We start from the raw sequence: 144,179 nt of genomic DNA on the forward strand, positions 1-144,179 counted from the left end.
GTGAAATTAGCATTTTATTTATTTATTACAATGACCAAAAAGCATAAGAATGATATCATTCAATATCAGCAGCATTAATGAGAGTGAGCCTTAATAACTGCTGGCAAGAGTGTAAATGCTTTATGTAAATCAACTTGGTGCATGTAAGAAGCCTGAAGATGTATGCTTTCTCACTCAGCAATTATACTTTCAGGAATTTAGCTAAAGGAAAATATTAGGCAAGGGTGCAAATACAGGGTTGGGGTTGTGGCTCGGTGGTAGAACTCTTGCCTAGCATATGTGAAGCACTGGGTTCGATTCTCAGCACCGCATATAAATAAACGAATAAAATAAAAGTACATTGACAACTAAAAAAAATTCTAAAAAAAAAGGGTGCAAATATATGTGTAGCATTGTTACTTATAATTGTGATTTTTAAATATATAGTTAATTATAAGGTGTTTATTCATTATGCAGTCATTAAAATTTAGTTATTAATATGAAAAGATTCATGACATTAAGGAAAAAAACAGCTTGCAAAATTTATCACATTACATTATGTAGGCAACATCCTCTTAAGTGTTTTTTTGTGTGTATGTCAGGGATGGAACCCAGGAACAGTTACAACAGAGCCACATCCCCAGACCTTTTTATTTTGAGACGGGTTCTCCCTAAGTTACTTAGTGCCTCATTAAGTTGCTGAGGCTGGCCTTGAATTTGGTGGTCCTCTTCCCTCTCAGCCTCCCGAGTCACTGATGTTACAGGCGTTCCCCACTAGCCCGGCTTGTTAAAGTTTTAAAAATAACGATACATCTGTGTGGATGCATTTGGGTTTGAAAGAACATACACCCCAAACAATGATTATTTTTTGTCGAGGGGACTATTTTTATTTTCGTATTTTTAAAATTTATGTTTTCTCTTTTCCTACTCAAAAAGCATATACCACTTGCATAAGTTAAATTACCGGTGGGAAAGAAACGTGTTTCTAAAGGGACCGTCTAAACATAAGCGACCATGTATTCGTAAAGCAAGCCGGCTCCGAAGTTCCCGGCGACGGTTCCTTAGCGCCCGCGTCCGCAAGGCGGCCATAGGTCGCCAGAGGCGCCCGCTCTTCAGGCACCGCCGAGGACACCCCAGGCAGCGCACGGGTCCTGGCTGGGGGCGGGGCTACGCAGCCCGGAAGAGACGCCGCGCCGCGCATGCCCCTTCCTTTCCAGCCTCGGCCTCGGATCCTAAAGCCTCCGTGGTGAGTTCCTCTGGAGTTCGGGTTCCATCTGTCACCATCCGGGCCGTCCTGTCGCCATAGCGGCCGTGTCTCCCCAGGGTTTGGACCGAGGACCTCTCTTCCCTCTTGGCACTCCCATTTCTAAGCGGCGAGAAGGGTTGGGGGCGCTGTTCAGGGAGGTAGAGGGGTGCTCATAGGCGAAGATTGGCGTCCCGATGGCGGAAGACGGAGGAGGGGAGTTTGAAGCCCTAGTGTGGCGGGGACCAGCCAGGCGAGGCTAGAGAGACCGCGTCTCACCTGCACGCTTTTTCTTCGGGGTAGGACCTTTCGCCTGGCCCTGGAGCGCTAGTTTGCGGTAGGGATTTTCAGGGGATGACGTCGCGGCAGCGTTAGCCCTTGTTTTGGTGTCGGTGGTCTGAGGAAGCGGTGGGGGTGCTTTTCCATTTCCGGGTCCTCCTCTGCACTTTTGAGGTGCAGCCGCGCGATTCCACACTGGGAATACCGCGCCTGTGCGTACTTCCCCTCCACGTACTGTTGTGGTCGTGAGAGCTTGTGAAGTTGGATCAGTGTGTCCCGCTTTTAATGTCTTGACCACTTTTCCATCTGAAACGTTAGGTGGTGGGGGAGAGGGCTGGCCTCCGGTGAGTTTGTTCTGCTGTTTTTTCTGCATGTCTTCTATGGTGTGTTTTGAATTTTCGATCTTCTGGGTAGTGATTTTGTGTGGTCACTTTAGGGTCGTGAACTTAGTGGGATCCTAGCTACATTGTCAGAAATGCTCTTAATTATAATTTTCTTACAGATGTTGATGCCCAAGAAGAATCGGATTGCCATTTATGAACTCCTTTTTAAGGAGGGAGTAATGGTAGCCAAGAAGGATGTCCACATGCCCAAGCACCCAGAGCTGGCAGATAAGAATGTCCCCAACCTTCACGTCATGAAGGCCATGCAGGTATGGGTTGGCATGGAAATGGGCAGATTCCCACTAATGTTCAAGGCAAATTCCAACAAGAGGTCAGGGTAGCTCCTTGCTGCCTTGAAGGGCAGTGAGATGTATGCTGTGAAAATCTCTCTCTCTATCCCTTTTGAAGGGCAGAGTTCCCAGCTTCTAATTATGTTTTGTTTTTGAGATGGGTCTCACTATTGCTGTACAGTCTGGCCTTAAACTCCTGTGCGCAGGGGATTGTCCGCCTTGGCCTCCTGAGTAGCTGGGACTGCAGGTGCTCACTACTGTGCCCAGCTTTGTTATGTCTAAACAGTAGTTTTCTGCCTTAGTCTCTCAAGTCTCGAGGCTATGTGAAGGAACAGTTTGCATGGAGACATTTCTACTGGTACCTGACCAACGAGGGCATCCAGTATCTCCGAGATTACCTCCACCTGCCACCTGAGATTGTGCCTGCCACTCTACGCCGTAGCCGACCAGAAACTGGCAGGCCTCGGCCCAAAGGTAGGTGCCCAAATAAATGCCTCCAAGGTCCTGCTCTGAAGTTGCTCTCCTCTTGGGGAAACAGTGTATGTGAAGTGGTATAATTTCTTTGGCGTGTGGGACAGAAGTGTTCTTAAAACTTATCATTAGTGTTAGCTTTAGAGGGGATTGTGGCATACAGGGCCTTTGGTCAAGTTCTGGAACGTTTGAACTGGACCCCAGAACCTTTGAAATGGCATTAAACATGCATAGAATTTTAATCTTTCTTCCCCAGTGACTCTGCAAATATTCAGACACATGTGGCAGTTCATTTCATAACTTTCTAGCAGAATGAGTTTGTGCTCAAGAAGTCCAAAGCAAAGCTGTTTGCCAGCATGTGAAAGAAATGAAGAGTTTATGGTTTCTTGGCAAGGGGAGCAAAAATTTTAAAAACAGAAGAATGAATGTGTATATAATTTGGGTGCAAAATGATAGGTTCCTTTGTGTAGAGTTACTGTTGGGCTCTTGAGATCCTTACTGGCTCATAGTTGGTATTTCAGCAATTTTTGGTTACTTGTCATTAACTTGGTAGGAGCTGCAGAGAGTTTGTGGGCCCAGGTGACAAGATGGGCAGAGGTTTCCAAAAATGATCATCAGATTCTTACGGAGAGTGACTTCGTGGAACTCAAGTACCTGTTAGGAATGCTTCTTAAGGGATTTTAATGGTTAGATAGAGTTACCTTTTTCTTATTTTTCTTTATTTTGTGCCTGAGATTGAGCCCAGCGGGGCTTTTCTGCTGAGCTACTTCCCTACCCCTTTTTAACCTTACTTAATTAGGGATTGAGCCCAGAGGTACTTTGCCATTGAGCTATATCACCAGCCAATCCCCCCTTTTTTTGGGGGGAGTACCAGGGATTGAACCCAGGAGTGCTTAACCACTGAGCCACATCCCTAGCCCTTTTTATATTTATTTGGAGATAGGGTCTGTCTCATTAAATTGCTGAGGCTGGCTCTGAACTCGAGGTTCTCCTGCCTCAGCCTCCTGAGCTGCTGGGATTATAAGTATGCACCACTGCATCTGACATTGCCAGTCCTTTTTAAATTTAATTTTATTTTTTTAGTTGTAGATGGACCCAATACCTTTATTTATGTGGTGCTGAGGATTGAACCTAGTGCCTCACATGCAAGGCAAGCACTCTACCACTGAGCTGCAACCCCAGTCCCCTCATTTTAATTTTTTATTTTGAGACAGGGTCTCATTAAGTTGCCTAGGTGACCTTGAACTTGGGATCTTCCTGCCTTCCTCTCCCTGTCACCAGGATTGTAGGAGTGCTCCACAGGGCCAGACTAGGCCAGAATTACCTATCTCGAGAGCAAAGTTTCTCTACTTAAGAAAATGCTGTTGTCCTTCTGGTAATCCACAAATTCTGATTTAGTCAGTTTGTGTGGACCTGACATTTTCTTTTGCCATTCACTTAAGAATCGAGTTTCAGACTGGGGGTATGGCTCAAAGAACACCAGATTATAGTCATTCTTTAAAAAAAGAATCAAGTTTTGTTTTGTTCCCCCCCCCCCCCCTTCAAAAAGGGTTTGTATTTTAGCCATATGGATTCCACTGCCTAGGGAGATTTTTGGATTAAATTAATATTTTACATGTTTGGGAGTATTTTTAAAGGTAGATTTTGCCTTAAACTCCTCTGACTGGGAATGTACTTAAGTGGTCATCTGGCATGCACAGGATCCTGGGTTCTGCCTCCAGCATCACATGTGAAAAAGCGCCTTCGCCCATGAAGTCCCGAGTTTTCAATTCTGCAGATATTTCAACAGGATTGATATGTGTACACTAAAATAGTTTGGAAATCATAATCTAGAGTTTGTGTTACTATATTAATAATATAATTACATAATTGTATTATTATAACATAATTATATACCATAAGTTTCTTTAGGTGTTTTATATCTGGGACAATGGGACAAATGGGTTAATATGTATGATGAGTTAGGTGCAGAAGCCCAAGAGGAACTAAAGGCTTCTTGGTGGCCTCTGGGCTATATAATTACTTTTCTAGTTGTATGCTAAATTTACCAATTGGAAAGATGGATAGAGTTCAAAATTCGGCTATTTGTAGCAGTATTTCTAAATTTGCTGAGTGGTTGGAGAAATACCTTCATGTTGAGACCAGTAGAAAAAAACTAACGTTCTTGCAGTTCAACTAAGAAGCGAGAACGGGGTGAGGGAGGGGCTATTTTTCTTCACCTTTGGGGAACAGAGTCCCACACTGCCCTGTGTTCACAGTGGTTTAATTTATGTAGGTCTGGAGGGCGAGCGACCTGCAAGGCTTACAAGAGGGGAAGCTGACAGAGACACCTACAGACGGAGTGCTGTGCCCCGTGAGTAATGCATCTTTTCTTATCTGGGTTTTCTTCCCAATCTGGATTGGGGTAGAAACTCTGGATTCTCTGTCAGCCCTTGAAGATGCAGGAGGGAGATGCTTGGTTTCAGTCTTCACATGATCAGAACAGCTGGAGTTCTTTGGGAATTAGGAAAGCCCTCTCAGCTGGGGGCACTAAAGACCAGGTAACTAGAACATAACAGCTCTCAGGAAAGCCACAGGCTTTCCTTTTTCCATGTTTGCTTTGTTTTGTAAGCTCCTTGAGGGCAGGGCTCACTCATCTGTTGTTATGCAAAAATAATGTGAAATGTTTTTGGACAGCAATTGCTTGCATTGACCCAGAAGGACAGGTTCACAAGTTGGGTGCCTGTTGCAGGCCAAGCACTCTTGTAGGGACATGTTTGCATTACAGACAAAATGCCATTCTCTTTGAACTTTTAGTGATAGGAAGGCTGGGTTTGTGTCAGGTGGTCTGGGTGCTGTGGGAAAAAATGAAAGCAGAGGTGGATGGGTGTTGGTGATATTCCCGTTAGGTTTTCGGAGAGTCTTTGCAGGAGTAAGCGAATATCTGAGAGAAGGGGAGTCAGCCAGTGGCTACTGGGGGAGAGGATTCTAGGCAGAGGCCCTCAGAGGGCACCTGGCTTCTCAAAAAAGGGAAGACAGTGGAGCTAAAGAACTTACACGTTAGTCACTGTGCAAAAGGAGCTCATTGTGATATAAAAGCAAGTTGGAAAAGAGAGTTTTTGCTTCTACCACTTTTTTTTTTTTTTGGCGGTTCTGGGGATTGAACCCAGGGCCTTGTATTTGCAAGGCAGGCATTCTACCAACTGAGCTACATCCCCAGCCCCTTCTACCACTCTTAACTGTAGCCTTCTTGTCATCTTTTCTGGTTCATATGTAGAATAGAAGGAAGCACTTGACATGAACACTTTATAGGGAGTAAGGGTGACTTCCTCCAGCCATTCTCCATGCAACTTACATGGAACACACATCTTGTAGCCATACAATTTAAAAGCAATGGAAATGGGTTATGTGGATACTGATATTTTACTTAGCCAAATACATGTTATTTTACCACGAAACCCCTATAAACATTATTGATATTTTACATTGTTTTGTTTCTAAGTCTTTGAAACCTAATGTGTGTTTTGTGCACTTCTTGACGTACAAAACTGGCTGCCTGCAGGATAGCACAGCACTAGATCTTTGATCTTGTCTCTTCCATGGTTGTAATTAAAGTTTTGTTTTGCTCCTCTGGGCTCTTAATTGCCTTTCAAGTTTTCCCTTATTGAGCTCCCTCTACAAGCTAAGTGCTGGATGGGAAGTGAGGGTCCTTTGTGGCTAGGGCAGCCTTCCTGGAGAAGTGGATACTGAGGTTTCCACTGAGGATACTGAGAAGTGGGGCTGAGGTTTGAAGGGTGGCTTAGTGAAAGCTGACTGTCCCAAGAGGGAGGGTAATCATGACTTCAAATTGGTGTTTCTCTTTCCAGCTGGTGCTGACAAGAAAGCCGAGGCTGGGGCTGGGTCAGCAACCGAATTCCAGTTTGTAAGTATCACCCCTGTTTACTTCTATAAGCAGTAACTTGTACTAATCTCAAGCTTGTGGCTCTGTAAGTTTAAGTAAGTCTTATATTGAAGACCCAGTATGCAAACTTTATAGTAAATATATAAGCTGCTAAAGTGAGTCTCAAAAATCAGTACATGTGGCATGCTGATGTTCTGTTTCATTAATGATGGTCATAACTCCCTGAATTTTTAGGAAGCAGAGTTTGAAACTGAACTAGAGATTGAGTGGGCTCCAGAATAAAATTGGTCTGAAATCAAATCATCTTTCAGATGTGATCTTGGGCAGATTCTTTTCTGCTTTCTCATCTGTAAAGTAGGGGTGCTAATACATCTACAAAGGTATTGTGAGGTTAGTTAATCCAGATAAAATGCTCAGCATGGGGGTTAGCAGGCAGGTCTTCACAGCACACAGTTGCTCTCATATCTCATTTGTAAAAAGGAGGTGTATGTGCTGGAAACAGATTGTGTCCTGTGCTGGGTGCCTCCATATGTGAATACGTATAAATATATGGGCTGGGGGTGGCCACATGCCCATTCTCTCTGAGGAAACAGGCTTAGGTGTTGAGTGGCTGCACAGCCAGTAAGGGGCAGGGCTGGGGTTTATGGCCTGCTCTCTCCTGGCTGTTGACTTCCGTCTCTCTCCAGTGATAATGAAGCCAGAAAGCATGAGAGGCGGAACCTGGTGTGCCACTAATGCTGATTTCATGTTATTTCTCTTGCAGAGAGGAGGATTTGGTCGTGGACGTGGTCAGCCACCTCAGTGAAGTTGGACAGGATTATTTTGTTTTGAATAAACTTGTAGCCAGAAAAACTTGTGTATTCATTTTATTTGTGTTAAATAGCTTAAACAGAAATGACTTGAGGATCTGCATGTAAGTGGGGCAAGATTGGATTGGTTTTGTTGGTTTACCTTGGCTAGGATGACATCATCACTTGTTGCTGTTAGGGCTGCTGTACTTGGCTCTGCCTTGTGCCCTCTGCTCTATCCAGCACCTTCCTGCAGTTGTGTTCTATGGAACCACAGCTCACAGGCATCTTCCCCAAGCCAGCCATGCTGACTCAGCGATGCATTGTGGGAAAGTTGCTCTTCGTTGGCCTGGAATTGAGATTTTGTTCCTGGTATCTGGGAAGTCTGGAAAGGATTAAAGGAAACATTTTTGGAATCTTGCACAGACAATTTAAGGGGAAGAAGCACAGAAAGGTTGTTTAGGCCAACTGTTTTACTAATGCTAATCTCAAGGCTCAGAATTTGTAGGAATTACAATGCATAAAAACTGGCTTGGGCTGTAGCTCAGTGGTCGAGTACTTGCCTCGCATGTGTAAGGCCCTGGATTTGATCCTCAGCCTGTGGTGGAGGTACACTGCCCAACCATTTGAAGACCCCTGGGATTTTTATCTTTTCAGGATTAAGAATAATAGGCAACTGGAGAGCTTGTTATTCCAGGTCTTCCTTGAAAGAGAAAAAAAGATCAGTTTCTGGGGCTTTCATGAGTGGTGAACCAGTGTAGCCCATAAGGAAGTTGCCAAGGGCAGTGTGTTCAGTTTCCTGGGGGTGACACCAACTATCTCATTGGTGTACCAGAGAGGGGCTTTGATGGGAAGTGGACAGAGGACGATTTTCACAGTTGTGTACTATAAAGCATGCTTGGCACAGTGCCAGGAGGACACCACTGCAGCCTTTGCTGGGTCAGACACCAATGTTGACTTGCAGATCAATCACTATGACTATCTGTGGTTGTAAATGTGCCACTAGGGTTTGGGTTGGGAGGTTTGTCAGGGCATTTGAGACATCAGCTCAGCTAGTGACTTGGGACAGGCATACCAAATTTCAGTGAATGAAACTAGTAATAGAAATATATCCTTGGATTCTGGGGACTTGGAATCATTCATGAAGTACTATGGGCCAAACAATGTGTGGGGATGGACAGTTGGTAAAAACAAATGAACCCACAGGTGGTTTTGTGCTGGTACCCTTTTTGGATCTTGGTAGGCAGTTGTAGTTTAGACCACTAGGTGGCAGCTGATTGCAACTCCAAATAATGCACTTAACAGTCCTGGGACGTGAGCTTGGGAATCAGAACCACCAATAAATAGAAGCTTGCCTTGGCAGGAAGAGGCAGTGTTTGGGGAAACTTGTTTCAGCACGGCCTTGGCTGCCCTGCCAAAGATTGCTTTTTATCCAATTTTTCTGCTGGCTCGGGGATGTCAAGTGGTTTGCCCATGTTCACACGCCTTGTGATTGTTTAACCTGGATTCCACTGTGAAATGTTAGTAACTCCCAGCCTTTCTGTTTCCCACTGAGACCAGTGAGTGGATGGACTTTTCTACAGTCTTGGTGGTAACTCTGGCCCTTAACATGTCACTGTTTTTCAAGTAAGTCTCTTTGCCAGTCTCTTCCCTTAGGATTTAAATTAGTTTCAGACTATATTCTCCAAGATCACCCATGGACTCTGGGGAAACCCTAAGGAACCCATAAAGTAGTCCAAGCATGTGGATAAGCATGAGGTCTTGCTGTCCTCCAGCCCCCTCCCTTGGTAGGTTGAAATTCCCGTAAATCATTAGCTGTTCAGGGATCATTACTGTTAAGTACTCCAGGAAACAAGCTCAAAATTTGACCTCGAGTGCATCATAGGATAGTTCAAAAAATAAAACCAAATAATACCAAATATTCCCTAAGTTTTTTCTTTGTACTAGAGATTGAACTTAACCACTTAAGTGCTTAGCCACTGAGCCACATCCTAGCCCCTTATTTTAAAATTTTGAGAAAAGTTCTCACTAAGTTGCTGAAGCCGACCTTGAACTTGTGATCCTCCTGCCTCAGCCTCTCAAGTCACTGTGATTACAGGTGTGTGCCACCACATCCAACTGAATTCTAAGGAAATGTAGCACGGGAGAGACATTAAGTCGGAAGCGGCCCAATGGGGTTTTGTGGTGCAGAGGAGGCACGAGACCAGATGGGGCATCTTGAAGAGGTTTTAGGAGTGCCTCATCACTTGGGGAGGGTGGGTTAGGAGACAGTGAGAGGCCCAGCTGGAGGATGGGGCACAGCCATCACTAAGGGAAGGTTCTGGCTCATCTTCCAGGGTTGCTTTCTAGGCCCATCATAGCTTGCATTGGCAACCCAACTCCATGCCTTACCAGCTCATTCCTGCCACCACCACTGCCACCGAAAAAGGTCTAAAGAATTTTTTAAAAGGATTTTGGAAGCTGATAGATGAATTTTTTCCTAATTTAACATAAACGTCCTGATAAGGTCACAAATCCCCTTTCTCTGAAAACTACAATTTCCTTATAACCAGTGCCAATAACAGCTTTAAGTCTCTGTGACTTAGGAAGCAGTCACTCTGCCTCTGTTAGATGATGGGAGACAAAGAGGTGAATATGGAAACAGCTTAAAGGATTTCCCAAAAGCCGGATATGAAGGTACATGCCTGTAATCCTGGCGCCTCAGGAGGCTAAAGCAGAAGGATCAAAAGTTTTAGGCCAGCCTGGGCAATTTAACAAGACCCTGTCTCAAAATAAGGATGGGGGTACTGGGCATGGTGTCACATGGCTCTGGAGGCTGAGGCAGGAGGATTGCAGGTTCAAAGTCAGCTTCAGCAGTTTAACAAGGCGGTAAACAATCTAGTGAGATCTGTCTCAAAAAATAAGAAGGGTTGGGGATGTGGCTCAGTGACTAAGTGCCCTTGGGTTCAATCCCTGGTACCAAAAAAAAAACGGGCAGGGAGAGTGCTGGGTATGTAACTCAAGTGGTAGAGTATCCCCAGGTTCAGTCTTCCAGATGGTAAACAAGGATTTTCCAAAACACTCATTTTGGGTTTTTTTTGGTTGTTGTGTTTGTTTGGTACTGGGGATTGAACTCAGGGGCACTTAACCAATGACCCACACCCCCAATGCCAACCCCCGCTTTTTTGTATTTTATTTAGAGATAGGGTATCACTGAGTTGCTTAATGCCTCACTTTTGCTGAGGCTGGCTTTGAACTCTTGGTCCTCCTGCCTCAGCCTCCCAAGCTGCTGGGATTACAGGCATGCACCTCTGTGCCCAGGAAAAAGTTTTTGAGGAGGTTACATCCTCTGGCCCTGAAGATAAGAGGGCCCACAGAGGACACTTGCTACCTGGTTCTTGGCATGGGTACTCAGCAGGGCGGAGGAATTCAGTGCAGACTGTTTTGCATTTTCTAATTTTATTCAAATGGAATTATATAATACACATTCCTTTAGTTTAGCTTCTTTTACTTTAGCAGCACTGTTTGAGTTTCACCAGTGTTGTTACAGGTATTTGCAGCAGCTTTTTATAGCTGACTATTTTACCTGTTGAAAGGCACTTGGATTGTTTCTACTTTGGGTTATGGTGATTAATGCTGCTGTGAACATTCGTGTATGGTTTTGTGTGGACATGTGTTTGCAGTTCTCCTGGTATGTACCCAGGAATGGAGAGGCTGGGTCATTGGTCATGGGTTAACATTTGGAGGAACAGTTTCCCACAGTGTACCACCTTACATTTCCTTTTGCAGGATATGGGTTTCAGTTGCTTCTCATCTTTACCAACTCTTGGTCTGGCCAGTCTTGTAATCTCAGCCACTGAAGAGTTTGGATTTTTTCCTGTAGATGACAATTAGCCAATTCATAATATGAAGACAAGGGTTGGGATTGTGGAGAAAGGAGAGACCTTGGTCAGAGGGTACAAATTTAGGAGAAGTAAATTCTGATATCAATATATTGATATATATCAAGATAATATATGAATATATTGTGTTATATATTAATATATAACAATATGTATTATAATAATACAATATAATACATATATTTGAAAGTGAATATATTTGAAAGTAGCTATAGAGGATTTTAAGTGTTCTCACTACAAAAAGATAAGTATTTGAAGTGATAGATAAGCCAATTAGCTTGATTTTCTTATTTCAAAATGTATAGATAGATCAACACATCATGTATTCACAAATGGTATACAATTATTTGTCAATGAAAAACAAAATTAAAAAATAATAATAAAAGGTGAGTATTGATATGACCAGGAATGCTTGATGTTTGGCAAATATTTAAATCCTTACTGTAGAAAAAATCCAAACTCTTTACAGTAGCTGAGATTAAAAGTCTGCCCAGACCAAGGTACATGAGGATGAAAATGGAGTGGACCGAGGTTGGGTCTGCGCAGTGACCACACAGGGGCACTGAGCTGTCATGGGTGAAGCGCTCGGTTGGTAGTGACCGCAAGGCACAGCCAGCCTGCTGGAGGGAGGGGGCGGGGAAATCCATCATTTGACTGCTCAGTTCTAGAAAGGGAAACTGGGACAGAATGAGGGCACTGGTGTCGGGGAGAGGGATGAAAGGGATTGTTTAAAAAGTTACAGCCCATAGAGAGCCTGGAGCCCGTTTCTATTTAGAAGTGCTTTATTAGAAACCCGTGATAAATGCATGGCACAGGTCCAAAAGAACAGCCACTTGAAAAATAAGCCCTGCATGGTTTGCTGACATATCAAAGAGGCCATTGTAAGAAAAGGGCATCTTAAAAAATAAATAAATATTAAATGAGAGGGGACACTCAAGCTGAGGGACTAAGGAAGCCTCAAAATGGGGCAGAATTTACGGAGGCTGTGATTCCAATGGGGTTTAAAAATTCCGAAGAGTACCTGCAAGAGATGTCAAAAGTAAACAGTTCTAGTTTATTGAAGTACATGAAAAGTTTGAAGGTCAGTTTGATGATCTGGAGGCATTAGTCCCTCAGTATGCAAAAAGTGTGCGGGGTGAGGGGCGAATGGTCAGCTGATGTTGATCTCTTTGCCATGGAGAGATTTCCTCCTATTAAAGCTAAAAATATTTTTAAAATTTATACTGCAGTGCTGGGGATCCAATCTACACGCTTGGGCATGCTAGACAAGCATTCTCCCACTGAGTTATATCCCAGCCCAAAAACCATTTTAGTAAGGAAAATATCAAACATAAAATAAACATGATTATAGTAAACCACAATGTAACCATCTTGGAGCTTCAATATTACCAACCTTCTGCCATTCTTTTTTATCCCCAGTCTTTTTTTTTTTTTTATTGCCAGATAGGGTCTTGCTAAATTGCCCAGGATGGCCTCAAACTTGCAATTTTCCTGCTTTAGCATTTTAACTCACAGGGATTACAGGCATGCACTGCCCCCCATAAGTGGGCCCATTCTGTCATTCTTGTTACATACATTCTTGATACCTGTACCCCTCCCATCCCTAATATTTGGTTGTTTTTTTTTAAGTCAGGCATATATATATATATATATATTTTTTTTTTTTTTTTTTTTTTTTTTTTTTCTTCTTCTTCTTCACTGAGGATTGTACCCAGAGGTTCTCTACCACTGGGCTACATCCCCAGTTGCTTTTATTTTTTATTTTGTTATAGGGTCTTGCTAAGTTGCACAGGCTGGCCTTGAACTTGCAGTCCTCCTTCCTCAGCCTCCTGAGTAGCTAGGATGACAGACGTGTTACTACACCTAGCTGTTCCTTCTTTTTTATGCTCAGTAGTATTCCATTCCATGGTATGAATTTGCCAGAATTTATTTAATCATTCATCCAATCAAAGGACATCTTGGTTGTTACCAGTTTGGGATTACTATAAATAAAGTCGCTATACATATCCATGTTCAGGATTTTTTGGTGTTGGTACTAGAGATGGAACTCAGGGCCACTTTGCTACCTAGTCACATCCCCAGCCCTTTTGATTTTTTTTTTTTTTTTTTTTTTTTTGAGGCAGGGTCTCACTAAATTTCTTAGGGCCTCTCTAAATAGCTGAGGCTGGCCTCAAGATAGTGATCCTCCTGCTTCTGCCTCCTGAGTCACTGGGATTCCAGGTGTATGCCATCACACCTCGCTTCATATTCAAGTTTTTGGATAAACATAAATCTTAATTTCTCTGGGATAAATGCCCAGGAGTTGCTGCTGGGTAGAATGGTTGTTGCCTATTAAGTTTTTTAAGGTTTGTTTGTTTTTTTTTGTTGTTTTTGTAATAGGGATTGAACCGAGGGGCACTTAACCACTGAGCCACATCCCCAGTCCTTTTTAAAATTTTTCATTTTGAGACAGGGTCTTACTAAGTTGCTTAGGACCCTGCTAAATTGCTGAGATTGGCCTCGAATTTGCAATCCTCCTGCCTCAACCTCCTGAGTTGCTGGGATTACAGGCATGTGTCACCTTTCCCACTGCATGTCAAGTTTTTTCAAGAAACTGCCAGACCCTTTTCCAGAGTGTATCATAATAATGATCCAGTTTCCCTTCATCTTTGCCAACATTTAATGTTCATCCCTTTTTACAATTTTAGCCATTCTGATGTGTGGAGTGATATTTCCTTTAATGGTTAATGAAAATGAACAACTTTTATTTATTTATTTTTTATTCATTTATTTATATGTGGTGCTGAGAATTGATCCCAGTGCCTCTCACATGCCAGGCAAGTGCTCTACCACTGAGCCATAACCCCAGCCCCTATGAACAATTTTTAATGTGCTTATTTGCTATCTGTATATTCTCTTTGGACATGTCTGTCATGTCTTTTGCCCATTTTATTTTTTTTGTATTTAATTTTTAATTTGTTCCTTTGAGTTACACATGACAGTAGACTGTACTTTGACGTATCACACATACTTGGAGTGTAACTCCCCATTCCTGGGGTTGCCACGATGTGCAGTTACTCTGGTGGTGAAATCATGTATGAATGCAGGGAAGTTACGTCCCATTCATTGCACTGTCTTTCCCACTCCCACCCCTTCCCCATCCTGTCTGATCTGGTGCTCCTCCCTCCCCCACTCGTGCCCATATTCTAACTGAATTATTTTTTAACCATTATTTTCTGAAAATTCTTTATATATCCTAAGTACTTTTCATCAGTCAGGTATGTGGTTTGCAAATATTTTCTTCCAGGTTGGAGCTTGTCTTTTCATCCTCATAATGAGTCTTTCACAGAGCAAATTTTTTTATTTTGATGAAGTCTAATTTATCAAATTTTTCCTTTTATGAATCATGTTTTTGGTGTAAGAAATCTGTCTAGCAGTACAAACTGTTTTTCTCTTAAAGTTTTAGAGTTTTACATCTTCCATTAAATCCGTGATCCATTTTTTTTATATTACGTATGAGGTAATTTTTGTATTAGGTGAATTTTTTGTTTTTGTTATGCTTATGAATGTCCAATTGCCCCAACACCATTTATTGAAAAGGACATTTTTGTTAGTTTAGTTTAAAAATTAACTTTTGGGCTGGGGATATAGCTCAGTTGGTAGAGTGCTTGCCTTGCAAGCATAAGGCCCTGGATTCAATCCCCAGCACCACAAAGAAAAAAAAAAATTAACTTGCTAGCTGGTACAGCCTGTATTCCCAGCAGCTCAGGAGTTTGAGACATGAGGATCGTGAGTTCAAAACCAGCATCAGCAGCTCGGCAAGGCCCTGAGCAACTTAGGGAGACTCTATCTAAAAAAAAAAAAAAAAAAAAGGGCTGCAGAAGTAGTTCAGTGGTTAAGTGCCCCTGATTCAATCCCTGGTACAAAAAAACAAAACAAACAAAAAAACAAAATCCAAACAGAAAAATTCTAATTTTTTAAAAAATACAAAGTTGTAGTAGTTCCTCACCTACTCTATTATATTCTGGGTCCTCTGTCAGATAAATTTTTTGCAAATATTTAATTTCTAACAATGGCTTATTAATTTTTTTTCTTTTCTCCTCCCTCCCTCCCTCCCTTCCTTCCTTCCTTGTACCAGGACTGAACCCTGGGGTGTTTAACACTGAGCCATATCCCCAGCCCCGTCTTAATTTTTTATTTTGAGACATCTCACTAAGTTGCTTTAGGGCCTATGTTGCTGGCCTCAAACTTGCAATCCTTCTTCCTCATCCTTCTGAGTTGCTGGGATTACAGGTGTATGCCACCATGTAAGTTGGCTTTGTTAGTTTTATCTTGTTTGCTTTCTATTTCATCAATTTCTTCTCTTTATTAATTTCTACCTCTAATTATTTTGATTTACTAGGTTTTGTTGTAGCTTCTTAAAGTGGACACTGAATTTCTTTTTAACCCTTCTTCCTAGTATAAACATTAAAGCTGTGTATTTCCTGAGCACTGCTTTAGTTGAATCCCACAAATATTGCTATCACTTTAAAATGTTTTATGATTCCCTTTAGGATTTCCCATTTGTTTCATTATTTAATCTACAAATATTTGGGACTTTTCCAGATATCTTCTTGTTCTTTTCAAGTTTTATTTTTCTTTCTTTTTAACCCCAGGCCTTACATGCATTAGACAAGCACTTTATCACTTGAGCTACATCCCCAACCCTTTAAAAAAAAAGAAAAAGAAAAACTGAGACAGAATCTTGCTAATTTACCAAGGCTAGTCTTGAACTTGGGAATCCTCCTGCCTCAACCTTATGAGTTGCTGGAACTATAAGCATGCACTATTGTTCCTGGCTTAAGTTCTTTTTTCCCCAAGAACATATTCTGTAAGATTTCTTCTTTTGCTGGGTGTGGTGACACACCCCTGTAATCCCAGCAATTCTGGAGGATTGAAGTTCAAAGCCAGCCTTAGCAGTTTAGTGAGACCCTGTCTCAAAATAAAACATAAAAAGAGCTGGGGATGTTGCTCAGTGGTTAAGCACCCCAGGGTTCAATCCCTAGTACAAAAAAAAAAAAAAAAAAAGGTTTCTTCTTTTGTTGTTATTTCGTGTTTGAATTTAATTGTATGTGTTCAAACACTTTATTGCTATTTCTTTTTGTTTTGGTACTAGAGATTTAACCCAGGGAAGTTTTACGACTAAGCTTCATCCCCAGTCCTTTTTTGCTTTTTGAGACATGATCTCACCAAATTGCTTAGGGCCTCCTTAGTTGATGCTGGTCTTGAACCTGGGATCCTCCTGTCTCAGCCTCCCAAGCTTCTGGGGTTAGGAGTGTGTACCACCATGCCGAGTTTTATTGCTGTTTCCTTAATTTCCCAGAGAAAAATGAAGCAATATGCTGAAAACAAACATTGTAAGTTTCCATTCAATAGTATTCACTGAGTATCCATAGCATCCTAAGAACTAACACTTATTTGTATCTTTTTTTTTTTAAATAAAATGGTCTTTTATTATTTACTACCCTATTGTGCACATAACAACTTTTTTTTTTGCTGTGCTGGGGCTTGAACCCAGGCCCACTCTCCCACTGAGCTATATTCCCAGCTCTTTTTAATTTTATTTTTGAGACAACCTTCTAAGTTACCTAGATTGACCCTGAACTTTGCTATTATCCACTTGTTGGGTATAGTGCTTTATAAATATCAATTAAGTTAAACTAGTTGATAATATTGTTCAGGTCTTTGATGTTCTTGCTGATTTTAGTTGAGCTGCTCTATCAAATACGAAAGAAAAGATAATAAAATCTTCATCTAAGCGTGTGGATTTGTATATTTCTCCTTGAGTTCTGTTTTTACTTCATATATTTTGAAGCTCTATTATTAGGTGGGTATATATTTGTAATTGCTACATCTTCTTGTAACATCTGATAGTATTTTTTTTTCTTTTTATGGTGCTGAGGTTCAAACTCAGGGCCTTGAGATGCTATGTAAGTGCTCTAGCATGGAGCCACCTGCCCAGGTCTGTTCTGGTTTTGAATCAGACAGTATTCACATACAAGTAGATATTGTGGCATCAAAGAGGGAGGCATGGGCCAGAACTTGTAACTGACCATGTGGAAGGGATGAGTAAACATGAACTTCCCAACTCTATTAAAAAAATCTCCCCTCAGGTATTCCCTGAGTCTTGAAATACATGAATTAGTGTTTTACCTTTCAGGGCTTTTAGAAAATTGAACATATTTAGAATGACATATTTAATGGGATTTTCTTAAACTTAAATCTATTGCCATCACCCATGGAAGGATAATTTCTTCTCTCAAGAATGATCTCCTTTACCTCTGTTAAGCACATTGCCTAGGTTATACAGGTGGAGAGTGAATGAACCACAGACAGGGAAATGTGGTGTTAGGGATTGAACCCAGAGCCTCTCAGAAGTGAAGCACACACACTACCACTGAGCTGTACCCTCATTCCTGATTCATGTTTTTTTTTTTTTTTTTTGGTTACTGGGGATTGAACCCAAGGCATTCAACCACTAACCCACATCCCCAGCCCTTTTTTTGTATTTTATTAAGAAACAGGGTCTCACCAAGTTGCTGAGGCTGGCTTTGAACCCATGACCCTCCTGCCTTAGCCTGGGATTACAGGCATGTGCCACCATGCCCAGCCCTGATTCATGTTTTAAGTCACCTAGTTTTGGGGGTATTTGTTATACAGCAGTAAGAAACAAATACAAAAGTAAAGGTTAGAAACAAGAGGAGCTCCTGGAGGATTTAATGGGATATGACAAGGTAAGCCTGGGAAGGTAGGAAGAATAAGTGGCATGATCAGGAAACAAGGTGGAGTAAGGAATCTGTGAAAATCAGTCTTCTGAATTTTATTCACCATTTCATGTATGATTGAACCTAAGAAGTTACTTCAGATGGTCCCTGATATGGGATCAACAGAATGCTGGGATCTTCATTCAACAGACAGATTTTAGATATGGTGGGTGGCGTTTTCCTACAGACAAGATCATCCCATTCCACACTGCGCTAATGACTAGACTCTAGAAATAATGCTCAGATTCTAGAAGGGTAATAGCCAATTTTTTCATTTAACCATTAAAAAAAGTTTGGGGGGGGGTACTAGGGATTGAACCCAGGGGTGCTTTTACCACTGAGCTACATCCCCATTCCTTTTTATTTATTTGAGATAGGACCCTACTAAGTTGTTGAGGCTGGTCTCAGATTTGTGATTCTCCTGCCTCAGTCTCCAGAGTCACAGGGATTACAGGCATGCATCACCATTCCTTGATAATTATTATTTTTTTTATTCCATGCCTTGGGATAATTGCTGAGTAAGATAAGCAAGTATGAATGAGACAGACTCTGCCTTTAAGAATATTGAAATGTGGAGGGCGAGAAAGGCAAGAAAATAATGACAACACTATGTAACACATGATGTGATAAATTTGGACAAACCCAGCCTACTAGGAGTCACAGAAGCAGTTAGGGAGAGCTTCTTGGAAGAGATGACTTGTTATCTGCATTCTGAAGAAATACGATTTGGCCTGAGGGAAGAGGCAATGGAGGGTGTAAGGGAGCCTTCCAGATGGCAGGTAAAGCATGTACAAAGAACCAGAAGATTGTCTAGAGGCTTAAAAAACTAGGTAGTTCAGAATGACTAGAATATTGGAAATAAGGGAAAGGGTGAGGTTGGCAGAGGCCCAGCTCATATTTGCTCTAAGTGTTTAAATTTTTATTGTCAAGGCAATGAGGAGCAACTGTAGGGACTTAATCAATGGCATGTCTTCATTAGATTTAAATTTGGGAAGAATTTCTCTTGCTGCAATGAGTGGATGTGACTGAAGGGGGCTGGATGAGAGCCAAGACCTGATGTCAGGTTAAAAAAAAAAAAAAGAGTCCAAATGAAGTAAGGACAGAGGTCAAGGCAGGAAGGGCCTGGGATTGAGGGTATCAAGAAGACAGAAGCATGCGGTTCATGATCAACTGGACAGAAGGCAAGAGATAGAGAAAAAATGATTCCTGGGTCTCTGGCTTAGGAAACTGAATAAATACCTTACTCTGATATGGACACAGGATACACAACCTGGGCATGGAGCTGCAAGCTTATAATCTTGGCAGTTTTGGAGGCAGAGGCAGGAGGATTTCCAAATTTGAGGCCAGCCTGGGCAATGTAGTGAGACCCTGTCTCAAAATAATATAAAAACAGGTTGGGGATTAAGCTCAGTGGTAAAGCACTTGTCTAGCATGTGTGAGGCCCTGGGTATGATCCCCAGTATTGCCAAAAAAAACTAACAGCAGCCAAAAAACAAACCTGAATGACACAGGAGAATGGCCAGAAAAAAAATGCAGGATACAGATCTCAAAGATATTCCGTGATTTAGTTTTAATGCTGTGTCTTTCAAATTTTTGATAGTGTACTATGTCTACAGGGGAAACTTTCAGTTTTTTTATTTCTTTAAATCAGAGACAGTGGAAGAGGAGAAAGCTAGAAAGACAACCAAAACAACTGAGAGTTTAGGAGCTGCTGCATGAGGATTGACCAAAGTGACCTGAAATTTTATACCTAATGTGACAACGGTTGAGAAATGTCAATTTTAGCTACAATGTACTGAGTGCCTACTATGTACCATGACCAAGTAGGTTTACTCTCCCTATTTTACAGAGGTTAAAAAAAGAGTTGGGTAATCTTAATTAGAATAAGTTATACTCCATGTATGTATGTAAAAATACACTCTGTTGTCATGGATATCTAAAAAGAACAGCAACCAAAAAAATGAGGTAACTGAGCATCCAACTAGGTTTGTTTCATTTCAACTCCTGATCCCCTCAAGCCCTTGTACTAGGCGCTCCACCACTGAACTACATCTCTAACCCTTTTTACGATTTTTAATTTTTTCCCCAAGACTAGCCTTGAACTTGAGATCCTCCTGCCTCAGCCTCCCCAGTTGTTGGGAATACAGGACTGTACCATCACACCAGACGTCAAACTCTGATTTTTTAAATTATTATATTAAGTACAAGCAGTATTTAAAAAGGGTAATAAGCAATTCACAAATCCTGCACAAGATTTTTCAAAGGTTTAGGATATTGTAATGGTACTAGGTTTGGTAGGGGCAGCCGAAAACATTTATACCCCATTTTTTTTTCCTTCCTGGAAGAGCATTACGTTTGTATTCTCTTTTCCTTGAGAATGTTTAATATCCAATATATACCAGTTGTGTTGTTTCATGACTTGCACTGCGTGTGCGTGTATCCCTCTACGTCTTCCCTTCTGGCATTTGCCTCCCCGCAACCTGGCTTTCAGTGATGGGATCCAACCCAAGGCTCATGCTAGTCAAGCGTTCTACCACTGAGCTACATATGCAGCCCAAGTATTTGCTTTTTGCATCAATAAAGAACTGAAGAATAAATATTTATTCCTTCCAGTGGACAATATGTCCCGGCTAAGACTTTCAGAGTTTCAGGCTATCGAAACAACGTGTACGATTCCCCGCCCCATTTCCATGCAGTTCCTAATCCCAGACAACTCGGGTGGCACTTTCTGATGCGTTTACTTGTACCCATTTTCTCCTCCGGACCTACCCCCGCACCCTCTCCCAGACTTGACGGGCAGGGCCAAGGCTCTGCGGCGTGACCTTGGGTTATCCTCGGACGCAGACGCGCGGTGTGACCTTGGGCAAATCCCTGCTTTCTGCTCACCCGCGCAGCTGGGCTCTGGTTCCCGGCCAGGCGCCCACGCCCCTATCTCTCCTGGCTTCCTCTGCTCGCCGCCCTTGGTCCCCACGCCTACGCTGCCAGCGTAGCGGCGGCCTGGAGTCGCGCGGCCCTCTTATTCCAGACGCTCGTTTACGCCGCACGGACAGGGAGGGCGCGATTCCCGAACGCGGCCTGCGCCACAAGCTCGCGGCCGTCCCACAGGCTGGCGCAGTCTTACGCTGCTGACGTAGCGCGCCCAAGATGGCGGCGCAGTCGTCGTCGGGGGTGGCGGCGGCAGAGGGGGCGGCGGCCCTGGCGGCAGCAGCGACGACAGCCGTGACGGCTGCGGTGGCGGCGCGGGACCTGGGCCGGGGGGAATGAGGCGGCCGCGGCGGGCCAGCGGCGGAGCCGTATAGCAGAGAAGCAAGCGGCTTCCTCTCCCTGCTTCCCTGGGCCGAGGCGGGGGCGCGCGCGCGCGCGGCCGTCAGGAGCGGGCTCCCCACCCCTCGACTCCCGCGACCCGCACCGCACCCCCACCCGGGCCCGGAGGATGATGAAGCTCAAGTCGAACCAGACCCGCACCTATGACGGCGACGGCTACAAGAAGCGGGCCGCGTGCCTGTGTTTCCGCAGCGAGAGCGAGGAGGAGGTGAGGCTCTGGGCGCGGCGGGGTCGAGGTCGCCGGCCGCTGGCGGCCCCGGCGCGGGGGGCGCGGCCGCCCGGAGAGGTGTGCGCGGGCTGCGGACTGGGCCGCCCCGCTCGGTGCGAAAGAAGTTCCGACGGAATTCCTGAGGCGAGAAAGGGGGCGACGCAGAAGGGCCGGCGGGGCGAGGGGAAGTGGGTCTGAGCCCGGCCGTTTTGGACGCGCCGACCCGGGGGCTGCAGGGCTGCCGCTGGGGCGTTGGGGGCGGCTGCTGACCAACCCGAAGAGCGCCCGCGGGGCGCAGGCAGCGGGCCGGGGAGGCCGGGTTCCTGGCCCCAGACCCCCAGCTTTGATCCAGGAAGGGCAGCTCCGCGCTTGTCAGCCCCGCACATGTGTGCAGAGGCCGCGGTGCACGAGGCGCAGGCGGGCCTTTGTGGCAGAGAATTTATTTTGTCCGCTTCATTGGCAGGTTTGAGGTTTGCTGAGGGATTATGTGTGGCCCACGCCAGGGACCGGGGTTGCATTAGGAAGATTTAGGGCGTTGTGCACAAGCCAAAGCCAGCTGTTTATTTTACAATGCGCTGGTTAGCCCTTATGGTGCAGCCTGAGAAGAAAGGACATTTGAAAAAATAATTTCTATGCACTGATTTTTTTTTTTTTCATTTTAATTGGGAAGATCGAAAGTGGCACTTAAGATCTTTGCTCTGCCATTCCTCCACTGACCTATAGCAAGACCCATAGGATTAAATTTGCCAGGAAAATAGAAATGTTTTAGAATCCGTTTCTTTTTGCTTCGGGTACTTTAAAAAAAAAAAAAAAAAAAATCTCGGCTTCCCAAAGCCGTTTCTGTGGTGATGAAGGGAATTCAGGGAAGGCACATGTTTGGTAAATCCACAAAGAATAGCTGCTTTGGAAATTCATAAGATGCCTGTGGGAACGCATTTTTCTTTTGTGCATGGTGGTAAAATGGCAGTTCGACTGGAAACAATGAAGGACAGTGAAATTCAATATGTTATATTCCAGCATTCAGCAGTGGGCTATGGTGGCAGGGTTGCAGTACAGTGCCTGGTGTTGAAATGGGGGAAAGGAACTTGACCCGTTAGTTATGAAAAGAAGCAGTGATGAAAGAGACAGACGGACTGCCAGGAGCTGCTGTCCAGAGATATTTAGGAGGAAGTGGGAATTTAAATTACAGCCTGAAGAAAATTAGGGAGGCACCAGTTGTGCTCTTGAGGGATCCCATATGTGCCCTTTTGCAGTAAAACAGAAGAGATACGGAAATGTGTACTTTGTGACCTAGCCTATATTACAAAGCCCCTCAGAGGTGCGTGTAATAGTGATACTGGTAAGGGCCATTTTGTAAATTATGTACCGTTTTGGTATACATACTTGAGTAAAATGAAATTATCGGTGGTGGTTCCTGTTCCAGAGGCTTTGTTCTCTTCATTATCATATCATATTATGGGAAATCAGATGGTATCATAGTCTGTTAACTGGAGGGAAAGCAAATTAGCATAATAATATGTCTTCCTACACTATGGTTAAGTCTGAGAGCACCCCAATTATAAGTAGATGGGTGTGTAATTTTGTCATATGAATGATGCAAGACTTTTTGTTTAAAAAAAATCATAGTAGAAATTGAAAACATGTGAGTATTCGGGATAAATTGGAAGCCATGTGAGTATTTGGGATAAATTGGAAACCCTTTATAGATTACAAGGAAACTAATAAAGACTTGATTTTCCATTTTCTGTTAAAAGTTTTATCATGTACTGACATTAGCGGCGTTAATGTTGGTGCCTGCTTACTTGAATGTTTAGGCTCCCCAACTGTTTCTTGCAAATCAGACGAAGCATAGAACTTGTGTTTTAGGAGCTTAAGATCTTAACCTGTTGAAAGAAGTTTCTTTAATGGATTAAAAGATTTGCCTGATCATGGAGTTTCCTTTAGTGAATTTCTTTTTGAACACTGGTTAATGAGCAGAAGAATCATGTAAATCTTTAATTACAGATTCAGTGGGTGCTATAGCTAAAGCCTGTGAAGAACAAGAAAAGTAATGAAGTGGGCTCATTTTAGACTTATTCAGTTCAATTAAGCAAGTATGTTTTAAATAAAGAACCTACTATGGGTGCTACTCTCTGTTATGTGAGATTTAGAGAAAAGCATCCCTTCTTATCCAGAGTAGTTTTAGATGGGGTCTCTTAATTGGGAGGGATTTTGGACCACAAAATAATCTACAGAGCACTGTTCAACTTTCAAATTATATAATTGTGTTGGAAGGGAAGTAATTTGTTAGTTCCAGGAGAACTTTTATGTTCTCAATAGATGTGCCAGAGACTGGAAGTATTAGCTGCCACACATTGTGGGAAAGTAAAATTCCAACTTAATAGGACATTCAACCCAATTTTATTTTTTAATGGGAACTAATGGCTTTAATCAAGATAAATAATTTACAGAATATTATTAGCATAATATAGTACTAATGTAAGTATGAACAGGACATTGATTTATAAATTTAATTAGCTAGTGTCGAGAAACAAAACAAATTTGAGGAAAAAGATGAAAATATTAGAAGATAATTGACTGTGAATAAAATCCTCTAGCATTGTTTTTTCAGCCCCAGAAAATTATTCACATGCCAGAGTGAGAGGAGCTGAAATTCAGATCCATGTTAGGCTGTGTGAACATGGCAAGTTTATTGAGCAATCATTGAATGTTGGGAGTGGAGGAGACAGATGTGGAAGGAGGGGGCTCAGTTTAGTTGGAGAAATAGAAAAACAGTCCCAACCACACGACGAAAAGGAGTTCTCTTCTAAGCTTCTGGCTTCTTTTCCTGTTGATAAACTAAAGTTAACTAGAAAAATTCCCCACTAACAAGTTCTAATTACTTGTTTATTTTGATGCTGGAGATCAACAGTCATGCTAGGCCAGTGCTCTGCCACTGAGCTGCACCCCCACCTCTTACTAATATCATTAGCATTCTGGCAGATAGTGAGTTTTGGATATTTGTGATAATTAACATATTACCATAGTACTTTGAACTTGATGTACAGTGGACATACTCTTTTTTTTTTTTTTTTTTTTGGGTGCTGGGGATCGAACCCAGGGCTTTGATGCTTACAAGGCAAGCACTCTACCGACAGCTATCTCCCCAGCCCCAGTGGACATACTCTTACCCAACCTTCACTCCAGTCAGCTTGGTGCAGTATGAGTATTTGTTGTTACTCACGAGGGCACTGGGTTTTGTGTACCCCGACCACAGTCTCCCAGAAGTGGAATGTTGTGCTTACAAGGAGTCAGTTGTACTTATTCCTATATCTGTTTATACTTAATCATACTTGTTATTGTAATTATGCAACTTAATTAAATATGCCATAAGTCAGTGGAATTTGAGTTAAAGAAGGAATAGTTTGTAAGAAGTATTTCAGATGTATTGGAAAAGTCTCTAAATGCCAGTCACTGAAATAAAATTACTGCTCAATTATATATCACCAAGCAAACTGGAAAAGAATCTTAAAATTTCAGAAGGACTTTGCATCTGTAGTACTTTATAAATGTTTTCAGGGTTTTGTTTTGTTTTGGTACTGGGGATTGAACCCAGGGTCACTTAAACATGGAGCCACATCCACAGCCCTTTTTATGTTTATTTGAGAAGGCTCTCTCTCTCAGTTACTTAGGACCTCCTCACTAAGTTGCTCAGACTGGCTTTGAACTTGTGATTCTCCTGCCTCAGCTTCCTGAGCCCCTGGGAATACAGGCATGAGCCACAGCAGGGTTTTTGTTCTTTATAGAAACTAGGACTGAAAAACAGGTCATTCATTATGTGTGCGATATGTGAAAGAAAGACAACTTGCAATTCAACAAGACTCATTCTTAAAGCAAGATCTTGGTCCTACAAAGTAAATATACTTTTATATTTTATTTTGGTGCTCTGGATTGAACCCATGGGTGTTTAACCATTGAGCTCTATCCCCATTCCTTTTTATTTTTTAAGACACAGTCTCACTGAGTTGCTTAGACTGTGCTGATTTACTGAGGCCGTCCTTGAATTTTTGATCCTCCTGTCTCAGCCTCCTGAATTGATAGGTTTTTCTAGGCGTGTACCACTGCACCCTGCATTATATTTTTTTTAATATGCCATATCATCCAGTATATGATACTTTATTATAAACAGAAGATTGAAATTTATTAAGATTTTTATTATCCTGAGTTGGTAATATGGCATTTATCTTTATCATATTATTAAACTTGGTCCTCCTAAATCAAGTCTAGTGAGATTGTCTCCCTCTCCCCCTTTTCTTTCTTTCTTTTTCTTTTCTTTTTTTTTTCTTTTTTTGGCAGCCTCTGTGATGAAAAGTGATAAAAATTAGGGGGAAAGGGACAGTCTTATAAGAGTTTGTACTCTGTTTACCCTCCCCGGAGGAGGGGTGAAGAATGTAACACAGGCATTCCATACAGTTGAAATAGCCAGGAATGTGAAATACTCCTAGAAGAGCTGGAATATATGGCAAATAACATCACAGTGCCGGGACAGTTAAAGCTGCTCCTGAAGGTCTGTCTTCAGTTTTTTTGAGACAGGGTTTCACTTTTGTTGTCTGGTGTGGTCTCAAATTCCTGAGCTCAAGTGATCCTCCCACCTCACCTTTCTAAGTAGCTGGGGCTGTGAGGACTCACCCCTGTGCCTTAGCCCAAGGGAAAAAAAATGAGAACTAACTTAAGTGTGTCAGTTAGATTTCCTTGTGTATTAGAACTGTTTTCAAAAAGAAAGGATAATGCTGGGTGTGTTGGTTTCATGCCTGTAATCCCATTGAGTCAGGAGGCCAAGGCAGGAGGATCACAAGTTTGAGGCCAGCCTCAGCAACTAAGCGAGTCCCTAAATAACTTAGTAAGACCCTGTCTCAAAATAAAAAAATAAAGAGGACTGGGAATGTGGCTCAGGGTAAAGCACTCCTGGGTTCAGTTCCCTAGTAATTGCCCCTACCTGCCCAACAAGAAAGGATGAAATTTAAATTTTAAACTTTTCCATTAGAGGCCCTACATCTCTTGACTAGGGGGAACTCCTACTCATTTTCTCAGATCCTTGAACTCACCAGGTTAGATGGGGAGATTACTGACACTGAAGATCCTCAGTGGGCAGAGACTCTGGTGGCCTGAGTGTTGTCTATAAAATGTCCCAGAGGAGCAAGTGGAAGGACGTCACTGCAGACCACACCTTCCCGCAGGCTCTAGAGAGGGGGAGTAAGGCACAGGTGGCAATCCCAGGGGCAATAACCATGACGAAGGACTCCAGTAGATCCTCGGCTGACTGGGGAATATCTCAGCCATTGTCCACTGATACATTGTTCTAAGATCAGGAGGGGTGTTCTGATCTTCGTTGGACATTTCTGCTCTTCATTTATCAAAATCTTTCCCAGAGTCAGTTTTTTGTTTTATATTATTGACTTTCTTTTTGGTACCAGGGATTGAACCCAGGGCTGCTAACCACCAGGCAACATCCCTAGCCTTTATTATTATTATTATTTTTTAATTTAGAGACAGGATCTCACTGAGTTGCTTAGGGCCTTGCTAAGTTGCTGAGGCTGGCTTTGAACTCGCCATCCTCCTGCCTCACCCTTCTGAGCTGCTGGAATTACAGGTGTGCAGCACCATGCTGGGCTTGCTGTTGCTTTTGTTTTCCTTTCTGCCTGCTTAATACCAGTCACTTACTCATTTCTCCCGTTATATGCTTTTCTTCCTCCTTCTCCAGATGTGAATTCTGGGCTGAAGTCATACTGCAAACCCCCCAACCCCTTACCACACTTTTTTTTTAAACCACTCTTTGTCCTACTCTTTTGCTTTGAGGTGATTCTCATTCCTCAAATGTATGCCAGACTCAGTGGTGCACACCTGTAATACCAGCTGCTTGGGAAGATGAGGCAGGAGGATCACAAGTTCAAAACCAGTCCTGGTAACTTAGCGACATCCCATCACAAAATAAAATAATTGATGCTGGGGACATATCTCAGTGGTAGAGTGGGAGGCCTGGGTTCCAGTAACACACACAGGGTTGTTTATCTGCTGTGGGTGAGCAGTCAGTCTGTCTTTCCAAACTGGTACAAAAGAGAAGGTCCTGTTCAGGAATACCGTCGTCGTTCATCTCTGCAACCCTGCTTCGGTGTCCATCCCTCTTGCCGGCTCTGCAGCCTCACTCGTGCAGTGTTCCTTCTCCTGCATCATCATCTTTCTTTCTCAACTTTGTCATTCCAGGGAAAACAGGCTGTAATACCTCTCATCTGAAGAAAAACAAGGGGAGAAAACGTACTCTTGAAGCCATGTTTCCTCCAGCTCCAGCCCTGGTTCCCTCTTCCTGTCATGATAATTTTCCTTGTTGTTGCTGGCTCAGCTTCCCCTCCACCCATCCATCCTTTCCCGAGCTCATTCCACTTGGACACTTTCTTCTACTGTTTGCTGAGTTCCTCCTCAAGATAACTTACAAGTTATCAAACCCCGTGGCCCACTTTCCATTTTTGCGCTGTTTGGTTGCGGGTTCTCCATTCTTGTGCTGTTTGGTTGTTTTCTTCTTGACACACTTTCTTCTTGGGCTTCTAGGGGCTCTCCCTAGTTCCTTCCTTTCTGATTATTCCTTCCTAGCGTTGTTGTAGATTCCTCCACATTTTCATGACTTCTCTTCATTCCAGTGTGTGAGGGCACAGTCTTTGAACCCATTCTTTTCCCTGCCCCCATACAGTAGGCAATCTCATCCCATCTTTAAATACCTTTTTTACATTTTTCTTGTTTGTGTGTGTGGGTTTTTTTTGTTTTTTTGTTTGTTTGTTTTTTTGTTGTTTTTTGTTTTTGGTAGTACTGGGGATCAAATGCAGGGCCTTGCATACTCTAGACAAGTTCTAGACAAGTACCCTACATCTCAGCTGTATTCCCAGCCATCCCTCCCCTCTTTTCTTAAATTTTGAGACAGGGTCTTGCCAAGTTTCAAAAGCTGACTTTGAATGATCCTTCTGCCTTAGCCTCCCAAGTTGTTGGGGTTATAGCTTGTGCCATCATATCTGGCATTTTTTTTCCTGTTTTTTCTTTTTTCTTTTTCTTTCTTTTGAGATGGGAGGTTCTCCCTGTGTTGCCCAGTCTGGTCTCTTAACTCCTGGACATAAGTGATCTTTCCTGTCTCACCTTCCTACGTAGCTGGGACTTCTGATCTGTGCCATTGCACTGGTATACACTGATTACTTTTAAATGTCTATTTTTAACTCTGAACTCTCTCCTGAAATCGAGTCTTGAATGGCCAGCAACCTACTTGATATTTCCACTTGGAAATATGATAGACATCTCAAACTTCCAATGCCTAAACTGAGACTTTTTTTTTTTTAGAAATTGAACCGAGACTTGCGTATTCTACCACTACGTTACATCCTATAATCCCCAACTGAATTCTTTATTCCATCCTCCAAAAAAAGAAACAGCAACCAACACCTACTTCTCTTATAGTAAAAGACATCTCTTAGTACTTTGGGTAAAATAAATCTTCATAATATCAGTTGCTCAGGTTGAAAACCTTGGAATCATCCTTGAGTTCTCCCTGTCTCATACCCACATGACATCTAGCAGAAATCGCAACTCTAGCTGTCGCTCAACATGCACTATGCTGTCCTACCCTAGCCCATCATTGCCTCTTGCCTGGACTGTGGCCGTGTCTTCCTAACTGGTCTCCCTGCTTCTGCCCTTCCTCCTCTGGTTGTCTCTACCACAACTGCAAGAATGATTCCTTTAACACAGAAGTCATCACTTGCAGAGTAAATCCAAAGTCTTAACTGTGACTTCTGGGTGATTAGATCCCTTGCCTGCTAGGGCTCTGATAACATCTCTTCCCACTCTCCCTCTTACTCATGCCTCCCTTCTAGACACACTGGCCTCAGTGTTATTTCTTCCCCATAATATCTGCCTGAATCACTCCCTCACATCAGGTCTTTGCTTAATTTCCGTTATAAACATGTCTTTAACAATCTTGCTGTTTAAAATATCACTAGTCCATTGTCACCATGTGTCTCCAGTGCTTGTTTTTACTTTCTAGCACATATCACCATCAGACATGTATTTATTTGTTTATTGTCTTATTTCTTCCCCTATGATGAAAACTAGTCCTTGAAGATAGGAATTTTTGTGTTTTTATCTGTTTTCACTCTCAGGCCTCAATATTTAGAACGTAGAAATAGTTGTTGAATGTGTGAGTGAATGAATGACTCTATAGTCCCTGCTTTCAAGAAGCTTACTGTTTGCACTGAGGGTGTGGCTCAGTGGGAAAGCACTTGCCTCCCAAGCTTAAGGTCCTGGGTTTGATCACCATTACCCACATCCACTTCCACACACTTCTGTCTAGTGGAGGAACTGATAGCCAAACATGCCGAATGCTTTTTTTTTTTTTTAATATTTTTTTGTTTTCAGTGGACTCAACCTTTCTTTTATTTTATGTGGTGCTGAGAATCGAACCCAGGGCCTCACACATGCCAGGCAAGTACTCTACCACTAAGCCACAACCCCAGCCCCGAATGCTAGTGTTTTGATAAACATGTTCCAGAGAATTCTCCCATCTCTTTGCTTATTTCCAGTATCTTAGTGACAGGGTGTTTGATAATCCTGAGCATCAGCACAATTCAAGTGAGTGTACTTTAGGTTGTAAATCTTTTCTGAGGCTTATTGAATAGTTCTATGATAGGACACTTAAGATTTCTTTCAGACATTGAATGCTGTGAGTCTGTGCCATCTTGCAGAATTTGTGTTGGATGATTGATACATAACGTACCAGATCTCTATTTCTAGTGGTACAAGAACCTGAGGGCAAGAGATTTTTTTCATTTTGATGATATCCTAGAACCTTTTATTAATACATGAATATTCAAGAAAACTACAGTCAAGAGATGGTTGCTATTTTAATGACTTGTTGATAGTGGTTCCTAGCCAACAATGTATGTCAAATCTGGATTCTAAAGTTAGCTAATATTAGAATAGGATATTTGGAGGTGGAGGTTGATAGGGATGGTCACAAAATATTCCCATCATCTTGTTCTTTGTCTCGGTCAAGGTTTAAGAAACATGGTGCAAAGTGTGTGGGTGCTGAGGCTTGAGGCATTGGATTGATGGTTAACATTAGCAATAGAGAGGAGGAACTCCCACAGGCGAAAAAGATAACAGGTGGATGAAAGAAGCGCAAAGAGTTGAGTTCACAAATAAACTCCTCTAACTTAAAATTTAATAAAGAAACGTACCCCAAATCAGTTTCTCTGAGTAAAGTCCTCTCAACAGCAAGAACACTTCCTTGAACCCACTTTGAGAGTTTCTGCCTTAGTGTACCAAGTCTGCAATCTTTTCCACAGCCTTCCTGAATGGAGCCTTTGTTTCCTGACCCTTTGAATAGTGAAAACCGTTCACTTACTCACTCACTTCTTCCTTCCTGAACTTAATTTATTGAGTGCCTACGTCCAGGCTAGATACTATTCTGGGGACATTGGTGTCAGAACAAAAGCCCTTACTCTTGTGGAACATCAGATAAAATGCAGGGAGATAGTAATGAGCAAACAGATGTGTGCACATGATGATCTGAGGCAGCAGGGAGTACTGGCGGAAATTGCATATGAGATTGGGTGGGGGTTTTGGCGAATTTTGGTTGGGTGGTCCCCCCTGAATGACAAGGCAGAAGGAAAAACAATTACAGACACTCCAATGTGGAAATGAACTTGGCCTGGAGAAAATACAGGAAGCAGGCCAGTGTGGCTGGAAGCCAGAGCTGGGGAGAGTGGTGGGAGACTGGGAGAGATGGGAGGCAACCAGATGGTGTGGGACCTTGCTGCTACTCTAGGGTTTGGCTTCTCCTTTCCGTTTTCCTGCCTCTCTCACCAGTAGCAGCCAGTGAAACATCATCTTTCCTTTGAATGTGAGGGATAGGAATGAATGGGATAGTGAGAGTTTATTAGAAAAAGCTTTATTAAAGTAAAAATGGAGATAAAAGGAAGTACTATAATCTTTTTAAGAGGTTAATCTGAAAGGACCCCTCCCTCCCATTAAGACATGAGGAAAAAAAGGAAGATGACAAAGGGAAGAAGAAACTTCATGAAAAATAAGGGAGTGTTTGTGTGATGACCTAAGATTTCTTCAATTCTTCTTAAGGCAATTTAGTCAGAAAGACTTGTGGGAAATAGGTAATACAGGCACACAGTTCAAAATTTGAAAAGAGTGTGGAGTGAAAGGTAACTCCCCTTTCATGTCTGCCCTTGCCACCAGTTCTATGCCCTAGATCTACTGCTGTTACTGGTTTCTTGTGTATTCTTTCTGTGTGTGTGGAGGCGGGCAGGCTCTTGCACTCTAGTCAGTTAGGTAGTCAGCTTATAAATTTAGTACTGAGTTTTGCAAATGAAAGATTGGGACTCAAGACTGGCAGTGGTGCATACTTGTAGTCCAAGCTGTTTGGGAAATCGAGATGGGGGATCTCTTGAGTCCATGAGTTTGAGGTCAGCCTGGGCAACACAAAGACCCTGTCTCAAAAAAAAAAAAAAAAAAAAAAAAAGATGGGGGACAGTGTTTGCTTAATAGAATATAGTTTTGCCGATTTTTCTTAGAAATTTATTAGAACCCAGATTAATTGAATATCTATACTTTTTCAACACTTGCCTAGTTCTTTTGAGGTTTGTTTACCTTAAGTGCTGGGGATCCTTCAAGAGTAGGAAAGTGCTAGAGATAGAGTGGTGTGTGTGCACCACTCGGGTCGTTCTCGTGAGGCAGACAGGAGAGGGCTGGAGTGTGAAAGTCCACTGTCTAACTGACCTTCAAGCTCTAAGAAGCAGCTTAGCAGTTGGTGGGTCAGGCCAGGCTCGCTACCTTCCAGACTGTCTCATTGTTTAGACTACTCAGAGGAACTGAGGGGCTAGGGAGGTAGCTCAGCTGGTAGAGTGCTTGCCTTACAAGCACAGAGCCCTGGGTTCGATCCCCAGCACCGCAAAAAAGAGGAACTGAAAAAGTGAACCTTGTAAGCTAAAGAACCTTTCTTTTCAAGGTAATGTATGAGCCTACACTGTTAGGAAGCAGTTCACTTTAGCCACATGCCTTAATCCCCAGCTGTGGAATGAGGAACCTGTAGAATTATGGGTGGAATTGTGGTTTTTCAGCTCCTTCTGAGCCAGGAGGCCATGTCTTAAATTACTTTTGTTTCTTTTCCCACCAGCTTCCCAACACGCCAACAGAGTTATGTGTGGGAAAACTTGAATAGAAAAACTTGACTGGAAAAAGATCATTGCAATTTAACCTCCTTGTTTAATTCGAAATAGAAAAAAATTGCTAAAATGATACACCCATATTCAAATGTAAACACCAAACTTATTTGCTGAGCAAACATAAGTGGTTTTATTTTTTTCTCTTTTGGACATCTCATCCATATCAGTGTGTGCTTGTGCTTCTTTATTAGTGCAGTTAATCAGAAGTCAACAGTTTCTGCAAGTCTGTTGTGTGTTTTATCCAAATATTCTTCTAAAAATTCTTAGTTTAGGACACTTTTTAAATCTATTTCAAATGGGAAATTGGCAACGTGAGCATCACAAAGCATTATCTTATGTTGGTGTATTTTTTGAGCACTTCCAAGAGGAAATAAAGAAAATGAATTTCTAGCCCGGTGTGGTGGCACACGCCTGTAATCCCAGTGACTTGGGAGGCTGAGACCAGGAGGATCACAAGTTCAAAGTCAGCCTCAGCAACTTAGGGAGGCACCAAACAACAGAGTGAAACCCTGTCTCTAAATTAAAAAACAAAAACAAAACCAAAAAAAACAAAATAGGACTGGGGATGTGACTCAGTGGTTGAGTGCCCCTGAGTTTAATCCCTGATACCTTCCCCCCCAAAAAAGAAAATGAATTTCTAGTTCAGTATCAGAAAGCATGAAAATTTTTATTGTAAAAGCAATAAAAATTGAAATCTATAGCAAGTAGAAATAGTTATAAAGAGAAATGAATATTATAAACAAAAATCCTTTTTTGTTCATAAAACAGTAAGTTGTTTTCTCGGGGTCATTTACTTCACACATTTAGGATAAACTTTATAAGAGCAGCTTTGCAGTGATGGACAGAAGTAGACATGAACTCAGACACACAGTGCTTGTACTTCTATTAAGAAGAGGAAGGATAGTGATTTTTCTTTGAATATTTATGAATTCTAATAAAACATGCAGTAAGAGTTGCTTTTATGAAACACTTTTCATGTGTAACTTGAACTAATATATCTTAAATGTGGTTATTATGATTGTACTTGGAAATTTCATAATTTAATGTTTTCACTTGCTCTTTATGGAAATAACTTGCTTGCTAGGCTTATCATCAACTGAGTATGCTGGACCCTGAAATTGATACCCTGAAGATTCCCAGGGATGACTATTAAATTGCATGTCTAAAAAATTATTTTAAATGCTTAAAAAACGGATTTAGCATGTATTCTTTATTTAAAATAATCCCTGTGGATTACCTTTATAATAAAAATTTTTTAAAAAAATCTTTTTATTTTAGCATGTTTTCCTTTTGAAAAGTTTTCTTTTGTCTTTTTTTTTTGGTCTTTTTTTTTTTCTGTTGTATGGGGCTGGGGTACCAGCGATTAAACCCAGAGATGCTTTGCCACTGAGCCACATCCCCAGCCCTTAGATTTTTTATTTTGAGACAGGGTCTCACTGAGTTGCTTAGGATCTTGCTAAGTTGCTGAGGCTGGCCTTGAAATTTTTTTAAAACTTTATTTTATTTATTTATATTTTTATATGGTGCTGAGGATCAAACCCAGTGCCTCACATGTACTAGGCAAGTGCCGTACCACTGAGCCACAGCCCCAGCCCCAGCCCTGGCCTTGAACTTTTAATCCTCTTGCCTCAGCTTCCCTAGTGGTTGGGATTATATGCGTGAGACACCTGGGGGGGGGTTGTTTGTTTGTTTGTTTTCAACTAGAAGTACAGTGCTGTGGAAGAAAAAGGAAGAGAGATTCTTCTTGCATTTGATTAAGTGGGTGAATGAGAAGAACTTGGCAGAGGACTTGATCAAGGGACTTGAAGAAGGGTGTGCTGTGGCCAGTTGGGCAGAAGAGGACAAGGTCAGTAGGAGCAATAACTTATGCAGCTCCACCTCTTTAGAAGAGGTTGGGTAGCTGTGGTGCAGGTTTGTGGTATGTATCGGATGATTTTTCCTAGCCTAAAATCAGAAAGCATAGAACATATAGTTTCTAAAGAATTGTTCTGCGAATAATTTTGGAAGTGTTTGTGTCTCTGTGAACAGGGATGTTTTTTATTTCTAGAATCTCTGGCCAACTCCTCCTTCCTCAGAGTACTCTTGTCTCCTTTTTGGAGAAAGCCCATCTTGAAGGGGAGGAAGGGCCTACCTTTCGCAGGTAAACTGAATGGGCCGTTATGCTGCTTCCCTCTCTGGTTGCGCCTAGTGAATGCAGTATGAAGGCTTTAGTAATTGGCTTTTCAGTGCTTGGTGTCCGTCCTGAAGAGGCTGTGCAGAGTCCCAGGGAGGGCATTGGCTCGTGTGCTGACCAGATATTTGTGACCAGACCCAGGCTGTGGCTTTTGCTGCCAGCCCTGGAGTGTGTGTGGTATGGCGCCAATCTTCTAGTCCCAGCCAGTTTTCAGAGCCTTTGATTTTCTTTCAGTAAGTTCCTTTTGACTTCCAACACCCAGGCTTGGTTTCTGTTGCTTGCAACCAAGAACTGTAATATACTACCTGGTAGTTTTTAGGCTAACCTTATCCTTTATAGTTCATTACAGCAGAAGAAATCTATATGTATTGACTCAGAAAATTAATTTATATTTCTAAGAGAGAGATTTTTCATTTTACTTCTGAAGCAGGTTGTACATTTTTAAATTTCTTTGGAGTAAAAATGTGTTCATTCTAAAGGTTGTAAAATTGATTTTAAATGACCAAAAAAAAAAAAAAATTCAGAAATTAGAGCAAATATAACTGATACTGACGTGAACTCTTGATATTTTTATGAAATGCTTACCAGCATAGTCATGCCCTCCTCACCCTTGATACTTAGTTTTTAGAATTGTTCTAAAAACTGTTCAAGAACGTGAGTTTTTAATGTTTTAAATCTGTTGGTGTCAAGGACCAGATTTTAAAAATTAATTTTAACAATCCGAGATTAAGAAAACTGTAGGCTGCTTTAAAAATACATATCTGTACTTTGCAAGTTCTATTTTGGCTAAGAATTGAGTCCTTTATGTAAAGTACTATCTGGGTGCAGTGACAATTTTAAAACTGTGAATATGTTCCCTGCTGTCCAGGAAGAATGCTTTTCTAAATTGATTAATTAAATTACCATCAGCCATTTCAGTTCTGTTGAATAAGTGTCTTGTGTGGGGCCAGGTAGAAAAATTTTTGAGGCAGGACTTAAAATAAAGAACATGGAGAAGAGGCCATGTTTGAAGGTACTTCATTTTGGAGGCAAAATGTTCAAATGGATAGAATTTCCATAGTTAGAAGGAAGAGGAGAGGGTATGTTAGAAGGAACCCAGCATGAATGAGGGTGGGAATGAGTTTGTTGCATACTGGAGACCCAGGGCACCCAAGCATGGGTTGGGGCTAGAATGGGGGGTGTTGGCAGGGAGGGAGCTTGGGGGCATATTGCCTTGGTTTAAGAGAATAAAGAGTTTGGGTGACCTCTCACCCAAACACTCACACTGGTGACCACAGTTGTTCACAGGGTTGTTGTGTAAAGGCTTGTGTGGAGGTGGCGTGCAGGACTCACTCAACAGGCTTCTCCCCAGAGGGAATGGAGTTAAGTGATGTTGCAGTCAAAGGAGCAGACAGATTGGGTGACAGATGGTATGTTAAAGATGAAATAAGAAGCCTGTGGCTGACAGTGACTTGTAAGTTTTGGTCCTGTGTAATAGGAAAAATGGAAATTTAGAAGAGAGGTTGGTTTTGGAGAGAAGATGGGACTTCAGGTTTTTCTTGTCCAGTTTGAAATAGTGATATGAACTGAACTGACAGTAGTTGGAGATGTGGGACTAGAGGTGCAGTGAGAAGTCAGGACTGCAGCCAGGGTCGAGCATCAGAGGCCTAGGAGAGGGTGGAAAGTCAGCACCAGAGGAGGTGTGCAGGGAGAGAATTGGGGGGCAGGGCCTGAGCGCAGCATCAGTGCTCAGGGAGGTGGGATGGTGAAAGCTGAGGGAAGAGAACATTTTGGAAAACTACACTGGGCAGTAGTGTCAGCCCTGGAGCAGTCCAGTGTGATGCAGATGGGGTGTAGTGGTGATGGTGATGACTTCGGAAAGTGGTTCCAGTAGAATGGCAAGATGATGTGGACTGGGGTGGCTAAGTCAGGCTTTAGGATGGAAGCCCATTATTTTTTTCTGTGATTGGAGGGCACATGAAAGAAAAAACCTAAAACCCAGATTAGTATTGATGTGGATTTGAGAAAATCCCTTCTAGATGGCCCCATTCTGGGGAGAAGTTAAGTGTATTTACTGAAAGTGGTCTGTTGATAGGAGTTTAAGGGGCAAGAAAAAGTTGGGCAGAGTTGCTGTGGTATAGTCACTATGGAAGTGATGGTTCTTTGAGGGGTAAATGTGGAGGTTGAGTGGTATTTATCCTTAAACAGTTATGGGCCTGTTGTGCATGGAGAACCACGTAGCCAGCACAGAGGATAAACTGAGCAGGAGAGATGTTTCACAATTCTGTCTCAGAATTTATAATCAAGGCTTAAAAGAGGAGGACTAGCTGGTGTGTGTGTGTGTGTGTGTGTGTGTGTGTGTTTGGAAAAAAGTAAAAGAAGGTTTATTACTTTGTTAGCAAAGAAGGAACACAGGGGACTCCTGTCCCAGAGGCTGTGATTCTGCCCATCAGCCAAAACAAGGCACTTTTAAAGAGGTGGCTCAAAGGCTATTTTACATGTGTTCTCAGGATTGATTTGGGAGATAGACCTCTTTGAGTTCTGGTGCCATCCCCAAAGTCTGGATTATTTCATTCCTATGGTGGGTGAGTACTCAAGGACGGATAATTCTATCATCTAGGATGGGAAAGAAAGGTAATCAATCCTGTTTCCCCTGAAATTAGGGAGGGGGAGAGATTAAGGAGGAGCTGGGAGAGAGGAAGAGAAAGAAACATGTTTATTTTAAAAATAAATTGCAGCAGCAGAGCAGCAAGGGTTATATTCACTGTCAATTTCTACACTCCATTTTTATGGAAAGATGAGTGAAGACATCTCCAAACTGCTTCCTGCTGAAGCAGGCAAAGTTGGGGGAAGTAATCCAAAGTTTTTGTTCTCTGTCAGGTGAGGAGTGGACAGTTAAGGGCATTCAGCATCAGAGCAGTCCAGAGGTCCACAGTGGCAGATGACAGGTGATTGGACAAGGCAAACTAAGGCAGGGATCATGCTAAGACAACAATAAACTCAGCAAAGCATTACTTCATTGTAAATAATTAACACAAAAACAATTAGTGTTTCAGCCAGTCTTTGAAAACCATGAGGACAGTAACTCATAATCTTATCAGTGAGAAACAGATCAAGTTTATCAGTGTAGGAGGTCAGAAAAATTTGTAGGGGGCTAGGGTTGTAGCTCAGTGGTAGAGAACTTGTGTAACATGTGTGAGGCATTGGGTTCAATTCTCATATCACATATAAAAAAATAAAGATGCATTGACAACTAAAATTATATTTTAAAAAAGCATGGAGATTAAAAAAAAAGATTTGTAGGTCTATTAAATCAGACTCAAATGAACTCAAGACATATTTGCCACTCTTGTCATAATTATTAGACACTCTCACACAAGAACCCTTCCTTTATAGCCTCCGACTTTACTTAGTTTTGGTAGGGTTAACACAAGTGTCCATCTTATGTTACATTTAAAAACATTGTTCTTCATTTTAAATGTCCATATAGGACTCTGTTTTTAGGCTATACTCTCCTGCCAGGTGTTTAAGACAAAGTTGGTCAAAACTGACCTTGTTCCTATATACTCTAAAAAGTCACCTGAGATTCCTCAGAGATCACTCTTCGGGCCATGTGTGAAGCCTGGTGGCTCCTTTAGCTTTCCTCTACCAGTGGTGCCACTTGCTAGGATGGGTCAGGGTCTGGCTGACCCTATGTGACTTTTCTTGGAAGCATCAGGGACATTTCCATTTCCAGTGACCTTCCTCTTGGCAGAATGTACACTAGTTGGCTTTCTGTTCTCTTGATCTCCCTGATCAGCAGAGTGGTTGACTCACCAGGGTTGTAGGGCCCAGAGATGTCCCGTCATTCTCTGGGTCCTGGCTTAGAGGGCAAGGGCCAAAATGTTGACTGGTTTTTCCTTGGCCCTTTTACTTCCTTGACTTTGGTCTCCAAGTTTTTTATTTTAATCACCCAGTAAGCCAGTTTTACCAGTCTTAAAAAGGCAGTAACGTGTTATAACTTCAATATCGATTACTTTACAGATACCCCTTTCATTTAATTGGGGTTAGTATTAGTACTGGAAGTCAGCATTATATATTATCTGTCCTTGTAGGTGATGTCTTATTATCTCAAATTAATCCAGGTTGTTTTTTTGTTTGTTTGTTTGTTTGTTTTTCAGAGCAGTACCTCTGCAAAACATTAACAGGCAACAGTTTAAAGTTTACAAGGAAAATACAAAATGAAATTAACAGAGCAAAAACATACTCAGTTTGTGTAATAGCTGTGAACCAAGAAAAATGACTTTTATTATATTGAACCTTTACTTAGTTATATATTATATCCCCTGATTGAGATCACAGTCATTTTTATAACAAAAATGAATCTTTTGAACACAACTTCAAATGAGCTGATGTCTAGCCTGTTTTGGAGCCATTTTAACATTGAATAAGGTGGGAGGCAGAGTCTTCTCTCAGGTAATGTAGGACTTTTCAGAATAACACAATACAACTTTACATCTGAAACATGAATCAAAGAAAGGCTAAGAGGACTTTTAACTTTCTTTTTGTGGAAAAAGGAATGTTTTCATGTTTCACATTGTCACCTTTAAACAGTCAGGATCTCCTTATCTTCCAAAGATTCATTTAAATTCCAATTCCAGTGAAGAGTAACACAAAATTGTATATATAATTTATGGACAACAGGTTACTTTATCTAGCTATAAAACATCAAATGACATGAATAAATACCAACCAAATTTATTATTTCTATACAAATTCAAGACTTTTGCTACAGATAATTTTAGTTTGGAGAACACCAATTTGGCCAGCTTGGCAAAGTACTCTTCTAAGCTTTACATTTAATTAAGTTCAACTGTTAAAGTACAATTTAGATTCCAGAGTGTACAGTAATAATAATCACAGGTCTGCATAGGTTAACAAAAATCAAAGGATAGCCTTAAATCTCATATACACTTAGGAAACTTAATGATCAGAAGTTGACTTAGTTGAAGCAAATAGATATAAGACAGGTTGTCAAATGACAGTGTGGCCCTTCTATGTCAGATACAATGTATAAAAGAGAGCACTTATTGGATATCTTGCCCATAAACTTACATAAACTTTCATTTTTATAAACACTTAGACAAGGTTTAGACAGAGTTCTCAGATGCATATGTATACCTAGTTGCATATATTTAGGGTGTCAACTATATTGTTATAACGTGAATAACGGTTGTTTGTTTAACTAGTTATAAAGACAGGTACAAACCATAATTCCTTTAAGACTTAGTTTCCCCAGGTAATAAAACTTAACAAATACAAGAAAATTATCTTGAGAGCAGATCAGTGTTTCAGACTTTGCTTCCTATCAGTACATTAAAGTTCAAATAACTTTGTGCTAATTATAGCTAATTTAATCACAAACACAAACTTTGTGATTTGCCTTCCACAAACCTTCTGTGACTTACTTAAACATACAAAACTTCTTTACATCCTTAGTTTTGCCCTCTTTCATCTTGGACTTTAGCATAAGAATATTACTTTACTAGATAAAATACTTTCTCATCTAGAAACATTTCTTTAATCTTCTAATTTTCCATACTAAAATATATTTCCATGTCTATAAGTTTTATCTTTTCTAGTTTTAGACCCTTTCTTGAATTCATATTTTGAAACAGACCTTATGAACGTTATCTGTGCATTTAAGTTGCACAAAAAATTTCATCCCAGGAGAGGGCTGAACAGTCCAGCATATATAAAACAAAACAAAGCAGTGCCTTAATCTTTTTTTCCCCAGGTTGCATTCAAGGGGTTGAAGCACAGGATATTTTTGATTCTGACCTGTCTCCGTTATCATTATCACAGTGCCATCAACTTTAAGTGAGTTCCCCACTGTCACTTGTACCCAGAGGCTCCTTTGGGGCCTTTTTCTTATAGTAGGAATATTGAAATGCAATGGAGGAGGTCCTTTCCATCCTTTTCTTTAGGTTTCATTGAGATCCCTTTGCAGAGCTGCCTACAAAACACAGGTTGGCCTTAGTTTCTGTCTTTTTCTTTATTTGGGTGCAGTTATTTCTCTGTCAGTCGCCCCAGGCATTTAGTTTGATGGGATATTATTATAGCAAGAATTGCTTTACCCCAGTTATCGACAAATGGAATCTCCTGTCAGATCTTAAAAGGGGAGGCTATTCCTGTTCCCAGGTCATAAATTGACAGTGCTGGAACCTACTGCCACATCTTTTGTGGCCAGCAGCCTCCACCCTCCATGGGCTAAAGGGACTGGAAGGCCAGGCAGAAGCCAAGTTCTTTGGCTATTTTTCTACAACCCAGGTAGCTTTTCTGGGATTTTTTTACCCCCAGTGTAGGCCTAGTGTCCTTGACCACAGTGAGGTGATCTGAAGCTGCCTGGGACAGGCTGAGAAATAGTGCTTGGAGTGTCAGTACTGGGTTTAACCTTGGTTCAACCCGAGGCAACCTCACCTGTCTCCTAATTCCCGCAGTTGACTCTCAACAAGTTCACCAGCACCTTATATATTCAGCATGGAAGTCGGGTTCCTTGGAGAGCTAGGCCTGCCCAGGAAAGCTGGAGCTGAAACTGCTCTCGGTCCCACCTGAGGTGCCAAATGTGTTGCCAAAACCTTGTCCCTGATGCCAATCCAATAATGAGGATATGGTTTTGAGAAAAAGAAAGAAGGTTTATTTTGCTAGCAAAGGAGAAACACAGGGGACCCCTTTCCTGAAGGCTGTGATTCTCAAGTTTTGTATGTTTCTTTACTCCTTTGCATACGGGGAGCTAGAGAGAGGAAAGGAAACAGTAGAGATGATTTAAGATTGAATGGAGATTCATTCAAGAGAATTAGGTAAGGTCAAAGGAATCAGGAAATTGAAAATCATTTGCTTTATAAGTAGAATGGGAATAAGTAGTACCTAATACGTAAAGTTGCTATGAGACAGGACTGGGGAGATAGCTCAGTCGGCAAGCATGAGGCCCTGGGTTCGATCCCCAGTACCGCCAAAAAAAAAAAAAAAAAAGTTGCTATGAGACTTGAGTGAGGAAAGAGAAATAAAATGCTTCTAATATATATAATAAATGCTCAGAAAACGTTAGATATTGTTACTGAGACACCAAAGGAATCATCTGGTCAACAAATAATTATGATGTAGCAGGATAATAGGGACTGTAAAAGAAACCTGTCCAGAAAGATTTAGGAATGGATACTAGATTGAGAAGTGAGAAACAGTGGGAAAGGAGATCTGGGTGTCAAAAGATGAAAAATTTGCTGCTACTCCACTGTAGAATATGTAGGCATTTAAAAAAAAAAAAAAAAAAATTCTGGGCCTGGGGATGTAGCTTAGTTGTTGAGCACTTGCCCAGCCCTGGGTTCTATCCCAAGCACCACAGGGGGAAAAGAAATGTGTGTGTGCATCTTGATTATAGTGGCTTTACAAGCCAGGTGTGGTGGCACACACCTGTAAGTAATCCCAGTGACTTGGGGGGCTGAGGCAGGAAGATCTCAAGTTCAAGGCCAGTCTCAGCAACTTAATGAGGCCCTTAGCAGTTTAAGGAGGCCCTGTCTCAGAATAAAAATTTGAAAGGACTGGGGGTATGTATAGTTCAGTGATAGAGTGCCTCAATTCCCAAGTCCACACACACATATACACATACACAAAATGTATAATGGCTTCACACAGTTGCACAAATATAGACTTCAGTGTGCTATGTGATTCAAAAGTACAGAAAAGAAAGGAAAGGTTTAATGGATCTGTGTGAGTTTACTTTGAAAGAGCTCTGTGGAAGGAGGTAAGACCTGAGGTTATAGGATCTTTAAATTTTTAAGTCTGGAAATAGTCTTAGACATGATTTATCCAGCTATCTCGGTGAAAGAAGGGAACTGAAACCAAAAGGTGTTCAAATCCGCCTACTGTGGTATTTCTGGTAAAATTATCTGATAAAGACAGGACATGGATTTCATCTGACAAATCCACTGAAGGGAGTTAAACAAGTAGAATAGAAAATTTTTGAATAAAAGTATTTCTAAGACTGATTCATAGCCACCAGCATTAAAATAAACTAACAAATGAAAAACCCCAGGACTGGGGTTGTAGCTCAGTGGTAGAGGGCTTGCCTAGCACGTGTAAGGCACGGGTTCAATCCTCAGTACCACATGAAAAATAAACAAATAAAGATGTTATGTCCATCTATAACTAAAAATATTTTAAAAAGAGAAATGTAATCTATTCCAATTCCAGCAGCTTCTGTTGCTCTGTTGTTACTATTTGTTGCAGCTGATCATGAGTCCTAGCACCAGTGTGCGTGTGTGTTGTGGGAAGAAGCTAAGTTTATCAGAAAGATGGATATTTTTGGCAAATTTTGGGTGCAAAATAATACTTTTGACTATTTTAGTGGCCTTTCTTTCATTATGAGGATGATTTACACTCACTATATAGTAACTTTGGAAAGTATCCTCTCTTTTGAGTCCTAGGTTATAAATTACCAGAGTTCTTGAGTACTTTTTAAATTTATTTTTGTGTGTGTGTGGTACTGGGAACTTAACCCAGAGGTACACCCACTGAGCTCTGTCTCCACCCCTGGGGATCTCATTGGCCTCTGACTTGAGATCCTCCTGCCTTAGCCTCTAAAGGAGCTGGTATTATAGACCTGCGCCACCACACCTGGCAACCAAAGTGTAAAATGTCTTCTGCTCATAGTTTACCCTCTGTGGTGCTGCATGGTGCCGTATGTGCAAGAGGCCCACAATTGTTTGTGAGGATAAGTACTGTTATGGTTTGGATGTGAGGTGTTCCCCAAAAGCTCATGTGTGAGACAATGCAAGAACGTTCAGAGGAGAAATGATTTGGTTGTAAGAGTCTTAATCCAATCAATGATTTAATCCTCTGATAGGGATTGGCTGAGTGGTAACTGAAGTGGTAGGGTGTGGCTGGGGGGAGATTGGAATTGAGGCGTGGTTTTGGGGTGTATATTTTGTATCTAAAGAGTGGAGACATTCTCCCTGCTTCCTGATCTCATGTGAGCTGCTTCCCTCTGCCACATACTCCACCCCGATGTTCCGCCTCACCTCAAGCCCCAAGGAATGGAAATGGCCTTCTATGGACTACGACCTCTGAAACTGAGCCTTCAAATAAATTCTTCCTCCTCTATAGTTGTGCTGGTCGAGTCCTTTAGTCACAGCAGTGAAATAGCTGACTAAAAGAAATACCATTTAACCTCTAAATAATTTCCTTCAAAGCATTTGAAAGTCATTCTTTTCTTTTATCAGTGGTGTATTTAATTTTACAACATTGTGATTTATTTGTAATTTTATGATATCTTTTAGCACATATAAGCATTTTTTCCTAGTCTGACTTCTGTACATATTTTTAAAATTAACCAATTTTTCTTTTGTTACTTTATTTCTTGCAGTGTTGGAAGTCAAACCCAGGGACTTATGTATGCTAATCAAGCCCTCTGCCACTGAGATGCAGCCCCACCCCTGTACAGGTTTTTAATGGCTACATGTCCACTGTATAGATGAAAGAATTTATTTAAATGTTTTTCTCATGTCGTAGATGACGTTGTCAAATCATAAAAGAGGATAGCATTAGTGACCCCAGTAATAATTGTTTTATTTTTCTACCATCTCACAAAGTATACATTTTAAAAAAAATATGCTACTTAACCAACCATCTTAAGGAATGGCTGTGCTCTGCTTACCACTCTCTTCACCAGTGCTTTCTGATAGAAACTTAAGCATGCCAGGTGTGCACATGCCCGAAATCCCAGCAACAAGCGAGGCTGAGGCAGGAGGATCTCAAGTTCAACACCAGCCTGGGAAATTAAACAAGACCCTGTCTCAAAATAAAAGACTGGGGATGTAGCTTAGTGGTGGATTTCCTCTGGATTCAATCCTCAGTACTGGAACAAAACAAAACAAAAAAATAAGTAAATGTGATACTCTAATTCATTTAATCAGGGAACCTCATAAACTGTGATTCATAGATTAGAGAAACTCTTAAGTTGCTGAAGCTGACCTTGAACTTGGGCTCCTCCTGCCTCAGCCCCCCAAATTGCTGGGTTTTATAGGCATGTACCACTGTGCTCAGGTGTTTTGCATTTTTTTTTTAACAGATATTTTCAATGTCTGGATTAATTGAAAATAGCTGAGTTTTCCCATTTTTTTCATTCTTAGAAAATTCTAGAAAACACAAGAATATATGAACATACATTGCATTAGCAATCAGTGGTGGCATCATTAGTGTCAGGTAGTCTTTGGAACGTCCCACTGCACACATGAGAAAATAAGAGCAGAAAAGGCAAATAGCAACTTAGTGGTTTTACAAAAGTGCTTTCAGCCTTTAGAGTCTCATTCCCCTCCCCTTTGAGAACTACCGCTCTGAGTCTTAACTACAGCCTGGTGGGGAACTCTGGTGGGAGGAAGGACATGGTTATTAGCCTTGTACTGTGTGTGCCAAGCCCTGAGGTAGAGGCTTTATAAGATATTTGGTGGAGGTCTCTGTAAGGACTTTGGCCTTAAAATATGGTCTTGGACCTGGAATGAGGTGGGGAGCCATTGAAAGGTTTTTAGCAGAGGAGGAACATAATCTGACTTGAAGTTATAAAGGATTTCCCTTGCTTCTGTGCTGAGAATTGACTATGGGAAAGAGGGCAAAGGTGGGAGCAGGGAGACTACTTGGGGAGATTTTACTTTAGTCCAGGAGCTGAAGACAGCTTAGATTTAGGGTGCTGGCTATAGAGATGGTGTGAGGTGGTCACAGTTGGGTTATATTTGAAGGTGGGATCTGTTGACGGTTGAGCATGAGATGTGAGTCAGGTCCAATGGCACCAAACTCTGACCATCTTAACTGGAAGGATGGAGCTACCATTCTAAGGTGGAAAAGAGTATGAAAGGAACAACTTTGCAGTGTGGAGATCAGCAGGGCACAGAAGGTGGCACTCAGGGGAGCAGTCTAGACTGGAGATATGAATTTGGAAGTTGTCAGCCTATCAGAGCCTTGACGGAAACCACAAAGGGAGTGACTATAGGTCTAGAGGACAAGATGATCAGGAGACCAAGACCTGCAGCACAGAGACTGAGGAAATAAGGAAAGAGTCGTAAGCAAGAGACCAAGAGAACCCAAAGAGTATGTGTTCTAGCAGCCATGGAAAGACTGTTTCAAAACAGGGCTAATGTCACTGTCGCAGGTGCTGCCAATGGGTCCAGTGACATGAAGACTTAAAAGAGTAGACCATTGGATTTAGCAATAAGAAAGTAATGGGTGACCGTGAAAGGGGGCATACTTCTGTTTGAGGTGGATGTAGGAGAGAATGGGGAAAGAAGAATACAAATCAGTAATACAGGCTGAGTATCCCTTATCTGAAATACTTGGAACAAGAAGTGGGTTTTGTGTGTGTGTGGGGGGGTCAGATATCATAAAGATATAGAGAAGATCAGTGGCGTAGAGAAGGAAATAGGAACAGGACAGGGGAGAAAATTGGAATGATTTTGACAGAATTATGCTATGCGCATGTATAAATATACCACAGTGAATTCCACCTTTATATTTATAAATCGACAATTAAAATAATTAAATAAATGAATGAAAGGAAGACCAGTAGAATAGTGCACCTGCATTTTGACTTCAACATGTCATGTGTGGAATTTTTTTTTTAAGATGTTGATAGACCTTTATTTTATTCACATATTTATATGCAGTGCTGAGAATCCAACCCAGTGCCTCACACATGCTAGGCAAGCGCCCCACCACTGAGCCACAACCCCAGCCCCAATGTGTGAATTTTTTTGTACCACTTGTGATACTATGTTGGTGCTCAAAAAATTTTGGATTTTGGATTTTTTGCTTATGCTCTACCTGTAATAGTTAACTTTATTGAAGAATCTTTGCTATAACAAGTAGCAGAGCTGGGCAAGGTGACACATAATCCTAGCTACCTAGGAGGCTGAGGTGGAGGATTGCAAATTAGAGGCCAGGTTTGACCTGTCTCAAAATAAAATTTAATAAAGTTTCAGGGAGGAGGGGTTGCTAGTGGTACGGTGCTTACCTGGCATGTATAAGGCCCTGGATTCTATCCCCAGTATTGCAAAGGAAAAAAGCAAACAGACATGAGGTAGTAGATGGAAAAGGATGTGGAGTCAAGAGATAGTTGCGTTTGATTTTTTTTTTTCTTGAGGGAAATTGCATCAATTTTGTGCTGACAGAAATTATCTGATAGATAAAATATTATGATACAGATAAGAGGTGGGAAGAATCTGGAACAGTCTCTTGGTAGGGCAGAGAGAGCATTCCCAGGCACAGAGGGGTAATTCATTTATTTGGGTAGGTTTTTTTGTTTTTTAATTTGGTACTGGGTATTGAACCCAGGGGCACTTAACTACTGAGCCACATCCCTAGCTCTTTTTATATTTTATTTTGAGACAGGGTCTTGCTAAAGTTCCTTAGGGCCTCACTAAATTGCTGAGACTGGCCTCCAACTTGTGATCCTTCTGCCTGCCTCAGTGTCCCTAGCCACTGGGATTATAGGCATGTGCCACCACACCCTGGAAACAGGGATTAGTTTTCTCTTGGAGCACAGGATAGTGCTTCCATGGTACCAGGAGAAGAGAGGCAAGTTGTACAGGAATGGATGTCGATAGATAGAAAAGATAGAGATGAAAACTTGGGGTATTCTCTGTGAATTGCTTCTGTATTCTCAGCAAAACAAAAATTGAGAGTGAAGGTGGGGAAATGAAGGGTAATAGACAACATTAGGGGTAGCTCTGCAATAGCAAGGGAAACCCAACAGTACTGGAGTGATGTCATGGAACTGATTTCCCTAGAGCCTGTCAGACAAGCTAGGCTACTTGTGAATTTCCTGTGTGGTTATCTCAAGTGAATAAGTGAACAGATCTTCCACTTTGGTTCTAAATTCTCACTAAATGAGGTATACTTAATTTTCTTCAGTTATTAAATTTCTTACATCTTACCTTTCATATGAAGGAATATTTTAGTATCCTGATTAATTAGGCATGATACATGTGTTCAGATGGGTTTTTGAAAATACTTTTTTAGTTGCCAGTGTGCTCATTCATTCATTCATTCATTCATTTATTTATATGTAGTGCTAAGAATCAAACCCAGGGCCTCACACATGACAGGAAAGCTTTCTACCACTGAGACACAACCCCAGGCCCTCAGATGGTTATTTTTAACAGTCTTGTTTTACCTTAGATTCATCTTCAAATTAATGGTCATATTATACTTTGTTTCTACTGTAAATAATATACAAAGGCATTAGAAAAATCTTTTAACTTGAAAATAAAAGGCTAGAAATAATTCATTATCTCAGGTCTCAAATGTGGTAACAGCTAATGAAACAGCCACCAAAAACAGGTTTTTTGGTTTGTTTGTTTTCGTGGTACTAGGGATTGAACCTAGGGCCTTTCACACACTAGGCAGGCGTTCTGCCCCTGAACCACATCCCCAACCCTTTTTAATTTTTTTTGAGACGGGATTGCCAAGGCTGGCATCAAATTTGCCATTCTTCTCCTTCTCTGGGATTATAGGTGTGTGCCTCTGTGCTCTACCAGTCATTAGTCAATTAAATATACTTAGAACTTTGGTGTAAGACACTCCATAAAACCAGTGAACAATTGGGTTTTAAAAGAGCAAAGAAATGCACACATCACATTTTTGTCAAGTCATCCATTCCTAGGATTGTTTATGGATTGCCTAATCAGAGTGAGTTATTATACATTTGAAAATATGTTGCTTCATAATTAGTCTTTTGTGCAAAATCCAAATTCATCTTTATTACCTAAGTATAAAGTCAGAGCAAAAACCTTTAAACAGCTTTGAGAGAAGCAAACAACACAAATCCAGAAAGCTTGCATCATTCATACTTTTGTAGTTCTCTTTCCTTGCTTTTGATCCTTAGCTATCATATATACATAGTATCGTGAGTTGTGTTTTATTTATTTATTTAAGAACAACATGTGGGCATGATGAAATAGGTTCAGCTACTTGGGAGACTGAGGCCAGAGGTTTGAAAGACCAAGGCCAGCCCAGACAATTTATCAAGATCCTGTTTCAGAATAAAAAAATTAAAGGCTGAGGATATAGCTCAGTGGTTAAGTGCCCCTGGGTTCAATCCAAGTACTGAAAAATAAAAATATTCCCACACCTGGGGAAAAAAAAAATGGTATGCACTGATGTTATTTTGTATACGTTTGAAAAACAACATGTAAGTGATTAGCCCTTTTCTCAATCTTATTTGGAGTGAATATGTTGCTAGGCAGTTAAGTCCAGGATTTATGGAGCTCATCTTGGTTGGTGGGTTGCCTCTTTCTTGGTGACATAGTGACCATGACAGGAAAGACCTACCTGCTCCTCGGTGAAGTGATCAGGCTGATTAGATTACAGGTGCAGCTGTTTCTCTGTATCTCAACTCCTGCTGTGGGGTGAATTTTAGCATTCTTCCTGTGGTTCTTTTATATGATGGAATGAAGACCCCCGAGCTTCTTGATAATAATTGCCTTGGTTTTGCATAGGAACATCCCAACCATTCTGCAGAATGAGTGCAGTGTTGTAGACTGGCAATAATCGTCAGAAGACAGCTGGAATTACAGCTCAGATTTACCAGAGAATTATTCATACAGACAAATGGGAGTACAGAAGATCTAGAAACTGTCAGCTTATTCTACCTGTAAACAGTATGCTACTCAAGAAATAGAAAAACCATTAAGAATTCTATACAAATTTTAAGAGATTAACTAGCAAATTGTAGAATGACATGAAATTGAGTTCTAGACTGAAGGAAGTTAGTTTTGTGGAACTATAGATATGAGTGGCCTCCTAAAGGGCCCTGATACTTGGGTCTGGTATACATGTGCCAAGTGACTTATTTAAGCTTTGATCAGCGATACCCAGGAGCCCTACATTATGTTAATTGACAGTACAGGTTACCAAGTAAAAGTCTCTTAGTAACTGTCAGATAAAAAATCCATGCTTCTGAAAGAGAACAACATGAAAGAGATAACTTAATAAGTTGTTTGGCATATGTAAGCAGCTAGCTCAACCTCTGATAAACACCAGATAAGACGAACAAGAACAGGAGGAATAAGCTATAAGGGTAAATGCCTGAAACCAGCAACAGTTGGCAATTAAACATTATGTAGACTTCAAGTCTTTCCCTAAAGATAAACTCTGTCTGAAATGGAAATACAGCCTTTCCTGTAAGCAGAGTGAACAGGGTTTCAGAAGGCATACCCTTTAGCTTTGGTTTTATAACTAGCAAATGGTAAGACAGTCTTGAGAACTCTCCTTACTAGATTTGTTGAACCTTCTTATTGAACTTGGCAAAAAAGTATTCTAGAAAATGATGGCACATGCCTGTCTATAATCAGTCCCGTCTACTCAAGAAGCTGAGGTGGGAGGATCACATGTCGGAGAGCTTGGGCAATTTAGCAAGACCCTGTCTCAAGGGGGAAAAAAAAGGAAGGTTTTCTGTTGCTCATATTCAACTTTTGAGTAGATAGTCTTAGTGTAATTTTAGTAATTAAAATTTGTGAGAAATGGTTGCTCAAAATATTTGAAATGAAATATTGAAGGTGTGTTTTCTCTGCTGTTTGAGGCCAATTTTTTATTTAAAAATATGATCTAAAAATATAGGTCTTTTGTTTTTTTTCCTCCCTGAGTCTTCTTAATTCAAATTTATGTGACAAAATACCATTTAATAGTCAGAAGTCTTGTTTAGGAACTTTCTTTTTGATTCATAGATAGTGTTAGATTATTTCTAATGAAGGTCCTCACTGACTAGTCCTAACTGATGAGAGAGATTTGTAGTTAACATAGAATATTTTCACATAATTGGGCATTTGAATGTGTATACATTTTTTAGATTACAAAATTACTTAACAGATCATAGATTGGATAAAAGTTAATTTTTTACTCCTTCATTAGTTATAAATTTAGTTTAATGATGTCTGAATTAATTGGTGCATCCTGTGCCAGATGCTTCATGCTGTTTTTTGATTTAGATGGTATTTTAATAAATTTAGTCTCCTGAATGACTGCTTATTTCTCAGGCTCTTAATTGCACTGTTGTCTTAAGTATTGAAATTAATGTGTAACATATCACTCTCTAGATAATTGTTACACTGAATATTAAACATGAGAAAGTAACTAAAATCATTTAATTTCTGGTCTTTTTATCACCCAGAAGTTCAGACAAAAGATAAACCCCCTTAATATCCATTTATTACATGATGCAAATTAAGTGCCTGACGTTGGTGCCTGGACTGTGCTGTAGAAGGAATGTTCGTGATGATTACAGAAGCAGAACAAGGTCCAGGAGCCTTTGCTGAAGCATCTCTAACAGAAACCTGTTTGCCAGTCACCAGGAGCAGGAGCTGTTGGAAAGTCCCTGGGGCCTGGCAGGGAATTTATCCCATGTCTTTCAGTCCTTTGATGTTGCGTGGCGGGAGGGAGAAGGAGAAGCAACTATAAAGAAGAGTGAAAGGAGACTAGGATGTCGATTTATACGGTGTTTCTACTTGGGGTAATCATAATACCACCATCACAGGAATGTAGGAGACTTTCATAAATCAGAGGAAAGACTCTCCAAAGGGAATAAGAATGATTTCTCTGTAGGAATTTGAGGGAGACTTAGACCAAGATGGCAAGTAATTTTTTAAAATTTTGGAGTATGTTTTGTTATAAAAAATTGAAAGTAGTACTGTTGGAAGTCTTAACATAGCAATAGATCATTCAACAACTATTTTTAAAGCACTGGCTCTCTGCCAGGTCCTAGGCTAAGTGCTTGGAATGAGGAGCACAGATGAGCAAAAACAGGGGCTCTTCTCTTAGGAGACTTAGTCATACTCAGAATTGCTTCATCACAGACTGAGGTGATGTCGTACAGAAAAAGATCAAGTCAGTGAGGGCATTTGACAAAGGCCTTGGCATGAACTTCCTGGGTAGGGGTATCTTAGGGAAAGCTGCCTTTATCTCTGAGGATTGGGAAGGACACACAGAAGAGAGAACAGTATGATAAGCTCAGTGTCTTCATTATCCAGCTTAGCCAGCACTTGGACAATCCTGTTTGATCCATATTTTCACTCATCTGATTATGGTTCTGATTTTAAAGCAATAGAGCATTTGAAGGATTTTTCATAAAAGCAGAGCTAGGTGAGAAATGTGTCAGAGTTATTTTAAAGATTATTTGGGCTGCAGAATAGAGAATAAATTGGAAGGGGAAGAGCACATATATTGGGAGACCAGAATTATATAAAAGTTCAGTCAAGGAAACATCCTTGAGTTAAGTTTGTGGCATTGAAGCAGAAAGAAGGATTTCAGATATGGTGTCGGGTGGGGGAGATTCTCTCCACTAGGTAACAGGTTAAATAGAGGGGGAAGAAGAGGGAGAAGCTTTCTCAGGTGACTCTAAGTTGTAACTTGAATACCTGGGTGGTTGATGGTGCCACAGTATGAAGACCAAGCAGAGGAAGAAAGAAGTCAACCGTTTCAACTGAACTATCTGAATTTGAACTATATTCTCTCTCTCTCTCTTCTCTTTTAAAAAATATTTTTTAGTTGTAAATAGACACAATATCTTTTTATGTGTTTATTTTTTTAATGTGGTGCTGAGGCTTGAACCCAGTGCCTCAGACCTGTGAGGCAAGCACTCTACCACTGAGCTACCGCCCCAGCCTTGAACTGTATTCTCTTAACCCATTTCTAGAGCCAAGGTTGTTGTGTCTAGGTTCAAAGAACATCATAGCTGGGGAGATAGCTCAGTTGGTAGAGTGCTTGCCTCGAAGCACAAGGCCCTGGGTTCGATCCCCAGCACCAAAAAAAAAAAAAAAAAAAAAAAAAAAAAAAAAAAAAAAGAACATCATAGAGATGACTGTAGAAGGTAGCAAAAGGTTTATCCACTGGAACAGTGTACATTGTCAAAACCATTTTGTGGATAATGTATCTGGACTTTTTTTTTTTTTATTGTAAACAAATGGGATACATGTTGTTTCTCTGTACATGGCGTAAAGGCATACCATTTGGTAATCATAAATTTACACAGGGTTAATGTTGTTTGATTCATTCTGTTATTTTTTTTTCCCTTCCCCCCCACCCCTCCCACCCCTCTGTATCTGGACTTTGAGTAATACTTGCCATATTCTTTGAAGAGTCACCAATCTTAAAAACAAGGAGGAAAATCCTTTCAAATATTTTTCAAAGCCTTAGTCAAGTGTTATTTCTTCTTTAATCTTTTAGCTAATAGACTTATAATAAACGCTCTAGGACATGTTAGCTTTGTCTACAAGAATATGAATATTATATGACTGATTCAGGTACACTGTGTTAGTCATACTACGAAGGGGTCAAGAGAAGGGTATCTGAGGCTGCTGACCTCTGATAACTGCATAAGGTTCCTGAGAAGATGCCTCCCTGGCATGGGTAGATATAATTCTCTGTAAGAATTTTGAAAAATCTTTTCATTGTTCTGGGGTGGCATGTGATAACTGATAGTAAGTAAAGATGAATTACTGGGCTGCAGTTATGGCTCAGTGGTTAGAGTGTGTGCCTAGTTACGTGTGAGGCACTGGGTTCGATTCCCGGCACCATGTAAAACTCAATAAACAAATAATGGTATTATGTGCATGTAGAACTAAAACTATTTTTAAAAAGATGAATTACTTTAGATCAGTGTACTGCTTTTTCTCAGAGAAACCCTCTCTCTCTGGTATTGCCCTTCAGGTTGTTCACTATTGCATGGTGTTCTTTAATTCCCTCTTAGCACCTCTCACTCTTGATATTATCTTCTTCACCTGTTTTATATGACTCCCCCTCCTTTGTGGTGACTGTCAGGAGCCGTGGGTCTCTTGTCTTGCTCACCAGGACCTAAATTAGTCTGACATACATATACCTTCCAGCAGATTGTTTTTCTAGCCCTGCTGACTCAAAAACTTAGTTATGACCCAGAATTATTCCTTTCCACAAAATATTTTTTAAAAGTTGAAAGATTCCTAAGATTTAAACAGAAACCAGAATATATCCAGTAGATATTTTTTGAATGAATATCAAACTGTAAATATATTTCTAACTCTGCTCTCATTTATCAGAAATTCAGTGTTGAATTTAGTTAAAATAATCATGAAAGAAAAGTGTTGCTTGAGCCGAGCATGGTGGTGTGTGCCTATAATCCCAGTGACTTGGGAGGCTGAGAGGAGGATTGCAAGTGGAGACTAACTTGCCTCAGCAAATTAGCAAGGTCCTAAATAATTTAATGAGATCCTGCCTCAAATGAAAAGTAAAAAAGGGCTAGGTAAAGTACCTCTGGGTTCAATCCCCAATAACCCCTGGCCCCCAAAAAAAGAAAGAAGTTATTTGTCAACAGATAAATTGATAAATGGTTTGGTACTTAATACAAGTTAAAATGTTACATTGAAATGTAACTATGCATTATGATTTACAAAGTATACAAAAGATGATTACATGTCATAATGTTTGGAATTTTTTGCCTTCAAACTTTAAAAAAACTAGTGGTTTATTCATATTTTAAACTAATTCTTTTCTAAATGATGGAAATTTCAGGATTCTTTTAAAAGTATTCTTTAGTAAATGAAATTGAAGCTGAGTAACTCAGGTCTCATAAATAAAAATTCAAGGTAGAGATTGTCCTTCATTATATACTTTTTCTTTTGTTATTAATTTCTGAGTATGTGAGTATACTCATAGTCCTTTGATCAGTTGCTTAACTTGCAGATTTGTGTTCTTTGCTAACTGTATTAGTCTTCCATCTGTGTCTTGTATTCAGCCAATGACATATTTATTATACATGCCCAATAAACAGTATGGATCTAAAACAATCAAAATCCCTCCCCTAGGGCTGCCCAGGTGTTGAGCTTCAAGGAAGCTCTTTCACTCTCCACAAGAAATACTGTGTGTCCATTTAAAAAGAGGAACAAAACTGCAAAATAGAAACAACATTGAGCTACTGTGTTCCAGGTGCTTCCACCTGGGAGTTGTGTTTTGTTTTGCTGGGAATGGAGCCCAGGACCTCATGCATGCTAGGCAAGCACTCCACTGTGAACTACTCCCCAGACCTGGGAGTTTTTGAGCAACAAATTGGGACTTGCTCTCCAAGATCCATACTGTTTTCTTTTTTCTTCTCCATACCATGTGTGTTTTGGTGATATGATTGATGAGGGCCAAATAAACAAGACTTTCTTTCCAAGACCTGGAGTCAGGAAGGGGTGAACTACTGAGCCTTCATTGCCTTCTGAGGGTCCTCTGGACCCTTTCCTTGCCAATTAGTCATCCTCCAAGAGTTAGGTCCCTTCTAACTTGTTAGGAGCCCATGCCATCCCCAACCACTTGGTAGGGAAAGAGGGGGTGGGGGAAATAGCTTGAAGCAGTCCTAGAAGTAAAATATCTTTAAAAAAAAAGAAATGCAAAAATACATTCCTCATGGAAGATGCATTTTTTGGTTTTGTTTTATTTTTAGCTGTTCTGGGGATTGAATCCAGGGCATGCTACCACTGAGCTGGTATCCCCAGCCCCTCATGCCAGTATATATTTTTAAAATTTTATTTGGTCTTCTTAGATATATCATGCCAGTATTTTTGATAATTAAAATGTTCTTTCCTGTTTGAACCATTGGTCATTTTGGATGATTCTTATGTTTATATTCTGTTACTTACTTGGCAAAATATGATGGTAGCAACTGTGAGTTCCTTATTTATTTAAAACATTTTCTAAAATTGTAAAATATACATAACAAAATTTGCAATTTTAAACTTTTATTAAGTGTACAGTTTATGGCATTAAGTATTTCACATTGTTCTTCAGACCGTTACCCTTCTTTATCTCCAGAACTTTTTCATCTTCCGCCGTTGAACTCTGTGCACTTTAACAATAAGTCTCATTCTTCACTTTCCAACCTTGGCGACCACCATTCTTTCTGTCTGTGGATTTGACTGCTCCAGATATCTCACTTAGCATGATGTCTTCAAGGCTTAATTCATGCTGTAGCATTGTGTCAGATTTATTTTAAGACTAAGTAACATTCTAGTACCTTATTTATTTAAAAAATTTACTTATTAATGAAAAATTTGAAAGTCTGGAACTCATTGCCAACATCATGCCCTGAGTAGACTGATATTTTCACTGATTGGTTTATTTTAATCCAGTATTTTTTACCTTACATATACTATCTGGATATACTCAGTGACACAAAAATTACCAAGATTTAGGCCCTGTGTAAAAGGGCTTATGACTCTTAGGGCCGGGAAACCTTCACTTTCAAAGTAAAGGTTGAACAGAAGATGCGGCGTTAGTGTTGAGCTTTTCTTTTCTTTTTGTGGTATTAAACCTAGGGGTGCCCTGCCACCAAACTACATCCCAGCCCTTTTTATTTTTTGAAACAGGGTCTCATGAAGTTGCTGAGACTAACCTCAAACTTGTGATTCTTCAATACCCATATATCAAATGCATTTCTATACATCAGTGATGAAGCTACTGCAAGAGAAACTAGGAAAACTACCCCATTCACAATAGCCTCAAAAACAAAACAAAACAAAAAAACCTTGGGAACCAATCTAACAAAAGAGGTGAAAGACCTCTACAGTGAAAACTAGAGAACACTAAAGAAAGAAATTGAAGAAGACCGTAGAAGATGGAAAGATCTCCCATGTTCTTGGATAGGCAGAAGTGACATTGTCAGAATGGCCATACTACCAAAATTATTATACAGATTTAATGCAATTCCTATTAAAATCCCAATGACATTCTTCATAAAACTAGAAAAAGCAGTCAGGAAATTCATTTGGAAAAATAAGAGACCCAGAATAGCCAAAGCAGTCCTCAGCAAAAAGAGTGAAGCAGGAGGCATCACAATACCAGACCTTGAACTGTACTACAGGGCAGCAGTATTGGCACCAAAATAGACATATGGACCAATGGTACAGAATAGAAGACACAGAGACAAATCCATGTAAGTACAGTTACCTCATACTATACAAAGAGACCAAAAACATACATTGGAGAGAAAAAAGCCTATTCAACAAATGGTGCTGGGAAAAATGGAATCCATATGTAGCCAAAATGAAATTAAGCTCTCACCCTGCAACAAAATCAACTCAAAGTGAATCAAAGACTTAGGCACTAGAACAGAGACCACCTGGGCCTAAAGGAAGAAAAAGTAGGCCCAAAGTGTCATCATGTCAGCTTAGGACCTGACTTCCTTAACAAGACTCCTAAAGCACATGAAGTATAACCAAGAATCAATGATGGGATGAATTCAAACTAAAAGCTTCTTCTCAGCAGAAGGAAAAAATCAATGTGAAGAGAGAGCCTACAGAATGGGAGAAAATTGTTACCACATGCACCCCAGATAGAGCAGTAATCTCCAGGATATATATAAGAACTCAAAAAAAAAAAAAAAAAACCACAAACAAAAACAATAACCCAATCAATAAATGGAGTAGAAACTGAACAGACACTTCACAGAAGAAGAAATACAATTGATTAACAACATGAAAAATGTTCATCATCTTTAGCTATTAGAGAAATGCAAATCAAAATTAGGATTTCATCTCACTAGTTAGATTGGCAATTATCAAGAATACAACAACAATAAATGCCAGCGAGGATGTGGGGGAAAAGGTACACTATTCATTGCTGGTGGGACTGCAAATTGGTGCAGCCACTTGGAAAGCAGGGTGGAGATTTCCTAAGAAACTTGGTATGCAACCACCATTTGACCCAGCTATACCACTCTTAGGTTTAATACCAAAAGGACTTAAGTCCACATACTACAGTGATGCAGCTACATCAGTGTTCATAGCAGCTCAATCACAATAGCCAGATTGTGGAACCAACCTAGGATGCCCTTCAGTTGATGAATGGATAAAGGAAACTGTAGTGCATTATACACCAATGGAATATTACTCAGGCCTTAAAGAGAACAAAATTATGACATTTGCAGGGTAATGGAGTTAGAGAATATCATGCTAAATGAAATAAACCAAACTCATAAAACCAAAGGCCAAATGTTTTCTCTGATAAGCAGATGCTGATCCGTAATGGGGGTGACAGAGTAGGAAGAATGAAGGAACTTTGGATTGGGCAGAGGGTAGTGAGGGGAGGGAGGGGATGTGGGGTGGAAGAACTGTGGAATGAGTTGGACGTCATTACCCTCTATACATGTATGGTTACCAGTGTGACACTGCACCATGTGCAGCCAGAGGGAGGAGAAGTTGTGCTGCATTTGTGTACAGTGTGTCAAGATGCATCCTAGTGTCATGTGTTGACTAATTAGAACAAATGTGAAAGTAACAAAGAACATATAAATTAAACTACTCTTAAAATTTCAAACAAACAAAACCTGTGATTCTTCTGCCTCAGCCTTTTGAGTCACAGGGATTACAGATGTGCACACTGTACTCAGCATTTTGTGTTGCATTTTAAAGGATGGGTAGGATTTTTATATTGGCTTCCCATCATTTACACTTAGAAACTCATTAGCATTTTTATTTTAAATGTACTTATTAAAAATAAAATCTATAAAAGGAAAGCAAGAGGTTGGAACTACTGTGGGAAACATCAGAAATGATAGAGGAACTGGGAGTGGTGGCATACTCCTGTAATCCCAGAGGCTCGGGAGGCTGAGGCAGGAAGAGTGCAGGTTCAAAGCCCCCCTCAGCAACTTAGTGAGGCTGTAAGCAACTTAGTGAGACCCTGTCTCAAATAAAAAGGGCTGAGGATTTGGCTCAGTGGTTAAGTGCCCTTGGGTTCAATCCCTGGTACTCGGGGAAAAAAAAAAAAAAGACACAGGCGTGTTTATAGGCTAGAGAACAAAGGAGCTAAGTTCCTAGACAAAACTTAGTAAATTCACTTAGGTTCTTTATAATAATTGACAGTAGTACAACATGCCAATTATTATTGTTTCCTCTAGCAATCATTTTTCTGAGTTTTTATAATAATCTGAAACATATTCCTTGATTCTTGATATGGAGCAGGGGCAGGCTTAAGAAAGTGGTTGTGCCGGGTGCAGTGGCACACCCCTGTCTGTGATCCCAGCAGCTCAGGAGGCTGAGGCAGGAGGATCCCAAGTTTGAGGCCAGCCTTGGCAACTTAGTGAGACCCTGCCTCAAAATAAAAAAGAAAGGGTTGGGGATTTGCTCTACCATTGAGTTCAATACCCAGTACCAACAAAACAAACAAAAAAACCCCACAATTAAAAAAAAAAAAAAAAATCCTTGTAGTAAAAGAACTTGATAGCAATTAAAAAACAAGGGATTGGGGTTGTGGCTCAGTGATAGAGCACTTGCCTGGCTTGTGTGATTGCACTGGGTTCCTTCCTCAGCACCACACAAGAATAAAAATACATAAACAAAACAAAGATATTGTGTCCATCTACAACTAAAGAAATAATAGTAAAATAAAAGCAAAACAAAAACAACCCCAGCAGAGAAATTTTGTATTAAAACAGTGTAGTCAGGTTTATCTCTCTCTCTACCTCTCCCTCTCCCTCTTTAGTTGGGCAGCTATATTTATTTTATTTTTATGTGGTGCTGAGTATCGAACCCAGTGTCTCAAAAGTGTCAGGCAAGCACTCTAACGTTGAACCACAGCCACAACCCCAGCCCAGGTTTAAACTTGCACTTGATTCAGTCTGGTCAGTTAGCCAATAGCTTCCTTGTTCAGTTTCGAAGGGATAAGGGAGAACAGATTATGGAAGACATACAAAGGTTCTCTTTCCATCTTCCTTTCCTCACCGCTTTCCTTAAGCCATGCCACATCACAGCCACCCACAGATCAAATATGGCGCATAGGAGAAGCGCCGGAGGCGGGGGTGCGGGGCGAGGGAGCCGCAGGAGTGAAAGCTGGGCAGGCCGGATCTGTGCCTGCAGATGGGTGCCGGGCTTGGGCGGGGCGGAGGGGGCTTTGCCCGCATTTCTAGGCAAAGTGCACTAACCGCTGAGCCACATCCCCAGCCCCCTTTTCTGACATTTCTAAAGACTTTAGCTGGATTAATTTTGAACGGGGACATGTGAAAGTTATAAATGTACAATTACTAAAATATGTGTTGATCAGAACTCTCACCTAACTCTGTTAAATGCATCTATTTTGGGCCCCCTTTCCCACTGCCAAGACTTACTAATCTCCCACAACTGCTGAGTATACTTCTTACCCTTAAATGACAGACCTCCTTCCTCCTCTTCGTAGGCTAGATACAAATTCAGTTATTTTCTAGTGCAATGGGTGGATGAGGAGTGAAGTCTGCCCTTTTTCTTTTTCTTTCTCTTTGGTTATTTGCCACTTTGGGGAATCTCTTTTGCATAGTTTCCTTAACCTAGTGGAAGTTACTAAACACCATTAGATTGTTGAAATAATGATAGAAATTAACTTTGCAAAGGGACCCAAGTAACTGTTCATCTTTCTAAAGGTGAGTTGTGGTTCTAGAAGCCTGGTGGGTTCCTCAGTTCTTCTGGGCTAGAACCCAGTGCACTAGATATGATCATTAGCATGTTATGAAGCCTTTTGGTTCATAAATCACCTATGATTGTCTGTCAGCCTTTGGTCACCCAGAAAAGGGGAGGGTAAGACTCATTCTTGCTGATTTGAGTGTTGTACTTAATTGTTGCTGTGTATACTGAGCATGTTTTGTTAATGTAAACTGTTAGAGTTCATGTGCTGTAGAACAGAAGCTGCAAACATAACCTGCTCCTTATTCAGGACTGTCATGGTGAGTGGTAGCTCATGGTAGATAGTGCTGCAGAGTCAAATGGAGTCATGTGGTGTGGCAGAAAGAACATGGCTTTAGAGTCAGACCTGACCCTCAGGTCCAGGTTGCCTTCTTTACCCACAGTTTCTTCAAGTGTGAAATAAAAGTATGTCCACTGACAACACCTAAATGCTACTGTTATTGTGAGAATTAACTCAGATTATATTTATATCAGTAGAATTTAGAACATTATAAATTGTTGTAGAAATATTAGTTGTAGCTGTTACTAGTAATTCTGTGAGCTTAGATTAAAACTTTACTGATCCGTTGAAGTAATCTAACACTATCATTTTGGCGGGTGTACTGGGAATTGAACTCAGGGCACTCAACCACTGAGACACATCTGCAGCCCTATTTTGTAGTTTATTTAGAGACAGGGTCTCACTGAGTTTTTTAGGGCATTGCTAAGTGACTGAGGCTAGCTTTGAACTCATGGTCCTCCTGCTTCAGCCTGCCATGCGGCTGGGATTATAGGTGTGGGCCACCTCGCCTGACCCAACACTATACTTTTAAAATATATCCAGTACATCAAAAAATCTTTTAAACACTTTTGACAATAGACTTTCCTTTTTAGAACAGTTTTAGGTTCACAACAAGTTGGGTGGAAAAGTATAGAGTTGCCAGATGTCCCTGCCTCTCCATAAGTAACCTCCTCCACTGTTAGCAGCTCCCACCAGAGTGGTACATTTGTTGCAATTAATGAACCTACATTGACATATATTATCATCCAGAATTAGTGGTTTACAGTAGAGTTCATGCTTGGTTTGTACGTTCTGTGAATTTGGTCAAATGTATAATATGAACTTGCTATCATGGTATCCTAGAGAATATTTTTACTGCTCGAAAAATCCTTGTGCTCTGCCTTTTCATCCCTTTCTCCCCTGACAACCCCTTGTAACCACTGTTCTTTTTACTGTCGCCATAGCTTTTCCTTTTCCTGACTGTCATAATAGGAATAGAACAATATGTAGCCATTTCATATTGACTTCTTTCCCCTACTAATGTGCATTTAAGATTCCTTCACATCTTTTGGTGACTTGATAGCTTTTGAGCACAGAAAAATATTCCTCTGTCTGGATGTACCACAGTTTATCCCTTTACCTATTGAAGGACATCTTGATTTGTTACAGGTTTTGTCACTTATGAGTAAAACTGCATTATAGATACGTGTGCAGGTTTTTCTGTGTACATACATTTTCAGGTCCTTTGGGTGAAAACTAAGGAGTGTGACTGCTGAATCTTATGTTAACAGTATGTTTAGCTTTGTTAGAAAATGCCAAAATGGCCAGGTGCGGGTAGTACATGCCAATAATCCCAGCAATTTGGGAGGCTGAGGCAGGAGGTTCACAAGTTCACAACCAGCCTCAGCAAATTAGGCCCTGAGCAACTCAATGAGACCCTGTCTCTAAATAAAATATAGAAAAAGGCTGGGGATGTGGCTTAGTGGTTAAGTGTCCCTGGGTTCAATCCTCAGTATAAGAAAAAAAAAGAAAGAAAGAAATTGGTAAACTGTTGGAAAGTGGCTATCCTGTTTCGCATTCCTGCCCGCAGGAGTGAGAGTTCTGGTTGCTGCACACCCTCCCCACTATTTGTTGCCATCAGTGTTTTGGATTTTGGCCTTCATAAGAGGTATTAAGTGATATCTCGTTTTAATTTACACATCCTTGGTGACATGATGTGGAGCTTCTCTTAATGCTTATTTACCATCGGTACATGTTCTTTGACGAGGTGTCCAGATCTTTGGCTTTTAAAATCAGGTTGTGTTCTTACTGAATTTAAAATATTTTTTGTATATTTTGCTCTTTGTATATCTTATCCAAAATAAGACCTTCATCAGACATGTCCTTTGCATATATTTTCTCACTGTCATTGGCTTGTCTTCTTTTTTAAAAATTTTAAAAATATATTTAGTTGACAATGGACCTTTATTTTTACTTATTTTTATGCAGTACTGAGAATCGAACCCAGTGCTTCACAAATACTAGGCAAGAGCTCTACCACTGAGCCACAACCCCAGCCCTGGCTTGTCTTCTTATTCTCTTGATATTCAGTATGCTTTTACATATCTTCTGGGGGAAAGTCTAGTTGGTGTGCATGCGTGTGTGCACGTGTGTACATGTGTGTGAGAGAGAGAGAGAGGATTTTAATATTCTCCAATCTTATTAATCCAGGCATTCCATTTTCCTTTAGAAGTTAGGTAATTGTAAATTTTAGTGAAAGTGGGGAGAAATTAGATCCCTCATACATTGTTGGTGAGAATATGAAATGGTTCAACTGCTATGGAAAAGTTTATGGGGGATTCTCAAAAACTTAAACAGAGTATTGTGTTTGACTCATCAATTCCACTGCTAGGTTTATGCCCAAAAGAATTGAAAACAAGTGTTGAGATATTTGTTTGTTTTGTTTGTTTTGTTTGTGGTGCTAGAGGCAGGCACTGTACCAACTGAGCTGTATCCCCAACCCCAGATATTTGTATAGGAGTGTTCAACACTACTCACAATAACCACAAAGTGAAAACAACCAAATTAATGAATGAGTGTATAACAAATGTGGTATATGGCTTTTACATGCATTTGAGTATTATTCTGGCATAAAAAGGAATAAAATACTAATATATTCTCCAATATGGAGGTGAACCTTGAAAACCTTATGCTAAGTTCAAGAAGCCAGATGCAAAAGGTCACATATTGTATGATTCCATTTACAGATAGCCTTCCAGTTACCTTGGTTCAACATATAGTATGTTTTTACTTTATTTATTTATTTATTTTGGTACGAGGGATTGAACCCAGAGGCACTTAACCATGGAGCCACATCCGCAGCCCTTTTTCATATTTAATTTAGACACAGGGTTTCAATGAATTGCTTAGGGCCTTGCTAAGTTGCTGAGCCTGGCTTTGAACTTGTGATCCTCCTGCCTCAGCCTCCTGAGCTGCTGGAATGCCAGACATGCACCACTGTGCCCAGCTATTTTTTGACTTTATGATGGCAAGATGATGTGCGAGCTATAAGAAGCATACTTTGGATTTTAAATTTTGATCTTTGCCCAGGTTTAGCAATATGAAATACAGTATTCTCACAATGCTGAGCAGGAGCAATAAGATACAGCTTCTATTTGGCCTTGTGATCATGAGGGTAGACAACTGATTCTCTGTACTGTGTTGCTAAGCTATTAAATGCATTTCTAACCTGTGATTTTTTTACTTATTGAAATGTAACCCCTCATAAGTTAAGGGACACCTCTATATGAGAAAAACAGACTAGGTAAACCCATAGACACAGAAAGCAGATTGAGGACTTAAAGAAGAGGGGATGAGAATGCCCAGCTTACTGGTATGAGGTTTTATTTGGGGATGAGAGAAGTATTTTGACACCAGATAGAGGTGGTAGTTTCACAACACTGTGAAATTTATTTCTCTGAATTGTTCACTTTTAAAATTAATTTTATGTGTGTTTCACCTCAAAAATTCCTTTTAAGACCACTTATTTTTTTCCTTTTGGTGGTACTAGCAACGGAACCCAGAACCTTACATGTGCTAGGCAAATGCTGTACTACTGAGCTACAGCCCAGCCCACAATAATTTTTTAAAGTATTCACTTAATAGTTTCTCCTTTGGGTTAGAACTAAATGGCAACTTAAGACATAATTGCATGGATAAAAAGCCTTTGTTTCCTACATACTTCATTGGGTGGGTGTTGTAAGGCTGTTTCATTCTCTAGATACTTTGAAGTATAGTTGAAAACAAATTTATGATCAATTTTTCAAAATTTCAGAGGCATTATAGAAATGTGGTCAAATTAATTGTTGAGCAGCGATGCTTTTCCAGCGTTGGACAGAGCCAATTTTTTTTTTTTGGCATCTTAATAATTGAGGAAAAAAAGTCAAGAATAATTTATAATTTTTATTTCCTTTGCTTTAAGAAAAGATTTGCAAGCACTTTCTTTAAAAAATACATGAAAGAGGTCAGCTAAACATTAAAAAAGATCAGTGGAGGAAATGTTCAAAAAAATGGGCAGTTTCCACTAAATCTGTCTGTATTAATGGGTTAACTAAAAATTTAGAAGAGGAAAAAGATAATAGGACTAAAGACTTTTTAATGGTGGGTAAAAGAGTACATCCAGGTTAGTAGGAGTAGATTTTCCCTGACATTTTATGTGTGTGTGTGTGATTTGTATATTTTACCTTTGTTTTTATTTATTTATTTATTTATTTATTTTTATGTTGTTCTGAGGATTGAACCCAGTGGGCAAGTGCTCTCCCACTGAGCTACAACCCCAGTTCCCTGACATTATATTTTAAGAGGGATTTATAGAGTAAATTATCACATGTAGGTAATTTGTGTGTGTGCTACTGGTGATTGAACCCAGGGGTGCTCTACTATTGAGCTACATCCCCAGCCTTTTTAAATTATTTTGTAACAGGGTCTTGCTAAGTTGCCCAGGTTGGCCTTGAACTTGGGATCCTCTTGCCTCAGCCTCCTGAGTTGCTAGGATTACAGGCATGTGCCACTGTGCCCAACTGGCAGTGTCTTTAAATGTGGTTTGTAGAAGGTTCAAAATTGTTCCTCATTTGGTCATTTTGTAAAGTTTAATGAGCTCCTTAACTTTTTTTTTTTACATAACTAACTTATGCTGGATGTGGTGATACATGCTGTAATTCCAGCAACTCAAGAGGCTGAGGCTGGAGGATTGTAAATTTGAGGCTTGACTCGAAATTTAGTGAAACCCTGTCTCAAAATAAAAAATAAAAAGGACTGCAGGCATAGCTAAGTGGTAAAGTGCTCCTTGGTTCAGTCGCCAGCACGTGCGTGCACATACATACACGCACACCACACACACACACACACATATTCATGTGGTCAATAAGTTTACATCATTCAGAATTCAAATGGCATAAGTAAGCTACAAGCAAAATTCTGCCTGCCATGTTTGTCTCCCCAGTTACCGTTTCCTTCCCCGCAACCAATGTCATCAGTGTCTTGTAATTCCTTTAATAGATGTTTGATTATATAAATTTATTTATATCTGATTTTCTGGCTTTGAATAATTAAAATATCTTGATCTATAATGGACTCTTTGTCCATATTTACATCTGTTTGCATGTAAGTCTCAGAGCAATGGACTATCCACAAGTACAGAAATGTTTAACCAGGAATTCTCTATTCTTTTTTTTTTCTTCTTCTTTTGTCCTAGGGATTTAACTCAAGGATGTTCTACTGCCAAGCTATGTCTTCACCTATTTTATTTTAGTACCAGGATTGCACCTAGGGCGCTTAACCACTGAGCCACATCCCCAGCCACCCTTTTTATTTTTTCTTTTGAGACAGGTTCTTGCTAAGTTGCTGAGGCTGGCTTTGAACTTGCAATTCTCCTGCCTCAGCTTCCCAAGCTGCTGAGATTACAGGCATGCATCACCATGCCCAGCTCAGCCCTTTTTATTTTTGAGACAGGGTTTTGATAAATTGCTGAGGCTGGCCTCAAACTTGGTGATCCTCCTGCCTCAACCTCCAGAGTCTCTGGGATTATGGGCATGTATCACCTTCAATCTTAGTGTAGTTGCTACCTGTTTTTTTCTGTGATTTTTTTTTTTTTTTTTTTTTTTTTTGTGATAATGCCCCGTTCTGTTCATCACTCGTGTGAAAGTCTTAGCCAATACAATAAGGTAAGTTTTAGAAATCTAACAAATTAGGAAGGAAGAAGTAAAACTCTTATTTGCATACACTATGATCATCTATGTAGAAAATCCTAAGGAATCTATCAAAAGCTACTAGAACTAAACAGTGAACTAAGTGTGGCATAGGATTAAAATCAATATACAAACATCATGTATGTTTCTGAGTAAGTATTGACTATCACCAGGCTAATTCACATAATACCTATATAAAGAGTATTATGTGAATAATACTCTTCCAAATTACTAAGAATAAGATGAATAGCCCAGCAAAAAATGGGCTAAAAAATATTTTAAAAAGGAAATACAAGTGACTTTTAACTATATGAAAGATGCCATACTCCCCTCATAATAAGAAAAATTTGAATTGAAACTAAAAAGAGATGCTGTATTTCACCTATCAGATTGGCAAATATCAAAATGTAAGATGATAATACCACATGTTGGTGAGGCTGTGGAACAGTCAGTCTCGTGGGCTGCTGGTAGGCATATAGACTGGTAGAAACCTTCACGAAGGATTTATTTAATTGTAAATATGCATATCTTTGACATGGCAGTTCCAGTCTCAGGTTTAATAAGCTACCCTATCACAAATAGGCAGCCTCCAATTGCCAGCTCTGGCGGTCAGTCCTCAGCTCTTGTCTAATTTGACCTCTCCTTAGCGTTTAAGCCTAGTTGATCTTTCAAGCACTTCTTGCTCCACTGGGTTTTTTCTTCCCTCATCAATTGTTCTCAGATCCTTTGTTGGGTCCTTTAAAGCAGTAAAGAGGCTGCGAGGGCTCAGGTTGGGAGAGTTGCAGGCTGCTCAGAGCCATCTGCCCAGCTCCACATTCCCCCTGGAATTCCACGTGGAGCCCATCATTAGCCTCCACTCCACGACCCTTTGCTGAACTGCAGACTGCAGCTTCACAAGTGCTTTCCCTGGGTGAAGTTTAACTCCTGCTCTGCCCTTCCCACCTGCTCCTGCCAAGGATCTGCAGTCGTGCCTAGCTTCCTCCTTTTTCCTATTCATAGTCTACTCCAGGAATTCTCTTCTCTAGCATTTGGCGGTGCAATTGGGAATGTCACTGCTTCTTACCCCCGTCTGCTACCTCCTTAGTCCAGCCATCTTCACCTCTCCTCTTGGGCTCTTGCAGATTCTCCTGGCTGATGTCCTTATCCCACCCTTGCTCCATGTGTCTGTTTTCTTTGTTGCTCTTTTGAGCTATTCTGTTAAAATGTTTCTTTGTACTCAGTACCTGCTGGGGTGTTATTTTCCATTTGGGATAAGACCCCAAGTTATTACCTCCTTGTCTTGTTCTGAGAGACCTTCTGTGACCTTCCCCACTCCTCTTTGTCTCTCTCCTTTGCTAATTCCTCCCAAGTATATCCTTGCCTTGCCTTGCCTTGGTGCAGGGCCTTTGCCTGAAATGCCCTTTCCCTGTAGAGAGCTGAGGCTCGTTTCCTCACTTTGATCAGTTCTCTGCTCGGTTATCACCTCTTATGAGAGACCTCCTCTGACCCACCCAGTTTAAAACAACTCTGTTAATTTCTGCTTCCTCATTCAGCCGTATTTTTCTTTAGAACCTATTGACATGTGATACTACTTTCTTTGTTGTCTGTTTTATCCCACTAGATTGTCTATGAGCAGGAGAGCAGGGTCTTTGTTTTGCTCATTGTTGTAAGTACCTAGAGCACTGATTGGCATTGAGTTGGTGTTCAGTGAATATTAAACTAATTACAGATACTGCCAATATACTCACATGTGGAAAATGGCTCACATATAAGGCCATTAATTGTAACTTTGTTTTATTAGTGGAAGATCGGGAACTTCCAAGGTGTCCATTGAGAGGATTGGTTAAGTAATTATGGTACAACCATATATTGAAATTACTGATGGTTACCATATGATTTCATGCATATGAAAAGTCCAGAATAGGTAGAAATAATCTGTAGTGGTACAAATCACAACAGAGATTACCTCTGGACTGAGAACATTGACAGGAAAGAGACACAAGGAATTTTCTTATTGTGGTATTGGGAATAGAATCCAGGAGTGCTCTACTACCACCCCCAGGCCTTTTTATTTTTTATTTTGAGCTAATTTGCCCAGGTGGGCCTCCAGCTTGGCAATCCTCCTGCCTCAGCTTCCCAAGTCACTGGGATTACAGGCATGTGCCATTATACCAGCACAAGGAATTTTCTGGGAGAGATGGAAATGTGTATCTTTAGAGGGGTGTGGGTTCAGGTGGGTATATTAGTCAGACTCATAGAATCATATCCTGACAATCTTTGCTTTTCAGAACAGGTGAACTTCATTTCAGTTATAACAAAATGCAGTTCCTAAAAATGAAAAACAAGTGGAAGTTTTATTATAAAACTTTAAAAACAATTGCCACTCATTTTTTTTAAAGAGCTGGGTGTGGTGGTGTGCACCTGTAGTTCCAGTCATTGGGGAAGCCAAGGCCAGAGGATTTCTTGAGCCCAGGAGTTTGAGACCAGCCAGGCAACATATAAAACCCTGTCAATAGACAGATGGAGTGAACTGCCTTCAGTATGTATTGATGTAACGATCTCCATGATTTAAGTGAAAAAGTAAAGGAGAGAAGGTGTATGAGTTACTATTAGGGTTAACAAAGTGGAAAGAAAACAAATAAATGTTTATTTATACGTATATACTATACTGTCCCAAGAAGTCTTCACAAGAAGTGCTCTGGGGTCAGATGTAAGAGAGAAGGCTGCTTTTCACTGTGTCCTTTTGAACCTTTTGAAAATGATCCTCAGCACTGCAAAATAAGTAGAGTGGAAGGAACCACAATTTTAGACTTATGGGCCTGCTAAATTCAGAATCCTAGAAAGCCAATGCTGAAAGGATTTTAGAGATTCTTTAGACCACCACATTTCAAATCTAAAGAAGTTGAAGTCTAGAGGTGGAATTTTTTTCTTTGCCTTTATTTGTATGATGGATGGGTGTTAGAGATAGACTGGGTTCCCAAGTTTCTTGACTGTTCTCTTCGAAAAAGTGGACAACATGTACTTTGACATCTTAAACTGGGTTGAAATGTGATGGATACATTGAGCTACTTTTGAATGCAGTATCTGCCTTTTAGTTTATAGTGAACGTCTTCTGTGTGAACCTGTATTTTGGAGGACATCGAGTATATGACTTGGCACAATCAGCCCATCCCTGAGCAGTTTTACAGTGCTTTCCTATAACTCTTCCTGTGTGGGAAAGTAATGTGGTTTGTGGATGTCAGGAATGCCGTTCCTTCATTTGTTTTAATGACCCCAAGAAACTGGAGCATTCTAAATATTCCATTCACTCTGTTTGGCTTTCAGAAATTTCCTAGGAAATAATGCTTGGCATTCTTGGTCAGTTATAAAAGTCTTCAGTGCTTGTTCTAAAATACAGCAACTGTACCCAAGATTTTAAAGTGGCACACCTCCTCCTCAGGGCCCCCAGTTGTACTGTACAGAGGCAGTCATTGTCTAGTGTTTTATCCATACCCGGGGATGCATACTTTAGGATGGTATCTGTGTATAATAGTTTGTGTCTGTGGCTACCTTTTTATATTGTTCTTAAAATACCTTGTTGCTCCCAAGGCAAAAACTGACAGACTATCTGGTCCCTGCATGGTATGGTGTTTCTCTGTAAGAAGGCAGGAAATTTCTTTTGTTAAAAAACAATCTAACCATCTAGGTAAGGAGGCATTATAAGGCATTTTGTGAACTGTTTATATTTAGTAGTTCTTCCTTTTAGCAGTTTTTTTTTTTTTTTTTTTGAGCTCCTATGTAGTTTTAAAAAAATAGCTTTAAAAATTTTAAGTAACTCTTTTAAAAATAGGTTAAATGACTTTAAAACTTCAGGAACTGAAAGTGCTAATATTGGGCCTGTGATAATGTATTGGTTTACTTTCAGTAAGTTAATTCACCTCATGTTTACTTCTGCTTATCTTTTAAACATTTTATGAATGATTGTGCACAAGCAGTTATGACATCTGTTCTTTGAAATGTTCTTGAAAAAATAGTGGACTTCCATTTTATTTGGGAATATAAGCAAGTACAAATAATTATTCACTTTTAGGTTGGTCTTGTATTGAGAAGGAACATACATGATGAAAAAGGGCTTGTCTGTAGAATCAGTTTGCAGGGCATGTCACAGGTATGATAGAGTTACGTTGTCCATGTGCCACCTGGGTGCCAACAGAGCTTTCTGACCCTAATGGCAGTTCTGAGGGACTGTTGAGTGCTGGGCTGTGCATTGTTGGAAACAAGGTCATGTTAGGTGTGTGCTGTATGCCATTCTCCAGAAATTAGCAATGCATCCTCATAGATGGGCTAACTTCTTCAAGAGAAATATCTCCTAAACTTTAACCTGGGGTATCTGGAACACATCCCTGCTCCTCCAAATGGAGATTGCCTGACACCAAGGAGAAGGGAGGGTGGGTAGGAAAATGGGGCTAGCTCCTTGAGCTAGGGTGTTGGGTTTGCATGTATTTCCCCTTGGTTAACCCCAACTTGACTGGAAAAATCTGAAACTATTGTTTCCCAAATCTCTGTCTCTTTTCCTTATCTTAGTTCTAGTCCCACATGCTGTCCTACCTGAAATATCTGGTGGACATCACACTGAACCCTCAGATTCCCACATTCAGAGGCTGGTTTCCCACTCCTTCCTGCACTTCCCTTCTCCGTACACCCCTCGGTGGTCTCCTTGGAGGGCAGTTTCACCACTGAGCCAGTTCACATCCAGGGCATCATACTCCTGTGTCATAGCCCTCACCTTGTCCTGTAGGTTCTTCCTTCATAGTATCTGAAAAGCTGTCACTTTCCTCCAACTCCTGTTTTTCAGTTGTCCTTACCATTTCTTAACTTGAATTACCATAGAAACCCCCATTTCCAGGCCCAGTCAGAGTGGCCCTTCTAAAACCCACATTGCCATTTCTTTGCTTTGAAAACTTCAGTGACTTCCTGAAAGCATTGTTTTGTTCTTTTTGCCACTGATCTGTTCTTTTCATCATTTTATCAAATGTTTGTTGATCACTTATATAGGTTGGGCTCTTTGCCTATATTATTAGGTGTGAGGCAGGCAAGAATACAAATCCTTTTTTTTTTTTTTTTTTAAGTCGTGGTGCTGGGGTTTGAACCCAGGGCCTTGTACATGCCAGGCAGACAGTCTACCACTGAGCCACATCCCTAGCCCTAGAACAGATCTTTAGACATTTCGCTTACCTCTCACACTGTTAGTCAGAGCAAGCTAGGTTAACATGCAGTAACAAATTTGCCCTGAAATGTCATTGTTTTAACACAAGAGTTTTATTCCTTGTTATGATGGCTATCAGTCATGGGTTTTCAGAGGCTCTGCTCCACACACACTCCTTTGTACAGGGGCCCAGGCTTGTAGCTGCACCAACTGGACCTCCTAGTGTCCTTGGGCACTGGGGCAAAGGAGGAAAGAGACTGGGTGGACTTCTTGCTGCTGCAGCCCACTGGTGACACCTGTCCCTTCTCACATTTCATTAGCCAGTCTAGTCACGTGGCCCCATCTAACAGCACGGGGTTTGGAAATACTGTAGACAAGAACATGGACTGCCTGGGGAGGATTCTGGTGTCTGCCAGTTAGTGACATAAGCAGTTACTGACTTTGAATTCCTAAGGACTGAGACTGTAACCACTTTTGCTTTTGTGTTGTAAGCACATGGACATACAGTAACCATTGAAAGATCTGTTGTTGTTGTTGTTGAATAACTGTTCTTGAGCTTGGATTCAGCCTTAGTCACTTCTCTTATGAAACTACCCTAAGATTTCATCTCACCCCAATTAGAATGGCGATTATCAAGAATACAAGCAACAATAGGTGTTGGCAAGGATGTGGTGAAAAAGGAACACTCATACATTGCTGGTGGGGTTGCAAATTAGTGCAACCACTCTGGAAAGCAGTGTGGAGATTCCTCAGAAAGCTTGGAATGGAAACACCATTTGACCCAGCTATCCCACTCCTTGGCCTATACCCAAAGGACTTAAAATCAGCATACTACAGAGATACAGCCACATCAATGTTCATTGCTGCTCAATTCACCATAGCCAGATTGTGGAACCAACCTAGATGCCCTTCAGTTGATGAATGGATAAAGAAACTGTGGCATATTTATACAATGGAATATTACTCCGCAATGAAGAATGATAAAATTATGGCATTTGTAGGCAAATGGTCGAAATTGGAGAATATCATGCTAAGTGAGATAAGCCAATCTCAAAAAACTAAAGGACGAATGATCTCGCTGATAAGCGGATGAGGACATATAATGGGGGGTGGGAGGGGCTAGCATTAGGTTTAGGGTTAGGTTTAGAGTTAGGCTAAGGAGAGCGGTAAGAATGAAGGAAAGAAGGACTGTATAGAGGGAAAAGAGGGGTGGGAGGGGTGGGGGGGAGGGGAAAAATAAAATAAACATCATTACCCTATGTAAACGTAAAAAAAAAAAAAAAAAAAAACCCTTACCATCTCTCCACCACCTCCCCGCAAGCCTCAGTAGGTGTCTCTTCATGCTGTCATGGTGTCCTGTTCATAATTCAGCCAAAGTTTCCTCACTCTGTGTAATTATGCTTGTTTTTTTTCCCCCTTATTCCACTGTATACTCAATTCCTTTAGGGCAGGGAATATGACTTTTATATTCTTTGAAAAAACTTGCTGGGCATGGTGGCAGGAGGATCTCAAGTTCGAGGTGGCTAGCCTGCGCAACATAGCAAGACCCCGTCTCAAAATAAAATTCGAAGAGGAAAGGACTGTGGATGTTGCTCAGTAGCAGAGCACTTGCCTAGTATGTGCAAGACCAGTACCACCAGAAAAAAAAATAATAATAATAATAAAATTAAATAAAAACTTTTATTAAGCAATATTAAAGAAAAATGTCCTAAGAAATAAAACATTGCTGTATTTCTCTCTCCCTCCATTAGGGTTATTGTTCTCATGCATTTTTTATCCTTTCATTGCACACATGTGTCCTAGTCAACATGGTGATCTCCTCTCTGTGTCCACATGGAAAGCAAGTTGCCATGCCCTGTTGATTCCTACCTGTTGTGCAGAGCCACCATATCATGAACCCAGCAGTGTGTTTATCCGTATCTGCACTATCACCTTCTCAATGACTAGAGCTTCCTAAAGGTCTGATTCTTGGTTGACCCTACCCCCACTATGATCTTTCTTAAAATTACAGATGTTTTAATTTCTGCATCTCCAACCCTGGCTCAAGGTGGTGCCTAATGAATATTATTTGAACAAGTGATAAATTCTAGGACCCCGAAGGATAGCTTCCCCGCCATCTTTTCTCATGCTTTCTCTCTCCTACTCACTTTGTCTCTCCTCCTCGCTTTTCCACTCTCTGTAGCACGGCCTTTCTCTTTTTCTCTCATTTTCTCTCTTACCCTGCAGGGAGACACTCTGTTTGCTTAATAAACCCTCTTATGTCAAAAAAAATAAAAAATTCTGGACCCCACCTCCACCCCCCAGCAGGCCACTTAGTATGTTACTTTCAGAATTTTTGAGGAACTTTGCCACTGAATTTATTATTTTAGAGTATTTTGTATACCAAAATTAAACTTCATAAGAATTTAATGTGTAAGGCCCTGGGTTCAGTCCCGGCATCTTGCCCCTCCCCCAACAATTTACTGACCTGAACACCATTTAGCATTTTATAGGGCAGGAAGGGGTAAGACCTTCACTGAGTAAAAGAAACTTCTCTTTTGTTTTGAGGTTTGGGGCAGCAAATTTTCAATAGGTTGTCAAGGAAACTTACTGAGGAGAGCTGTTTACCCGTAATGGTGTTTGCTTTGAAGTATGACTAAAAGTAATGAGACGTATTTTCTCCAGCCTCCTTATTACAGAGAGTCTTCCTTCATAGCCATGTTTTGAATGCAAAGCAATAATGCAAGCTAGATTTACTAATTACTCTTTCACAATGATTGAAATTTAAAAATTGATTGGTTATATTTTATTTCAGAGTTTTCTTTTTCTTTGATTTACCTTTGAAATGCCCCCGTAAAGATTTTTCATTTGGACTGACTTGGCTGAATGGACCTAGTCAGCCTTGGAAGCAATGCTTAGGGTTAGAATGGCTGGTAAACATTTTTCTAGGAAGCAGGGGACGTGAGACTTGTTGTCATTTATATAATAAATTAGTGAAGGATTAACTCATTTTACTGCTTTTTTTGAATCTTTTTTATCGATTGGATTACAGGCATGCTGCTGGGATTGCAGGCATGCACCACCACGCCCAACTGGGTTTTTAAAAATTGAGATGAATTTCATGTTCTATAACATTAACTGTTTTAAAATAAACAATTCATTGACACTTACTGCTTCTTATCTATTTTCAGAACACTTTCATCTCCCCGAAATAAACCTTGTACTTAAGCAGTTGCTTCCCATTTTCTCCCTCCTCTAGTCCCTCACAACAACCAGTCTGTTTTCTGTCTCTCTGGATTTACCTGTTGTATGTATTTCATATAAATGGAATTGTATCATGTCTCCTATTTCATGTCTGACTTCTTTTTAGTGTAAGGTTTCCAAGTTTCATCCATGTTGTGCAAATGTCAGTAATTCATTCTTTTCATGGCCAAATAATATTCCATTGTATGTATACACTGCTTTTTTTTTTTTTTTAAACTGGCGATTGAACCCAGGGGTGCTTAACTACTTAGGTACATCCCCAGCTCTTTTTAGTTTTTTATTTTGAGGCAGGGACAGGGTCTCATTATTGCTTAGGGCCTCACTAAGTTGCTGAGGCTGACCTCAGCCCCCTGAGTCTCTGGGGTTAGAGGTGTGTGCCACCATGCCCAGCTACATTTTGTTTATCTGTCTGTCCTTTGATGGACATTTGGGTGATTTCTACCTCTTGGTTATTCTGAATAGTGCTGCTCTGTATGTTTGTGTTCAGGTATTTGTTTTAGTACTTATTTTTAGTTCTTTTGTGTATATACCTAGAAATTACTAGGTCATGTGGTAATAGTTTTGTGTATGTACAGTGCTAGGGATAGAAAGCCAGGGCTTCATGTGTGGCAGACAAGTGCTGTATCACTGAGCCTCATCTCCATTTCTGGTCATATGGTAATTTTATGTTAACTTTTAAATTTTTTCTTTTGTACTGGGAATTGAACCTAGGGGTGCTTCACTACTGAGCTGCACCCTCAGCCCTTTTAATTTTTGAGACAGCATCTCACTAACTTGCCCAGAATGACATCAAATTTGCGATCCTCCTGCCTCAGCCTCCCAAGTTGCTGGGATTATAGATGTGCGCCACTGTGCCCAGTTTATGTTAATTTTTGAGGAAACATCAAACTGTTGTCTACAGTGGCTGAATCGTTTTGCTTTCCTCCCAGCAAAGTACAAGGGTTTCATTTTCTTTGCATCCTTCCCAGCACTTATTATGGCTCCCCTTATGGGCATGAAGTAGGATCTCATCAGTGGTTTTACTTTACATTTCCCTAACGACTACGTGATGTTGAGCATCATTTCATGTGTTTATTAGTCAGTCGTATGTCTTTCTTTGGAGAACTGTTGTCTTTTGTTGAATTGTAAGAGTTCTTTTTATGTTTTAAATGCTATACCTTTATTAGATGTGTGTTTTGCAGATTTTTTTTCATGTCTTTTCATGTTCTTGATAGTATCCTTGTAAGCCTAGAAGTTTTAAATTTTGATGAAGTCCAATTTACCGTATTCTTTATTTTGTTATTCAGGCTTTTAGTGTCATAGCCGAGAATTTGGCATGTCTTGCCAAATCCAAAATCATGAAGATTTACCCTTATGTTTTCTTTTCTTTTTTAGCTTCAGTTCTTAAATTTAACTTGGTCCATCTTGAGTTAATTTTTTGTATGATATGAGGTAGGGGACTCTTTTTAATGGCAAAGTATCATGGAGCCTTATATTGAGTATCCTTTCATTGAACATTTATACATACCATAAAAAAACTACTGTGGATTTCATAGAATGTTAAATTATTCTGCATTGTATTAAACAAAGCAGAGTTTATATCATTTTTTCAAAATACTACATGTAAGTATAAGACATTATTTCTTTCCGTCTGTAACCAATATGGATTCATACCCTTTCCCTAACTCCTGGTCTCCTCTCATTCTGCACATAACAGGTTTCATAGGTGAGCATTAGGAGAATTTGTTGTAACAGGGAAAAAGGGATTAAGGATGAGAGTAGAATTTCCAAAGACCCATAGCTGGAGAGACCTCAAGGGGGAGAGAGATGACTGGAAGGTCAGAACCCAGAAGGCATTGGGGTAAGTGGACCAGAGAGGGAGTAGCATTTTTGGGGAGCAACAGAATGACTGCAGATAGAAATGAAGCCCTCAGAGGCAGTATGGTCTAGAATAGGGAGGCCCAGTAGTCAATCAGAAAGTGATGGTCTAAGGCCAGTTAAATATTCCTTTAGTTTTGGAAATAATGCCAACCCAGCTCTATCTCCAAAGGAGAGTTCAGCTGACTTTGCTTATTAGCATCTGTCCCATAGAGGGGTAGGGAAAGGGAATAGAGACATTTAAAATTTTTATTTCAGCCATGATCAGAATACTGGTCAAGTTTCAGTTACTTAAACTTTATTCTTTTTCCTTTTATTAGTGAAACAATATTTTATGGCAGTGTTTTATATGTGGTTTGTTTAGTTTTCTTTCCATTAATAACATTTCCTAGTTTTAAAACTCCAGATTTATCTCACCTAAGTGAATGGTAAAAGGAACGCTCTGCTTCTCCCATAGAGGAAAGGTTCTCATTGCACACTTAGAGCTTAGGGTGGTGAGTTATATTGGCCTGCAGCCATCTGATGGAACAAGAACTGGGACACACAGGAGGGAGAACTGGGGAGGGAATGCATTTCATGGTGGCCACCCCAGCCAGGGACCTCTTCTGACAGAGCTCCTGGTGCTGACAAGCTCATTAGTAACATTTTGGTTTTTAGTTGTCTTTTTGTGACTTTGTCAGGTATGTGTTCAAAGGGACAAGGAGGAGATAAGACTCCTCCTTGATGATTCTGGGGGAGGGTAAAACAGGTGCCCGTCTGTTTTTACTAGGCAGTGTCCTTTTGAAATGAAACGAAAACCTACCTTATAAAAATGCATTTGAAGAGGGATAAATAAAGAATAGATCTTAATTGTAACTTTAACATTTGTGGGATTTAAACTCTACATTTGTCCAAATGTCTTTTTAAATTTTTAACCCCTTCCATGTGATCTCTGTGACTTCAGGTGCTGCTGGTGAGCAGTAGTCGTCATCCAGACCGATGGATTGTCCCTGGAGGTGGCATGGAACCTGAGGAGGAGCCAGGTGTAGCAGCAGTCCGTGAAGTTTGCGAGGAGGTATGCACTGAGGAAAAGGGCGCATCTGCACATGTGCTCGTGGCCCGTCCTGTCTGTGTAATTCTTTAATTCATCCCACTCGCTGAATAAACATACTTAATGTCACAGAGACAGCATTTTATGGTTACCATGTACCTTCTTGATTAAAGAAGCAATTGGGTTGTGACATGGTAATGTTTATCAGACACTCCCAGCAGGAAGAGGGCTCAGTAGTAACTATATCCAGTGACACCTGACAGTTCTTTATGACTTCTCATGGATCTCTTCCAGCACTGTCTGTTACCTGTGGCAGAAGATCAAGTATCAGCCCTACGAAATAAAACAGTCTGCATTAGTATGAATGGCTCACCTTAGGATGATGAGGAGGAAGAGGCTCTTTTATCCTGTGCTTCCTGAATCCTAGCTATGAAATAAATGGTGGCTAAAACAACAATTCTGTTAGCCAGAGCTGGTAATGGTGCAGCTTGAAAAAAATGGCAGCATCTTCTTTTTTATTTAGTCACATGGTATTCAACATACATGTAGTGAGTTCCTGGGCCATGGTACATGATCCTTCAGAATAAACAGAAAAAGTCAAGTTGCGGACCCTTAGTTCCTGTATTTTGTGAGTGTGCAGCTGGGGAAGCTGAGAAACGGACTGAAATTCAGAACCAAGAGGAAGGAACTGATGTTTCTCCACAGCCTGTTGTGGCAACACTGTGATCTGCTCTGCTTCTGTTATCTCATTTAGGACTCATAATTAGTGGTGTAAGGTTTATTGTCTCCATGTTCTTGCTCTGGCACACATAGCAGTATGTCTTAAAATCTGCTTCCTTGTTCTAGAAGGCATTTAAGACTAACATATAAAGTGACACTTAGAGCAAGTCTACATTCTATTTGTTTTGGGTCTAGCTCTTGCTGAGGTCCCCTTAGACTAATTGTATCCTTGAAATATCCTCGGAATGCTTTCTTCATTCCAAACTCCTACAGACTTACATTGGCTTATGTCTCTTATTTTATCATATATCTTGTATCCATAACTAGATTGTAGTCTCTGAAAGAAAAAATCATGTTTCCCATACAAAATTCCTCTCTTCCTGAGCCTAATACACATATTAAGTGAATAGATAATACTTAATACCTGTATCTGTGCTAGATGAAACAATAACTGGAATAATGAAGATTCTGAAGAAATACCCCAAATGGAAATTATCAGAGTATAGGAAGTAATAAACATCAACAGAGTAGATGTGAAAAGGCATTCTTAGAGTGGCTGCTGAGGAGACTACCTGGTAGAACCAAATGGAATCAAGAGGGTGTATAAGGAAAAGAAGTTAGCCATGGAAATCTTGGTTTCTCATTCTGTTACTTAAAAGCTATGTAGAAAAAATAGCTTTATATTCCTTGGACTTGGACCCTCACTTGAATACCTTCTTGTTTACTCCACCCTAAGAGGAGGGGAGGTAGAGTGAGGTTCAAATGAGAATGTGAGTGTGAAAGTCCTTTGTAAATAATATGTCACTCTTATCAGTTAAGTTGTATGCAGATGAAAATAATATGTTCGTATTATTCAATAACAGACTTATTATATCACATAACAAGAAGTCTCAGGTTGGCGAACTCAGCGGTATCAAACCTGGGGTTTTCCCACCTTTCTGTTCTACCCTCCTTGTTCCGGGGCTCCTCTCTTTGTGGTCACAATGTGGCTTCTGCTCCATGTTCATACACTCTTCAAATACAGGATACATAGTTTTACCCTAGGGGTCTCTTTTTATTTGGAAATAAGGAACTTCCCCAGGAATACCTCTGCAAACTCTGGGTTTGGTGTTCCCAAGCTGCTTCACAAGCCCATGCTTTACTGGCTAAGGTTTCAGAAGCCTTTTAAGACTTTAATTTAAAACCATCTAAAAGCATAACCAATAGAAGATAAAATCTTTTTTAAAATATATTTTTAGATGTTGATAGACCTTTATTTTGTTCATTTATTCATTTGTGGTGCTGAGAATGAACCCAGTTTCTCACACATGCTAGGCAAGGTCTCTACCACTGAGCCACAACCCCAGCCCCAAGAACATCTTTATCTTGTTAAAAAAGCTTGTATTGCAATGTGACACTATATCCTTATTCTATAATGTAAAAGAATGGACAGATAATATATTCTTTTAGAGTGGAAAAAAATTCATTATGCAGGTCGTAGTCTCTGTCACAACTACTTAATTGCCATTGTAAGGCAAAAGTAGCTGTAGATACCATATACTATATAAAAAATGGGCCTGTGTTCCAGTAAAGCTTTATTTACAAAACCAGTGGTAAAAGATTTAAAAAAAAATTTTTTTTTTTTTAAATAAAAACAAAATCAGTGGTGAGTTGTCATCCCTGGTTTGAGCCCTTGCTACTTATTATGGCTGATGGACCAGCACCATCAATGTCACCATTTCTTGTTAGAAACAGAAAACCTCAGGCTTTAATCCAGACCTGGTCTCAGAATCTGATTTTAAATAGAATCGCCAGGTGATTTGAGAACCCACTGTATTAGAATACTGAATTTGTACAAAGGAGTGTGGAGAGAACTTGCTCTTTTTTTTTTTATTTTTTATTATTTTATTGTAAACAAATGTTGTTTCTCTGTTTGTACATGGCGTAAAGGCATACATACCATTTGTATAATCATAAATTGAGAACTTGCTCTTTGAGGGCTGGATTTTGAATTGACTGTCTCCACATCCATTCCAGTCCCTTTGAGACAGGAGAGACTACATTGCTCAAAAATGCTTTTCTCTGACTCTCTTAACAGTCACAACTAAGTCTCCCTGATGACCTTAGGTTTGCCCAATATAAAGCACTTGCACAAGGCTGCTTTAAGTAGTCACAAGGAGAGAAGCAGGGCAGGTTCTGAGGGTAGCTGGCCCATCCTTTTGGTGACACATTTTGACAGAGCAGATGTGGGTCTGGAATTGGCAGCTATAGTGTCAGCTTCCCCATTTGGATGGTGCCTTTTGTTTGGCAGCTTCCTGATCTGTCCTTGAGGTAGCAACTCCCTTGGCAGCCCAGTCTGCAGTGTGTTTGGGGGAGTTGTTCCTGAAACCTTGGCCTGAAGTCTGTTTCTTCAGTTCTCCCAATGATTCTGTTTTTATTGCTTGTTAAATTCTTCTCTTGAACTAATCAGATTGGTTTCTGTTGACTGCAGTTACAAATCTGTACAATTTATTGGACTGGGGAGATAGCTTAGTTGGTAGAGTGCTTGCCTCACATGCACAAGGCCCTGAGTTCAATCCCCAGCACCACCAAAAAAAAAAAAAAAAATCTTGACAATTTATTAATCAGGTTATTTGTTTTTTGGTGGTAAGTTTTCTGAGTTCTTAATATATTCTGGATATTAATCCTCTCTCAGAAGAGTAACTAGCAGAGATTTTTCTCTCATTCTGTAGATTGTCTTTTCATATTCTTAATCAAGTCCTTTTCTGTGTAGAAGCTGTTTAATTTGATGCCATCCTGTTTATTAACTCCTGGCATTGTTGCCTGTGTCTATATCTTGGAGTGTTGATGCTCCATTTTCTTCTAGGAGTTGCATAGTTTCTGGTCTAAGTTCTAGGCCTTTGATCCATTTAGAGCTGATTTTTATGCAGACTGAGAGAGAGTCTCATTCTCTCACATATGGATAACCAGGTTCCCCAGCACCATTTGTTAAAAAGACTATCTTTTCTCCATTGTATGTTTTTGGCATCTCTGTCAAAGATCAGGTGACTGTAGATGTGTGGGTTTCTCTGTGTGTCTTCAATTCTGTACCACTGTTCTCTGTGTCTGTTTTTATGCCAGTACCATGCAATTTTTGTTACTACAGCTCTGTAGTATAATTTGAAGTCTCAAAAGTTTGTTTTTTGTAGAGCATGTGTGGATTTGACATCTGTCTCAGGAAATCTGACCTTAGTTGTTACTATTACTGTTCTGTTTTTTGGTGTTATATTTGAATTGTTCTTGGGTTATGTGAGTGCAGCTAAGATGTAGAAAACTAGATGGTTGCAATAGGAAATGGAGTGAGTGAGTAGGGAAGGATATAGGGTACTGTGCTTTACCATTTATTTCTTGGAAATTACATGCCATCCTTCTGAAGGTAAAAGGAAGGACAGAGAGAAGCAGAAATAAAGTGCTTGTGAAACAAGGAAATGAAATATATGAAGTATGTAGCACAGATCATTCAACTAGACTGCTCATCTACTTAGTTTCTCACCTACTATTCATTATCTTGTCTGGAAGTGAATCCTGATCTTGAGATTAAGCCCTGCTGTCATTCTCAGCCCTTAAGAATCCTGCCTAACCTTGCAAAAATTTTCTTCTGCACAAAGAAGAGTCATATAATCTTACCCCATACTTTTCAGAACCATTGAGAGGATAAAGAAATGTCAACTGCTTTGATCTTTCATATAAAGTTCCAAATAAATCAAATGTTATACAAACAATAAAAATTAGAATTCTTCGGCTTCCATTAAAGTAGAATGGAGGATAGTTTTTCCAGTTCCATGTCCATCAACAGAGAATTAGACTTGAAATCAGGAAGGATGTTGATAGGATAAGCACTTGTAACAGAAAGCGCTACTTAGAAGTTTAGTTTTCAAAATGTTAAGATTTCTTTACAATTATCAAATCCTAGTTCTTTTGTATGCTTATAGATCTGATTGTTTTGTTTTTACCTGTAGATTTTAATAGTTGCTTTTAAGAGTTCTTAAATAAGACCTGTAAGAATTAATTGGTAACCTTCACATGTTTCACATGGCATTAATAAATTTAACATTTGCTTTGGAAGAATTTCACTTGTCTGACTTTAAAAAAGAAACTGGGGCTGGGGTTGTGGCTCAATGGTAGAGCATTTGCCTAGCACATGTGAGGCACTGAGTTTAATCCGAAAAATCAATAAACAAAATAAAGGTATTTAAAAAAAACACCCAGAAACCTTATAAAACTCTTCAATAAAAAAAAAAATTCTTGTGCCTCTTAAACTTACAGATGAGTCTTAGACTTTTTCCCATGCCCACTCCCCTTTTTTTTAAGTACTAGGGATTGAACCCAGGGACACTGTACCACTGAACTACCTTCCTAGTCTTTTTTTTTTTAGGGTCTCATTTAGTTGCTGAGTCTAGCCTTGAATTGTGATCCTCCTGCTTCATCCTCCTTACAGGTGTGAGTGAGCCATCTTGTTGCCTGGCCAAGTCTTAGATTTCTTTAAATATCCCCATACTGTATATGAGCTTGTTAATATTTTCAAATTAACATCACAAGTCCTAAATAAATTATTCAGTTATAATCTAAATTTGAAATTCTAAGACTGCCAGTCTAATAAATAGGTCGATTCTTACAAACATCACAAAATCATAAAATATAGTCTAGTCTCCTTCCTCTCTTTTCTTTTTGTTTTTTGTTTTTTGTGGTGTGGGGTCTGAACCTGGGCCTCATGCATGTTCTTTCTCCTTAACACAAAAAATATTTTACTATAATTTCGATTCTCTTAAATATTTCTATATTTAATTCTAAAATAATATTTCTAGGATTGAAAGGTATTTACCCACTAGAGAAACTGATCTTTTCTATTAAATGAGACCAGGACTCTTGGGTGACCAGATAGACATACTGATCCTGTTCACGTTGCTCCATCAGGTCTCCATAACTTCACTCGGCTTGTGGTCATGGAGTCCACACAGGTAGGAATGGGTGTGGGGTGAGCAGTTGGCAGTGTCTTCATACAGGGCTAATTTTGTGGGTCAATCTGCAGGTTAATGTGTTAGTCAGCTGTCACAGCTGTTAATGTGTTAGTCAGTTGAGATAACCAACTTACAAAGAGAAAAGGCTTATTTTGGCTTTCAGTTTTGGAGATTCCAGTTCATGACCAATGCTTTTGAGCCTGTGGCAAGGCAGAAAGTGTATGGTGGAGTAGAACCACTCACCTCATGACTGGGAAGTGATAATAAAAGGAAGAGACCAGTCCCACAGTCTCCTTTGAGGGCACACCCCTCTAAGATCTTCCCCTCTCTTCTCAGCCCCTCAGCTCTGCTGCCCTTTCTTGTTTTGCACTTTCCCCCTCCTGCACCACTCACCTGTTGACTGTCTCACATTCAGCCTTCCCAAGGAGTACCCAATTGGTTTTGCCTAGTTGCAGCTTTGTGTAGTGTGCCCCTTTAAGCAGAGCTGCTAGCCACATCATCTGGTCATTTTGAAAATGTCTGCCTTGTGTGCTTATTAACCACTGAGCCACATCCCCAGCCCTTTTAAAATTTTATTTAGAGACAGGATTTTACTAAGTTACTTAGAACTTTGCTAAATTGTTGAGACTGGCTTTGAACTCAAGATTCTCCTGCCTCAGCCTCCTGAACTACTGGGATTACAGGTTTGCAAGGCACCCGGCTGATTTCGTTCTCTTTAGCTGTGCTCAGAGTGGTGAGGTCATGTGGTATAAAAGCAGGCAACCCTGCTTAAGTACTGCCTGCAGCAGCCTCACCAAGGCTTCTGTGTATGTAGTAAAGGTATTTATTCATACAGAAAAATGTTTGCATCACAATCCTAAGGGATCAAAGCAGGATGAAACAGCGTTTATGATGTGAAACCATTTGGCGGGGAAGAAATAAGTATATCCATTTGTACAGACAGCATAATAGATAACACTCATGACACACTTACTGCATGTGAGGCTGTGCTGAAGCATTTTGTATGATGCAATGACATAGTAACTGCTATTATCTGCATTTGACAGGTGAGAAAAGAAAAACAACCTAAGGCTCAGTGAAATTAAATGATCTGCCCAAATTGTGCCCAGTATTCATAGTAGGACTTGAATCCAGGACCTTGAGTTTGAATACCCACTCTCCTAATACTATGCTTCTTGAAAGAATACTTAGCAGTATGTTCACATTGTTTATTTTTGGGTCAACTTGTACATTATCAGATTCTCTACATTGAACATAAATTTTGCTACTAGAGAAAAATTCCTAGGTAAGCATGAATGGAATGAGGTTATTAAATAGTTTATCATGGCATATTCAGACCTGGGTGTCACTAATTCTACCTCTTCTTGTTCAACCATGCTTAAAATATTCAGCATAGTGGCTGAATTTCAGAATCATAAATCTGTAACATTTGAAACACTAGCATCAGCACTTAAAGGAAGGGCTAAAATGTTCTCCTTTGTAAACTACCCTCCACTTTTTAGCTGTTCATGATAATTATAGTGACCCCTCACAGGGCTAGAGGGACCAGACTTTCTCCCAGGGTAGCAGAGGCTGTGTGAGCATCCTTGTGATGATAGTGTCTGTACTTATAAAAGAAAAGCACCTCATTGTGTGGTCTTCAGAGGTGTTCTTTCTTGCTAGCTGAATGGGAAAGGTAAAACCCTTATCTGACAAGGAGAAAGAGGAGCTGGATGTGAAACCACTCTGCCTCTGTTCCTCTGTTACATTCTTCTCACCTCAGTCAAGCCAAGAGCATCATCACAAAGATAGAGAACATCTGAAAACAAAGCAAGGAGAAAGTTAAATACACAAGGTATTTGTATACAGCCTGATTAGTCTGTGACATAGCCTACCTCAAGACAATGTGTAGCTCCTCTCTGTGACTTCTAACTTATGTACTAATCTTCCACTTCTCTACTATTTCTCTGACTCTCACCACCATATACTTTGTCATGTAAAACTCACCATCTTGGAAATTTTTTTGTTAGTGATGTCTCGTTAGCTTTCCTATACTTCAGTACCCTCCCTCAAGCTTTTCATAGACTGTCAAACGTAAAAATTCATGTAAAATGTATGTATGTAAAAATTTCACGGCATGTCTGACTTAATCAGCTTCATTAAAGAAACTGTTTGAAAGGCTTGCTACCTAATGTAGTATTATTAAGATCATCTTCCTTTCTTTAGACAGGTTCTCATTATGTTGCCCAGACTGGTCTCAAACTCCTGGGCTCAAGCAATCCTCCTGAGTAACTGGGACTACAATTGTACACCACTGCCACCCAGTAAGATTACTTCCCTAATGGAACCTCAAGAGTTCAGAGCTGCTGTTTGCAGTGGTACATGCCTATAATCACAGCTACTTGGGAGACCAAGGCAGGAGGTTTGCAAGTGTGAGGCTAGCCTGTGCAACTTAGTAAGACTCTGTCTCAAAATAAACTTTTTTTAAAGTGCTGGGGATATAACTCAGTGGTAGAATGTTTGCCAGACATGCACACAACCCTGGGTTCAATGTCCAGTACCACACAAGAAAAGAGTTCAGAACTGCTTCTTAATTATCTTCAGTTCTCCTAATCTGTTTTATGGCAACCTGTCAAGAGTTTATTATAACCTTTCTTGGTCCCATTGTGTTTTCAAATAAGAATATAGAAAATGCCATAGTGAACTTTATTTTAAAAATCTTTATGTTTGCTGGGTACAGTAGTATACGCCTATAATCCCAGCAACTCTGGAGGCTGAGGCAGGAGGATTCCATGTTCAAGGTCAGCCTCAGCAACTTAATGAGGCCTGAAGTAACTTAGTGAGATTAGGTCTCCAAAAAAAAAAAAAAATTTTAAAAGGACTAGGGATGCCAGGTGCAATGGCACACAACTATAATCCTAGCAGTTTGAGAGGCTGAGGCAAGTGGATCACACATTCAAAGCCAGCCACAGCAATTTAGTGAGATCCTGTCTCAAAATAAAAAAAAGGCCTGGGGATGTGGCTCAGTGGTAAGCAGTACCACTGAGAATCCCCCCCTCCCCATATATATACACAAATAAATAAATAAACACACACACACACACACATACACACACACACACACACATTGTGTGTATTTAATCCGTCTCTCTATTATGCATTCCCTGTCCCTTGAAAAAGGTTGGTTTTATATTTATATTATAGCAATCAAGAGCCTCCATATGGTGTCTCAGAACTGTCTGTAACAGAAAAGCAGAACTTTGTGTCTCTTGTTATACAAGAGCAGAACATTTAAGGTCTGTGACTACTTGGTAGTAATTTAAGAAGTTCTTTTATCACTTTTTTCTTTAGCTCATAAATGTTTAACTGGATTTGAAGTGAGAAAAAAGTAAAGGATGTGTGAGCTCAGTATGTATTGTATTTTATTTTTTACCAGGCCGAAACAGTTCTGAATAGAAGATAGAAGGTAGAATTTATCAAAGCAATAACCTTTTTTAAAAATTTAGGGGCTGAGGTTGTATGTAACTCAGTGATAGAGCACTTACATAGCATGTGTGAGGCACTGGGTTCGATTCTTAGCATCACATATAAATAAAAAATAAAGGTCCATTGACAACTAAAAAAAATATTTAAAAAAATTTTAAGGGCTGGGGGTATAGCTCAGCTGGTAGAGTGCCTGCCTTGCCAAGCACAAGGCCCTGGGTTCAATCCCCAGCACTGCAAAAAAAAAAAAAAAAATTCTAGAACTTCAATCAGAAACTATATATAATTTAGTAGCAAAACTTTAAAATATGAATAATAGCAGGGCACAGTGGTGCATACTTGTGATGCCTACTACTCAGGAGACTGAGGCAGAGAATCTTAAGATTAAGACCAGCCTCAGCAACTTAGTGAGGCCTTGTCTCAAAATCAGAAGTGAAAAGGGCTGGGGACGTGCTTAGTGGTAGAGCATCCCTCAGTTGAATTTCAGTAAAAAAAAAAAGAAAGAAAGAAAAATGAATTAAGAGTATTTCCAGTCATTTCAACATAAGTAAAACAGTTTGGAGAATTAGGAGTGAGGTAGTGTTGTAGACCAGGGCTCTCTAGCTCTTAAGCTTATAGGGAGGAGGGCAGACAGTTGACAGTGTGTATGTGGCCTTGGCAGAGTATGAAGAGCCTGCCCTAACAGCGAGGCAGCCCCTGCTCAGGCCAGCTGTCGTGTGGCAGTTAGACATCCATCAAAGCATCATGTTCTCTACCATGACTATATATAGTTTTATTTGCCAGTTATGCCTTAATAAAGCTGGAAACGTAAGGGAAACCACTTGTGGCCAGGTCCTCAGGAGTCTCCAGGGAAGCCTGAAAGCTGAATTCTCATGTTGGATCTCCTGATCTTTTAACGTAGGCAACTATTTAAAAAATGTTTTTTCAAAATGTTAATATGTTCATGTGGATTTAAAAAGCTGTAGCAAGCTGGGCGTGGTGGTGCAAACCTGTAATCCCAGTGGTCGGGAGACTGGGGCAGGAGATCAAGAGTTCAAAGCCAGGCACAAAGCAAGGCACTAAGTAACTCTGTCTCTAAATAAAATACAAAATAGGGTTGAGGATATGGCTCAGTGGTCGAGTGCCCCTGAGTTCAATCCCTGGTACCCAAAAAAAAAAAAGCAATAACAACAACAATACTGAAAGGCTAGTAAGGAAAAAATAACCAAAATGTGTTCTTAATTAGGTGAATCAGCTGTGTTCCAGATTTCAAACTGCAAACTGAAATTCTAACCTCCTAGAAGAAGATAGTTTTCCTTTTTTTTAGTCTCCTAACTAACTAGTGAAAACAAAGACTTTTAATCTTTGGAATATATTTAATGGAAATGTTAAAAATGAGAAAGTGTATATCTAGGTATAAATTGCTATAAATTAAGAGACCCTCAGTTAACCCCATTTATTTGTTTAAAAGCAGGCTTTATTTAGATGACAGTCTCTGAATTCTCTTATTTATTTATTTTTAATATTTTTGTTGTAGAGGGACATAATACGTTTATTTTTATTTGATGCTGAGGATTGAACCCAGTACCTTACACATGCTAGGCAAGTACTCTGCTGCTGAACTATAGCCCCAGCCCTCATTATTTAATTTTTAAAGGATTTGAAATGCATGAATATGAATTACTAGAAATAATGTACACATATGTCTATTGAACCCTAGATTTATCTTTAAAATAGGTACAAAAATAAGATGGGCAGGGTGGTACACACCTGTAATCCCCAGCTTGGGAGGCTGAGGAAGGAGAATTGCAAGTTCAAAGCCAGCCTCAGCAACTTAACAAGACCCTGTCCTCAAAATAAAAAATGAAAAGGGCTGGGGCTCTAGCTCGGTGGTTAAGTGCCTCCAGGTTCAATCCCTAGTACAAGAAACCAAACAACAAGAAGGAAAAAGCCACCATAAAGTAGGTACAAAAATAAGAGAATTTTTCTATGTTTGACATTTTTGAAAGAAAAAGATTACAAAACAGACATAAATGCTTCTTATATGCCAACCATATTCAAAATCTTGAGCTGAAAACTGAAGTACAGGGACCTAATGGGTGCTGCTTTCCCCAGGACAGATTGTACATTCATCAGGATTACCACGTCTTTATTTTTATTTGGAAAAAGACATTCAAAGCTCTTTTAGCCACAGCATTACAAAATACAAGAATAATCATGCCTCCTAGTACACTATATGTAATGATTTTATTCTGATAATTCTTTTAGTTTTTATTTGTTCTTTTTAGTTATACATAACACTTGAGTCTATTTTGACATATTTATACAAACATGGAGTGTATTTTATTCTAATTAGAATCCTGGTATTGTAGATGTGCACAATGTGGAGATTCACTGTGGTGTACTCATAGGAAAGCTATGTCAGATTTCATTCTTTTCTGTGATAGAAATAGCTTTATTCTGTTTTATACCATTTCTACTTTTTATAGACCACTTCTTTCTTTTTTTGTATTGATCCTTTTCTAAAGTTTGTTTTTATTAGTGCATTATAGTTTTACACTGATAATTTATTCTCTTGGAAGGATTTATTGGGAACTGTGGCATCATCATAAAAATTTCAAGAAAGCTTTTGTTTACCTAACATGGATTGATTTTTTTTTTTCTTTTTTTGCACAGTACTAGAGCACTCATCCCAGCCATTTTTATTTTGTTGGGAGTTTTGGTTTTGTTTTGGGATTGATTGATTGACTGATACTAGGGATTGAACACAGGGGCACTTTGCCACTAAGCCACATCACCAACCCTTTTAATTTTTTATTTTGAGACATTATCTCACTAAATTGCTGAGGCTAGCCTCGAATTTGCAATCCTCCTGCATCACTGGGATTATAGGTGTGTACCACTGTGAGGAAGCTTGTTTATTCTGCCCTCCTAGGAAAGCAGATACACCAAAATACATAAAAAGAAGTTAAAAGTTTATTCTTAGAAGAAATAAATTTGAATACATAAAATGATCAGAGAAAGCATTCTGTGTCTTGATGTGGAAGCTGGTATGAGGCCATATTACATTAGAGAACAAAATGAATCCCACAGACCTCTGGCATTACCTTTCAGGCCTGTGAGTAAATCGGTATTGAATCTTCTGTTTCTGGCAGCTGAGACCTTAGAAAGGACCTGGCTTCTCAGTTACAGTTCAGGGATGAAAAGAAACCTTGGCATGGACATGGCCTCAGTGAAAGACCTGGCTGAGGTACAATCGTGATGATCTCTGTGCTCAGCTTTTGCTTTGTGCTCATATGGCCAAGTGCAGTTCAACTCTGCGCCCAGCTCAAGGGATACTCTTCTCAGAGGAACCCCTCTCTGCTCCACATGCTTAGGAAATGGTGGCTTTCTCCTCCTACCGTACTTCCGTGCTTGCTTTTAGAATCATTTTCAGGAAGATGGAGTTTTTGGTAACTATCATTTTGACTTTTGCAAAAACTCTTAGTAAATACTATTGAATCTATGAAAAGTGATTAAATGTTCTTTCAAATTTGTGTTAGTGACTATTTTAGTTTAAATGTATAGATACTTTTGACTAGGAATATCCTCTCTAGCGATGTATAAAAATTTCACTTTAAAAATAGAACTGGGGCTGGGGATATAGCTCAGTTGGTAGAGTGCTTACCTCACAAGCACAAAACCCTGGGTTCAATCCCCAGCGCCACAAAAAAAAAAAAAAAAAAAAACCTAAAGCTGGGCATAGGGGCACACACCTATAATCCCAGTACCTCAGGAGGCTGAGGCAAGAGGATCAAGAATTCAGAACCAGCCTCAGCAATTTAGTGAGGCCCTATGCAAATCAGCAAGACCCTGTCTCTAAAATAAAAATACAAAAAAGGGTTGGGCCTATTCAACTAATGGTGCTGGGAAAAATGGAAAGCCAAATGTAACAAAATGAAATTAAACCTTTATCACTCACCCTGCACGAAACTCAACTCAAAGTGGATCAAAGACTTAGGCATTAGAAAGGAGGCCCTGCGACTACTAGAAGAAAAAGTAGGCCCAAATCTTCATCATGTCGGCCTAGGATCAAACTTCCTTACCAAGACCCCTAAACTTCTTCTCAGCATAAGAAACAATGTGAAGAGAGAGCTTACAGATTTGGAGAAAATATTTACCACGTGCTCAGATAAAGCATTAATCTCTAGGATATATAAAGAACTCATTGGGCTGGGGATATAGCTCAGTTGGTAGAGTGCCTGCTTTGCAAGCATAAGACCCTGGGTTCAATCCCCAACACCACAAAAAAAAAAACCTTAAAAAACATAACAACAAAAAAACAAATAATCAATAAATGGGCTAAGGAACTGAACAGACACTTCACAGAAGAAGATATATAGTCAATCAACAAATATATGAAAAAATGTTCAGCATCTCTAGCAATTAGATAAATGCATATCAAAACTACTCTAAGATTTCATCTCACTCTAGTCAGAATGGCGATTATCAGGAATATGAGCAATAATAAGTGTTGGAGAGGATGTGAGAAAAGGTACACTCATACATTGCTGGTGGGAATGCAAAATAGTGCAACCATTATGGAAAGCAGTATGGAGATTTCTCAGAAAACTTGGAATGGAACCACCATTTTACCCAGTTATCCCACTTGTTGGTTTATACCCAAAGGACTTAAAATCAGCATACTACAGTGACATGGCCACATCATGTTTGTAGCAGCTCAGTTCACAGTAGCTAAACTCTGGAACCAATCTAGGTGTCCTTCAACAGATGAATGGATAAAGAAAACGTGGGGATATATAGATATATGATGGAATATTACTCAGCTTTAAAGAAGAATGAGATTATGGCATTTGCTGATAAATGGATGGAGTTGGAGAATATCATGCTAAGTGAAATAAACCAAACCCCAAAAAACTAAGGCCAAATGTTTTCTCCGATATTCAGATGCTAATTCACAATAGGGGGCAGCAGGGCAGGGGTAGGGAGGAATAGATTTACTTTAGGGAGAGGGGAGGGGGGATGGGATAGAAAGGATAGTACAGTGAAACAGACATTATTACCTCATACATATATGACTGGATGACTGATGTGATCCTAAAATAGGTACAATCAGAAAAATGAGAAATTACACTCCATTTATGTATGATTTATCAAAATGTATAAATGTATTCTACTGTCATGTACAACTAATTAGAACAAATAAAAAGAATTTTTTTTTTTTTTTTAAAGGACAGGGGATGTGGCTCTCTGGTTAAATGCCCCTTAGTTCAATACCTGACCTCCCTTGCAAAAAAAAAAAAAAAAAAAAATGGAACAGAAAGCTGACCTTGATGGCACATGCCTGTAATCCCAGGGACTTGGGAGGCTGAGGTAGGAGGATCACAAGTTCAAAGCTAGCCTCAGCAACTTAGACCTTGTCTCAAAATAAAAAATAAAAAAAGTTGCTGATATCATAATATATTACCCCTGAATTCTGTTCCAGCCTCACCTTGAACTTTCTTGAACTCAGACAGTTATCAGCCATTTCTTTTTCTTTTCTTTTTTTTTTTTTTAATTTTTTTTTTTTTTTTTTTTTTTTTTTTTTTTTTTTTTTTTTTTGCGGTGCCAGGGATTGAACCCAGGGCCCTGTGCTTGCAAGGAAAGCACTTTACCACTTGAGCTATCTCCCCAGCCCTCAGCCATTTCTTTTGTGAATTCCCTTTTAGTAGAAAATGTTATATAGAAATGTTATTAGAAACCAAGGTTAAGGTGCTACTGGGTGCCATTGCTCCTAGGCCCTTTCAGCAGACAGAAATAAAAAAAACATTTTTAAAAGTTATGATTTCAGGACTGGGGAGATAGCTCAGCTGGTAGAGTGCTTGCCTTGCAAGCACAAGGCCCTGAGTTTGATCCCCAGTATCGCCAAAAAAAAAAAGTTATGATTTCATATTAATTTTGTTTCAGATTTCATATTACAAGACTTTAACTTTCTATTTGTATCTCTTAAAATATTGGTTTGATAACATTATTCTTCTAATAACATTATTGTAACTGGTTTCTAAAAACATTATTTGTTCTACCATAAAGTATGGAACTTTAAGAGATGTAAATTTTAGTGTTGTAAAGCAGCAACTGCCAGTAAAATTTTAATTGACTTATAACACATGTTTGTGCAAAACACAAAACTGAATAAATGAAATTAGAACAGAAGCACTAGTATTTCCAGGAGAACTATTATAGAGCTTCAGAATAGATTTTAAATTGTTTAATGTGTTGATTTTAGGGAGGAGTACTGATAGGAGTAGAATAAAATAGCCCTTGCTGCTACTTTGTATTATTTAGGAATTGATCTGGGTTGGTTTGAATTGGTGATAAATGACAAGACAATTTTAGGAAATAATTGGCCGTAGAAGGAAGGTGTCACTTAACTTTCCTTTCTAAACCTGGAATCTAGTTTGATTTACTTTAGCTTCAGCTCATTTGGGGGCTTTTTTCAGACAGAGAAATAATGAAACAAGTTAGGAAACATAACCTAAGAACTGAGTCTGGGGGATCACTGATTGGTTCTATGTAGATCTGGGGCCCATAGGTAGCCTTCTTGTGCTGATAAGGAAGGTACTACTATGTGGTAGACTCCTGTATGCAGTTACCATTCTCTACTTCTTTTCCTATATTTGCTAAATGATTACTTAAATCAGAGTGGTTCTGAACCTTGTCAAACCTTACACTTCTTTCTATAATTTGTTTTATAATTAATACATTCTCCTGTATTAATGTTTATAAACTAGAGAAGAGTTCCATTCTAGGCTTAAAGAGTTAAATCCAGGTTTCCCACCTGCGTAAATGTATGGCAGGACTTTAAAAGGTCCCACAGTCTTGGTAAGACCATACTTAAGTTGCAAGACATCTAGCAATCCTGGTCCCTTTTACTCTGTGCTTCACTCCCATCACTACCAAAACCCAAAGGACATATATTTCCACAGTGCCCTTGGGGGCAGTTGCAATTGTAGAGAAGTGCCATTTTGGCAAATCTGGGAGTTCCTTTTGTCCCTCAGATCCTAGTCGCTTAATTACTCATGCTTAATTGATAACTCTTTGCCAGGCTCCCACTGTGGGTGCCACTAGGGTGAGGGCTCCTATCCTGAACGTGGTAGACACAGTAGAAGAAAGGAAGTGTCCTGAGTACAGCAGGATGGTGGAGGGCTTTGACAGCTTGGCCAAGGAGTTCACAGTGGAGGAGGTTCTTAGTGGAGGAGTTCACAGTGGATTATGATTCTGCTCAGTGACTTCCAAACCCATGGAATGGACTGGGAAAGAACAATGGTGGTCCTTTTTTTGAGGGTCTCACTGCATTGTCCAGGCTCACCTCAAAGTTGAAATTTTCCTTCCTCAACCTTTCAAGTAGCTGGGATTACAAGTGTGCGCTATAGCACCCAGCTGCAGGGGGTTATTCTTCCATGGGACTTGCCACTAAACTAAGAGGAAGTAATAACTGAAAAAAAGACATATCCCATCTCACTGGTCTCCAGGTAAAAGCAAAGTAAAACAAGTTGGTATCTTGTTTCTATCAAATTAGCCAAAATTTATAAATAAATTCCACCAGTGAGCTTGAAGGAGGCATCATGTATTAAGAACCTTAAGAATGTCTCTGCTGTCTTGGACCCTGTGCATGGTCATCCCACCTGCTCTCCCTGCCATAGCCTGCCACACATGCAGCACGATGCATGGTTCCCTCCTGCCCCCTTGCTACCTGGAGACCCCTCTTTGGCTTTTCAACTTGGTCACTCACTACGTTTAATGGGAGCTTTTATGACTTTCTGGCTGACATATAAAGTGCTTTTTCCACCATCGCATTATAGTACAAGCTTTAAGTATGTTTTTTTCTGGTTACACTGTTTGTGTTTAGTATGGACATTAAAAAAATAAAATTTAATTTTTTCATGCCATTAGGATTTTTTTTTTAAACTAGGGATTGAGCACAGGGCCTCAAACATGCTCTACCACTGAGCTACGCCCCAGCCCCCACTGGTAGGTAACATTTTGATGTGTTCTGTGTGTTTTTGCCTACAATGGCATTCCTTCCCAACTGCAGGCTTCTGAAGGATAATCTCAGATATCAGATACAGGAGTGAATTGAGAAGTTCATAAAATTGTAAAAGAGGAAACAGGGTTTTCTAGCATTTCTCTTTGGTGTCATTTTCTACCACCCCAGCTCTCCTCTCCCAGAGGAGCCCTGTCTGTCCTCCTTCCACAGTCATAGACACATTGAGCAAATCTTGTAACTTTCTGTGCCTCTTGGTTGTATCTCACCCTAGCATTTTTACTTCTAAGTATCTGCCAAGAAAGACTTGTTTATGGGCACAAAGAAGCATGTTCAAGAGGTTCATCACCACTTAGTTTCTACAAACTATCTACTTGTCCATCAATAAGAATGGTTGTGTTGGTTGTCACATTCGTGTTATGTATTATCATCTAATTTTTAAAAATATAGGAAATATTTGTATATCCCAACACGAGCATCCTCTAAGATATAAAGTTAATAAGATGGCAAATGTGGTCCCATTTGTGTAAATGAAAATGTACTAATATATATGTATGTGGGTTCATATATGTGTATATATATTTATAGAATGGTGTCTAAGGGAAAGTATTAAACTGATCAGAGTGATTACCTCTGGGCAAGGAGGTGGATTCAAAGGAAGTCCTGAGGAACTTTTGCTTTATCTAAAATTTTTTCAGTTTTTTACAATCCCCTCATTTTTTTCTAGAGTCAAGGCAGACATGTGAGCCTTCAACCAGTTGTGAAAGTTCACATTTACAGTGCTTAATGGTATAGCCCTCCCCCCAGGAATTCTAAAGGGATATTTTTGAGCTCAGAACAGTTAAAATTAGAATTGCTGAAATTCTTTTCCACATTGTCGTCTTCTTGGATCTGAGGAAATGAAACCAAAGAATTTTAGTTAGGTTTTTGTTTTCGCTTTTGAAGCAAGCTTATTTTTAGCTTTGAAACCTTATCTTCTTAGAATTCTTAGATTCTTAGAATTTTTGATTTTTGTTGCAATTAGAATGTTTGGTGAAGATCAGGCTAGTTGGAGAAGGGACAGTTCACATGCACATCTGTGAGACAATCACTGTCTAGGTTAATCTTGAAAGGAGTAAGACATTTTGACTATAAGTAATCCATGCAGAATCACCAAATATGCTCATTGGCTCATGAATTAAAGAATATCATTGTTGTATATGTGACCCCTTTCGTTGGTGATGCTGATATTTATGAACTTAGAAACTAATAGTTAACCTATTTCTACCTAACAAAACTTAAACCTCAAATGAGCATTTGTTATTTCATGCTTTCTGTGAGATATGAATTCATATAAGTTGCAGCATGATCCACAATCTCTCAGACCCCAGCTAGAAGAATCAAAGACTGGATGCAGAATACCTTTGGGAACGGGGAGACTCTTGAATAACTTTTCTTGTATATCTACTTATATTTGCTGATTCCTCTCCATCTCTTCACCTTTAAATGTCGAATACCCCAAAATTCAGTCTTTTTGCCTTTTTCCTCCCTCATCTGCCTCCTCTTTATTTCTTGGTGATTTCAGAGCTTTAAATATAGCTGGTGAGGGCTGGGGAATGTAGCTCAGTGGTAGAGCACTCAGCAAGTATGAGGCCCTGGGTTCAATACCCAGTACCAAGAAAAAAGAACAAATATAGTAGGTGAATGGTTAGGCTAGCGGGTGGGTAGGTAAACAGATGGGTGATGAATCATCCATCCCCAACACAGCTCTCCTTACCTTGCCTACTTGGTATTTCCATTTGGAACTCCAACAGGCATCTGAAACTCAATATGTGTAAACCTTGAGTTCACTGCCTTTCCCCAGACTGCTCCTCCAGCAGTCTTCTCCATCTTAGTGAATATCAGTTCCGTTTTGATTGCTTCATCTAAAAAACTAAAATCATCCTGTTTTCTCATACCCAATATGTAGTCCATCAGTTGCCTTTGCCTTCAAATATATATATATATATATATATATGTGTGTGTGTGTGTGTTTATGTATGTATATATACTTTTCACCATCTCTTTCTCTACCACTGAGATCCAAATCACCATTGCCTCTTACCCCAGTTCCTCTGTTCCCTCCTACAAACTTCACCATTTCTGTCTGTTTTTGACATAGCAGCCAAAACCATTATCTGAAAAGAAATTAGGTCTGCTGAGGTTGGCAGATGGGGGGCAGGAGTTGGTGCACCAGTAAAGATTATAGTCTCTGCAACTTGAGAGACTGAGGCAGTAGGATCTCAGGCTCAAGGTCAGCTTTGGCAATTTACCAAGATACTGCCTCAAAATTAAAAAAAAAAAAAAAAAAAAAAAAAAAAAAAAAAAAAAACGACTGGGGATGTAGCTCAGTGGTAAAGCACCCCTGGGTTCAATCTCCAATACCACAAAAAAAGAAAAAGGAAAAAAAGAGAAAAAGCATCCAGGTGGGATCATGGCATTCAAAGGCTTTGTGAGCTTCAGCTCTTAGACTGGCCAGTGCTCTGCCTCCTCACCTCCCACTCCGGTCTTTCTCACTGTGCTCCAGCCAGACCTCTAACCTCCTTGCTGTTCCTCCAACACCAGGCCTTTCCCCACTCAGGGCCTTTATGATTGCCATTTCCTTTGCCTAAATCATCACAACTGATAATACTGTCTTAGATTTTAGCCTGGAGGAGAGAGACTCCATCCTACTGGGTTTTCCTAATGGTTATAGAGTTAGTTCCTTTATAGGTGAAGAAATGCTATGGTGTGGAGGATGGGAAATCAGGTTTCCAACAACAGATGGACTGCTCCCATTCCAAGTAGTAGGCCCAAGCATTTTATCTGTGCCAAATGAAATACCTTTATTCAAAGTCCATCCCTCTCCATTGTTGCTCATTCACAGTACTTCCATGTGGTGTAACCCTGTCCTTCAGTTGAGGTGGGAGTTACTACGCATCTTCTTGAATACCACTGAAGTCTTTCTTTTATTTTTTGCCGGCCCGCCACCCCCCACCTTTTTGGTGGTACTGGGAATTAAACCGAGGGACTCTGTACCACTGAGCTACATACCCAGGCCTTTTTATTTTTTATTTTGAAGCAGGGTCTCCCTAAGTTGCCCAAACCGGTCTTGAACTTGCCATCCTCTTGCCTCAGTCTTCTGAGTTTCTGGGATTACAGGTGTACACCACCAGGACTAACATTTGGCTTCACTTTTGTTCCTTTTACTACATTTTGTAGTTGAGGGACCATAGGGCAATCTGGGATGCCATCTGAACTGCCAGTTCTGTCAGGTGAGAAACTTGTTAGAGCTTCCACATCAGGCCCTTGAACAGATGTGGTTTTGATTTCAAAATAAGCCATAAAACCCATTCTCTAAAGGGCTGAGCTTTTGAAGTAGGTTTTTTAAATGGAGAGGAAGGCAGTTAAAGAAGGGAACAGTATCATTTTTAACCAAGATAGCCAGACCTCCTTGATGGCATGCTTTACCTAAGATTTATGAGAACTGAAAGATAGGCGATCAACTATTTATGGCTGTGTGACCAGCAAAGCTTTGGGTGCAGAGCTGAATGAGGACACCACTGAGAAGATCCTCAGACTTGAGAAGCCTGAGGGGGCCATGCCTGCCTATTTAGGGACTGTGATGTTTAGTGGAATCTATTTTTATGAGGTCATAGAATCACAAAGAACATCTATTTAAATCTTACTTTTAGTCAAGCAAACCTTTACAACATTCAAGCCTCCATTTTTTTTTCCTTTTGAGTATATATTTGTAAAAATACTCTTGTATAGTATCTGAGTAATTTTTAATTAAAAAATTACCTTAAATTTCATCCAACAGTGAGATGCTACTATCCAGCTATTCTAATAGGTGGATTTTTTAACATGATAAAATGAATAGTGCTGAAGAAGAGTAAGGTAGGGCTGGGGTTGTGGCTTGCACAGGTGAGGCACTTGGTTCCATCCCCAGCACCACATAAACAAAGGTATCATGTTCATCTACAACTAAAAATATTTTTTAAAAAAAGAATAAGAAAGGTAGTTGCAGTTCATTGCTACTCTCAAACTTTCTATTGAGTAAATTGAATATATGTGTTATTAAATGTTTCAGAAAGAGGAAGATCACTCTTATGGTAATGTCTGGCAAAGTGGGTTTTTTGTTTTGTTTTGTTTTTTTCTTTTTTCCAAACTGAAATTGCCAATTCTGCTTTTCTGCTTTTCAAATAAAAGCCACAGGCTGGGGAATCTGGCTCAGTGGTAGAGCACTTGCCTAACATATGTGAAGTCCTGGATTCAATCCTAGCACTGGGAAAAAAAAAAAAAAAGAAGAAGAAGAAGAAAATAAAAGCTACAAAATTGCTGGGCATGTTGGTGGTGCATGCCTGTAATCCCAGTGACTCCAGAGGCTGAGGCAGGAGGATCACAAGTTTGAAGCCAGCCTCAACAACTTAGGCCCTAAGCAACTTAGTGAGACTGACTCAAAAAAAGTGCTGGGGACTTAGCTCTGTAATAAAGAACCCTTGGGTTCAGTCCCTCCTACCAAAAAATAAAAATAAAAAACCACAAAATTGAACTGAGTCTATCAGGAAAGAGCACCAGGATCACTAAGATTCATAAGCCAGCTTTCCTTGTTTGTTCCCCTGCACTCCCTTTTAAAGTTGGTCCCTGGGGCTGGGGAGATAGCTCAGTCGGTAGAGTGCTTGCCTTGTAAGCACAAGGCCCTGGGTTCGATCCCCAGCACCCAAAAGAAGTGGTCCTGCTAGGCCTAGTAAGTAGTTCATGCCTATGGTCCTAGCTTCTCAGGAGACTGAGACAGGAGGATCACTTAAGACCAGAAGTTGGCCAACCTGGGCAACATGGTATGATAACCATCTCAAAAAGAAAAAAAAGTTCCATTTATAAGTAAGTGATTATTTTGAAGGGCATCATATGAATATGCCATTGTTTAACCATTCTATTTTAAGAATCATTTTGTTTTGTTTAACTTTATTTTTTTTAAGCATTTTTAAGTGTACAGAACAACCAAGTGGAAAATGTAAAGAATTCTCATACACCCACTAAGCCTACGCATGCATAGCCTCCCCCATTATCAACAGCCCACACACCACCCTGGTATGTTTGCTACAATTAGTGAACCAACTTTGACACATTGTCACCCAAAGTCCTTAACTGACATTCTTGGTTTGGACATACTATAAATTTGGACAAGTGTATAATGATGTGTATCTACCATTGTCACATGAAATATTTTCACTGTGCTCTGCCTGTTCATCTCTCTCTCTCTCTCTCTCTCTCCACCTAACTTCTGGCAACCACTGAACTTTTTGCTATCTCCATAGTTTTTCCTTTTTCAGAATGTCACATAGTTGGAATCATGCAGTATGCAGCCTTTTCAGATCAACTTCTTTCACTTGGCAGTTTGCATTTCAGTCTCCTCCATGTCTTTTCATGGCTTAATAGATCATTTCTTTGAGTGCTGAATAATATTCCATTGTCTGGTTGTACCATAATTCATTTATCTATTAAAGGGCATCTTAGTTCTTACAAATTTTGGTTATTATGAATAAAGGTGCTATAAACATCTGTGTGCAGGTTTTTGTATAGACATGTTTTCAGGCCCTTTGGGTAAATACCAAAGAATGATTGCTAGATTGTAGTTTTTGAAAAAAAAAACTCATTTAGAGCCAGGTGCACTGGTGTATGCTCATATTCCCAGCTACTCGGGAGGCAAGAGAATCATGAGCCTTGGCAATCTGGAGACTGTCTCAAGGGGCAGGGTGAAGGGGAGGAAAGAAGGAAGGGAAAGGAAAGGAATTGTCTTCCAGAGTAGCTGTACATTTTGCATTCCCATCAGCAGTGAATGTGAGTTCCTGTTGCTCTGCATCTTCCCCAGCAGCATTCTGAATTTTGGCCCTTTTAATAGGTTTGTAGTGAAATCTCTTTTTAATTTACATTTGTGTAATAGCATGGAGCATTTCATCCTATTTTTATTTCCCATCTATATATCTTCTTTAGTGAGGTGTCTGTTTAGGTATTTTGCCTGTTTTGTTTTGCTTTGGGGTTTTTTGTTTGTTTGTTTTGTTTTGTTGATACCAGGGATTGAACCCAAGGACCCTTAACCACTGAGCCACATCCCAGCTTTTTTTTTTTTTTTTTTTTTATTTAAGGACAGAGTCTTACTGAGTTGCTTAGGACTTCACTAAGTTTCTGAGGTTAGCTTTGAACTTTCGATCCTCCTGCCTCTGCTTCCCAAGCCATTGGGATTACAGGTGTGTACCACCTTTTTTAATCAGATTGTTTTCTTACTATTGGGTTTTAAGAGGGATGTGTGTGTGTGTGGGTGTGTGTATTCCCCCAAACACAGTACTGGGGATTGAGCCCAAGGGCACTCTCCCACTGAGCTACATCTCCAGATCTTTTTATTTTATGTGAGATAAGATCTCACGGAGTTGTTTAGGCTGGTTTCAAACTTGTGATTCTTCTGACTCAGCCTCCAAAGTTGCTAGGATTATAGTTGTGGGTTACCATGCCCGGCTTTCCTTTTTATTTTTTATTTATTTTTATTTTATTCATTTTTATTTATTTTTATGGGGTGCTGAGAATCAAAACCAGTGCCTCGCACATCCTAGGCACTCTGCCACTGCGCTATGGCCCCAGCCCTTATTTTATTATTTTGAGGCAAGGTCTTGCAAAGCTGGTGAAGCGGTCCTCAAACTTGGGATCTTCCTGTCTCAACCTCCTGAGTTGCTGGGATTATAGGCTATGTTAACATGCCTGACTTCTTTGTATATTTTGGATAATAATTCTGTATCACATAACTGTTTTGCAAATAGTTACTCTTAATCTGTGTCTTTTCATTCTTTTGACAGTGTCTTTCACAGAACAACATTTTTTTCTTTAAAATTTTTAGTTTTTATTTTTCAATAATTTTAGATTTATAGGAAAGTTGCAGAGATAGTAGAGAGAATTCCCTAATGTTAACATCTTGTATGACCATGGTACATATATTAAAACTATGAAATTTTGTGTTGGTATATGACTATTAACTGAATTACAACTTCATTCAGATTTCACATATTTTTCCTCTAATGTTTTTGTTGATGTTGTTGTTCCAGAATCCAGGGTATCACATTGCATTTAGTCATCCTATTTTCCTAGCCTTCTCTAGTCAATGACATTTTCTGTCTTTCTCTGACCACAGTGCAGTTAATGGTTTCAGAGGTCTCAGTCCATGGTCGGCCAACTCCATCACTCAGAGCCTGAGGTGAGGGAGAACATCATGGTGGAAGGAATGGCAGAGCTCACCTCATGAAATCTAGGAAGCAGAAAGAACTTAGTCCCAAATGTTTTATTTTAATTATGTTCTCCTTACCTTTTTTTTTTTTTTTTTTTCCCATACTAGGGATTGAACCCTAGGCCTTGTACATGATGCTAAGCAAGCACTCTACCATTATGCTGTGCTATGCTGTATCCCCAGCCCTCAATTCTTTCTTTTAAAAACCACACCTTGGTGCTGGGGAGATAGCTCAGTTGGTAGAGTGTTTGCCTCACATGCCCAAGTCCCTGGGTTCAATCCCCAGCACCACAAAAAAAAAAAAAAAAAAAAAAAAAAAAAAAAAAAAAAAAAAAAAAAAAATCACACCTTTGGTGTCACATCTAAAAGACCATCACCAAACCCAAGGTCACCTAGATTTTGTCCTGTGTTTTCTTACCTTCTTGGAGTTTTATAGCTTCACATTTAATTTTTTGAAGATTTTAAGGTGTGTGTGTGTGAGTGTGTTTTAACATGTATAACCGTGGTTTCAGCTTCATTTGTCAAAAAGACTACCTTTTTTGGTCCCTTATATTGCTCTTGCTCCTTTGTCAAAGTGCAGTTGAATATATTTATTTGGGTCTATTTCTGGGCTTTTTGTTATTTCATTATTTCTTGTCTTGTTCAACAAAACCACACTGTCTTGCTTACAGTAAGGCTTGAAGTCAGGTAATATCAGTCTCTGACTTTATGCTTCTTCATTGAGGTAAACATTGAGTGTTTACCTCCCTATAAACTTTACAGTCAGTTTATCAAGATTCATAAAATAACTTGGTGGGATACAGCTGGGATTGCATCGAATTTATAGATCAAGTTGGAATGAACTGACATCTTCTGATATGTGTCTTCCTGTCTATTCACATGGAATATGCCATTTATTTAGTTTATCTTTGCTACCTTCCATCAATGTTTTCCTTATACAAATCTGGTACATGTTTTGTCAGATTTATATGTAATTATTTCTTCTGGGGTGCTAATATAAGTGATACTGCTTTTAATTTCAAGTTCCATTTGTTCATTTCTAGACTATAGGAAGCAGTTGACTTATATTTTGTTAATCTTGTGTCCTGCAACCCAATTTTTTTAATAGAAAATCATGTCACCTATGAGCAAAGACAGTTTTGTTTCTTCCTTTCCCATATGTATACCTTTTGTGTCCTTTTTCTATCCTACTGCATTACCTAAGACTTCCAGTATGAAATTGAAAAGCAGTGGTGAGCTTTGGAAAGGAGTGGTGAGAGAGGACACGGTTGCCTTGTCCCTGTTCTGGTGGGAAACCTAGTTTCTCTCCATTAAGGATGATAGTAGCATAGGGTTTGTTTTTTGTTTTGGGGGTTTTTTTGGTTTTGTTTTGTTGATGGTCTTCTAGTTTGCTGAGGGTTTTTAATCATAAACGGGTGCTATCAGATGCTTTTTCCGCATCTATTGATGTGATTTTTCTTCATTAGCCTGTTGATATGGCTTACTTTATTTCACTTTTGAATGTTGAACCAGCCTTGTGTACTTGGGTTAAATCCCACTTGGCCATAGCTGTAATTCTCTTTATACACTGTTGGATTTGATTTGCAAAATGATATTGGTCTTTAGTTTTCTTGTGATGTCTTTATCTCATTTTGGTATTAGAGTAAGGCTGGCCTCATTGAATGAGCTAGGGAATATTCCTTCAGCCTCTGTCTTCTAGAGGAAATTGTAGAGAATTGATGTAAATTCTTCCGTAAATGTTCAGTAGAATTTACCAGTGAACCCATCTGGCGCTTTCTGTTTTGAAAGATTATTAATTATAGATTCAATTTCTGTAATAGATACACAGGCTTATTCAGATTTTGGCAAATTGTGTCTTTCAAGAAATTGGTCATTTCATCTAGGTTTTCAAATTTGTGAGCACAGACTTGTTCATAGTATTTCTTGTTTTCCATTTGCTGTTCGTGGGATCTGTAGTGGTGTCCCATCTTTTATTTCTGATAGCAGCAATTCCTGTCTTTTTCCTTAATTAGCATGGCTAGCAACCTGTCAATTGTATCTGTTCTTTAGAGAACCAACTTTTGGTTATGTTTTTTTCTCAGTTGATATTTTGTTTCAATTTCATTGATTACTACTGTAGTTTTTATTATTTTGCTTCTACTTACTTTGGGTTTAGTTTGCTCTTCTTTTTCTAGTTTCCTAAAGTAGAATATTTTTATTTTTGTTTTTGTTTTTAGATGTGTGGTACTGGGGATTGAACCCAGTGGCACTTGCCATTGAGCAGTATCCCCTGCCCTTCTTATTTTGATCTTTTAAATTTTGAGACAGGGTCTCACTAAGTTGCTGAGGCTGGCCTGAAATTTGCAATCCTCCAGGCTGGACTATAGCTCATTGATAAAGTGACCTTACTTATGTGAAGCCCTGGATTCGATCCCCAGTTTCAAAAAAGAAAGGACAAAAAATAAACCCTCACAATTCTTCCTCAGCCCCCAAAGTAACTGAAATTCCAGACATGTGCCACCACACTCTTTGATTATTGGTTTTAGATCTTTCTTCTTTCCTAACATATATATTAAATGCTAAAAGTTTCCCTCTAAGCACTGCTTTTGCTGATTCTTTCATATTTTTGATAAATTGTATTTTCATTTTCATTTGATTCAAAATTTTTCTTGAGATTTCTGCTTTGCCTGTGTGTTATTTAAAAGTAGGCTATTTAATTTCCTAATGTTTTTGGATTTTCCAGCTATCTTTCTGTTACTGATTTTTGGTTTAATTATGTTGTGATCTGAGAGCATACATTGTATGCTTTCTGTTCTTTAGTTTGATTGAATTTAGTCCCCAGATTACCAGGAACACAGGTACACACCACCGTGCTGTGTATGTTTTACTGTTCTATCATTTGGTGCGGGCACATAAAGCACTATTAGGTCTTCTTGGAGACCCTTTTGTTATATGATGACCCTCTTGATTCCTCATGACTTTCCTTGCCCTGGAGTTTCCTGTATCGGAAATTAATAGAGGTATTCTTGCTTTCTTTTGACTAGTATTAGCATGGTATATATTTCTGTGTCCCTTTCCTTTTGATGTATATGTATTTTTATATTTAAAGTGAGTTTCTCATAAATAATATAGGTGGGGCTTGGTTTTTGATCCACCCTGACATATCCCCCCCCTTCATTGAACCCAGGGGCCCCACTCAACCATTGAGCCACATCCCCAGCCCTTTTTTTAATTTGTATTTAGAGACAGGGGGGCTGGTTAAATTGCTTATTAGGGCCTTGGCCTCCCCACTGACATTCTTTTAATTGATGAATTTGACCCATAGTTGCTTAAGGTGATTATTGATATAGTTGGATTAATGTCTACCATGTTTGATACTGTTTTCTATTCACTATCCATGTTCTTTGTTCCTTATTTTGTCTTTCTCTGCCTTTTGTGTTGGTTTGTTTGTTGCATTACAGTGGGTTTTAAATGCAGGGCCGCTTGCAGTCTAGGCAAGCACTCTTCTGTGGAGCTATATCTCAGGCATTATTTTTATTTGATACAGTCTCATTCAGCTACCCAGACTGACCCCAAGTTTGCAGTCCTCCTGCCTTGGTCTCCTGAGTAACTGGAATTACAGGCCTTTTGTGGTTTTAATTTAGCATTTAATATGATAAAAATTTTTTCTTTCTTATTCTTCTACTTCCATTTTAGTGAGGTTCTGGGAAGAAGGGATAATATGCATGGTCAGTTTATCACCACATTTTTTAAAGCTTTAGAATTACATCTCCTCTTGTCTTTGACTCTGAAGTATTTTTGTTTCTCTAAGGTGGTGACCTAAGATACTAAACAGGTGTATCTTTCAATAAATATGTAACCCACCAAGCCCTGAATGCAAATAGGCCTTGTTTTTATAAATTCAGTCATTTCTCTTTATGATTTATCTTGAACACTTGTGGCTTTTAAAAAAGAATCACTCTTTAGTTAAATAACTGATATCTTAAATTTACTAAGAGAGCCTAATTTACAGGTACCTTACAGTTAGCATACTTCTAGTGCAAATAACTATCCCTAAATTACCTTTCAACCATTTAAAAAACTTGAATAAAAGGAAATGATGTATTTTTATGCAAGTTATCACACATAATTGAATGCTACCTATTGATGAGTAGTTAATTCAGTGACTAAGTGTAGAGGTCAGAATCTGTCCTGTTAGTGAACATACTACTGTATTTGAACTAGTTTTTGTTGGAACCCTGATTAGAGGTTGAGTTACTGGGATAAGAGCCAATTGCCTTCTGCTAAATGAATTGAGTCCAGAAGAGTCTTCCAAAACAGTTGTATTTGCTTTCCACATCCAGCTCCACATTCCAGGAAAGGATTTTTAGTCATTAGGAAGTACATCCACAGCCTACTTTCCATTAACTCTAATACAGTTCACAGTGGCTTCAGCAAATACCACATGCAGCCCTTGCCCCTGGAGATTCCACAGTTATTAAACTTCTAGAAGCCACTGGATTTAGATATGGCTAATTTAATCAGGTTGAGGTGCCACTTAACAGATTCCTCTTAATTCATCAAATTTACAAATGTAGGTAGTCTAGCCTAAGCTTGCTATACCGGAAGTAAATTTAAGGACTGATTGTATCTCATTCTGAAGAGACTCCACATGGATCAGTAAAAAAAACTGTGTCCAAATTAAATCACAATGAATGTAAGTTGTTTACACTTAACTAATTAACAGACATGGCGTGAATTAAACAGAAAATAAAGCTTAAAAAGTTTATGTTGTTTTCAAACACAGTACTAAATGACTAAGAATGAAGAGATGGAAAAAGATGTATTGGGTAAATGATAACCAAAAGAAAACTTGGATAGTAATTGTTTTATCAGACAAAATGGAATTTAAGTCAAAAACATTTGAAGAAATTAGAGGGAAATTTCATGGTGATGAAAGGAAAATCTATCAAAAAAATAATAGTCATGAACTTGTGTGCATCTGCATAAAGAGTTAGGGGGAAAGTTGACAAATCAACAGGCACATGAAAGACTTTAAACCCTCTTGTTCAGAAACTGATACAAAAAAACCCAGGTGCAATGGCACATGCTTATAATCCCAGCAGCTCTGGAGGCTGAAGCAGGACTATCACAAGTTCAAGGCCAGTCTCAGCAATTTAGCAAGACCCTATCTCAAAAAAATAAAATGGGTTGGGGGTGTGGCTCAATGGTTAAGTGCCCCTGGGTTTAAGAAAACAAGAAACTAATGGGGGGGGGGGGGCAGACAGTGGTTGAATGACACCAGATACAAGACTGAGCAAGTAAGTGCTTCGAGAGCTATTGTACCAAACAAAGGATAGGCAGGTTGTCAAGCACAAAAGGAAGGGCTATATAAAGTAATCCTATGTAAAGTCATGAAGTACTAAAAATTCCAGAGCATCCCTGAGTGTGCTACACACCCATACTCCCAGCTCCTGAGAGGACTATGGCAGGAAGATACCGGGATCAAGGCCAACCTGGGCGGTTAGGAAGATACTGTCTCAAAAAAGTAAGAAAGTGGGCTAAGGGTGTAGAGCACTTGTCTAGCATATGTACGAGGCTGTGGGTTCAAACCCTAGCACCATGCATTCAAAAAATAATAATAATAAAACTTCATTGAAGGAATTGAAGAAAACCTGAATATTATAAAGATGAAAACACTTTGAATATTATAAAGATGTGAATTTTTCCAGAATTATTCTAAATGTTTACAAAAATCAACATACTAGGGCTGGGGAGATAGCTCAGTTGGTAGAGTGCTTGCCTTGTAAGCACAAGGCCCTGGGTTCAATCCCCAGCACCCAAAAAATAAAAAAAACATACTGCAGCAACTCAGGAGACTGAGGTAGAAGGATCACAGTTCAAAACCAACCTCAGCAATTTAGAAAGACCCTAAGCAACTTAGTGAGATGCTGTCTCAAAATAAAAAAATACAAAGGGCTGGGGACACAGCTCAGTGGTAAAGCACCCCAGGTTCAATCCCCAGTGCCAAAAACAAAAATAACATATCCACAACATTTTTCAAGAGATCTGAAAAACTGATTTTTGAAATGTATATTGAAGAATAAATGTAGAAATGTAACTTAGAAATCTTAATTTAAAAAAATAAACAAGCTGGGCACAGTGCCAGATGCCTGTAATTACAATGGGTTGGGAGACTGAGGCAGGAGGATCATGAGTTCCAGGCCAGCCTCAGCAACTTGGCAAGGCCCTAGGCAACTCAGTGAGACCCTGTCTCTAAATTTAAAAAATTTTTTAAAAAGAGCTGGGGACGTGGCTCAGTGGTGAAGTGCCTCTGGGTTCAATCCCCAGTACCAAAAAAAAGGAGATTACCTTCCCAGGTATTAAAATAAAACTGGGGCCAGGCACAGTGGCGCACACCTGTAATCCCAGCACCTCAGGAGGCTGAGACAGGAGGATCACAAGTTTGAGACCAACCTCAGCAACTTAGCAAGACCCTGTCTCAAAAATTTAAAAAAAGAGGAGAGACTGAAGATGTAGCTCAAAGGTAAAGTACCCCTGGGTTCAATCCCTAACACCAAAAAAAAAAAAAAAAAAAAAAAATTAAAAATAATGTGTATGAATAATGTACATGAATTAACAACTAGATTAGGAAAGCAGAATAATATACATGGCTCTATTCTAAAATCTTTAGGTCCTTAGCTACTAGAGAATAAATATAAGTGAGTCATAGTATATAATATAAAAGTATTACAAAAAAGTTGGAAGACTAACTTTATACCATAGAATAGGGATTTTTTTTAAACATGACCCTAAACACAAAAAGGAAAAGATAAGTAACATCAAGTGTGTCTAATAAAATATGTTCAATAAAGAACATCAAAACAAAGCTAAACTATGCATGGTGGCACAGGCCTGTAATCCCACCAATTTGGGAGGGTGAGGATTACAAATTCAAGGCCAGCCTTGACAATTTAGTGAGACCCTGTATCATAACAAAAAGTGCTGGGGATATAACTTCATTGGTAAAGTACCCCTGGGATCAATCCCCAGTACTGCAATTTTTTTTTTAAAGGACAAAGAAAAGTGCCAGTGTCAGATTGAGAGAGAATATTTACCACAGAGTATATATCAAGACAATACAGATTACTTCTGAAGATCAAAATATCCAGCTTTCAGGGTTTGGTATGTAGCTGAGTGGTAGAGTACTTGCCTAGCATCTTGCAGGCCAAGGTCAATCTCCTGTACAGAAAGACTTTTTTTAAAAAGGACAGGAAAAGAAAAGGATATGAATATAAAATTCCCCAAAGGGAACTTCTGAATGTTTGTTCAATGTAGGAAAAGTACACACTTACAATTAAAAAGCAGTGTAGGGACTGGGGAGATAGTTCAGTCGGTAGAATTGCCTTGTAAGCACAAGGCCCTGGGTTCGATCCCCAGCACCCCCCAAAAAAAAAAAAGCAATGTAGTAGCCAGGCATGGTGGCACGTGCCTGTAATCCCAGTATTTGGGAGGCTGAGGCAGGAGGATCACAAGTTCACAACTTGGCAAGGCCCCTATTCTCAAAATAAATTAAAAGGACTGTGTGGGAAGTGGCTCAGAGATAGGGTGCCCATGGGTTCAGTCCCCAGTACCAGAGGGGGTAGAAAAAATGATGGCAGCTCATGGGCTGCTGGTGTACTATGGCAAGTGTTTCAGTTTGCTGCATAACAAAACATTTCAAAATTCAGTATTTACTAATTCTTATGAGCCCATGGATCAACTTCTGGTGTCAACTAGGCTATTCAGATGTCTGCAGCCAGCTCTGGGTCAGTCAAGTAAGCAACTCTCCTGATTGTGGCTCTACTCTCAGTTTAGAGGCTGGCTGACTGTAGGCTGCTCAGCTAAGACAACTGTGGCCTTTCATGCTTTAAGAGGCTCGCTTGAGCTCATACACATGCCAGCGGCAGAGTTCCCGCAGGTAATGTGGAAAGTGCAAGGCCTCTCGAGGCCTAGGCTTGGAACTGGTAAACCATTCTCATCCCGTTGGTCAAAGCAAGTTCATGGGTTAGTCTAGATCCAAGGGTGAGTAAGTAGATTCTCTCTCTTGATATGAAGAGCTGCAGAATCACATTTCAAAGGACACAGATGTTGGGGAGGTGGAGAATGGTGGCCATTTTTATAGTTAATATACTGCAAAGAGCAACTTCAGGATATCTGAGAAAATTGGAAATACTCCTGTGACTCAGAAATATGAATTTTAATGTATTTCACAGAAACTCACACATGATAAGGAGATCTATAAGAGAGGTTTATTTAACAACATACTAAAGGACTAAAAATTGGTTAATAATTTATGATAATTTCATAAAATAGATAATTGTTTAGCAGTTAAAGTGAATTAACTAGAACTACATGTATCAAATACCATAGTGTTAATAGTGGATATAAACATAAGTAGTAAAAGTATAAAAACACACAGGAGAATTTTTTTTGGTACTGAGGATTGAACCCACCACCGAGCCACATCCCCAGTCCTTTTTATTTTTTATTTTGAGACAGGGTCTCACTGAGTTGCTGAGGCTGGCCTCAAACTTGCATCCTCCTGCCTTAGCCTCCCAAATCCCTGGAATGATTAGTTGCCTCCTGCAGGAGATAGAGAGTACACAAAGGGTTCCATGTGTGCCAGTAGTTTATTAAAAAAAAAAAGGCAAAATGGTGTGTTATTATTTGACATAGTGACAATATGAGTATTGTTTACTTTTTTGATGTTTGAGATATTTCATTTTTAAAAAAAGAAAACCCTATGATTTAATTATAATGAACCTCTGTTGGCTTCCCACTTACTTCATCTGTCTTCAGTTGATCTTGCCTTGAGTAGTCGCCAAGCCTGTCAGTTGCCAGACAGGTGCACTGAAGACCTGTTGTCTGTGGGTTTCCTCACTGAGGCACTTGCGTTCGAGTTGCTGCCTGGCCTTCTGGTAGGACCGGGCTTACAGCTTTAACAGAGGAAGCTTTGATGCTGTGTACCTTGGCTCCCTTGAATGATCAGAATTTTTGTTTTGGGATACTTCACTTTCCTCAGAGAGCTATCCTTTAAATCAACAGTAATAACTTTTCCCTTTCTGCTGGCTCAAGGTGGCTTCTGCACATGGGTTATTTTTCTACATAAGAAGTCCAGAGGCGGCCATAGTGGTGGTGCTTCTCGGCGCAGCAGCCTCAAGCTTCCTCAGCTTCTCACTGCCTTTTGGCTTTCCCCTTATCATCACAGGATGACTGTGGAGCTCCGAGTTTCAGGTCCCCACTTGAGAAGCAAGGAAGTCTAGGGTTTCTTTTTGTGCATTCTCTTTATCACGTGGGAAATCTTCCCTACAGGTCCCCAGGAGACATTGTCCCAGGAGCCGTTGACCAGAACTGGGTCAAGTGCAGCACCCTGAACCTGTCTGTGGGGGAGTGAGATTCCAGGGCCTGGCTGCAGCATGCCTTCTCCAAGTGTGCTGGAGCCAGGCCTGCACAGAGTCCTAGTCTCCAGCTAGCCGGGGTGGGCGATGCTGCAGGTGAGACGACATCTGTGTCACCACAATGTCCACCTTCAAGGGCAGAATCTGGTTTAGACAATGAGGATCCATCCTGTGCCATCCAAACTAAACAACAAAGCCAGAGTTCTCTGTGTAGGGCATTTTAGGCCCACTCCCTTCATGCCCCTGCCTGAGCACATGCATAGGAAAGAGGGTCACTGAGGCCTCCCCAGTCAGCCCAGCCCTTCCCACATAAATATTTTATTCCATGATAAAACACCCCAAAGGGAAAAAGTAGGACTTTTTTTTTTTTTTTTTTTTTTTTTTTTTTTTTTAAGAAAAAAGACACAGGTGTGGCACACATGTAATCCGGGTGACTCGGGGGACAGGTGGGAGGATTATAAATTCAAGGCTACCCTTAGCAAATTAGTGAGACCCTGTCTCAAATTTAAAAAAAAAAGTAAAGGGGCTGAGAATGTGGCTCAAAGTAGAGCACCCCTGGGTTCAGTCTCCAGTACAGCCCAAACAACAACAACAACAAAAAGGCACTTGCTGAGATTTCGTTTGTTAACTAGATCTAAAATTCTAGAACCCATACTCTGTACTTTGAACTTTAGGAAAGCACTTCCTCTGTTTGGTCAAATGATGACAAATATATTATGTTATTTTGAGTTTTTACCACTAGCTTTTAAATAAAGACTCCTCTGGATTAGGGGGTTTTAACATAAAGATTGAAACTATAACTGCTTTCATATGATTTCAGAAAAGCAGGTCTGTACCAGCATCCTAACTGAACCAAACTTAAATATGCCCTAAATCAAAGCTGATCCCCAAACGCCTGAGCCAGATATCTGTCAGATGTGACCCTGACACCTCTCCTGACCTGCATGCACTAATCATGTGGGAGATAAAAATAACCCACTCTCAGATTGCATGTGGCAGCTTTTTGAAACAAGAGAGCAGGAGATAAATGTTGGGTCCAGAATTGTGAAAAAGTAAGATAATTTGTGAACACTCTTTGGGGGGACCCTGCATACAAGAAAACTCGCTCTTTATTAGCACTGTAACTAAACTGACCTCCCACACACAATGCTGGGGATGGAACCCAGAGTCTCAGACATGCTAGACATGTGCCCTACCCCTGAGCCACATCCTCACCCTGAAATCTTCTTCCTTAAGGAGGACCTCTTCTTAGGAAAGTGCCAAATCCCAATATGAAAACTGATAAAGGTAGGAATATTTTTCTGCTTTTGTTGTAGACTTATTGATAGGTTCACTTTAAATAGATTTCTGCCAAATAGATCCTCTTAAGTATGAGTCTAAAAGTCTAAAATAAAGATTAAGGACAAATAAAACTGTCATAAGGAGGGCTGGAGGTGTAGCCCTATCGTAGAGCACTTGCCTGGCATGTGTGAGGCCCTGGGTTCAAATCAGAGCACCACCCTACAAAAAGTCTATTATTAGTTTCTACAAGTTGAAGACAAAGTGAACACAAATGCCATTGAAATTGTGGTGTACAGATGGCAGCATTATTAGGTTTACAGTAGACTTTACAAAAATACATCTATGTCGTACTTCTGAAAGGTGCTTTTATATTTCTTCTGCTTCTGACACAGTGAATCATTGGTGTTGAATGCAGAAATTACTGTTAAAAGTTTTGAATATATTGAGTTGTCATAATAATAACTTGATTTGTGCCCTTAAAATTTGGAGGTTGCTTCCTTTTCTAAATTTTTTATTTCTTTATAAAAAACAAATTAGTTGGGCAATAGTTACTATAGCAAACATACCCGTCTTTCCTCACCTTCCCCACCCGTAGGCACTGCAGACCCCAGCAGTAGCATAGGCAGCCGGAATCCATGGGATGAGCAACTGGTTTTCTAGTCCAGGAGCCTGCCAGCTCTTTCTCCTCTTTCTGGTAGCTTCACTGGCTAATTCCAAGGTAAAGCTAGTTTTAGTGGCTTTGAAGGCATTTATTTCTGAAAAATGTAAGAGAAGCAATTAAAGTAAAAGAAAGGTAGAGTTTTTATTCAGGTAGTTCAAAAACCCACTGGGGTGCATGGATATAAAGAACAGATATAAAATAGTGGAGAAAGCAGGCATGTTGGCAAGAGAGAGGAACAAAATTCCTGAACAAATTAATTAGCAGCAATTAATTTCAAAACCTAAGTCATCCAGGAGTTTAGGTCTTTAAATCAGTTTCTGTTGTTTTTGTTATCAAATATTTCTTAAGAATTTTAGAATATTTCTTTAAAATTTTGTATTCATTCTGTACAAACGTACTGAGTATTGTGTTTAGAAGCTATTTTTGTACCAGGTACAGAGGCCCAGGAGGCTGAATCAGGAAGATCTAAGTTTGAGGCCAGCCTCAGCAACTTAGCAAGACCTTTTCTCAAAATAAAAAATAGGCTGGGGCTGTAATTTGGTGATTAAGCATCCCTAGGTTCACTCCCCTATACTCCAGAAAAAGAAAAAGAATGTCTTTTTGTCCTCATTTTAAATTTATTACACAAAAATCATGGCAATAGTAATAGAAAACAAGTTAGCCAGGTGCTTCTAGAGGTTCTTCTTCCCTTCACCTCTCACCCCTTCTGCTCCCAAAAAATAGGGATAAAAAATAAAAGCGACTGCCCAAAAGACATAGCCTGATCCAAAAGGAAGGTGAACACTTGCATGGATCACAAACGGCAGAATTGCAGAACAGCAAGAAAAGACAAACCTGTGTGGCCTTGGGTGGAGTGAGGGGATCCAGTGTCCCTCCAGAAATGGGATGGGGGTTGAAGGGACACCGGGAGCTAGACATTCAGAAAGAGCTGGGCCTAGGCAGAGAGGCCACAGATGCAGTGCCATGCCACCTTCTGACCCCTGCAGTACTCCCATATCACCTACATGGCCTGCCACGACCTTGCCCTGGGGAGTGTGGGAAAAGTGGCCTCAGCTGATACATGAATCATCATTGATGACAGGATTTTGTAGAATGGCCTGTGAAGAACATAAATTCTTAAAAAAATTTTTTTTATTTGTACAGGGACACAATACCTTTAATTTATTTATTCATTTTTATGCGGTGCTGAGGACGGAACCCAGTGCCTCATACATGCAAGGCAAGTGCTCTACCACTGAGCCACCGCCCCAGCCCAAGAACTTAAATTTATGTTCCAGACATTCAACGAGTAAATGAAGGAATAACTTTTGTTTTAAAAGAATAAATACTTGTACAGCACAGTGGCACACTCCTGCAATCCCAGTGACTCAGGAACCCGAGGCAGGAGGATTATAAATTCAAGACCAGCCTCAGCAACTTAGTGACACCTTGTCTCATAATAAAATGAAAAGTGCCGTGGATGTAGCGCAGTGGTAGAAAGCCCCTGGGCTCAGTCCCCATTACTGCAAAAACTCAAGAACAAACACTTGCTTAGCATGCTGTAGGTTCGATTTCCCAGCACCTCAAGTGTATGTGGGGGAACTTCACGGAAACAAAAGTATACATGGTGGGAAAAGGCAGGTATGGAAAGAACAGGTAGAAATGAAAACTACCATCCAGAATACACTTAGAGAGAAAAGTAGTGAATTGAAACAGACTGAAGAATTCACCTGTTCTGGGACATCTTTTTTTAATCTATCTTAAAAATACTCATGCAAAATTCACCTGTAGCCAGGTGCAGTGGTGCATGCCTGTAATCCCCACTGAGGCTGAGGCAGGAGGATTGCAAGTTCAAAGGCCTGCCTCAGCAACTTAGCAAGACCTGTTTCAAAAATAAAAAGGACTGGGGTTCTAATTCAGTGGTAAATTGTCCCTGGGTTCAGTCGCCAGTACCAAAAAAAATAAATAAATAAAAATTTCTTTTTCATGTGCAATATATCAGAAAGACACAAATCTAGCCTAGTGCTACTCAGCAGGAGGATCCCAAGTTCAAGACCAGCCTTGGCAACTTGGCCAGACCCTATCTCAAAGTGAAACAAAAAGGCATGGGGATGAGGGAGGGCGAATGAGTGAGGAGAAAGAGAAGAAAAACATAAATCTAAAATTTGAAAAGACTGATGGAAGATATAAAATATACTTTAAGAAGGTCTAACCTCTGAAGTTGGGCCTCTTCGTGTCACTTTGTCTGTCACATTACTCATACATTTCTGTCACAGTACCTATCACAGTAGGATTTCCATGTTTGTGTGTTTGTTGACTTAAGCTTTGCTGAGGTTCTGCAGGTACTGCAATATCTTCTGGCATATTGTATAGAGACAGTCACAAACAAGTCAGCCAAGGGCCTTGCTCTCATGGATCTCGCCCTCTGGCCTATTTGTTGCTGCACCTCTGGCACCGACACTGCTCTGGCTTAGATCAGGCATTCAATGCATATATGTTCCATGGATGAATAAGTAAAGTAATAAATACCTCAAAATATTTTCATATAGTTTCCTTGGCCTTGATTAATCATCTCACTCTGTTTGGCCAGCATTTCAGTAGGAAGGGAGACCAGGAGGGATGGGAGGAACTCCCCATCTCCAGAATGTGCCCTGCTGTGTAACACACAGGAAACCTTGGTATAACCGCCCCCAGCCCTGGAGTACGCCCCAGCCATGTCCTCTTGGTTTTTATTAGGCTGCTCAACAAGACTCAGAATGAGACCAGCAGCATAACAATGTGGATGTGTTCATTTTTCTTTTTTCCTTTTCAGGCTGGAGTAAAAGGGACATTGGGAAGATTAGTTGGAATTTTTGAGGTAAGTCTCTTGATATCTTTGGTACAAATGGTATGTTACTAACCACATAGTCCTCGGAAAGATCTGTGTTTCCCTGAATTATCAAAACAAAGCATAGCAGAGAATAGCATTCTTTCTTTTTAAATTCTTTAATGTCTTCCTCCAAACAGCTAAAATAATTTTAGATATTATTTATTCCTTACCTATCTTTCTTCCTGTTCTCCTAAGGTGGGAGGAAGGGTAGGTAAGTGTAGAGAAAAAGAGAAAAATAGAAGAGAAGTGTCCATAGCACAGGAGAGAAGCACAAGGACATGAGCTGTGGTAGATGTAGAAGATGGTAGAAGGAAATGAGAAATCAGGGGAATACAGAGGAGCAGGGGTTACAGGAAAAGGGAGGCTTGTGATAGATACTCAGCCTATCTGGTGGGGCCACCGAAGCATGAGACCTCTGGCGTTCTGCCATCGTAGTCTCTTCTCTGATGTTGTATCTAGTTACATTTACATGGGGTTTTTTTGTTTGGTTTGGTTTGGTGTACTGGAAATTGAACCTAGGGGCACTTTGCCACTGAGCCACATTCCCCAGCCCACTTTATTATTTATTTTGAGGGTTAAGCAAGAGGGTTCTGCTAAATTACTGAGGAAGACCTCAAACTTACAGTCCTCCTGCCTCATCCTCCTGAGTAACTGGAATTGCAGGCGTGTACTACCAGGCCTGGCTCATGGTTCTTATTCTTGAGAGGTCACAACATTCCTTTGAATTTGCAGTTAAGGGAAGGAGAAGGAAAAATGAGTGTAAAGTCTTAACTTTCATAGCCCAAAATTCAGTTGTAACCTGTTTTAAATAGGCCATTGAGTGTAGGACAGTAAAAAGTAAAAGGAATTTTATATCTAAATTCTCTGGGCATGTGCATAAGAATGTGTTTCTGTAACCTTGGCTCGCCAAGAAGAACTCTCCCTCTGTCATTCTCTTTTGTCTGTCAGAACCAGGAGAGGAAGCACAGGACGTACGTCTATGTGCTGGTTGTCACAGAAGTGCTGGAGGATTGGGAAGACTCAGTTAGCATTGGTAAGTTCTCGTTACCAGAAGCCTTGAAAGAGCTCCCCATAACTGGCTCTTGCCACACAGGCTGTTACCCAGAACCAAAAAGAAGAGCCTGTTAAAGAAAAGAAATGTGTGTGTGTGTGTTTTCACTCAGTACTAGGGATTGAACTCAGGGAATCTTCACCATTAAGTCACATCTGCAACCTTTTCCCTTTATTTATTTATTTATTTATTTTTTTTTTTAATTTAAGTTTATGAGACAGGATCTTACTAAGTTGTTGAGAGTCTCACAAAATTGCTGAGGCTTACCTTGAACTTGAGATGTTCCTTCCTAAGCCTCACTAGTTACTGGGATTACAGGTGTGTGCCACCATGCCTGCATAAAAGGGTGTGTTTAATATAATAAGCACATATATTTTGAGCTTGAGAAAGTTAGTATTTTGCAATATCTAAAAGCAAACTGAAAAGAGTAACAACAAAAGAATTTTAAAATTTAAAAAAAAAATTAAAATGGGCTTAAATCATGTATAGGGTCAACAAGTAGAAACATGGCCCATCCATATTAGAGGTGTTTCTTAAATCAAATTGTATCCTCCTCAAAAGGGTTATGCATCTGTACCCCCTGAGCAGATACTGACCCAGAGGTTTCACCGTGCCAGGCCTGCTGCTGGCCATGGGGACTAGAGGTGAGAGCAGGACCTACTTGTTTCTCATGACATGCACTTATGCTGTTAGGCTAAGGATGTAGTTCAGTGGTAGTGATTGCCTAGCATGTTCAAGGCTGGTTTAATTCCCAGTGTTTAAAAAAAAAAAAAACAGTTTGGGGCTGGAGATATAGTTCAGTTGGTAGAGTGCTTGCCTTGCAAGCACAAGGCCCTGGGTTCAATCCCCAGTACCACCAAAAAAAAAAGTTTGTATGTTGGAGAACACTTGCAGTGTGAGACCCTCCCCAGAGTCATTCCATAGACGGAGAGGAGTGGGAACAGTTTCCAACTTCATTCATGCTACCCATCTTCCTTTTAAGGAGCCATTTTCTTTGATCTGCATCCAGCTATTTTATTACTTTTAAAAGATAAAAGCAATAAAAGATTTTAAAGCATTGATTTGAAAAAAAGAGATGGGCACGGTGGTGCGTACCTGTAAACCCCAACTACTTGGGAGACTGAGATATCATTAAAAAAAATATGACATTTGAGGGCTGCATGACATCACATTGAACCATTTCCCTATCATTGACCATCAACAGTCTGTAATTCAGGTATCATAAATAATGCGATGATCAGAAAAAGATCGTCGGCCTTGTTTTTTCCCTGAGGGCTCACAAGGTGTACTGAAACGCTTTCCAGAAAGGCTGCCCAGTCCGCAGTCTCGCTCACCTGTCGCAGTGGGGTCTCAGCACGCCCTGCCAGCACTGCTGCCTTTCTCCCTCGCTGTTGGTTACTGAGGGGAAGCTCAGCACCTCATTTGAGTTTTCACTCCAGCCTCCTATTTTACTGTGCTTCTGCTCTTTTCTTCACCAACACCATTTCATAAGTGCCTTCCCATGGCGTAGTGGGGATTCACAACCGTGGTGTTGAGCACCTGCATGACAGTCCGTCAGATAATGTAGCTTCGTTTGTCATGCTTTCAGATGTACATTTAAGCACAATTTTTCTCTAGTAATACGAGGAAGATTGTCCAAAGGAAGTCTTACTTCTCATATTTTAGATTAGTTCATTAGGATCAATTCTCAGAAATGGGAATAAAAGGCTAGCTTAGACGTTAACAGAGCAAGAGCACCTTAAAAATTAGTGTCATGGGCGTGTGACTCCTGCCTGGCAGAGTGCTCAGGGTAGGGCCGCAGCTCGCTCACTCCTGTGTCCTTTTCAGGCCCAGCACTGGAGTCAAGGCGTCTGTTTTCAACAGTCCCACACTGCACCTATTTACATGAGCTTATTGCATTATTATAAGATACAAAACCATTAACAGCTGAAGGGCTACATACTACCCAAATTAACTGTGAGGGCACGAGACAGGCACATCAACAATAGGGGGAAGGATTTGGGCAGGTGAATTTTATCCATGTGCCAATTTATAGCAGAAATTAACATTACACTTCTCCAGAATATACTTTCCTTTAGAGATAAAAGATTCAACCATAAACGGCCTCAGTCAGATAATAGCAATTGTGTTGAGTTTGGTTCTTTTGTTTGTTTGTTTTGTTTCAGTGCTGGGGATGGAACCTAGAGCCCCACACTCTGCCGCCAAGTGCTCTACCACTGAGCCACATCCCCAGCACCCCGCTCTTTGAAAGAGAAGCTCACTAGATTGCTCAGACTGGTCTCAGCTGAGGTTCTCTTGCCTCAGCTTCCTGAGCAGCTGGGTTTACAGGTGTGCTCACCATGCCTGGCTTCTTTGATATTTTCTGTTAGGTAGATATATCACTTAACTCTTGGATTAAATAACTGATTACAAGCCAGCAATGCTAGTATTCTGGCAGCTGATGCTCATGTTAATTTTTTCAGAAGGTGGAAATACTTCTGGACCCCTTTCACAAGCCAGGGGAGTCCCAGGGTAAAGAGAAGCACACCGGAAGGCGGTGTGGCCCCGTCACTCTTAGTCTCAGTTTCTGCAGTAAGCATTTATATAACACTTGGAGCATATAAAGTGTGCTTGCATTTCTTTTGTAAGAAAAGAAAGTAAAGGGGAAATTTTATAAAATACACATTTCAAAAGTGTTGAGAAGCGTTGCTTCAGTGTTTTCTTCTATATTTTCTCAAAAGTTCTAGGCTCACAGCCCCCTTATTGCTTCCCGCTCGTACTCATTTCTTTCACCTCCACAGGAAGGAAGAGGGAATGGTTTAAAATAGAAGATGCCATAAAAGTGCTGCAGTATCACAAACCTGTGCAGGCATCATACTTCGAGACGTTGAGGCAAGGCTACTCCACCAACAACGGCACCCCGGTCGTGGCCACCACCTACTCGGTTTCTCCTCAGAGCTCGATGTCAGGCATCAGATGACTGAAGACTTCCTGTAAGAGAGGAAAGTGGAAACCAGACTGAAGTGCAGACCCTCCCTCTCACCCCGCTCTTCTCACCTCCCTCACAGGCCTCCTCTTTCAAATAAGGCATGATAGGCAGCAGAGAAAGGGGTACTGATGATGTTGCTGTTTGGTGTTCAGTGATGGGGCTTTTTCTTCTGTTTTCATTGAGGGGTGGGAGCTGGGTGTGTAACTGTAAGTACCTTTGTGCATGACCTGTCCCTCCCTTCACACCCTGCACCCTCTCAAGAGGGGCAAACAGCTTTCTCCACCTGGGGTTCTGAAGTGTTCTGTTCGTCTCATCCTAGCCCTGGCCAGGCATTTTCTTTGATTTTTAATTTTTTTATTAAAATATACCAATGTGAGATGAAACTTTTCAAGAATTTGTCCTATAATGTGCTGTTCAGTCCAGTAGGTTGGTCACTTTCACTGCAGGCTACATTTATCTACACATTATATACTGGACATATAATATGTAAATAAATGACTTTTAGAAAGAATTTAACTGTTGAATTTTTCAAGGTTTTGGGCTTTTGATTTGGGGTGCTTCTAGTGTGGAGACCCTCACGATTAATTGATATGTTGTTTTTGATGCTAGCTGCTAGGCGCATTTCCCCGCCCTCTCCCGGTTCCCCGGTCGTGGCTGTCCTTACCTAGGGTGCAGGAGGAATTCAGTCAGCCACCTTCATGGTGCTCCCAGGACTCATGGTCTTCTCGTTAAGCTGTGTTTCCATGCCAAGAAAGAAGCAGGAAGAAACCTATTTTGTTTTTATTACCAAGCCAGGAGCAAATGGCCTCAGCCCAGACCCAGAGAAACGATAGAAACTGAATTCCGCCCTACATATTCACAATAGGTTTTGAACTGGATTCTCCGGGATTACTATCATGAGAACTGGAGCATCGAGCACTGCTTCTGCCCTGCTGGCTGGGGACCTCTCCACAGCCTACTTCCTGCCACAGTGGCCTCTTCTCACCGCGGGCACCTCATGCTGTGCTGAAAACTGTCCTGTGTGCTGCCTGCTGACAAAACACTGCTGAACCTTGCAAGCGCAGTCCTGCTTGGTCCTGTCGCTGTGCAGGGTAACCTTGTCGAGGTCCTGAAAGGGGAAAGTATGTGTGCTTGTCTTGTAACACGGCGGGGTGCGTGACTGCAGCTGGAGTATCCTGCTCCCGCCAGCCCCTGAAAGGTCCGTCTACCCAGGCAGCTGCAGGATGCAGTGGCTTGCTGCAGCTGGCCTTGTTGATTTTGGATACATGCTTCTTGCTGGTTTCATTTGCCAGTTGTGTTGTTCGGTTGGGAAGTGAGGGGATCTCCTAAAGGGTCCTGAGAATCGGGTGAGGGCAGGGTGGGGCAGGATTGATCCCTGGCTTAGGGCCAGAGATTGTTGCTCTTCTCTTAGTGGCATCTCCCTTGTCAAAACATAGCCAACATGTGAAATTAAAATCGTAGGTTGGTTTATTTAAAAATTCTAGTAAGTCATCAAACTTCGAAAAACGTTTGCTCTTCCTTCCCATTCAAAGAACAGTGTATGTCTGCAAGACCCTTGTCATTCAGGGTTCAATGTTTCTGTGGATATCAGTTGGTGAACCTTAAGTTTTGCTGTCCCCTCTCAGTTTGCATTCTCTTTCCCAGACTTGAAACACAGCCAAAACGTAGTTCTGACAGCTTTCTTGGGGTACCATCATACCTCTGGGAAAGGAATTATATCCCAGATAGGGTACCGGTGGACAGACACAGCACCTTGGGATTTGAGTCCAAATGCCCACATGCTGTTCACAGGTCCCACTCAAAAGCAAACACTGATTCTTATTGCATGACTTAGGGCATTCTAAATTTCTGTCCAAATAAGTAAAAAGATAAAATAAATTCAACTAAGCACTAAGTAGAATCCAAAAGACACATTCTTGCAGAAAAATCCTACTTTGTGATACAGATTGAAAGCGCTTTGTAGGAAAACAATAGGTGCTCCTAAAAAAGGAACCGAATTCGTAGTAATAATTCGCATTTTTCAATGATCTGAAAATGTTTCCACGGGGCTAGTGTAATGATATACTACCCTGAAAAGTCCAGTTTTGATTGTTGTTGAAGTCTCTGGATCAAGAAAGTGAACTGTGCCAACAAGTACTTTTCAGTGACATGAATGGGTCCTATTAATGCAGTTAACTGGAGAGATTGCTGATGCTTTCTCAACTGACAAAAGGAGGCTTTGTCAACCCCACAATTGTTGAACTGGTGCTATTTCCTACTGCACTGGACTCTGATGAGCAGGGGCTGGTATTTCCCCTCCCTGGCACCATGAACACTGTGGCTATTTTTCCTGATATATATTCGGAGTGCTTTTCTGATAGGTTGGTTAGACCCATGGTTGCAACAACCTTTCTCTCTGTAGAAAGCAAAAAGAAACAAATAGGTACAAAAACTGTCCTACAAGTACAAAATATTTTTGTTGGCATTTATTTACCTTTAATTCTGCCAGTGCTAGCCTCCTTCAGGCTTAATGGAAACGGGTTCCTATATTTATGGCCAGTACATAGTTTCTGGCTCATAGTAAGTTGCCTGCCATAGAATCTGACTGCTACTCCAACATCCATCAGGGCTCATGATACTCAAGATAAAAAATATGGCAATGGATTTTTTAATTATTATTTTACTTTATGAATTGTAGCCATTGGGAAAACCAGTGAGGCCATGTGATCTTTTTGAACCAAGACTTAATTCTGTGTGTATTTGTGTGTAAGAGGGAGAGAGGACTGCTCAGAGAGAACCCAGTTAGGTTTTCTGGAGACACAGTGCAGCCCCCAGCAGCGTTGGGTGGCATGCAGCTGTAATCCCAGCGGCCCTGGAGACAGAGACAGGAGGATTTCAAGTTGGAGGCCAACTTGGGCAACTTAGGGAGATCCTGTCTCCAAAAAATAACAATAGAATAAAAAGGGCTGGGGATGTAGCTCAGTGCTAGAGTGCTTGTCCTGGATTCCAGCCCCAGTACAATAAAGAAGCAGGCAGCCATGAAACAGGGGTCTTGATTTTCCTCTAGCAAATATAACAGGGTAGAACAGTTAGTGACTGCCTGGTGTCCCATCTGCCTGGTGGAGGGGGCACCCTCTCTACTGAGCCGAGGCCTAGCCATCTGGCAGGATCAAAGGGTGAGGGAGTCTCACGCCCTCTGAGGGCTCAGAGGGTGGCTCCGCTGCATGATCTCCGCCCTCTGCAGCCCATGGAACAGGGAGGCATCAAGGCCTTGCTTCCCACAGGCTCTGGGGAGCAGAGTAGGTCACTACCCTCTGGGAGTGTTTGGAAGCAGTTTTGTAAATGTGTTGCTACATGACAAATTCTTTGTGGCAAAGAAGTATCTTGTCTTAATGTTAGAGTCAGCCGTGCAGGGTCCCTGAGGCTTGTTACTTAAAAGGAGAGTTAGTTCTGGGCTGAACTGCTGCTCCTCTTATGCCTTCCCCTTCCCTCCACAGACACGCTCCCCAGAGTCACCTTCTGAGCCCACTAGAAGCTAGCAGGGTTTTAGATCTGGTGCGCTCGGCAGCTGAGCTTCGCGGGTTTCTCACGCCGGCTAGTGCCCTGTGGGCCATGGGTACCTCCTCTTCTACTTTTAAGAGTTGAGCCTGAGCCATGTTCATGCTCCCGATTCACAAGAAGGGCATAGAAACCACAAGTGATTTTTGCCACAACCATATGATTTTAATATTTTTGAAGCATATTCTAAGACCCTCTTAGCTGAGACTGATTTGGAATTGAGAGAAGTACTTGGACATTGTTCGGCTTTGAGAGAATGGGAGTTGGCTGTAATTGATGATACAGCTTCATCCTGGTCCCATCTGCATTTCAGAAAGTATTCCCCAACTTTACAAAAAATAAGAGACATGCAGGACAGTCAGCTCAGGTAGCTATGGCGGGGGCATTACTTAATGGCATTTAAGTAATACAAAATGGCTTTTCCAGTACTTATTTTTAAGGCCTGTGAGAGGTTAGACCTGAGGCTTTGCAGTTAAGACGGCCCTGTTGAGAGGCATCAGCTCTGAGCCCTGCAGGGTGGGGCCTGTCTTCCGGAGACTGTGCCATGTCCCCTCCCAGTAATGGCTGGTAATGACCTGTCCCTGCCTGTCAGGGTCCCTGCTTCATTTGGAGTGGGTGAGAGAGCGACTTGCAGTCAATTTCTGAGCTCTGAGGTGTACTTTGTGATGGGACTTCCCTGTCCAGGAGGCTGTTTTCCATGTCATTTTAGGAGTCACCCAAAGCAGTGAGACATTTGAGATTTTAAGGTAAAAAAATTGCAAATTGGGGAGCATTGTCTACAAGCTGTAAAAGATACTGTAGTTGACATGAGTCACCAGGGTCCTGGGAGCGTGGAGGAATCCCCCTTGGACCTTGTGGCTTTCTGCCCCCTGTCTCTGGCAGGGCTGCTTCCCATTTTGACCAGTTTTGCATTAGCTCTAAAAACTTTCTTGTCTTTTGCTAATAAGTTGATAACCCTGCAGGAATACAAGGAGCCCAATCAGGGCATCTGAGAAAATGATGCCTCTCACCTTCAGAGTGACCATATAAGTTGTCTTCCTACTCCCTTTAAAAATTAATAAATGAAGCCAGCTGTGGTGGCGCATGCCTGTAATCCCAGCAACTGGGGAGGCTGAGGCAGGAAGATTGCAAGTTTGAGGCCAGCCTCAGCAATTTAGCAAGCCCCTGCCTTAAAGTAAAATACAAAACAGGCTGGGAATGTGGCTCAGTGTTTAAGAGCCACTGGATTCAATCCCTGGTACCAAAAAAAAAAAAAAAAAAAAAAGAGAGAGAGAGAAAATGAGCCACTCAGGAAGCTGAAGGATGAGGATTGAGACCAGCCTCAGCAACTTAGCAAGGCACTGAGCAACTTAACAAGACCCTGTCTCAAAATATAAAGGGCTGGGGATGTGGCTCAGTGGTTAAGTGTCCCTAGGTTCCATCCCCAGTACCAAAAAAAAAAAGAAAGAAAGAAAGAAAATATCAACCTAAACCAAGGACACATCGGTGTAGCCTCTTTCACTTATTTATTGTCCCACTGAGAAAGGCTTTTCAGGCTGGAGCAGTGGCACATACTTGTAATTCCAGCCACTTGGGAGGTTGAGGCAGAAGGATTGCAAATTCAAGGCCAGCCTCAGCAGCTTAGTGAGCAAGACTCTGTCTCACGAAGAAAATGAAAATGCTTTTCAGGGTTGAACCTTGATCTTTATCCTCCCTTTATGATGGAGAAAATGTGTAGGAAATAAGTGATCCAAAGGACATCTAGTTGGGTTACTTGGTTCCTGCAGCAGAACAGACATGAATTGGCCAGGGATGGTCTGTGCAGACTATCAAGAGCCAGGAACACACAGGGCTGCCACTCCATGGGCAAGCCAGGGCTAGGTCAGGCTGGAGAGCTTGCGGAGCGCTGGGTGCAGGAGGGCTTTCTCCGGAAGCCTGGGAGCGTGAAGGCCATCAGGGTAGTGACACACGCAAACCACAGCTTACAGGCGGAAACTTTCTCTCCTGTGGCTCAAGAGTTTTCCAAAGGGACGCTCCCTTCAGAAATGGAACTTGCTGCCAATGTTTCATGTAGCCTGAGGCCTTGGCCTTTCTTGTTGTGAACCGATGTGCCCGCGTGGCTCAGGGTGCAGATGCAGAGGGCACAGTTTGGCTTTGGGAGTTCAGAAATTAATTGATCCACTCTATCATAAAAGAAAGAAATGTGTGGGACGGTTTTATAAATGCCAGGTCTATTTTGTTGGGGATTTTTGTTTGTTTGTTTGTGTTGGGTGCTGGGGACTGAACCCAGCGCCTTGTGCTTGCAAGGCAAGCACGCTACCAACTGAGCTACATCCCCAGCCCCTGTTCTGTTGTTTCCTGTCTGGAAATGTTCAGGCTGGCTTGTAATCAAAGAAAATATTGGTAGTTAGAAAAAGTAAAATTTCAGTTAGTGCATTTAAAGAAAGATGGCTGCCGGTTGGCCATGTGTTTAACTAAGGAAGTCAGGCACACTTGGGATGTTGGGGACAGTTGCACAATGAGTAAGTGTCACTTATCTACCCAGCTATAGACGAGAGTGGAGTGGAAGTCCCGCGTGGCATCTCCCTATCTGCTCTTGGCAGCCTCGCCTTTATTTCAAGGACCTTGCCTTCCATCCTGTCCCGTGACTACGGTAGGGAACGGACTCTGAGTGGCGAGGCCCCAGCTCTGTGTATGTGACCACAGCCGTGGGGTCTGGGCTGTCCTATGGGGTTTCCTCACCGTGAGCACCGCACTCCACTCGCCCACTCTGGGCATCAGAAAGGCCCAGGTCCCGGGATCATTCCAGTCGATGCACGAGGTGGGCTTCTCCCCTCCCAGGCGTGCTGTGCAGGTGGCCTCCTCTAACAGGGAGCCCAGAGTTGCCGAGTCTTTCTTGCCCCTTCCCCTAGTGCTCAGGCATCTTAGTTGAGATGTAATGGCTGAGTCCAACGCTGTCTGTGGGACTGAGCTGAGCCCAAGGGCCATGTACTCGGGGATTGTGGAAAGTGGAGCGACAGCAGGTGGAGTCGTCTTTGAAGCAGGCGCAGGAATGACTGGGGAGTCTAGGAAGCAGCTTTATGGGGAAGAATGGGGTAGCTTGTTCGCAGACCTCTTGGCACCTGGCGCAGGGTGATGAAATGAGGGTTTGGGGTGCTGCTGCCCCAGCCCCAGTCCCAATGCATTCCAGGACTTCAGAGCTGCTCGGCCCCGGTTGCGTGGTCTTTTTTCTTTTTTTCCTCCTTCCTCTGTCTCCCAAACGACCTTGTGTGGCACCCTCTTGCCTGCATGTGGCCACCTGCAGGCCTGGCCCCTGCCACAGGGCCTGCCCAGCGCTCCCAGGAAGACAGTGCTTTGAGGCGCATGGGGAATGGAAATTGACCCAGAGAAGGTGGAAGGGGACAGTGTTCCTGTTTCCTTTTCTCGAGGCAGGCATTCTCGGGCTCTCTTCCATCTCCCCACAGGAGAAAAGGGCCCTAGACAGGTGCACAGCAGAGGCCATCCCTCCTTCCCCTGGGTAGCAGGCCAGCCGGACGCGGCCTTCCCCTGCTTCACTAACACCTCCCTACGTGGCGCCTGCAACAGGGACGACGCCTCCTGAAGTCCAGAGACAGCTCTGGCACTCACTCTGGCACCGCACGGCTCACGCCCTCTCCTTTTTGTAAACACTCAGCCCCTTCCTCGTGTCACCCGGTTCTCTCTCTGTGAGCTGTGGGGGAGGAGCGGCCACGGGAAATGTAGGTTGTAATCCTGTGCCAACCAATAAAATCCAGTATTTTGCACACGCCTGTTAGCATCCGGTCTCTCTTTCAAACGTTCGCCACTGATTCCATGAGTCCTTCACATCAGTCTTTAAATTTCACCCCCACTCCTCTGCTGGGTTCTTGCAGATTGCCCTAGAGGTCAAGGGCAGCTGTGGAAGATTTGCCATTTGGAAAACTGGAGTGAAGAACACAGTGGAGAAGCCAATGTCAGTTAGAATCTGTTTGTTTCCTCCTGCCAGCACTGCTGCCTGGGCTGAGGAGAGCCTGTCCCCTCCGCCAGGGAGGCCTTTATAGGGTCCCAGAGGAGCAGAAGGGGAAAGAGGTGAGCTTCATCCAGGGTGAGGAAGCATAGCAAGAAGTTGCTTTCCTTTGTGGGAGGGATGGGGTCACAAGGGCAAGTGCCACTTTTTGTTTTTGGTGCCAGGGATTGAACCCAGGGGCACTCACCACTGAGCCACATCCCCAGCACTATTTTGTGTTTTATTTAGAAACAGGGACTTATTTACTGAGTTGCTCAGGGCCTTGCTAGTTGCTGAGGCTGGCTCTGAATTCACGATCCTCCTGCCTCAGCCTCCGGAGCTGCTGGGATTACAGACGTTTGGCACTGTACCCAGCTATCAAGTGCCACTTTTTGAAGATACATAGCGGGTAGGACTTGCAGGCAGAGGACAAGAGGCAGGCGATATTGGTGGGCAAGTGGCAGTAAGTGAGCTGTCCCCTTAAGCCCCAGACAGGAAGAAGACCATTTTGAAGTATAACAAAAAATAGTTCAATGGGGTCAAATTATGGAAAACCAGATGGGCACAGTGACTCATGCCTGTAATCCCAGCCATTCAGGAGGCTGAGGCAGGAGGATTCCAAGTTTGAGACCAGCCTCAGCATCTTAACAAGATCCTGTGTCAAAAAATAAAGAGTTGGGAATGTGGCTATGTGGAAGAGCTGTTGCTATCAGCATGTGCAAGGCCCTGGATTCAAGCCCCAGCATAACTCCCCAAATTATTGATTGATGATTGACAGATAATCACACCACAAAAATCAGGGGGAAGAATTCAACTTCATGCACATAATGTATTCCTGAACAAGGCAGTCACAGCCTCAGCCTGCTCCTGAGGGAGTGTCAGCAGGAGGGTTTGGAGAAGGCCATCTGGAAGCCTTTGTGACCCGCCATGCATGAGGATGCAGTCTGAAGGAGTGGACCTGGGTAGGAGGAAGGAAAAGAACACACCGCTTATCACCATCAGATAAAGGTGCACCCGCCAGCACTGGCCAGCTTCTCAAGGCGCGACTGGTGGATCGCCGATGGCCAGCTTTCATAAGCCAAGCATCCCAGTGGTCAGTGAAGAGGGCCACTTCCAGGACAAGAACCACACGAATCTAACAGAGGCTAACGTGTGTGCCCAGATGAAGCGGGTGTGCTTGTGTGGTGATAAACATCAAACCGAGTTAAATGGTTGGTGTGTGACCATCTGTGAATAACCAAAAATAGGTGGAATCTGGTGGATTTCATTCCACACAGGACAAATGGCCTCTGCTCATCAGAGCACCTTTTCCCCTAAATTCCGACCCTACCGACTGCCTTTGCCCATGTCACAATGGTCACCCTGCCTCCTGTGGTCAGAAGAGTCTTCCTTGTGCCTGAGCCTGAGCCCATAGGTGCTGATGTAAGTGAGAGACTCAGGAAACCACCAGCTGGCCACTTCCAATCAGATTGGGTGTTATGGAAACCCCCCACTTACCACGTCACATCCTGTGGACTGTTGCACAGGTGTGTGTGGCTCATCACTGTCACATTCACTACATGTCGATTGATTTTCACTTCATTCTCAGGGTAGATATCTTTATGCAGCCTACAGGACTTGTGGCTAAGGAGAGAAATCTAAAAAAGGACCCCAAAACTTGGGCCATGGGTGATGAGAGGAAGTCAGCTCCAAGGACACCAGCGCAGCTCCTAACCAAAGGGCAGAGCACTGCACTTCTGTCCCGCCTCACTGACATGCTGGGTGTCAGCTGGCCACCCACACCCGCTCAGAGTTGGCGGAACTCCTGCTCGCCCTCCATTCGGGCTAATTCCTGTCCACAGAAACCTGATGATTGTGCCCCAAAGAAGCCCGGTGTCACGAGCCTGGCCTTGTTTGCTCTCTGGTTCCAGGCAGTTTAGGGTGTGGGGGGTTTATCTTCTCTCCTCGGTCTTGTGACGCCCCGCTAACACCTCAGCATCTGAAGGTGAAGCCATGAGGCCCCACGTTCTCTGTCCTGAACCAGCAATGTGCTAACCCCAGGACACACAGTCCTCGCAGAGGCACCTGCTTGGGTGACAGATGGCATGAAATAGGAGAGGTGACAGCCTGGGTAGAATAAGCCTCAGGAGGAGGGTGGGAGGGCTGGTGTGGCAGAGAGCTCGTTTGGGAGGATCATGGAGGGATGGGTCAGGCAGCAGATTCAGAGAAGGGGAGGCCACATTCAGGGAAAGGCTGCCTGCCTGGTGTGACAGGTGTGGCACTGGAGTCAGGCCAGGGCACAGGTCTCAGCTCAGCTGTTGACAGCTCTGTGATCTTGGACGTGGTACCACCCATGACTGCTGTGTTTAATAATAAGTGAAGGAGTATGTGCTCCAAAGTCGGGGTGTGATCATGAAGTGCTGGCACCTGCCACTGAGTTCACTGTATAAAGAGAGTCACAGCAGACACAAGCCACAATGTGAAGGGGTGACCAACCCCTTCCCAAAGGAAGAGGCATCATCTGATTCAGGACGGATGAGGGGATTCCCAGCTGCAGGGACACCCTGGGGAAGGGCAGGTGTCTGGAACTTGATGGTCATAGTGGGCAGGGAGGAGGGAGTCAGGCGGGGCCGTGGGAAAGGTAGGCTGGGGTCAGTGGCTTGGCTGGCAGCGTTTGAACTTTACTCCGCATGACTGGGGAGCCAACAAGGCTTTAAAGCAGCGATGACTGCACCGGGCACTTGGGGACGATGATACCCCTCTCCACGGAGGGCTCACTCTGCTCTGGGGCTTTAGTCCCAGGCCCTGCGTTCAGTCGTGTCAGTGTGGAGAGGGGTAGGTCATGGGAAAGGAAACGGAGGCCAAGGGGAGCTCACCGCTCTAAAAGAACTAGGCAGACTTCATTCTGGAAATCACAAGAGTAAAATACCGAAGATAGCTCAGACAATTTGGAAAAACAGGGCTCCAAGGGAAGTCCAGTGTCCTATCAGCATTCATAAAGACAAATGTGACAAATGGGACTCACTCAGGAGAAGGAAGTCGGGAAGTGGAATGCTCAAGGGCACCAAGAAACACCCTGCGGGTCAGCGGCGGGCAGAGCCGAGGAAGCCCACCCTGGGGAAGCATGAGTTCCTCAGCAGTGGGCCTGGGACCAGCCAGATGGGAGGAAATAAGGTCAGATCCCGGCCTCACACCATCAGTGGAAACAAATTTACCAATGTGAAAAAGTGAGCTATAAAACTTTCAGGAGAGGCTGGGGCTGTAGCTCAATGGTGAAACACTTGTCTTGCTCGTGTCAGGCACTGGGTTCCGTCCTCAGTCCCGAGTAAAATCAGGTAAATAAAATAAAGGTATTGTGTCCATCTACAACTAAAAGTAATTTTTAAAAAACTTTGAGGAGAAAATATAGAAGTAACATCCAAGATACAGAACTGAGGTCAAAGCCGAGGAGTTCCCTTCAGGACTGCCCTGCTTGGCAGAACTCTCCTGGTCACCTTAGCCTGCAGGGTGGGCCAGGGCAAGTGGAAGCCTGCTGCAGGGAGGTGGTGCATGAGAACTGTCCCTGGACACCTCACATGAAGGTGGCTGGGGGGCCAGTGGGGGCGTCCTCAGGGTCGTGGCTCAGTCAGCAGGCTGGCACGGCGCTAGCCTCCATCACTGCACCAAAAGCCCAAGATAACCAAGTTAGAGAGACAAAGGTTTATTCTGACTCGTGGTTTTGGAGGTTTCTGTTCATGATCAATTGGCCAGTTGCTTCCAGCTTAGGGTGAGGTGGCTAGACATGGCAGAAGCACATGGGAAAGCAAACCACTTGCCTTGTGGCCAGGAAGCAACAGAGAAATTAAAAAAGAGGGAGGAGCTGGGGTCCCACTGTCCCCACTAAGGGCACATCCCTAGCGACCTGAAGACTTCCCTCTAAGACCCACCTCCTAAAGCTTCCACCACCTCCCATAAAGCCAAACGGGGGACCAAGCCTTTGACACATGAGCCCTTAGGGGACAGTCCAGACCCAAACTGCAGCAGGCACTGATGATGTACCTAGGCACGGACAGGCATCTGGGTGAGAGAGGTCATCAGGCACCCAAACGACGTGTGGGTGAATCGTGGTCACTGCACTTAGAAGAGGCTATAAATAAGACGGTTGCAGCGGATCATCACATGACAGAGTTAGAAGCGTTTTAGGGATTGTCTAGTCCAATCCTCTGTTTTACAGTTCTAGAAATAGCACAGTGAGAAGGGACTTTTCACCAGTGTTCTGGATTGGAACCCTAAGTTCCGTAAATAGCTAGCTGCTGCCGGGTGCAGTGGTGCGCGACTGTGGTCCCTGCTGCTTGGAAGGCTGGTGCAGAAGAAGTGCAGTTTGAGGCCAGCCTCAGTAACTTAGGGAGGCCCTAAGCAGCTCAGCAAGACCCTGTCTCTAAATAAAGCATAAAAAAGGGCTGGGGTTGTGACTCGGTGGTAGAACACCCCTAGGTTCAACCCCCAATACTGTAAAGGAAAGAAGGAAGGAAGAAAGAAACACAATAGCTTGCTGCTCTTTGTTGTCATGGAAAATGTTTCTAAAACGGTGTCTTACTCTGGCTAATGAACTATCCAACCAGTGCAGGGCCCAGGCTCCATGTCCATCACTCACTTCTTCACTGTTAATTGCTCCACCTTTCTGTTCTTCATGTTCTTCCACTGAAGCCTCCCTCAGAATCCCTCTCCCTCCTGTGTTGGAACTGGTCCTGCTCAGAGAAAACAGCCTCTGTGGGGACACCACATCTTCCTGCCTCCCCTCCTGCCAACCCCAGGAGCTGCCCATCATTGGCCAGTGGCCGCCACATGGCAAGTCCAAGGCCACTCATCTGTTCCAAACCTGACTCCACTGACTCCCCCACCAGGGCCTGGCAAGGTGTCTGGTTCTCTTCTGGATTCCAGGGGGAAGTTCCAGTCCCTTTGCTCAGCAGCCCCTGGTGAGCCCTGCCCACCTTGCCAGGCCACTGCCCGCCACTCCTGTGTCCTGAGCCTTTGCAAATGCATCACGCTCCCTCACACCATTCCAGCCCACAGGGTCTGTGTCCTTTTAGGGGAAGGACTTCTTGAGATCCTGCTCTCTCCACTGGTCTGTATGTCCCCTCCGACCAGCCCCCGTGCTACAGGTGCCTCCTGAAGACACACAGGAGACTCTCTCCAGTCTTGGTACCCGACCGAGTGATGCAAAGCAGGCACCCAGGAAATTTGGTTGGAGAAAACAAAAAGCCAACTGGCATTTCACAAGGAACACATGCATGCTCAGTGGCTCCCTGTCCTCTCAGTCCTTCCTTGCCGCACCCTCCACACATACACTGGTGCACTCTCCTCAGAACCTTAGAGCAAATACAAGATGCCCTGAGGGACCTGGGGCGAGAGAAGTGAGGAGCAGTGGAGAAGGTCGGAGGCCCATCTGCTTGGGGCAAGGGTGACCTTCACAAACACTGTTGCACCCCTGACCAGTCACTGAATGGATGCAGGCCTCACCTCTGAAGCCCTTCTCCAGCTTTCTCTTCCTGCCTTTAGTCTGGGGGACGAGAGGGAGGTGCTTTTTCAGGGAGAGGAAACCCCTATTTCCTGCTGCTCCCTCTAACTCAGCCAGAATCCTGTGAACTTCCAGAGACCTAGGGCAGGAGGCGATGGGAGGCTGGTCACATCCTGACAGGCTGTGCGGGGGACAGGCAAGGGAAGCCAAGTCTGGGTTAAGACTAGAGAAGAGGAGGAGGGGCCACAGGGCTTTGCCGTTTGAGGCGTGGCATTGTGGGGGATTTGTTCTGCTTGGGGGACTGGATGGGAGGAAGCGAATGGTCAAGGGTAACAGCTAACACTATTTCTCTAGTGCTTCCCAGTGAGTTTCCAGAATTCTCTCCCATCAGTTCAGAGCGCTCCATGAACTCTTCCTGCCTGCACAGGACCCGACTTTCACATCTACCCTAGGAGGCAGGTACGTCCATCCCTGCCTGGTCATCCTTGAGGGAGCTGGAGCCTGGAGCAGCCAGGGGTGAGAAGGGAGCTGGGTTGGGTGTTGAACCAACTGGGTAGGAGGAGCTGGGGGAAGGACAGCTTGCAAGTCAGGCCTCTGGTGCTGCCAGGGGCTGGCCAGCGAGGGGTTCCCACTGACTCCTGCAGGACTCACTCAGTCCCTCCTCACTATCCCTTGGGGAAATATAGGCCCAGCATGGGACACTACTGCACAGCTTTGAAAGGAGTGTGGACTGTCATGTTATTGACAAATGACCAGCTTGGACAGGGATTCCTTTTACTTGAGGGTCTAGGAGAACCACCAAGGAGGAAGCTAAGTCACAGCGAACTCAGGGCTAGGCAGAGGAAAGGGGCCAGTGGAAGTGGCCCCGCTCCTGGAAACCCCTATTCACAAGCACCTGTGATGACCTGGAAGTAGAAAGTCCCAAAATGAAGTGGATGGCCTTGCTCCAGCAACCCACACCTCGCTTCCCCAGGCCACCAGCACCGGGACTGGGACTGTGGAGTCCCTCTCAGCCTCAACCCCACTGATCCCTCATCCTAGAACTCGGTGGGCCCCAGTCTGACCTGGCTCTGGCCTCCCTCAAAAGATTCGTGCTTTCCACTGCAGAGGTGGCAGAAGGACAGCTGGTGAGGGGAGGGCTGCGCCGGAACGCCAGGCATTTCACACGAAAAACCTGGAGCAGTGTAGCAGAAGCCTGAGAGGGACCTGGCACACTGGGTGGCCTGGCGAAGCCCAACTGGCAACGTGATGGTGGACAGTGCCTGCTGCAGTCCAGGATCCTCTTCCTAGTGTGTGTCCCCTCCCAGCTGCAGTGGACGCCCAGTCATTAATTCCACTCACTCTTTTCTAAAGCAAAGAGGACTGATTGCCCACTAGGTGCTCCATTTTTTTTTTAAGCAACCTTCATTCTTCACATTTTTAAAAGTTTGAGTTAAATTAACATAAGAGAAGCTACACACATTTAAAATGTCCAATTTGAGCCCATCATGATGGCAGACACCTGCAATCCTAGCTCCTTGGGAAGGCGAGGCAGGAGGATCACACATTCAAGTTCAAGCTCAAAATAAAATAATAGGGACTGGGAATGTAGCTCAGTTGGTAGGGTACCTGCCTTGCAAGCACAAGGCCCTGGGTTCAATCCCCAGCACCGTGGGAAAAAAAATAATAATAATAATAACAAAAAGGCAGTAGAGTGCTTGCCTAGTTTGCCCAAGACACTGGGTTCAATCCCCAGTACTGAGAGGGGGGGGGGGGGCGGCGGCGAACACACGGGGGAGGGGAGAGTTATTGGTAGATAAAAAGAAAAACATATATGGGGTATGTTATTGTCCTAGTGCCCAATTAAGTGGTATGTGACATTGATTTCCTAAGTTGAACCACCCTTACATGACTGGGTTAAATCCCCTTTGGGCATAATTTTATAGTTTTTTCTAATGTGCTCTTAGATTCAGTTTGCTAGTGTTTCGTTGATTTTTTCTATGTCTATACTAATTAGGAATATTGATCCATGTTTTTTCATTTATTTATTTATTTATTTATTAAGTACTGGGGATTGAACTTTGAACTCAAGGGTGCTCTACCACTGAGTTATATCCTCAGCTCCTTTTTATTTTTTATCTTGAGACACAATCTCACTAAGTTCCCAGGCTGGCCTCAAACTTGGGATCCTCCTGTCTCAGCCTCCCGAGTAGTTGCAATTATAGGTGTGCACCACACTCCCAGGGCTGTGCTCCATTATTTCCTTTCTTCTGCTGGCCTTAAATTTAGTTTGATCTACTTTCTTTTGTTTTTAGTTGTAGATGGACACAATGCCTTGATTTTGTTTATTTTTATGTGGTGTTGAGTGTAATTAAAATTAAGACATAAACGAAAGTTTGACTAAGTCATACTAATATTAGGGTTGGTAAATTTCGTGCCCAGCGCAAAAGGACGGGAAACAGAGCTCAAGGGATTCAGAGAAGCCTTGATTCCTTGGCAGACTCGCCCCGTTGGGTCCCATTTTCCAGATAGGAAGACGGCCATCAGTTAAGGAGGGGATTTTGGTTTTACAGGGTACAATGAGGATGATGTAATCATTGGAAACCCTGAACATGCGGTTTTGACCATTAGGGGCTAGTTGTACAGGTTAAAACCAGACCTCAGGGAATGAGTACTCAAATCTTGCCCATCCTCACTCACGACTAATTTACCATGGGGGAAGGTCAAGGTTTAGGGCCCAGCATTCCACATCTGCCCCTTTCCTTTAGGGCCCATGTTATGAGGAAAGGGTGCTCTGGGAGAGGTTCAATGTTTGGCCAATTTCTCCTTCCTCCTCCCAGTCATACCATCCCTCCATTTTTCCTGGGGAGCTGTCTTGTAGGAATATTATTTTCCATAACCCTTCACTGAGGATCAAACCCAGTGCCTCACTCGTGCTGGGCAAGCGCTCTACCACCAAGCTACAGCCCCAGCCCCACTCTACTTTTTTTTTAGTTTCTTAAATTGTAAAGTTAGGTTCTTGATTTGAGACCATTAGGCTTTTCCAGCTATGAATTTTCCTCCAAGTACTGCTTTTACAATATCAAGTTTTGGTATTTTTTTAATTGGTCTCAAAATATTTTATAATTTTCCTAGTGGTTTCTTCTTTGACCCACTGGTTGTTGAAGAGTGTGTTTGTTTTCTACGTATTTGCAAATGTTCCAGTTTTCCTTCTGTCATTGACTTCTGGTTTCATTTCATTATAGTCAGAGAAGATACTTTGTATAAATTTCAATCATTGTGAAAGTTTATTGAGAATTCTTTTGTGGGCCAACACCTACATTAATAAGGAATATTGACCTTTATTTTTTTGTTTGTTTTTTGTACGGGGGCTTGAATCCAGGGATGCTCTACCACAGAGTCTCATTACGTGCTGAGGCTGGCTTCCAACTGTGAACTTGTGATCATCCTGCCTCAGCCTAGCTGAGTAGCGGGATCACGGGAATGTCAGGAAAGTGCCACTGTGCCCAGCAGGTCTTTTTTTTTTTTTTTTTTTTTTTTTTTAATGTTTCTTTGTCTTTTTTTGATATCAGAGCAATACTGGGTTAGAAAAAGTTAGGAAGCGTTTCCTCCTCTCAGTTTTTTGGAAGAGACTGAGAAAGACTAGTGTTTACTCTCCTTTAGATATTTGATAGAACTGGCTTGTAAAGCAGTCCTGTTGGAAGACTGTTTTGTTTTTGCTTTGGTTTGTTTTGTTGCGGTACTGCGGATTGAACCCAGGGGCACTCTACACTGGGCAACATCCCCAGCACTTTTATTTTTTACTTTGAGATGACCTCATTCAATTGCTGAGATTGGCCTTGACCTTCTGATCCTCCTGTCTCAACCTCCCTAGTTACTGGGATTACAGGCACATGTCATTGTGTCTGGCTGTTAGAAGGTTTTTTAATTTATTACAATATTTGTGTGTGTGGCCTGACACGTCTGGAGAATGTTCCATGCGCACTTGAGAAGAATGCAGAACGCGTGTTCCGTGGTTGATGGGTGGAGTGTTGTATATATGACTGTTAGATCCAGTTGGTTTTGTGTTTTTCAAGTCCTCTATTTCCTTATTTACCTGTCTGGATATTCGATCCATTATTGAAAGTAGGGTACTGAAGTCTCCAAAACTATTATTGTGGAAGTATTTCTAAACATGTTCTCATTTGTATGTGGAATCCAACACAATCAAACCATAGAAGCAGAGTATAGTGTGGTGGTTACTGGAGGCTGGGGTGTGGGGGGTGGGGAGGTGTTGGTCAAAGGGTACAAAGTTGCAGTCCGACAGGAGGAGTGAGTGGTAAGTATTTAAGGTCATGGATATATTATTAGCTTGATTCATTCATTCCACACTATATATATGTAACATCACTTTGTTTTTTTTTGTTTTTATATTTTTAGTTGTAGATAGACATGATATCTTTATTTATTTATTCTCTTATGTGGTGCTGAGGATTGAACCCAGTGCCTCACATGTGCTAGGCAAGTGCTCCACCACTGAGCCACAAGCCCAGCCCTGTAACTTCACTTCATACTCTACAATTATGTAGGATTCTAATTAACCAGAAAAAAATTAAATAGAGGCAGTGGGTGTAGCCCAGTAGTAGAGAGTACACACAGCACACATGAGGTCCTGGGTCCAATCTCTGACACTGAAAAAAGAAACCAAAACAAAATACTGAAGCTAGGGAGCCTAGCACAGGCCTGTGATCCAGTCATGCGGGAGCTGGGGAAAAAGGCAAAAGGATGGCAGATTAGGGGCAACTCAGTGAGACCCGGCCTCAAAATAAAATTAAAAGGGCTGGGAGAGAGCTCAGCAGTAAAGTCCCTTGGTTCTCTGCCCTGTACTGCAAATTCATAATCATCATCGTAAAAGGGCTGGGGTGTGGCTAGGTGGTTAGAGCACTTGCCTAGCATGCACATGGCCCTGGGTTTGATCCTCAGTGGTGGTGGCGGGGGGGTGGTAAATGAAAAGTAAGTAAATAAAATAATGCTCCTATGAACATTCATGTATGTATATGTTGAGGACATATATCTTCATTTTTTTTTTCTGGAAGTGAAACTGCCTATCTATCATTAGATAGGTTCATGTTTATAAAAAATTCCAGACAGATTTCCAAGAATAAAGAATAATTTCTCCCTTAATTTCTGTCCATATCTGTTTTATGTATTTTTGGACTCTGTTGTTCACTATGTATGTTTGCAATTTCTGGATCTTCTTGATGAACTGACCCTTTTATCAATATAAGATGTCCCCTTGAGTCTTTATTTTGTGTCTCCCACCTCAGTCTCCCATGTAGCTGGGATCACAGGTGTGTACTACCACACCCAGCTCTCTACCACATTGAGGCTACTTGAAATTGTTCCACAAATCATTGGTGGTCTTTTCATAGTTTTCTTTCTTCTTCTATCTCTTCTCTTCCTTCTCTTTATCTCTGCAATTTTTCTCTGTTGTATTTTTTTATTTTTTAGTTGTGGATGGACACAATACCTTTATTTTATTTGTTTCTTTTTATGTGGTGCTAAGGGTCAAACCCAGTGCCCCATACCTGCTATGCAAGTGCCCTACCACTAGCTACAACCCCAGCCCTCTCTGTTGTATTTATATTTGGATTTATTATTGCTATGTATCCAAGTTTTTTATCTATTTTTTTTTCTGTAATATTTAATCTACCATTAATCCCACTCAGGAGACACTTTTAGTTGAAACTGGTTTCATCAGTTTGGTTTTTTTATATATATTCTGTGACTTCCTACTTAACTCTTCAAATATATGGAATGCAGTTATAATAACATTTAATATCTTCTACTAGGCCTAACATCGGTATTTGTTCTTTTTTGAGGTGCTGGGGATTGAACCCAGGGCCTTGTGCTTACGAGGCAAGCACGCTACCAACTGAGCTATATCCCCAGCCCTGTATTTGTTCTTGGTTAGTTTCAGTTGAATGATTATTATTTTCAATATGAGTTCATTGTGTTTTTCTGCTCCTCTGAAATATCTCTGAATTTTTTTTTTTTTAGTAGATGGACACAATACCTTTGTTTTAGTTATTTATTTTTATGCAGCGCCGAGGATTGAACCCAGTGCCTCACACATGCTAGGTAAGTGCTCTACCAACTGAGCTATCTCCCCAGCCTACCTCTGGATATTTTTAACAGATGCCAGATATGAATTTACCTGTCAGAACTGAATATTTTTGCATTCCTATACATCTTCTTCAGCATTGTTCTGGAATTTAGTTAAGTAACTTGAAAACAGGTCAGTCTTTTCAGGTCTTGGTTTCATGATGTCCTCATGGGGTCTAGGGCAGGAGGACAAGGGTGAGTAGTAGAAGTGGATGCACAAGTTCAGGTGATAACCACAGCAGCATGGTTAAGCAGGGTGGCACTGTGGGACCTTAATCCCATCCTATCCCACCCCTTTCTGAAGGGGCAGCTGCATGAAGGCGTGGCATTGAACTCTTCCCTGGTGGCTCTTGGGCATACTTTCATAGGACACAAAGCCTCAATTCAGGAAGAAAATGGGCCTCACCTGCAGCCCTGGAGTAGTTACCCGCACAGAGCTGTCCAGAAGTCTCACCTGACATCCCATTCTACCACATCCTGGAGGATCAGGCCATATCATCACACTGCTCAGAATGTCAGCTTGCTCGGTTACCAACTGGAGTTTCTTAAGGTGCCCGGGGTAGCTTGCAGAGGTGTCCTGTCCTAAGAGAAAGGAAAATAAAACATGTTGAGTCTCTGGTCATGAAAGTCAGGCCCTTTCCACATACAACATGACCACTGGACCTACTCACATAGGACCCTCACGAAGTGTGGCTGGAAGTCCTGAGGATGAGGACAAGAGCTGGGTATGGGGGCAGCCAAGAGGGCCTAGGTTCTCAAATCCATCACCTGCTCCCCACTTCATTGCCAGACAAAGCGTGGGGTGGGTGGTCCTCCTTGCTTCCCAAAAGTCTGAGAGCAGCAGGAGATACACCTGCAGCCTCCAGACTCAGGGGTTTCTTTCATTCTTTCTCTACCCAGAACCCTACCACAGTCACAAAGTGGTGTCTGAAGGCAGCAAGAGGTCAAAGTTCCCACTGTCCTGTGGTTCCCAGTAGGTCTGCCTCTTCCCCAGACCTGTCCTCATTCAGCCTTGTCTAGAAGGGCTTGAATAAACCTGGGATGGGTCAGACCAAGTCACTCACCATGTCCATTGCCAGGCAGCCAGTGGTAAGTAGTGTTTCCCAGTTCTTCGCACTGGCTCCCAAGGGTTCCTCTGGCAAGAAAAGGGTAACATAGGCCATCCCTTATCCTCATTACCACTTGATGACCAAGAGTGCTTCAGCCTGGTTTAGATGCCACTAGCTTGATCTTCTTTGGTGGCTCCCCTACACCGAGTCTGGAATAATCTGATCATTTGTGATTTGGGGTGGAAAAGGAGGATTTGGTAAAAACTAAATGCATATATAAATTAGTTATAAGCATGTACATGTATGTATATATATATATGTGTGTGTGTGTGTATATATATATATATATATATATATATATATATATATACATCTGAGGTAAATACACATTCACTTGGGTCTCACTAAATTGCTTAGGGCCCCGCTAAGTTGCTTAGGCTGGTTTTGAACTTGAGATCCTCCTGCCTCAGCCTCTGGGACAGCTGAGATTACAGGCGTGCAACACTGCGCCAGGTTCACTTGCAGTTTTGAAGAAACAGAGATCCCTTGTACACTGCTTAGTTTCTCCCAATAGTACCACTTTGCAAAACTTTAATAACAAACAGGATATTGACATTGGTGAATTTCACCGATCTTACTCAGATTTCTCCAGTGTGTACCAGTCAGACCGTGAAAACTTTAACCCAAGTTTACTGGGTTGCCCGTAACCCAGGGGCATCTCACTCAGTTGCCTGTGTCCCCTAAGACACAGGAAGGAAAGAGGTGACCAAGAGGAATGTAACCGTCAGGACACAGCCTATGGACTAGGCTCCTTGTCTGCATCATCGTTTAATCTCACAACAGAGGGTGTCCCAGACACTAAGACTGAACACAGAAAGGGTGGGTGGGCCTGGGTCCCGCCGCTGGGCGGGAAGTAACCCTCGCCCCCGCCTCTACCGGCTGAGCACCACCCAAGAGCCTGCCGGCAAACGCTGATGGAGGCCTTGGGGCCGGGCGCAGGGTCCTGCCGTGAAGAGTCTGGGCTATAGCGTGGCGTGACCCCATTCTTGGGCTCCAACCAGAGGGTGAGGGTGGTGGACGCCTGGCATCGCTCCCAAGTTCCGATTCCAACTCTGGGGCACTAAGAAGCCCAACCCTGGCCGGCACCGGGGAAGCCGGGAAACCACTCGCGCCGCCCGCCTCCCCACACTCTCCACCCGCAGCTGCGCAGCCCTCCGCTGCCCCCTGCCGCCGCGGGGTGGACCCTGCACGCCCCGCTGTCCCCGCCTTCGCGCTGCCCACCCCCGCCTCCGGATTGGCTGCGCCAGAAGGCTCGGGCCGTCCGCTTTCCGCTACCGGATTGGCTGCGCCCGGGGTGAAGCCCCGCCCACCTCCCCGGGTCCTTTGATCACGCGCCCGCCGGCTCTTCCGGGGCCCTGGAGCCAACCCAGGGTGTTCCTGTCGGGGCTGCAGCGGCGGGAGGTAAGGCTTGGCCGGGTTGATTGGTCTGCACAGCGCAGGCACGGGTCCACGCGTCAGGGTGCTGGGATTCCAAGATGCCTAGGCGCGGGGCGGCTCCACCACGCTCCCCCAACGCTCCACACCCCCTACCTGAGCCTCCCAGGACGGTGGGAACTACCTTCCTCCCGCCGCTGCTGGCCAGCATCCTAGTAGCGGCCTCATGCGCTCCGCATCCTCTGCTTCCTCGGCCTGGGACGGTGAGCTTGTCGCCTGGGTACAGGCAAGCCTGATGCCCCACAAACACGGGGCCGGGAGCTCTGCCTTGCCCTCTGATATAGACCCAGGCGAACGTGGGTCAGGGACCTTGGACCATATTGGTGCAGCTGCCCCAGGACGATATTCTTGCTTCTGTCCATGGGGGCTGACCCTCACCACCTCGCCTGTCAACCCAGGCCAGGAGGGGAGGGACCTGGGCGGAGTCCCGGGTGGGGACTGGAGTGAGATGACATCATCTCGAAGATACGGTCCAGCCCTATCCACTGTGCACACACTGGTACATGAGACTGAGTGGGGTGGGTGTCCGGATTTCTTGGGTGACACCAGGAGCAAGGAGACATAGAGCTTAGGCATGAGTCTGTAACCTGAAGTGTGGGGACTGAACCATAACTGAGGCAGGCCCCTTCAGATGCTCCTATCTCACCTCTAAGTGCAGTGCACCCCTCCTGTTTACTTGATCCCCATTTTGCTCCACTGAATGGGTGCTGACAGCCCAATAACCAGGTCTGTGACATGACCTGGAAACCTGCACCTAACCTTTCCCCAGAAATTGAGGCTCCCAAATGTTCATCCAGCATCTGAGCTGGGCCCCACCCTTAGGGATAGGAGCTGGACAGGAAGCAGATCCTGGATCTGGACCTTCCTTTGGTCCCCTTTCCACCCAATGACTCTTTGCTAAGTTATGGGAGGATTACACCCAGTATGTATTTGTAGAGGACACCTCATCCCAGTGTTTGACCTGGGGCATTTTTCACAGATCTCCAGCTCTGGGGGAGGTGTTCAAAATTTGGATGTCACTGTAGGTGCAATTGATAACTTCCTTTCCTCCTCCCCCAGGGAGCCCGGTGGAGGCACCCTCCCAAGGCACCACTGCCCATGCTGACCACCCAGCCCTCCAGCTGCTGATGTCATGAGTAACACCACAGTGCCCAATGCTCCCCAGGCCAACAGTGACTCCATGGTGGGCTATGTGTTGGGGCCTTTCTTCCTCATCACCCTGGTCGGGGTGGTGGTGGCTGTGGTAAGGAGCCCCCGCCACATGCACACACAGACATTCACAACTGTGCGGAGGCAGGGGCTGGGTGGGCCTGGTCAGGTGCACACAGCATCTCAGCTGTCCTTTTGAGGGAGTGAGGGGTGGAGGTGGCCCCTCACTGGGCCTTCCTGGGCTCAGCAACCTCCACAGTGCTGTGTCTCTGTTACAGGTAATGTATGTGCAGAAGAAAAAGCGGTGAGTGTCCCCACTCCAGTTCTGAAGTTTCTTCCCGTAGGATCTGAGCTGTCAGCCTAAGCGTTAAATGCCCCTCAGCCAGCCTGAAACAAGCCTGAAATTCGTTTTTCTTACCTCAGCCTACTCACTGGGGAGAGGCCCCTTTGTGGCCACATTGTATCAGGACTTAAGTGCTCTGCCTGGGGGCGGGGGGGTGAGCCTAAGCAGCCAGGTGTTTCATGGGGGTGAATGGGGCTTGGGCTCAGCCTCTGCCCTGTTCCCCAGGGTGGACCGGCTCCGCCATCACCTGCTGCCCATGTACAGCTACGACCCTGCTGAGGAGCTGCACGAGGCTGAACAGGAGCTACTCTCCGACGTGGGAGACCCCAAGGTGAGCACTCTGGGGGCAGGGGAAAGCAAGTGGTTATGAGGGAGCAGTTATCCTGAAACCAGACCCATCCTGCCCTCAGCCCTCCCCTCCCCACTGGGGCTGTGACCAGTGGGGCACCTCCTCCAAATGTAGTTATATCTGAGGCTGGCTTTGAACTTTCAATCCTCTGGCCTCAGCCTCCTGAGCCACTGGGATCACAGGTGTGCCACTGCACCCAGCTTTATTTTTTTCTCAAAATTGCTTGGGGGTGGAAAGTGGCCAGAGCCCATCCCTGTGGCTCGGTCTCTTCCCCCACAGGTTGTACACGGCTGGCAGAGTGGCTACCAGCACAAGCGGATGCCCTTGCTGGATGTCAAGACATGACCTGGCTCTAATGCTCAGAGCCTTCGAAGTCCTGGAGTACCCAGGTC

The 144,179-nt window shown here is 41.7% G+C and overlaps 3 protein-coding genes and 1 long non-coding RNA gene across 7 annotated transcripts in view; 3 read left to right on the forward strand and 1 right to left on the reverse strand.

Moving 5' to 3' along the window:
• Positions 1 to 1,157: 1,157 nt before the first annotated feature.
• On the forward strand, positions 1,158 to 7,377 carry Rps10 (ribosomal protein S10). Of its 2 annotated transcripts, none has more exons than XM_047557833.1 (6): positions 1,158 to 1,225; positions 2,004 to 2,153; positions 2,477 to 2,648; positions 4,921 to 4,998; positions 6,491 to 6,546; positions 7,289 to 7,377. In XM_047557833.1, exons 2-6 carry the CDS (start codon positions 2,004 to 2,006, stop codon positions 7,328 to 7,330), a joined length of 498 nt encoding a protein of 165 aa, XP_047413789.1. In that variant the 5' UTR covers positions 1,158 to 1,225; the 3' UTR covers positions 7,331 to 7,377. The 2 variants fall into 2 exon arrangements, with proteins under 2 accessions (XP_047413789.1, XP_047413790.1); XM_047557834.1 differs by lacking the exon at positions 1,158 to 1,225 and adding an exon at positions 1,380 to 1,521.
• A 13,733-nt stretch (positions 7,378 to 21,110) lies between these two features.
• Nudt3 (nudix hydrolase 3) lies at positions 21,111 to 120,661 on the forward strand. Its single transcript, XM_047557832.1, has 5 exons — positions 21,111 to 21,508; positions 77,559 to 77,669; positions 116,210 to 116,254; positions 117,215 to 117,299; positions 120,098 to 120,661. The coding sequence occupies exons 1-5, from the start codon at positions 21,410 to 21,412 to the stop codon at positions 120,274 to 120,276; spliced, it is 519 nt and encodes a 172-aa protein (XP_047413788.1). The 5' UTR covers positions 21,111 to 21,409; the 3' UTR covers positions 120,277 to 120,661.
• A 16,114-nt stretch (positions 120,662 to 136,775) lies between these two features.
• On the reverse strand, positions 136,776 to 142,305 carry LOC124988484 (uncharacterized). Its single transcript, XR_007109432.1, has 5 exons — positions 142,043 to 142,305; positions 140,468 to 140,538; positions 139,858 to 139,985; positions 139,456 to 139,579; positions 136,776 to 138,003 (listed from the first exon to the last, which is right to left on the reverse strand). It is a non-coding gene; the product is annotated as an uncharacterized LOC124988484 (long non-coding RNA).
• Smim29 (small integral membrane protein 29) overlaps positions 141,815 to 144,179 on the forward strand; it is a 2,463-nt gene continuing 98 nt past the window's right edge. The window contains exons 1-5 of one of the 3 annotated variants that reach the window (XM_047557975.1): positions 141,815 to 141,913; positions 143,006 to 143,189; positions 143,374 to 143,399; positions 143,664 to 143,769; positions 144,067 to 144,179. The exon at positions 144,067 to 144,179 is cut by the window's right edge and continues 98 nt beyond it. In XM_047557975.1, the coding sequence (XP_047413931.1) occupies positions 143,079 to 143,189; positions 143,374 to 143,399; positions 143,664 to 143,769; positions 144,067 to 144,132 (309 nt within the window). In that variant the 5' untranslated portion in view covers positions 141,815 to 141,913; positions 143,006 to 143,078 and the 3' untranslated portion in view covers positions 144,133 to 144,179. Of the gene's footprint in view, positions 141,914 to 143,005; positions 143,190 to 143,373; positions 143,400 to 143,663; positions 143,770 to 144,066 lie in introns of those variants that run through there. The other 2 variants (XM_047557977.1, XM_047557976.1) reach the window with 2 other exon arrangements.

The sequence above is a fragment of the Sciurus carolinensis genome, chromosome 7 (genome assembly GCF_902686445.1).
Source record: "Sciurus carolinensis chromosome 7, mSciCar1.2, whole genome shotgun sequence".
NCBI classification, from domain to species: domain Eukaryota; kingdom Metazoa; phylum Chordata; class Mammalia; order Rodentia; family Sciuridae; genus Sciurus; species Sciurus carolinensis.

Excerpts from the sequence above, each read along its gene's own strand:
- Rps10 (XM_047557833.1), top strand. The coding sequence starts at position 2,004 with ATGTTGATGCCCAAGAAGAATCGGATTGCCATTTATGAACTCCTTTTT. Across the intron at positions 2,154-2,476 it reads ACGTCATGAAGGCCATGCAG|TCTCTCAAGTCTCGAGGCTA; the intron begins GTATGGGTTGGC and ends TTTCTGCCTTAG. Across the intron at positions 6,547-7,288 it reads CAGCAACCGAATTCCAGTTT|AGAGGAGGATTTGGTCGTGG; the intron begins GTAAGTATCACC and ends TTTCTCTTGCAG.
- Nudt3 (XM_047557832.1), top strand. The coding sequence starts at position 21,410 with ATGATGAAGCTCAAGTCGAACCAGACCCGCACCTATGACGGCGACGGC. Across the intron at positions 21,509-77,558 it reads GCAGCGAGAGCGAGGAGGAG|GTGCTGCTGGTGAGCAGTAG; the intron begins GTGAGGCTCTGG and ends CTGTGACTTCAG. Across the intron at positions 77,670-116,209 it reads TCCGTGAAGTTTGCGAGGAG|GCTGGAGTAAAAGGGACATT; the intron begins GTATGCACTGAG and ends TTTCCTTTTCAG.